At 38.9% G+C, this 144,179-nt stretch overlaps 1 protein-coding gene across 1 annotated transcript; it reads right to left on the bottom strand.

Moving 5' to 3' along the window:
• Positions 1 to 36,374: 36,374 nt before the first annotated feature.
• On the bottom strand, positions 36,375 to 138,645 carry PTPRCAP (protein tyrosine phosphatase receptor type C associated protein). Its single transcript, XM_053692351.1, has 3 exons — positions 138,586 to 138,645; positions 46,897 to 46,961; positions 36,375 to 36,898 (listed from the first exon to the last, which is right to left on the bottom strand). The coding sequence occupies exons 2-3, from the start codon at positions 46,930 to 46,932 to the stop codon at positions 36,536 to 36,538; spliced, it is 399 nt and encodes a 132-aa protein (XP_053548326.1). The 5' UTR covers positions 46,933 to 46,961; positions 138,586 to 138,645; the 3' UTR covers positions 36,375 to 36,535.
• Between the last annotated feature and the right edge of the window lie 5,534 nt (positions 138,646 to 144,179).

The raw sequence follows: 144,179 nt of genomic DNA, 5'->3' as shown, positions 1-144,179 counted from the left end.
ATTTCGAAGAGCCTTATAAGGTTTAAGCAGAGCAACATAAAATGTCGGGAAGGAAGATCCAATATTATGGCATTATCATTTACAACCTTTGCTACTGGAAAGGAACAAATATAGAACCTATTAAACTTTTTGCAAGGAACTGATAACCTGAGATATTTCGTCAATAACCAAACTAAATCACCAGGTGAGTTCGTGGAGGATTGTCTATGCCTAAGATCGTAATACTTCTTATGTCTGAGATGAGCTTGTTTAATGTTATCAGCAAGTAAAGTGAAAGCTTCAACCATTGTGTTAGTAACGTAATTTACAACTGGACAATCACTTTGATTTTCAGGAAACAAATGAAAGGTTGGGTGGTAACCATAATTGGCATAAAATGGTGTTGTTTTGATTGATGAGTGATGGGTATTATTGTGAGCAAATTCGGCTAATGGAAGTAGAGATGTCCAATTATCATGGAATTGATTTTTATAACCCCGGAGATAGTCTTCTAACCACTGGTTAGTTCACTCTGTTTGCCCGTTGGTTTGGGGAGGAAACGTGGTAGATAATTGGCGGTTTATCTTCAAGATCTGACACATTTGTTTCCATACACGGGAGGTAAACTGGGTACCCCTATCAGTTGTTATACTAGTTGGTATACCATGTAGTTTGACAATGTTGCTGATGAGTAAATTTATGGTTTCTATACTGGTTGGTTGTGAAAGGGAATGAAATGTGACATTTTTGTGAAAAAAACAACCACCACCATAATGGTATTATTTTTTTCTGATTGAGGTAGTTCTACAATAAAGTCAATGGCAATATCCTGCCATGGTCTTTGATGGTTCTCTTATTTAACTCACGGTAATCCACTATGCAATGTCTGATCTTTGTTTGTAACAAAAAATATCCCCTCACCTGCGGGGGAAGTCGATGGCCTTATAAAGCCTTTTCGAAGATTGTCATTAATATATTCCTTTAATTTCTCTAACTCTGGTTGGGATAAAGGAAATATATGTCCATATGGGACGTTAGAGCCAGGTATTAGGTCAATGGGACAGTCATAATCCCTATGTGTTGGCAATGATTCTGCCTCTTGTTTATCAAATACTTGGGAAAAATCGGAAAAGAAACTAGGTACTTGATTCTCTGTTATGTTAAGAATTGGGAGTGTTGGAGTACAAGTATTTAGACAATAAGGGGATAGGAACTTGTGGGAGTTATCTGCCCAATTAATGGTTGGTTAATGTTGCCTTAACCAATGTAAACCAAACACTAATGAGTATATTGGAGAAGTTATCACATGAAATGAGATAAACTCCTGGTGATTCTCTTGCACATTAATAAGTAGTGGGATTGTTTGGTGGGTAAAAGGACCTGTTTCTAGACATTTTCCATCAATAAGTCTTACAGAAACGGGTTTTTGCTTTTGAATAACTGGTATTTTATTAGTATTTACAAGGTTGATATCTATATAACAGGCGTAGGCTCCTGAATCCAGCATGGCATCAAGATTAAGTCGCTGGTGTCCCCACTGTAAAGAAACAGTTATTAGAAAGTAATTGGGCTGTTTTGTGGTTAAGGTAAGGCAATCCACTGGATGAGAGGTCTTACCTAGTTTCTGCTTTTTTAGTGATGGACAATCAGATACTGAATGTTCTTTTGACGCGCAGTACATACAAAGTCCATTTTCTTTTCTGCTACGCTTTTCCTCTATAGTAAGGGGTCCCCTTATGAATCCAATTTCCATAGATTCATCCTGTGTTTTATTATGTGACGTTGGGTTTTTTGATATAGGACATTTCACATATGTTTCTGTGTAACCTCTCTCTTGCTTCCTTTCCCTAAACCTACGGTCTATTTTTATGACTAAAGCAATAAGGGCTTCAAGGTTATCTGGAATATCTATTCTGGCTAATTCATCTTTTATGGGATCAGACAAACCAAGTCTGAACTGATTCTTTAAAGAAATCTCCTTCCACTCAGTATCTCATTGCCATATTTTGAACTCTGAAATATAGTCCTCAACAGGTCTTTTTTTTTAGGTTACATAACTTAGTTTCTGCTGTTTGTTGTCTATGAGGATCCTCATATAGAGTGGCCATAGTTTTAAAAAAAATCCTCAAAGGAGCTCAAAATGGGGTCATTTAATTCAAATAGGGTATCTGCCCATGCACAGGGTTCCCATTTTAAATAGGAGATTACAGTTAGTACTTTGATTTTATCATTAGTGAATGTCTTGGGTTTTAGACAAGTAAATAATTTACATGAATTGTGAAATTGTCTGAATGTTTTCCTATCTCCATGAAACTACTCTGGGGGGCTTACAGGTGGTTCAGTGATAGTTTCCTGGATATTACTTGTAGCACTAAGACCCTCTTTAATAATGTTTTTAAATGTTTGATTTTCTACTTGGAGGTCACGTAGACCTTGAGTTAGTTGATCCACATTATGGGATAATTCCATCACATGATTTGTTAAATCAGCTGGGTTCATGATGTTTATTTCTAGGCTTGGTATTCTGTAATGAACAGTATATGTGAAATCTATTTCTTAATCCCTATTGCAGGACATAAGTTCATAATATAAGTATGTGGTTCTGTTCCTTTAAGAATTTTAAACTTAGTCTTTTGTGTAAGGATATGTCTCATTAAAATAGAAGTAGCTAGATGCAAAGCTTGTACAACTAACTTACTTCCTAATGAGTAAAATTTAATATAAGAGACTTGAAGTGATGTTTGGTAAGACTGTAGGAATAATGGTTCAAAAGCCAAATAAATTCAAGTCTATAGAAATCTGCTGAAGTGTTAACAGCACCTAGGTTAAAAGCAATAAATAAAAGTGAGGATAGATCTTACCCTCAAAAGTAAATGTCACTGACCGTCAGAGGAGATGGAATCCGGTAAGATGCAGCAGCAGTCAGTGTGAGGTGAGAGGAATACTGAACAGGAACTGCAGGCAAGGAGTGGGAAGACACAGCAGTGTTACAGGTAGGGTTGCCACCTTTTGCCCAAAAAACATCCTGGACACTTTTTAAGTGGGCATGGAGAGGGCGTGGTTTGGAGGTGTGGCTTTAGGGCTTGGCTTGTCACAGCCTCAAATTCATTATGAAATGTATTTTATATATATATATATATATATAAATATATATATAAATATATAGATAAAAAATATATATATATATAAATATATAGATAATATATATATATATATATATATATAATATTAATATATATATTAATTATCGGCTAGATTACAAGTTTTTGTCAGTAATGGTGTGCGGTGCTAACGAGCATTTTTTGCTCACCGCTCACTTAAGACAACGCTGGTATTACAGGTTATTTTTAAACCCGGCGTTAGCCGCAAAAAAGTAAGCGGAGAGCAAAATTTAGCTCCACATCTCACCTCAATACCAGCGCTGCTTACGGTAGCGGTAAGCTGGCTAAACATGCACGATTTCCCCATAGGAAACAATGGGGCTGAGCCGGCTGAAAAAAAACCTAACACCTGCAAAAAAGCAGCGTTCAGCTTCTAACGCAGCCCCATTGTTTCCTATGGGAAAATACATTTTATACCTACACCTAACACCCTAACATGAACCCCGAGTCTAAACACCCCTAATCTTACACTTATTAACCCCTAATCTGCCGCCCCCGACATCGCCGACACCTGCATTATAGTATTAACCCTTAATCTTCCGCTACGGACACCGCCGCCATCTACATTATACCTATGAACCCCTAATCTGCTGACCCCAACATCGCCGAACCCTACATTATATTTATTAACCCCTACTCTGCCGCCCCCAACGTCGCCGCAACCTACCTACATTTATTAACCCCTAATCTCCCGCCTCCAACGTCGCCGCCACTATAATAAAGTTATTAACCCCTAAACCTAAGTTTCACCCTAACCCTAACACCCTCCCTAATTGAAATATATTTTAAAATAATCTAAATAAAATTACTACAATTAAATAAATTAATCCTATTTATAACTAAATACTTACCTATAAAATAAACCCTAAAATAGCTACAATATAACTAATAGTTACATTTGTATCTATCTTAGGGTTCATTTTTATTTTACAGGCAACTTTGTATTTATTTTAACTAGGTACAATAGTTATTAAATAGTTATTAACTATTTAATAACTACCTAGCTAAAATAAATACAAAAGTACCTGTAAAATAAAACCTAACCTAAGTTACAATTACACCTAACACTACACTATAATTAAATCCCTAAACTAAATACAATAAAATAAAATAAACTAAAGTACAAAAAAAACACGAAATTACAGAAAATAAAAAAATAATTACAAATTTTTAAACTAATTACACCTAATCTAATCCCCCTAATAAAATAAAAAAGCCCCCAAAATAATAATAATAATAATCCCTACCCTATACTAAATTACAAATAGCCCTAAAAGGGCTTTTTGTGGGGCATTGCCCCAAAGTAATCAGCTCTTTTACCTGTAAAAAAATCCGGAGCATAGCGGGTCCATCTTCAAGCCAACCGACGCGGAGCATCCTCTTCTTCCGACAACTCCCGATGAATGAAGGTTCCTTTAAATGATGTCATCCAAGATGGCGTCCCTTGAATTCCGATTGGCTGATAGGATTCTATCAGCCAATCGGAATTAAGGTAGGAAAAATCCTATTGGCTGATGCAATCAGCCAATAGAATTGAGCTTGCATTCTATTGGCTGATTGGAACAGCCAATAGAATGCAAGCTCAATCCTATTGGCTGATTGGATCAGCCAATAGGATTGAACTTCAATTCTATTGGCTGATTGCATCAGCCAATAGTATTTTTCCAACCTTAATTCCGATTGGCTGATAGAATCCTATCAGCCAATCAGAATTCAAGGGACGCCATCTTGGATGACGTCATTTAAAAGAACCATCATTCGTCGGGAGTCATCGGAAGAAGAGGATGCTCCGCGTCGGTTGGCTTGAAGATGGACCCACTACGCTCCGGATGGATGAAGATAGAAGATGCCGCCTGGATGAAGACTTCTGCCCGTCTGGAGGTCCTCTTCTGCCCGGATAGGATGAAGACTTCTGCCCGTCTGGAGGTCCACTTGTGCTAGGTTGGGTGAAGATGTCTCAAGGTAGGGTGATCTTCAAGGGGTTAGTGTTAGGTTTTATTAATGGGGGATTGGGTGGGTTTTAGAGTAGAGTTGGGTGTGTGGGTGGTGGGTTTTAATGTTGGGGGGTATTGTATTTTTTTTTACAGGTAACAGAGCTGATTACTTTGGGGCAATGCCCCGCAAAAAAGCCCTTTTAAGGGCTATTTGTAATTTAGTATAGGGTAGAGATTTTTATTATTTTGGGGGGATTAGTTTAAAAATTTGTAATTATTTTTTTATTTTCTGTAATTTACACCTAGATTTAGAGTTTTGCATTAGAAGGGGTGCGTTAGCTACGCGTGTCTTTTTCCCCCCGCACCTTTTAAACAACGCTGGTATTGAGAGTTCTCTGAAGGGCTGCGTTAGGCTCCAAAAAGGGAGCGTACAGGCATATTTACCGCCACTGCAAATCTCAATACCAGCGTTGCTTACGGACACGGCCAGCTTCAAAAACGTGCTCATGCACAATCGAATCCCCCCATAGGAAACAATGGGGCAGTTTGAGCTGGAAAAAAACCTAACACCTGCAAAAAAGCAGCGTTCAGCTCCTAACGCAGCCCCATTGTTTCCTATGGGGAAACACTTCCTAAGTCTGCAGCTAACACCATAACATGAACCCCGAGTCTAAACACCCCTAACCTTACACTTATTATCCCCTAATCTGCCACCCCCGCTATCGATGACCCCTGCATATTATTTTTAACGCCTAATCTGCTGCTCCTTATACCGCCGCAACCTACATTATCCCTATATACCCCTAATCTGCTGTCCCTAACATCGCCGACCCCTATATTATATTTATTAACCCCTAATCTGCCCCCCCAACGCCGCTGCCACCTAACTACACTTATTAATCCCTAATCTGCCGACCGCACCTCGCCGCCACTATAATAAATGTATTAACCCCTAAACCGCCTCACTCCCGCCTCAAAAACCCTATAATAAATAGTATTAACCCCTAATATGCCCTCCCTAACATCGACGACACCTAACTTCAAGTATTAACCCCTAATCTGCCGACCGGACCTCACCGCTACTATAATAAAGTTATTAACCCCTAAAGCTAAGTCTAACCCTAACACTAACACCCCCCTAACTTAAATTTAATTTAAATCTAACGAAATAAAATAAATCTTATTAAATAAATTAATCCTATTTAAAGCTAAATACTTACCTGTAAAATAAACCCTAATATAGCTACAATATAAATAATAATTATATTGTAGCTATTTTAGCATTTATATTTATTTTACAGGCAACTTTGTATTTATTTTAAACAGGTACAATAGCTATTAAATAGTTAATAACTATTTAATAGCTACCTAGTTAAAATAAGTACAAAATTACCTGTAAAATAAATCCTAACCTAAGTTACAATTAAACCTAACACTAAACTATCAATAAATTAATTAAATAAACTACCTACAATTATCTACAATTAAATCAACTAAACTAAATTACAAAAACAAACAAACACTAAATTACAAAAAATAAAAAAAGATTACAAGAATTTTAAACTAATTACACCTACTCTAAGCCCCCTAAAAAAATAACAAAGCCCCCCAAAATAAAAAAATGCCCTACCCTATTCTAAAATAAAAATTTAACAGCTCTTTTACCTTTCCAGCCCTTAAAAGGGCCTTTTGCGGGGCATGCCCCAAAGAAAACAGCTCTTTTGCATTTAAATTTAAAACAGCTCTTTTGCAATCAGCCAATCAGATTCAAGTTCAATTGGATTGGCTGATCCAATCAGCCAATCAGATTGAGCTTGCATTCTATTGGCTCATCGGAACAGCCAATAGAATGCAAGCTCAATCTGATTGGCTGATTGGATCAGCCAATCCGATTGAACTTGAATCTGATTGGCTGATTCAATCAGCCAATCAGATTTTTCCTACCTTAATTCCGATTGGCTGATAGAATCCTATCAGCCAATCGGAATTGGAGGGACGCCATCTTGGATGACGTCACTTAAAGGAACTTTCATTCATCGGGAGTCGCCGGAAGAAGAGGATGGATCTGCGTCGGCTGCTTCAAGATGGTCCCACTCCGTGCAGGATGGAAGAAGATAGAAGATGCCGCCTGGATGAAGATGTCTACCGGTCCGGATGTCCTCTTCTTGTCGGATAGGATGAAGACTTCGGACCCTCTTCTGGACCTCTTCTTGCCGGATAGGATGAAGACTTCGGACCCTCTTCTGGAAGGATCGGTGATACCCGGCGTGGTGAAGATAAGGTAGGGAGATCTTCAGGGGCTTAGTGTTAGGTTTTTTAAGGGGGGTTTGGGTTAGATTAAGGGTATGTGGGTGGTGGGTTGTAATGTTGTGAGGGGTATTGTATGTTTATTTTAATGCAAAAGAGCTGTTTTCTTTGGGGCATGCCCCGCAAAAAGGCCCTTTTAAGGGCTGGTAAGGTAAAAGAGCTGTTAAATTTTTATTTTAGAATAGGGTAGGGCATTTTTTTATTTTGGGGGGCTTTGTTATTTTTTTAGGGGGCTTAGAGTAGGTGTAATTAGTTTAAAATTCTTGTAGTCTTTTTTTATTTTTTTGTAATTTAGTGTTTGTTTGTTTTTGTAATTTAGTTTAGTTGATTTAATTGTAGATAATTGTAGATAGTTTGTTTAATTAATTTATTGATAGTGTAGTGTTAGGTTTAATTGTAACTTAGGTTAGGATTTATTTTACAGGTAATTTTGTAATTATTGTAACTAGGTAGCTATTAAATAGTTATTAACTATTTAATAGCTATTGTACCTAGTTAAAATAAATACAAAGTTGCCTGTAAAATAAATCTAAATCCTAAAATAGCTACAATATAATTATTCGTTATATTGTAGCTATATTAGAGTTTATTTTACAGGTAAGTATTTAGCTTTAAATAGGATTAATTTATTTAATAAGATTTATTTTATTTCGTTAGATAAAAATTATATTTAACTTAGGGGGATGTTAGTGTTAGGGTTAGACTTAGCTTTAGGGGTTAATACATTTATTAGAGTAGCGGCGAGGTCCGGTCGGCAGATTAGGGGTTAATACTTGAAGATAGGTGTCGGCGATGTTAGGGAGGGCAGATTAGGGGTTAATACTATTTATTATAGGGTTTTTGAGGCGGGAGTGAGGCGGTTTAGGGGTTAATACATTTATTATAGTGGCGGCGAGGTCCGGTCGGCAGATTAGGGGTTAATAAATGTAGGTAGGTAGCGGCGACATTGGGGGGGCAGATTAGGGGGTGATAAATATAATATAGGGGTCAGCGATGTTAGGGGCAGCAGATTAGGGGTACATAGGGATAATGTAGGTTGCGGTGGTGTGCGGTCGGCAGATTAGGGGTTAAAAAAAATTAATAGAGTGGAGCCGATGTGGGGGGACCTCGGTTTAGGGGTACATAGGTAGTTTATGGGTGTTAGTGTACTTTAGAGCACAGTAGTTAGGAGCTTTATGAGCCGGCATTAGCCCATAAAGCTCTTAACTCCTGACTTTTTCCTGCGGATGGAGTCTTGTTGTTAGAGTTCTAACGCTCACTTCAGCCAAGACTCTAAATACCAGCGTTAGAAAGATGCCACTGAAAAGATAGGATACGCAATTGACGTAAGGGGATCTGCGGTATGGAAAAGTCGCGGCTGGAAAGTGAGCGTTAGACCCTTTCCTGACTGACTCTAAATACCAGTGGGCGGCCAAAACCAGCTTTAGGACCCCCTAACGCTGGTTTGGACGGCTAACGCAGAACTCTAAATCTAGGCGTTAGTGTTTGTTTGTTTTTTGTACTTTATTTTATTTTATTTAATTGTATTTAGTTTAGGGATTAAATTTAATTATAGTGTAATGTTAGGTGTAATTGTAACTTAGGTTATGTTTTATTTTACAGGTAAATTTGTACTTATTTTAGCTAGGTAGTTATTAAATAGTTAATTACTATTTAATAACTATTGTACCTAGTTAAAATAAATACAAAGTTGCCTGTAAAATAAAAATAAACCCTAAGCTAGCTACAATGTAACTATTAGTTATATTGTAGCTATCTTAGGGTTTATTTTATTGGTAAGTATTAAGTTTTAAATAGGATTAATTTATTTAATTGTAGTAATTTTATTTAGATTATTTTAAATTATATTTAAGTTAGGGGGGTGTTAGGGTTTGGGTTAGACTTAGATTTCGGGGTTAATACATTTAGTATAGTGGCGGCGACGTTGGGGGCGGCAGATTAGGGGTTAATAAATGTAGGTAGGCGTCGGCGATGTTAGGGACGGCAGATTAGGGGTTAATAATATTTAACTAGTGTTTGCGAGGCGGAAGTGCGGAGGTTTAGGGGTTAATATATTTATTAAAGTGGCGGTGATGATCGGTCGGCAGATTAGGTGTTAAAAATTTTAGTTAAGTGTTTGCGATGTGGGGGGGGGGCTCTGTTTAGGGGTTAATAGGTAGTTTATGGGTGTTAGTGTACTTTTTAGCACTTTAGTTAGAGTGTTATGTTACGGCGTTAGCCCATAAAACTCTTAACTACTGACTTTTAAATGTGGTAGGAGTCTTGACAGGAGAGGGTGTACCGCTCACTTTTTCCAAGATTCGTAATACCGGCGTTAGGAAAATCCCATTGAAAAGATAGGATCCGCAGTTGACTTAAGGGGATTTGCGGTATGCTCGAGTCGCGGAAAAAAAGTTAGCGGTACACCTGTACCTGCAAGACTCGTAATACCAGCGGGCATTAAAAAGCAGCGTTGGGACTTCTCAACCCTGCTTTTTAAGGCTAACGCAAGACTCGTAATCTAGGCGAATATTAGTTGTTTAATTACTGCAGAAAATAAATTGTTTAATTCATGGGTGATGTAATTTTGTAAGCTAGGTTCTCCCTAGGTTTTGTAAAAAAAATGTTTTTATTTATCTTTATTGAAAATTACAGAATATAACAAATAAAATATTATGAATTCCCAATTCTTTAGAACAGGTACAAAGTTACATTCAGATACATGTAGGTGTATTTGTGAATATACAACATTTATACTGCCATTGACATACTCTTCTCTTGCCAAAGGTGATTGGCTGCTACTTACATATGCTGCCCCTGAGTGGCTCACACGCCATGTACAACATAAAAGAAGAAGTGCACTTCTGCTCTGAAGTCAAACTTTTAGTGATTAATAGAGGCATATAGCAAGTAGAACAATAATAGCGCTCTACTATTATTGCACAATTATGTTTGTTCAAAAAAAGTGTATTTTTCTATACCCCTTATGTTCTTATCATGTGAAAGCTACGCTAGTGGTAATAGAATACCAAATGGAACAGTCCTAAATGGAACAGTCCTTAACCACCCACTATTGTAGATATCTCTAAGCAATCCATTCACTGGCAGCTGCATAATGGTATTTTGATATATCAATATTTATAGCCCTTGGTTAATTATTACATATCCACCAACAAACCTGGTAAATTCCACTACCATATATCAAGTATCCTTTGCGTACACTTTTTTATGCTAAGCTATACTGGCAAATTATTTTATCGTGTTTAACCGTTGATATAATTTTTATTCTTGTGTTTGTATAGAATGACAAAGTAAACATCATAACGTGCCATTCAGAAACCAGGAGGGGTGTGACAAATAGAACCAGGGGGAGGGATAGGGGAGGAGATCAAGGACCTGCTAATCACAGGGACGCAGCTGCACCAGGGGAGCGCTTAGCCCGGGGCATTTGAGGCTAGTTACGGGACACGGGACACAGAGCCTCAGACCGGGACTGTCCCGGTGAAACCGGGGTGGGTGGCAACCCTAATTACAGGTGAAACTCTGGAAGTGCTGCTGAGAGCTGCTGAGTGACGACAGGGAGTGAAAATAAAGAAATGCTGTAAATCTCTGCTGGAGGCTGGTAAACAGGAGAAAGGAAATCCAAATCCTCTAATAGAAGGAAACTTTAACAAAAGTACTACTAAGTAGTAAGTTGAAAAAATAATATCCACAGAAGAGAGAAAACTTTGAGAAATAAGCTTCTAACAAAAATGAAGCAGGCTGAGCAGGAAGCTGTTTAAACTTCAATACCAAGCATGGTAATGACGTAACAGCTGCATTATATAGGCTGATTGGTTCCCACCTCTTAAAGGGAAAAACAGAATGTTACAGGGCTAAAACAGTAAGCCAGAAATCTTAGCACCCAACCTAAAAACGTGCATGTTGGCATCAGAAATAAAGGTATTGGCTAGCTTGAGAGCCTTGATCCTGTCTTGGATCTCATCTATAGTAGTCTCTTCTAGGATAAGATTAGATAAATCATCGCACCAATAAGATGCTGACCCGCCAAACTTTAGCAATACTAGCAACAGGTTGCCACTGCAACAGGAAACATCTTTTTTAAAAACAGGGGACGGGGAAAAAGGAATCCCTGGTTTATCCCATTCCTGAGTTATAATATCTGCCATACGGTATGGAACTGGAAATACTTCCGCAGATGAGGGTACATCATATACCCTATTAAGCTTACTAGACCTCTTTGGATTCTCTGTAACAGATTCGGATTCTTCCAAAGTAGCAAGAAGATCCCTCAAAAGAACTCAAAGGTGTTCTAACTTAAATCTGAAATTAATCTCCCATGAATCTGCAGAATTTGTCGCTACAGTATAAGAATCTGACAATTCCCCCTCAGAAGCCACTGAAGAATCATCCTCATCAGATAATTGAGACAAAGGGGCATATTTATCAAGGTCTGGCGGACCTGATCCGACACTGCAGATAAGGTCCGCCAGACCTCGATGAATACGGTGAGCAATACGCTCGCCGTATTCAGCATTGCACCAGCAGCTCACAAGAGCTGCTGGTGCAACGCCGCCCCCTGCAGACTTGCGGCCAATAGGCCACCAGCAGGGGGGTGTCAATCAACCCGATCGTACTCGATCGGGTTGATTTCCGGTGATGTGTGTCCGCCTGCTCAGAGCAGGTGGATAGGTTATGGAGCAGCGGTCTTTGTGACCGCTGCTTCATAACTGCTGTTTCTGGCAGTTCGGAGCTTTATACATATGCCCCAAACTGTCTAACGCAGTTTTAGCAGAGTCAGCCTTACTAACATCAATATGTTTAGATGTCCTCTTTCATTTACCAAAAACCTTTGGAAAAGCTGATAAAGCTGCAGAAACAGCAGAAGTAATCTGAGCAGCGAAATCCCTAGGTAAAAAAACACCCCCAGGAGGTTGAGAGGAACCACAGGATACTGCATGTGAAGCTTGGGAAGCTTGATTGTAAAGTTGAGGCGTAGCTAGGATAACACTATCCTCAGAGTCAGGAGGCTTTACTACAGGAGGAATTATCTTAGCCTCCAAACACATAAGCATTTTTCAAATGAATCAACTTCAGTATTAGCGTCCATAATTGGGTATCAGTTAAAAATTAACAAAAAAAATTAAAAGCCAAATTAAGTGTATTTATATGAAGCAATAAAACATAAATAAGCACTTAAAACCCTCAGCTCTGCTGAGGTCTAACCCCTCCAGAAGTTACTATCCCACTACGTTTTTTCACTGTAAGAGCAATAAAATTGTGGAACTCATTACCAAAGGAGGTAGTGAATGCCAATACCATAGATACATTTAAAAATAGTCTGGATAAATTTCTGTATATAAACAAAATTCATGGATATGATTGCTAGTATTAAATGGGTCACATTTTAATGGGGTTATTTAAGCTTAACTGGAGCTTTTTGTAAGTATTTTAGATTTGTATAGGTTGAACTCGATGGACTTCAGTCTTTTTTCAACCTTATCTACTATGTTACTATGTTACTATGTTACTAGCACAGAAAACCGGACACACCCAGTAGCAAAAAATACCTCCTTGTTACCGGAACAGCCCAAATTCACTTGCCACTGTAGATAGAAGAAAATGCAGCCTCCACACTTGACGTAGCAAACTCTGATTTGTACAGAGAAGCAGAAAACCGGAAGTGCCGAGGAGCGGTCACGTGACCGGAATAAAAAAACTTTTCTTTATTGCGCCAAACAAAAACGGAGTGAAAACCAACAGCAGCACAGCAAAAGTGATTGGGCCAATAAGCTAAGGTGAAAAGTGATTGCAACAAGTAAGAAGTAAAACAAACACCTGTCAAACTCTTCATACACTCTTCCATCTCTGAGCCCCCCCAAAAAATTATGCCTCTAAAACAGATTTAAATACTTTCCACAAGGATTTAACCCCTATAGTGCCGGTACCTTCAAACCTAGAAGGGAAAGCCTTACCTGTTGATCCTGCTCTATCAGACAGGAGCTGTTTTCTGAGGTGTGGCAGCTTCACCATATCTACCAGGGACCTATAGAAAAGAAAGAACAGAGTAACCAACTCTGGCTTTCTATAATAGGGGTAGCAATAATGTTAGAAGTGTAAGAAAAGACTACCTCTCCATCTTCTAAATGCTAATAGCCACCATTACTCTTACTAAAGAGATTAACATGGACACAGCATAGCCCCAATCCTTGCTTGCAGGGAAAAGTACCCATTAAAATCAAGGCAAAGAGGATGACTGGGGGTTATGGGTAAGGGAAGCTCTGCTGGGGTGCTCTTTGCCTCCTCCCGCTGGCCAGGAGTGAATATCCCACTAATAATTAGAATGTTTCATGGACTCTCCATGCCATAGGAAAGAAAAAGGCTTAGCAGTGAAAAGGTTAATGAGATATACAGCTACCAAGTTAATTATCAACTCAGGCTGATTGATATTTGATAGATCAGTTTAGTTCAAGTGTTTAAAATATTAGATCTAACTTACAAAAGGTTGTAGTAATAATCATATCATGGGAGCGTCTATGTATTCAATATGGGCTGTTAGCTCCCATAATAAAAATTGGATAAAAAGTTATATAATTTGATAGATCTTTGTTAGTACAGGTAGTTCACTGGGGTGTAAAAAAAGGCTTAGCAGCGAAAGGGTTAATGAGATATACAGCTCCCAAGTTAATTATTTCCTTTAAAACAATCCCTGAGGAGCCTGATAATACTGATGAAGCATCTTATAGAATGTCTCAAGATCAGAAAGCTTTAGAGAATTGAGCCCTTACTATGTGTAAATGCTGAGGAGCCTACATCTACATGAGGTTTTATCTGTAGTCATTTAAATTAAACTATTCTAAAATGTAAGGCTTTCCCTCATCTGCTGATTAGCAAAGAGAAGATACACCAAGGGAAGGAATACTCTGCAGCAACGCCACTCCATTCCCACAGATGCCTTTTCAGTTGCAGTTTAGGGTGTAGCTTAGGATCAGTTAAAACATTTTTTAGTGATGATCTCCCCATTATTCTTCCTTTCCCATACATTTACACAGCTCAGAGCTCTTTTGTATCTGTACCATGTTTCTGAAACACTATTGTTTTTGTATTTATCAATTAGCAATGGGTTTTTAGAGCAGGCTTGTTATGCAAAGAGCTTCAAGTATCCTTAGAGAGACAGAAAGCCAACTAAATTTCTTAAATGATATAGGGGCCTAGTTATCAAGCCGTCAACCTCAAATACGCTGGAATTCCGCAGCGTATTTGTGGCGAGGCTGATACGCCTTAGTTATCAAAGGCTCGAGACCGGCAAAAGTAGAATTTTGTGACGTAAGCATCGATCCGCCGGACTCAGTCCGACACAGATCGATTCTTACGTCACTCCAGATGTTCCGCACACAAGTGCGGCACATTCTCACTACTTTTGCTAGTTATCAAAAAACTAGCAGGTACGCTCGGCACTTTTACGGCCCAGCGTACCTGGTTTTCAAACCGCCACCCCTGGAGGCGGTGGATCCCATAGGAATCAATGGGAGTCTGACCATAGCGAAAGTACAAGTTCGCTGCTGACAGACATCCCATTCATTCCTATGGGAGCTGTCTACACCTAACACCCTAACATGTACCCCGAGTCTAAACACCACTAATCTGTCCCCCCTACACCGCCGCAACTAAATAAAGTTATTACCCCCTAAACCGCCGCTCCCGGAGCCCACCGCAAGCTACTCTATCCCTATTAACCCCTAAACCGCCGCTCCGGGAGCCCACCGCAACTATAATAAATGTATTAACCCCTAAACCGCCGCTCCCTGAACCCGCCGCAACCTATATTAAATGTATTAACCCCTATCCTGCCCCCCCTACACCGTCGCCACCTATAATAAATTTAATAACCCCTAATCTGCCCCCCCTACACCGTCGCCACTGTAATAAAATTATTAACCCCTAAACCTAAGTCTAACCCTAACTTAAATATTAATTAAATAAATCTAAATAAATTAACTCTTATTAACTAAATGAATCCTATTTAAAACTAAATACTTACCTGTAAAATAAACCCTAAGATAGCTACAATATAATTAATAATTATATTGTAGCTATCTTAGGATTTATATTTATTTTACAGGTAACTTTGTATTTATTTTAGCTAGTTAGAATAGTTATTAAATAGTTATTAACTATTTAATAACTACCTAGCTAAAAGAAATACAAAATTACCTGTAAAATAAATCCTAACTTAAGTTACAATTAAACCTAATACTACACTATCATTAAATTAATTAAATAAACTACCTACAAATAACTACAATTAAATACAATTACATAAACTAACTAAAGTACAAAAAATAAAAAAAGCTAAGTTACAAAAAATAAAAAAATAAGTTACAAACATGTTAAAAATATTACAACAATTTTAAGCTACTTACACCTAATCTAAGCCCCCTAATAAAATAACAAACCCCCCCAAAATAAAAAAAAACCCTACCCTATTCTAAATTAAATAAACTTCAAAGCTCTTTTACCTTACCAGCCCTTAAAAGTGCCATTTGTGGGGGCATGCCCCAAAGAAAACAGCTCTTTTGCCTGTAAAACAAAAATACAACCCCCCCCAACATTAAAACCCACCACCCACATACCCCTAATCTAACCCAAACCCCCCTTACAAAAACCTAACACTAATCCCCTGAAGATCATCCTACCTTGTCTTCACTCAGCCGAGCAGCGATGGAACCGAAGTGGACATCCGGAGCGGAAGAAGTTAATCCTCCAAGCGGCGCTGAAGAAATCTTCCATCCGATGAAGTCATCATCCAGGCGGCGCTGAAGAAAAGTCTTCGATCCGGCCGATGTCATCTTCAAAGAGGCGCTGAAGAGGTCTTCTATCCGGGCGATGTCATCTTCCAAGCCGGGTCTTGAATCTTCCTTCCGCCGACGCGGAACCTCCGTCTTCACCGACGGACTATGACGAATGAAGGCTCCTTTAAGGGACGTCATCCAAGATGGCGTCCCCTCAATTCCGATTGGCTGATAGGATTCTATCAGCCAATCGGAATTAAGGTAGGAAAAATCTGATTGGCTGATGGAATCAGCCAATCAGATTGAGCTCGCATTCTATTGGCTGTTCCGATCAGCCAATAGAATGCGAGCTCAATCTGATTGGCTGATTGGATCAGCCAATCGGATTGAACTTGAATCTGATTGGCTGATTCCATCAGCCAATCAGAATTTTCCTACCTTAATTCCGATTGGCTGATAGAATCCTATCAGCCAATCGGAATTGAGGGGACGCCATCTTGGATGACGTCCCTTAAAGGAGCCTTCATTCGTCGTAGTCCGTCGGTGAAGAAGGAGGTTCCACGTCGGCGGAAGGAAGATTCAAGACCCGGCTTGGAAGATGACATCGCCCGGATAGAAGACCTCTTCAGCGCCTCTTTGAAGATGACATCGGCCGGATCGAAGACTTTTCTTCAGCGCCGCCTGGATGATGACTTCATCGGATGGAAGATTTCTTCAGCGCCGCTTGGAGGATTAACTTCTTCCGCTCCGGATGTCCACTTCGGTTCCATCGCTGCTCGGCTGAGTGAAGACAAGGTAGGATGATCTTCAGGGGATTAGTGTTAGGTTTTTGTAAGGGGGGTTTGGGTTAGATTAGGGGTATGTGGGTGGTGGGTTTTAATGTTGGGGGGGGTTGTATTTTTCTTTTACAGGCAAAAGAGCTGTTTTCTTTGGGGCATGCCCCCACAAATGGCACTTTTAAGGGCTGGTAAGGTAAAAGAGCTTTGAAGTTTATTTAATTTAGAATAGGGTAGGGCATTTTTTTTATTTTGGGGGGGTTTGTTATTTTATTAGGGGGCTTAGATTAGGTGTAAGTAGCTTAAAATTGTTGTAATATTTTTAACATGTTTGTAACTTATTTTTTTATTTTTTGTAACTTAGCTTTTTTTATTTTTTTGTACTTTAGTTAGTTTATGTAATTGTATTTAATTGTAGTTATTTGTAGGTAGTTTATTTAATTAATTTAATGATAATGTAGTATTAGGTTTAATTGTAACTTAAGTTAGGATTTATTTTACAGGTAATTTTGTATTTCTTTTAGCTAGGTAGTTATTAAATAGTTAATAACTATTTAATAACTATTCTAACTAGCTAAAATAAATACAAAGTTACCTGTAAAATAAATATAAATCCTAAGATAGCTACAATGTAATTATTAATTATATTGTAGCTATCTTAGGGTTTATTTTACAGGTAAGTATTTAGTTTTAAATAGGAATAATTTATTAAAGTATAGTGTAGTGTTAGGTGTAATTTTAACTTAGGTTAGGATTTATTTTACAGGTAAATTTCAGTTTATTTTAGCTAGGTAAGCTATTAAATAGTTAATAACTATTTAATAGCTATTGTACCTAGTTAAAATAAATTGAAAGGTACCTGTAAAATAAAAATAAATCCTAAGATAGCTAGAATATAATTATTATTTATATTGTAGCTATATTAGGGTTTATTTTATAGGTAAGTATTTAGTTTTAAATAGGATTCATTTAGTTAATAATAAAAATATTATTTAGATTTATTTAATTAATATTTAAGTTAGGGGGGCGTTAGGGTTAGACTTAGGTTTAGGGGTTAATAATTTTATTACAGTGGCGGCGGCGTAGTGGGGGGCAGGATAGGGGTTAATCAATTTATTATAGGGGGCGACGGTGTAGGGGAGGCAGATTAGGGGTTAATAAATTTATTATAGGTGACGACGGTGTAGGAGGGGCAGGATAGGGGTTAATAGGTTTAATATAGGTTGCGGCGGGTTCAGGGAGCGGCGGTTTAGGGGTTAAACTATTTATTTAGTTGCGGAGAGGTGCGGGATCAGCAGGATAGGGGTTAATAACTTTATAATAGAGGGCGACGGTGTAGGGGGGGCAGGATAGGGGTTACTAGGTATACTGTAGGTGGCAGCGGGGTCTAGGAGCTGCGGTTTAGGGGTTAATACATTTATAAGAGTTGTGGCGGGGTCTAGGAGCGGCGGTTTAGGGGTTAGTAACTTTATTGAGTTGCGGGAGGCTCCAGGGGCGCCGGTATAGGGATAGAACAGTGTAGTTTAGTGTGAGTGCTTAGTGACAGGCTAGCAATAAAGCTGGGAAAAAGCCGAAGGGCAGCGAGATCGGATGAGTGATAACTGTCACAGTCCGCTGCTCATCGCCCCGCGGCTTTTTGACAGCTTTATTTGATAACTTAGGCGTATTTTTTCAGGTCCGCGGCGGTGATGTGAGGCGAGCTTAGGCGGGCGTATTGGGCCGGCGAAGCCAGAAAAGTAGATGGCTTGATAACTACCCCCCATAGAACCCCCATGCAGATTTCCTGAGTCTTCTGATGTCAGATTCTACAGTGTAGCTTATGCTGTCTCTTTAAGCAATTGTCCTTACTCCCTATATAACCTCCCACTTCTCTTACCTCATTGCTGGATTAATGTTTTCACATCCCTGCATGAGAAAGCTTCTCAGCCAATCTGCTATCTGACATAGGGGAATCATTCTTCTGCTACACAAAGCAACCACTTCCTGTGCTGCAGCTCTCTCCCTCTCACACAGAACCACCTGTGTGCAGGACTGACATCATCAGCTACTGCCACAGCTCTCACCTCTCACTCTCAAGCTTGTTACCTGCAGTTCAGCATTCTCATACACACTGAACTCTTCTGTTCCTGGGAAACCTGTAGCAGCACTGGACTCTAACTGACTAAGGTCTAAGGCAGGTTGTATAACTTATTATCTTATGCTAAGTCAATTTAGCTTCATGCTTAGTAACCTGTGAATTGTTACTGAAATCTCTCTCTCATTTATACCTGATTGTATTTGTATGGTTACCTTCTGCTTAAAGCTATAACCTCCAAGTCTGCAGTGACTCTGGAGAAATAGTTTATAGGCAAACATTAAGACAGATAGTTTAATATTGCCAATTGCATATTGTAATTAAGCTATCTGTAACATCTATCACTTTGCTTAAGTTAACCCATTCAAGTAAGCTGCATAAATTCTACAGAACTGCTTTCAGGAAATCCTCACAAAAACAAGTACACTCACACTTTTTGTTCAGGGTTATAACAGATTAATCCAGCCTAAATTTGTAGAGGTTGAAAGCAGTTATGGAATTAACTGAAATCACTAATCAAATCACAGCACTTTCACAGCGTATGGCCTTTACGAATATACTGTCATGCCGTTTGGTCTTTGTAATGCTCCAGCAACATTTCAATGCTTTATTAATGACATCTTTCATGACATCTTAGACAATTTTGTAGTCGTGTACCTAGACGATATACTTATCTTCTCTGAATCCCAACAACAACATTTAACTCATGTTAGAACAGTATTAGCTCGTTTAAGACAACACAAATTGTACGCCAAATTAGAGAAATGTGAGTTCAACAGGCCTGAAGTGACATTTCTGGGTTATGTTATCTCAAGCACAGGAATCACTATGGACGATTCAAAAATACATGCTATAACACAGTGGGCAACTCCTAAAACCAAGAAACAGGTACAGAGGTTTCTTGGCCTTGCCAACTTTTACCGAAAATGTATACATAATTTTGCACACACGGCTAAACCTCTAACTGACCTAACTAAGGGAAAAAACTCATTTGACTGGACTAAGGACTGTGAAAGGGTATTCGAAAAACTAAAAACAGATTTCACCACAGCACCCATTCTGCAGTTCCCAGACCCCAACTTACAATTTATTGTCGAAGTGGACGCATCAGATTATGCTCTCGGGGCTATACTCTCGCAAAAAACATCTTTAACAGATAAGTTACATCCAGTAGCATATCTCTCCAGACTCCTGTCTCCTGCTGAACGCAATTATCCCGTGGGGGAAAAAGAATTATTGGCAATTAAAACTGCATTTGAACAGCGGCGACACCTTCTAGAAGGTGCTACTTTCCCTGTTATAGTTATAACTGATCACAAAAACTTGCAATATTTACAGCAGAACAGAACCCTATCTTCCAGACAACTACGATGGAATCTATATTTTTCTCGTTTTGACTTTCTGATTATGTACCGTCCGGGAAGTCGTAATGGTAAAGCGGACGCACTATCCAGACGGGATTCTAGACCTTCTTCTGAAGAAGTTCCATCCACAGTCATTCCTAGTTCTAAAATTCTGGGATTACTTATATCCCCACATCCTGAATTCCAAACCTGTCAAACCCAGGATTCCTCAAAGCCATTGCATCTCTTGCAAGCAAAGGCGGACGGCTTATACTACCATGGAAACCTCCTTTACATACCACCGCAATATAGGTTACAACTCCTTTACTCCTGCCACTACTCTCCAACATCTGGACACTTAGGTCTTAATAAAACTCTGGACTTACTACGACGACACTATTGGTGGCCAGCGATGACCTCAACAGTTCAGGAATACATCGCACAGTGTACAACCTGTTCTACTTCCAAACCGTCTCGTCATTTCCCTGTTGGGTTACTCCAATCTTATCCAGTACCCGAAACTCCCTGGAGCCATATTGCTATGGATTTTATCGTTGACCTCCCAAGCTCTTTTTCCTTTTCTACAATACTAGTTGTTGTAGATATTTTGAGTAAAATGGCACATTTTATTCCAGCAGTTGGGTTGCCGACAGCTCAGGAAACCAGTGAGTTATTCATTAAAGAAGTTGTTCGGTTACATGGACTTCCCACGGTGATACTCTCGGACAGGGGTTCACAGTTTACCTCACGTTTTTGGAAATCTCTTTGTCAAACTCTGCATATCACTCAAAAACTTACGACCTCTTACCATCCCCAATCCAACGGGCAAGTGGAACGAACCAACCAATGGTTGGAGCAGTATCTGCGTTGCTTTTGCTCAAATCAACAAGAAATGTGGACAAAGCATTTAGCTTTAGCAGAGTTTGCCTACAACAATGCTACCAACTCCTCAACTCGACTTAGTCCATTCTACGTCAACTATGGCTTACATCCTAGAATCTCTTTTTACCCATACTTACCAAGTTCCAACCCAAAAGTGAATGATACAGTTAACGATATCTCTCAAACTTTCACCATTGCTCAACAAAATATACTACATGCTCAAAATTCGCAGAAAAAATACCATGACTTACGTCACACTCCTCAACCAACGTATCAGATAGGCCAAATGGTATGGTTGTCAACGAAAAATTTAAAATTACATATTCATTGGACCATTTCCAATTGTGGATATTAAAAATCCTGCTACTGTTACACTTCGTCTTCCCGACATCTATAAAATTCATCCCACATTTCACGTCTCTCTGGTAAAGCCTTGTCTTTCTGACAAATTATCTGCAAATGCAGTCTCGCATACAGTCTCACACGATCAAGAGTATGAGGTGCAGTCTATCATTGACTCCAGACGTAGACGCGGGACACTGGAATACTTGATTCACTGGAAGGGCTTTGATCATTCTGAGGATACTTGGGAACCAGCTGCTTCTGTATCTGCTCCGAGATGTGTTTCCCTGTTTCATCGCTGTGACGAACCAAGTTTATCCAACCCTGCACCAGTCACTTATTTGGCACAGAAAGGGTTTTCAGCCCCCTTTTCTGTCACCTTTAGCTCAAATGCTGCCACCACTTAAAATTTATTAAAGGGAAAATCTTAAGGAAAACCCCAGACTTTACACATTAACTCTAGAAATACAATTTAGCAGAAAATAACCTAAAATTATACAGTTCTAATATTCCAGTCTCTTTCAGTCAAGTGGTTCAATTATTAGACAAAGGCCAAACTTAATAAAGGAATTATTTATTATGCCAAAAATATTATGCACAATGCATTATTAATAAAAAGTTGTTACACATAAAATTACACACGCAAACAGTATTTTAAAATAAAAAGGAGAAAAACAGAATTGAATACTTTCCTAGTCTTCAAGATTTGCGCCAGGGGAAAGGCAGAAGAAGATGGCTCCTTACTCTGTACAGCAGCTCCCCTTGTAAGAATGACAATCTTATTGTTAAAAAATAAGATTCTTAAACCTACTTCTCAGAGATCATGTTGCTTAACCACACCCTCCTGGGCGGGCTAAGAAACCCCACTCTCTTTACAACCTTCAATAGACTAAATTTCTTGCCTGAATTTATACAATCCATTATCATTCCTGCTAGGTAAGAAATTTCTATATTTACATATTTAGAACCTCTTAGTTTTATTGGGAGAACCAGTTTGATATCAAATATGCCATAGGTTGTCATATTTACCTGCCTTTAGGTTATAACAGCTTTAACCCACATATGTACATAATATACCAATGTCCTGTCAGTGACCTGGTCAGTTTTTGTAATGAAGAGCCTGTTTTGTATCAGGCATTCTATTGACAGCTTAAGCCATAAACTTTATCCTGTGTATCTCTGTGACTAAGAGTTTCAGTGACTTTATGACCCAATGCATACACACTAACATTTGGTGGCTATTTAGGGGGTTCTGGCACTTCAAAGAAAATACAAACACAATTCTTCTTGAAAACAAATAACTGTTTTGAGTGCAAGCTACACAGAATTAACTCCTTAGCAGCTGAATCCTGAGATATTTGTGACACCTCCCCCAATAAGAGACACAAAAGGGGGTGGCTACAAGCCACTCCCGATGCGTGTCAAAGGGGACACTCTTCCTGGCGTGACAGACCATCAGCATTACCATGCGTACTGCCCTTTTTATGTTGTATGGTAAACTCATGTTGTTGTAGAGCTAGGCTCCACCTGAGGAGTTTACCATTTGAGCCAGCTACCCTATGTAACCAGTGTAAGGGATTGTGGTCAGTTATCACTGTAAACTGGCGTCCATACAGATAAGGCTGTAGCTTTTGCAAGGCCCAAACTATAGCAAGGCACTCTTTTTCCACAGTGGCATATTCCACTTCTCGCGGGAGTAATTTCCTGCTGAGGTACACAATGGGGTGCTCCTCACCTTTCTTATCCACCTGACTCAGCACAGCCCCTAGCCCATAGTTAGAAGCATCCGTTTGCACTATGAATCTCCTGTGGAAATCAGGGGCCTGTAGTACAGGGGAGGCCGTAAGGGCAATTTTCAGTAAATAAAAAGCCCTGTCACACTCAGGGGTCCATTTGACTGTTAGAGGTAGGCTTTTCTTTGTAAGGTCTGTTAGGGGTTTGGCTATGGTACTATAGTGTGGCACAAACTTTCTATAGTACCCTGCAGTACCCAGGAAGGACATAACCTGTTTCTTTGTCTTAGGGGTGGGCCAGGCCATTATGGCTTCAGTTTTACTGGGCTCGGGGCGCAGTACCCCTCCTCCCACCAGGTGACCCAAGTACTGGACCTCCCCCGTGCCCAGCTGACACTTATCTGGTTTTATAGTTAGCCCAGCAGTGGCTATTCGGTCCAATACACTGGTTAAATGTGTGAGGTGTTCCTCCCAGGTATCACTGAACACTGCAATATCATCCAGGTATGCAACAGCTTGCCCCTCTAGCCCCTCCAATAAGTGGCATTTTTCATCCCAAAGGGCATCACTTGGAACTCATATAACCCAAAAGGAGTGATAAAGGCAGATCTCTCTTGTGCTTCTGGGGTCATAGGGATCTGCCAGTATCCCCTGCTGAGATCCATGATACTCAGATACTTGGCCCCTGCAAGCCTGTCCAGTAGCTCATCTATGCGAGGCATAGGATAAGCATCAAATTCAGTCACCAAGTTTAGCTTTCTGTAATCTACACAGAACCTAGTGGTTTTGTCCTTTTTGGGGACTAGTACCACTGGGGAGGCCCAGGGGCTGTGGGACTTACAAATCACTCCAAGCTCTAGCATCTCCTCTATCTCCCTTTTTATGTCAGCACTGACCTGCAAGGATACCCTGTAAGCTGTTTGTCTGAGGGGATGGTAATTCCCAGTATCTACATGATGTGTGACTAGGTGTGTCCTGCCAGGCTTCCCTGTGAACACGCTGTAGTAAGGCCTAAGCACCTCAGACAGCTGATGCCGCTGATCCCCAGTTAAGTGGGCACTAATCTGGGCAGCTTCTAGGGTGTTGTTTTTCCTGGTGGGGGCCAGTAAATCAACAAGAGGGTCAGTCTCATGCTCTTCCCCAGGCAAACTACACACAGTTAACACGGTGGGTTCTCTGTCATAATAAGCTTTTATCATATTTATATGATAGATTTTTTGCCTTTTACCCTCCTCATCCAGAGACACCACATAGTTCACATCATTCATCCTCTTTAGGATAGTAAATGGACCCTCCCAGGCAGCCTGTAGTTTGTTCTGTCTCATGGGTATTAAAACAAGCACTTTCTGTCCCACATCATACACTCTCTCTCTGGCATTCCGGTCATACCACTGCTTCTGCTTAGACTGGGCAGCCTTTAGGTTTTCCTGTACCTCCCCCACTAGGCTATGCATTCTGTCCCTGAACCTTATCACATAGTCTACTACTGAGGTCTCTTGAGCACCCAATTTCCCTTCCCATCCCTCCCTGATCAGATCAGGGGGGCCACGCACTCTGCGTCCATATAGGAGTTCAAAGGGGGAGAAACCAGTGGATTCCTGGGGCACCTCTCTATAAGCAAATAGGAGGTGTGGCAGGTAACGCTCCCAGTCCTTTCCCTGTGACTCCACAAAGGTTTTAAGCATCTGCTTCAGGGTTCCATTAAACCTTTCACACAAGCTATTGGTCTGGGGGTGGTATGGGCTAGTCACTAGGTGTTCTACCTGCACCTTTTGACATAGACTCTGCATCAGGCCAGACATAAATTGCGTGCCCTGATCAGTTAGCATTTCCTTAGGGAAACCTACCCTTGCAAAGATACCCAATAAAGCATCAGCCACTTTATCAGCTCTGATAGATGACAGGGCCACTGCCTCTGGGTAGCGGGTCGCGTAATCCACTACCGTCAGAATGAATCTTTTCCCTGAACTGCTGGGGATAGCTAGGGGCCCTACTATATCCACAGCCACCCTCTCAAAGGGCTCAGTCACTATGGGGAGGGGAATTAAAGGGGCACGTCCCACCTCTCCAGGTTTCCCCACTTTCTGACATGCAGGACAGGAGCGACAATAATTAGCAACATCAGTACCCATCCCCGGCCAATAAAAGTGATGGGACAACCGGGCTTTGGTTCTCTGTACCCCTAGATGTCCTGCCATAGGAATTTCATGGGCCACTCCCAACAGTTGCGCTCTAAACCGTTTAGGTACCACTAACTGTCTCTCAGCTAGCCAGGGATCCTGTCCCTTCACTGGAATGGACTCCCGGTACAACCTCCCTTTTTCCCAGTACACTATCTCTTTATCAGAGTCAGCAGGCAGCTGCCTAGCTAGGTCCCTGATCTTCTCTAGTGTGGGATCGGTCCCCTGGGCCTGCTGAAAATCCTGACTCTGACCAATTATTAGTGACTGTGCTGTTTGAGGCCCCCCACCTTCCTTATCAGTGTTCTCCCCTGGGTCCTCAGGCTGAAGCACCCCCTGCTCCCTAATCTGGGCAGACTGCTGTCGGGTAACCACTGATACAGAGGGGCCCTCCCCCTCTGGCACTACTTCTACACACTTTTGGTACTTAGGGATGATTGGTTCACACACCAACAGACTGTCATTCTCATTCAGCTCTCTCTCTCTGTCAGTGCATCCTCCCATATTTTCACAGGGCCCTACAGACATGTCTGGTTCAGGTAAAGGCTGCGTCACACACACACCCTGCCCCCCCTCCCCTTCAGCACATATCTGAGCATAGTTACACATGGTCTCTTGTACATTAGGACCCTTATCTTGTTTACCTAGGTCACAGGTATCATGATCAGGTATATACTGTGACAATAATCTACCCAAATCAGTACCAAGCAATACATTTGTAGGAATATTATCTGACACTCCCACATCTCTTAACCCTCTTCCTGCTCCCCAATCTAGATATACTCGTGCCATAGGCACTGCAGGTTGTACTCCCCCAATCCCTTTTACTGCTAGAGTCTTTCCAGGGATAATGTCCTCCGAGCTAACTAGCTCTGGACGTACAATAGTCACTTCTGCACCCGTGTCTCTTAGCCCTAATGTTACCTTATCTCCAACAGTCACAGGTTGTAGGTTCTCATTGGTACTTTCCTCTGGCCGGGTTACAAACAAAACAGAAGATGATAATCCTGAGGAGCGGCCTTCTCCTGCTGATGCTGAAGGTTTCTTCCTCTCTGGGCAGTTAGTGCTGATGTGACCCATTTTCTGACAAGCAAAACACTTGCGAGTATCTCCCTGCCCAGATGCAGCACCCACCCCTCCTTTCCCAGAGGGAGCAGACACACTGGATAAAGGCACAGCAGGTTTTGTGAAGGGGGGTCGTGCAGCAGCTCCTTTACAGGTGGATCCCCCTTTAGAAAAGGATTTCCTCCCATTCTCTGGAGACCGGTTAGCTGTGTAAAAATCAGCCAGCTCGCCAGCTTCCAATGCTGTTATGGGCTTCCGATCTAAAACCCATTCTTGAACTCCGGCTGGGCACAGCTGCATAAATTGCTCCTTCACCATCAAATCTTCCAGTTCCTCCATTGTGGCAACTTTTAATCCTCTGACCCACTGTTTAAAGGCTGTCATCAAGTTCCCAACAGCTGTAATATAGCTCTCTGACGAACCTTTCTGCAGGGAACGGAATTTCTTTCGGTACACCTCAGGAGTGAGATTGTATCTCCTCTGTAGTGCAGCTTTAATGGAATCATAGTCCTGATCAAACTCTGGGGGTAGTTCAGCAAACGCCTCCAGTGCAGGACCTTTCAGGACAGGGGTAAGGTACTTGGCCCACTGCTCCCTTGGCAACTGGAACTGTCTGCAAACTTTCTCAAAGCTACGCAGGAATACATCCACAACTCCATCTTTCTCCAGGGTGGGAAAATTCTCTGCACGCACTCTGGGAGCAGGTGGGTCTCTAGGTTCACTAACAACAGGTGAGACCATCCCTCTCTCCAACCGTGCAAGCTGTAGCTGATACTCTCTCTCCGCCTGTCGTTAAGCCGCCTGTCTTTCAGCAACCTGTCTCTCAGCTGCCAGAGACGCCTGCCTCTCAGCCACGGCAGCCTGTCGTTCAGCAGCCTGTCTTTCATAAAACTTTGTAATCAGTTCCATGCGCAAACTTGCATCCACTGAGCCCATATGTTTAAGAACAGTTTGCAAATAACAGTCCAATGGATCCCCAGATCCTGATGAATCACCGCCCACAGCTGCAGACATCTCTCCTGAGACTTCAACTGGTGTGACTTGGCTGTTATCATATTCAACAAGAGCTTGTATTAGTGAATCTTTGTTCTTTGAACGTATTGGAATATCCCGCTCCTGGCATAGGAGTATAAGTGCCTCTCTAGATCGCTGCTCGTATGCCTCCATAGCAAAAATAAAATAGAAAAGAAAAACAGAGAATAGGGAAGGGGACTGTTTGCAATGTGTGACTATATAATGCACTGAGTTTTAGCCTTTGGAAATTGTAAGAAACAATTTCTTTTAGTACCGGGATTTTCACACTAGCAAATCCACAAGCACTAAAATCTAATAATAAAAAAAATTATCTACACCGCTGCCCACCAATTTGTGACGAACCAAGGTTATCCAACCCTGCACCAGTCACTTATTTGGCACAGAAAGGGTTTTCAGCCCCCTTTTCTGTCACCTTTAGCTCAAATGCTGCCACCACTTAAAATTTATTAAAGGGAAAATCTTAAGGAAAACCCCAGACTTTACACATTAACTCTAGAAATACAATTTAGCAGAAAATAACCTAAAATTATACAGTTCTAATATTCCAGTCTCTTTCAGTCAAGTGGTTCAATTATTAGACAAAGGCCAAACTTAATAAAGGAATTATTTATTATGCCAAAAATATTATGCACAATGCATTATTAATAAAAAGTTGTTACACATAAAATTACACACGCAAACAGTATTTTAAAATAAAAAGGAGAAAAACAGAATTGAATACTTTCCTAGTCTTCAAGATTTGCGCCAGGGGAATGGCAGAAGAAGATGGCTCCTTACTCTGTACAGCAGCTCCCCTTGTAAGAATGACAATCTTATTGTTAAAAAATAAGATTCTTAAACCTACTTCTCAGAGATCATGTTGCTTAACCACACCCTCCTGGGCGGGCTAAGAAACCCCACTCTCTTTACAACCTTCAATAGACTAAATTTCTTGCCTGAATTTATACAATCCATTATCATTCCTGCTAGGTAAGAAATTTCTATATTTACATATTTAGAACCTCTTAGTTTTATTGGGAGAACCAGTTTGATATCAAATATGCCATAGGTTGTCATATTTACCTGCCTTTAGGTTATAACAGCTTTAACCCACATATGTACATAATATACCAATGTCCTGTCAGTGACCTGGTCAGTTTTTGTAATGAAGAGCCTGTTTTGCATCAGGCATTCTATTGACAGCTTAAGCCATAAACTTTATCCTGTGTATCTCTGTGACTAAGAGTTTCAGTGACTTTATGACCCAATGCATACACACTAACATTTGGTGGCTATTTAGGGGGTTCTGGCACTTCAAAGAAAATACAAACACAATTCTTCTTGAAAACAAATAACTGTTTTGAGTGCAAGCTACACAGAATTAACTCCTTAGCAGCTGAATCCTGAGATATTTGTGACAATCGCCGAAACCCAGACCGTCCAGCTCCCTGAACCCTCGTGGTGGGTTCCTTTTCGGGGGGGCTATGACAGATTCTACAGTGTAGCTTATGCTGTCTCTTTAAGCAATTGTCCTTACTCCCTATATAACCTCCCACTTCTCTTACCTCATTGCTGGATTAATGTTTTCACATCCCTGCATGAAAAAGCTTCTCAGCCAATCTGCTATCTGACATAGGGGAATCATTCTTCTGCTACACAGAGCAACCACTTCCTGTGCTGCAGCTCTCTCCCTCTCACACAGAACCACCTGTGTGCAGGACTGACATCATCAGCTACTGCCACAGCTCTCACCTCTCAAGCTTGTTACCTGCAGTTCAGCATTCTCACACACGCTGAACTCTTCTGTTCCTGGGAAACCTGTAGCAGCACTGGACTCTAACTGACTAAGGTCTAAGGCAGGTTGTATAACTTATTATCTTATGCTAAGTCAATTTAGCTTCATGCTTAGTAACCTGTGAATTGTTACTGAAATCTCTCTCTCATTTATACCTGATTGTATTTGTATGGTTACCTTCTGCTTAAAGCTATAACCTCCAAGTCTGCAGTGACTCTGGAGAAATAGTTTATAGGCAAACATTAAGACAGATAGTTTAATATTGCCAATTGCATATTGTAATTAAGCTATCTGTAACATCTATCACTTTGCTTAAGTTAACCCATTCAAGTAAGCTGCATAAATTCTACAGAACTGCTTTCAGGAAATCCTCACAAAAACAAGTACACTCACACTTTTTGTTCAGGGTTATAACATCTGAAGATCCACAATGGAGATTGGATTCTCACGTGGACATTTTCTTTCATAAGATGGTGCAATTTCACAAGATCATCACATAGGGGATTATACTCCAAGCCACTAGCAAAAGGCAGAAACACCCCTACATAACGTTTGTCTCTCCCACTTTACCAAAACCACTTAGTAAAAAGTTTGCATCTAACAATTGGACAAAAAATGATTTAATTTGATAGATATTTGTTAGATCAGGTATGATCAGCTATTTGTTTTGTTAGATCTAACATAATTACAGATATATTAGGTTTTAAATTATGGGGCTGCCCCCCCCCATCAAAATTTCAGATGAAAAAATCATTCAGGCTAATAAGATATTTGTTAGATCAGGTTTGATTAAGTATTTATTATATTAGATCTAACAAGCTAAACCTGGTATTAGCAATTATATGGAGGGGGGACTAACTTGTCATCAGACACACTTAACAAAAATTGGATGAAAAGTTATTTAATTTGATAGATATTTGTTAGATCAGGTATGATCAGTCAATTGTTTTGTTAGATCTAACTTAATTACAGCAATATCAGATATTGAATTGGGGGGGGGGGGGCGGGTGCTGGCCCCACAAACAAAAATTTCAGACAAAAAAAATCACTCAGGCTGATTGATATTTGTTAGATTAGTTTAGTTCAAATGTTGAAAATGTTAGAACTAACTTGCAAAAGGTGGTATTAAAAATCGTATCATCTGAGCTTCTACATATTCGTTTAGTATGAGATGTTAGCTCCCATAATAAAAATTGGACAGAAGTTATATAATTTGATAGATGTTTGTTAGTTCTAGTATGATCAGTCCGTTCTTTTGTTAGACGCAATATAATTACAGAGATGTTATGTATGAAATTGGGGGACTAGCCCTCCACTTAAAAATTTCAGGCAAAAAATATTTCAGGCTAATAGATCTTTGTTAGATCAGGTTAGATCAAGTGTTTATTATGTTAGATCTAACAAGCAAAAGTTGGTATTAAAGGGACAGTCAACACCAGAATTTTTGTTGTTTTAAAAGATAGATAATCCCTTTATTACCCATTCCCCAGTTTTGCATAACCAACACAGTTATATTTATATACTTTTTACTTCTGTGATTAACTTGTATCTAAGCATCTTCTGACAGACCCCTGATCACATGACATTTTATTCATTATCTATTGACTTTCATTTTAGCCAATTAGTGCAGTGTCTGCCACAATCCACGGGCGTGCTCACAATGTTATCTATACGGTTTACCTGAACTAGCTCTCCCCTGCTGTGAAAAGCAAATACAAAATCATGTGACTAGAGGCGGCCTTCAAGGGATTAGAAATTATCATATGAGCCTTCCTAGGTCTAGCTTTCAACTAAAAATACCAAAAGAACAAAGCAAAATTGGTGATAAAAGTAAATTGCATGCCCTATTTGAAACATGAAAGTTTTTTTTGGACTTAACTGTCCCTTTAACAATTATTTGGTGGGGGGGGGGGGCTAACCTTTCATCAGCCCACCTTTAAAAAATTGGATGAAAAGTATAATCAGTCAGTTGTTTTGTTAGATCTAACATATATACAGCGATAAATACAGACTCAACATACCGCATTTATAAGGAATGTAACAAAGCATGCAGAAAAGCAATCAAATTAGCCAACGTCAAAGCCTAAAAAGTTTTTTAAGTTCATAAATGGCAAAAAAAATCTAAGAAGGACAATATAGGTACATTAAAATGCATTGAGGGTTTCTTCAGTATCTACAAGAGATGAACCAATAGAGGATACTTTGAAACAAACTAGAACATACAAGCCCATACCATTAACTGGGTTATGTCTAGAGGATATCAGGAAAAAACGGGATAATATTAAGGTAAATAAAACTCCAGGCCCAGATGGAATACACCCAAGGGCTTTACAGGAATTTAGCACTGTTTATAGACAACCCTCTTTTAATTTTTTAAGACTCAATATCACCAGGCAAAGTACCCCAGGACTGGTGTAAAGCTGATTATAAGGGATTATATTGACAAGTATATTTGTGTAAACAAGATTAAGAGTTCAAATTAGCATGGTTTTAGGAGAAATAGATCATGTCAAACTAATCTAATTAGATTCTATGAGGAAGTAAGTAAAAATACAGATAAAGGGGAATCAGTTGATGTGATATACTTAGATTTTGCAAAGGAGTTTGATACAGTACCACATGAGAGATTAAAAAATGAAGGGACTGGGAATAGCTGAAAATGTTAGGTCATGGATAAATAACTGGATAAAAGACAGGGAGCAACGAGTATTTTACTCAGATTGGACAAAGATAATCAGTGAAGTCCTCCATGGATCAGTACTGGGCCCTGTTCTTTTTAATATTTTTATTAATGACTTGGAGCAAAAAAAAAACACACTAAATTACAGAAAATATAAAACAAATTACAAGATCTTTAAAATAATTACACCTAATCTAAGAGCCCTATCAAAATTAAAAAAGCCCACCCAAAATAAAATAAACCCTAGCCTAAACTAAACTACCAATAGCCATTAAAAGGGCCTTTTGCGGGGCATTGCCCCAAAGAAATCAGCTCTTTTACCTGTAAAAAAAATACACACAACCCCCCACAACAGTAAAACCCACCACCACACAACCAACCCCCCAAATAAAACCCTAACTAAAAAATCCTAAGCTCCCCATTGCTCCCCCAAAGGGCATTTGGATGGGCATTGCCCTTAAAAGGGCATTTAGCTCTATTGCGGCCCAAAGCCCTAACCTAAAAATAAAACCCACCCAATACACCCTTAAAAAATCCTAACACTAACCCCGAAGATCCACTTACCGGGAGAAGTCTTCATCAAAACGGCAAGATGTCCTCAATGAAGCTGGCAGAAGTGGTCCTCCAGACGGGCAGAAGTGGTCCTCCAGATGGGCAGAAGTCTTCACCCAGACGGCATCTTCTATCATCATCCTTCCAACGCAGAGCGGCTCCATCTTCAAGACATCCGGCGCGGAGCATCCTCTTCCAACGACGGCTTCTTGCTGAATGAAGGTTCCTTTAAATTACGTCATCCAAGATGGCGTCCCTTGAATTCCGATTGGCTGATAGAATTCTATCAGCCAATCGGAATTAAAGGTTAAAAAAATCCTATTGGCTGATTGGCTGCATGTTCCAATCAGCCAATAGAATGCGAGCTCAATCCTATTGGCTGATTGTATCAGCCAATAGGATTGAAGTTCAATCCTATTGGCTGATTGCATCAGCCAACAGGATTTTTTCACCTTAAATTTCGATTGGCTGATAGAATTCTATCAGCCAATCGGAATCTAAGGGACCCTATCTTGGATGATGTAATTTAAAAGAACCTTCATTCAGCAAGAAGCCATCGATTGAAGAGGATGCTCTGCACCGGATGTCTTGAAGATGGAGCCGCTCCGCGTCGGAGGGATGAAGATAGAAGATGCCGTCTGGGTGAAGACTTCTGCCCATCTGGAGGACCACTTCTGCTCGTCTAGAGGACCACTTCTGCCGGCTTCGTTGAGGACATCTTGCCGCTTGGATGAAGACTTCTCCCGGTAAGTGGATCTTCAGGGGTTAGTGTTAGGATTTTTTAAGGGTGTATTGGGTGGGTTTTATTTTTAGGTTAGGGCTTTGGGCCGCAATAGAGCTAAATGCCCTTTTAAGGGCAATGCCCATCCAAATGCCCTTTTCAGGGCAATGGGGAGCTTAGGTTTTTTTAGTTAGGATTTTATTTGGGGGGTTGGTTGTGTGGGTAGTGGGTTTTACTGTTTAACTGTTACAGTTAAAAGAGCTGATTTATTTAGGGAAATACCCCGCAAAAGGCCTATTAAGGGCTATTGGTAGTTTAGTTTAGGCTAGGTTTTTTTATTTTGGGTGGTCTTTTTTATTTTGATAGGGCTATTAGATTAGGTGTAAATAGTTTAAATATCTTGTAATTTGTTTTTTATTTTTTGTAATTTAGAGGGTTTTTTTTGTAATTTAGCTAATTGTTTTGAATTTAGTTAATTTTATTTAATTTAGGGAATTTATTTAATTGTAGGGTTAGGTTAGATGTTAGTGTAACTTAGGTTAGGTTTTATTTTATAGGTAAATTTGTATTTATTTTAACTAGGTAGTTAGTAAATAGATAATAACTATTTAGTAACTATTCTACCTAGTTAAAATAAATACAAACTTGCCTGTAAAATAAAAATAAACCCTAAGCAAGCTACAATGTAAATATTAGTTAAATTGTAGCTAGTTTAGGGTTTATTTTATAGGTAAGCATTTAGTCTTAAATAGGAATTATTTAGTTATTAATTGTAGGTTTTATTTAGATTTATTTTAATTATATTTAAGTTAGGGGGTGTTAGGGTTAGACTTAGGTTTAGGGGTTAATAAATTTAGTATAGTGGCGGCAACGTTGGGGGCGGCAGATTAAAGGTTAATAAATGTAGATAGGTAGCGGCGATGTTAGGGGCGGCAGATTAGGGGTTAATAATATTTAACTAGTGTTTGCGATGCGGGAGTACGGCGGTTTAGGGGTTAATATTTTTATTATAGTGGCGGCGACGTTGGGGCGGCAGATTAGGGGTTAATAACATTATGTAGGTGTCGGCGATGTTGTGGGCAGCAGATTAGGGGTTAATAAATATAATGTAGGTGTCAGCGATGTTGGGGGCAGCAGATTAGGGGTTCATAAGTATAATGTAGGTGGCGGCGATGTCCGGAGCGGCAGATTAGGGGTTAATAAGTATAATGTAGGTGTCTGCGATGTCAGGGGTGGCAGATTAGGGGTTAATAAGTGTAAGATTAGGGGTGTTTAGACTCGGGGTTTATGTTAGGGTGTTAGGTGTAAACATAAAATGTGTTTCCCCATAGGAATCAATGGGGCTGCGTTACTGAGGCTTTATTGCAGGTGTTAGACTTTTTCTCAGCCGGCTCTCCCTATTGATGTCTATGGGGAAATCGTGCACGAGCACGTACGACCAGCTCACCGCTGACTTAAGCAGCGCTGGTATTGGAATGCGGTATGGAGCACAATTTTGCTCTACGCTCACTTCTTGTCTTTTAACGCCAGCGCTGTAGGTAAATGAGCGGTGACAATAACGTGCAAGTTAGTACCGCACCCCTCATAACGCAAAACTCGTAATCTAGCCATGTGTGATTATTGTACCTGTATTAATACAAGTAACAACAATGATATACTGTACAATGTAATTGTTTACAAATTGTTATTGTTTGTTCTAAATAGAAAACTAAAATAAAAATATTTCAAAATAAAAAATTAGTTGATTCATTTCTGGCAAGAAACAGAATTCAGGAATATGGTTGCTGGAGTTAATTGGGTCACCTTTTTAATAAGGTTAATTTTAAGTTCAAATGGAGTTTTTTGTAAATGTATTTAGATTTGTATAGGTTGAAAACTATATACATTAAAGGGACAGTGTATGTACTGATTTAATCTGCCAATCCCTGGTCTACAGTGTGCTGCTCCTTACCTTGTAAGATCCTTAGCACTCTGCTTGTACTGCCTCGGCTGGGCCAATCTACTGAAAGCTGTCATCTGCAGCTGAACTAGGCAAAAGTTTTGACAAGTAAGTTCATTTCAGCTTCATAGCCCACCATCTATTAGCATGAACATGTACACATGATGTTTTAAAGGTCGGCTTGTACCTCATTGTATTTCACTGATTACCCTTACAGGTTTTTCAGTTTAGTTGTTATTATCTATCTGACAACAGTTCCACTCAGAGATTTTATACTGCTTCTGTGCATTCTTTCTTTTCATACAGAATATCAATTTACCCACACTGTATTTCTATTATTCTACACTTCTATAATGGAGCACATTTGTGTAGCTCAGGTCTCTGATCCTTTGGAGGGATGATCTACTGATAGTACGGATAGTTCTGTGGGATCCCACATGTGAGCAGAATCTAGACTGGATTTTGCAGTGCAGCCCTTTAGATAGAGTGTCCAGGGGGTCTAAAGGTTGCCGAGGCTATAACCCAGAACATTCTACTGAACTCTCTACTAAATTTTAAGCAATATTTATATATACACTCTGCTATTACTAAGAGAATGGCTGTCATGCTTCCAGCAGTTGATTGAGGATGCATGCAATGGGCAGAAGGTGATCCGTCACAGCTTTTTAGCTCATCTGGGACATCCTATAGCAGCGACCCTGCAGAGAAACGGAGTACATTTGAATCTAATGATTGCTGTTCTGAAGATGGATTTTCAGAAACTTAGGACACCCCTCCTGTCATAGGATATGTTCTTTACTTTCAGGCATAAACATATTCATGCACTAATATAGAAGATGTTAAGTGCTTTTAAAAGGTGGACGATTCTCCCACTCCAGACAAGCAACCTGTTAAAAAATTGATAAATTCTTTAAAGTAGCTGTTTAATTGGGATCAGTCGTCATTTTAAATTATGATCTAATGCAATTATGTGTGGTGCAGAATAAGTTAAACTAGGGGACACTAATATTCCAAGAGCAAACAAAGAGCCAGAGATTAGGTAGTATTATTTGCCATTCAGCACTGCGGAATCTGTTGGCGCTCTACAAATAACCGATAATAATAATAATTCCATTAGGAACAGCGGTCAGTAAAAAATGTATTTTTTATTTTTGGTTCTGAAAGAAACAAATGTTATGTTTACATGCAAGATGAACAGAAAACATTGCAGACGGCTTTGGGTAATGGTTATAGAAATGTTAGAAAAGCTGATGTAACAGGACCTTCCTCTGACTTGCACTATTCAGCTTATAGTGCAGTTATATGAGGGTCCAACTCATGCATCTCTGGCATTTCCTCATCTCTTGAATTTCTCTCCTCTTCAGCTATACTTCTCTCTTCCTCCTCTCTCTGGGTCAAGCGGTTCACAGTCTGCTGCACCAGTGTCTGTGTTTTCCCCCACAACACCTGTGGATGATAATCTTCTCCTCCATCTATGTGGATTAGCTTTCTCCATGCCAGAATGAGTAACACACAGAGCACACAGAGCAAAAGTGTGAGCAACACCACTGTTACAGTGCTATTAGAGCTAGATTCCTTTATGTTGTTTTCTGCGAGGGCCATTGGGAAAGTCAAAATAAGCGAGGACAAGGCACATAATAATTCTGGCAGCTGCAAGACAAAGACATTCTTTTTAAAAGAGTGATGACTCTAAAATGTACATATATTGTATGTTATACAACAACCACACAGCACTACTAACTTCACACTCAGCTATACAAAGACATGGAATTCTGTACCGTCATGGTGGACAACAAAGTCACAGAAAGGAATGAGCCTAATATCATGAGCAGTGGATAGGACACTTTGGCCCCTATTTATTAAAGGTCTTGCGGACCTGATCCGACAGTACGGATCAGGTACGCAAGACCTTGCTAAATGCGGAGAGCAATACGCTCTCCGCATTTAACATTGTACCAGCAGCTCACAAGAGCTGCTGGTGCAACGCCGCCCCCTGCTGTCTCGCAGCCAATCGGCCGCCAGCAGGGAGGTGTCAATCAACCCGATCGTACTCGATCGGGTTGATTTCCTGTCATTCCTGTCCGCCTGCTCAGAGCAGGCGGACAGGGTTATGGAGCAGCGGTCTTTAGACCGCTGCTTCATAACTTGTGTTTCTGGCGAGTCTGAAGACTCACCAGAAACACGGCCCTTCAAGCTCCGTACGGAGCTTGATAAAAATGGGCCAGTGTTAGCTCTTTGCAGTTGGGCATCCAGGGAAGCAGCCCAGTTGCCCGGGCACATTAGTGGAACATAGATTAATAGAAATTGGGGAGAAAGACAAGCAGGCCTGTCTACCACGGCAGATTGGGGATACATACATAGAGTTAAAAAAAAATCCAGGGACACTTAAGAGCAGAGCCACGCCCAATTATGGATTGCATAGCCATGACCACTCCAATACACCACAAAAAAAGTATTATTTAGCCTTATTGTATTCTAAACGTTCATGAGTCAGGTAGAGCATGTCTTTTCTAAATTCTCTTCTATTATCAAATTTATTTTGCTCTCTTGGGTACCTTTGTTGAAAAGAATATGTACATCTCCTCAACAGAAGCAATGCACTACTGGGAGTTAGCTGTTGATTGGTGGCTACATAAATTTGTCTTTTGTTATTGGCTCACCAGATGTATTCAGATAGCTCCATGTAATGTGTTGCTGCTCTAGTGCTGAATTTAAATATTTTTTTAATCCCTATTCATATAGAGTGCATGCATTAAAAACAAATACTTCTATTTTTAAATTGAGCTTGTTTTCTAATTATCCTTTGCTGAAAAACAGGTAGGCTCAGGAATGTACATGTGCCTGGAATACTATACAGCAGTAGTTTTGCAAAAATGCTTTTAAACATTGTGCCAATATTTCTGCCATCTAGTGCTGAAAATCATTCTTACAAAACTGCTGCCATACAGTTCTCTAGACACGTGCACCTACCTAGGTATTCTCTTCAACAAAGTATATCAACGAGAACCAAGTCAATTAGGAACTTTTTAAACATGTATCCTCTTTAAATCATGAAATGTAGGTTTTTCATGTTCCTTTACATTTCTGTCATCAATGTATATATAAGGCTAACTGCAGCATTTAAAGGACACTTTAGCAACTGCAAGCTTTATAAAGCTACTAGCCAATTGTAATTATCTAAATGATATTGACTGTAGGGGAATTCACATTGGCACAACATCCCATTGGTCAGATCAGTGATCAGATCACCAAAATGGTAGACAGTGGTATTTTAGCATGAGATTAATGGGCTATGAGACCACTTCTAGGTTGCTGCTTAGAACACAGGAGTGGAGGTGAGGAGGGGGAGCACTGGAGCAGCTGATAGTGGAACAATTAAAGGAAGTGACAGAATGTTGTAACTTGCAGAGCCCTAGCTGCATGTCTGAGATCCAAGAAGCAGCAGGGCGGCCAAAGAGTCTGAATCTCCGGGACAGTTGCCAGGACAAATAAACATGAGACAAAAAGCAAAATCCCAGGAGATTTAGGACTGTTCAAAACTATGATAATGACATTTTCAATGTCATGGCAGTGCCTAGTGGGGGTAAGTTGCAACCTGCACACAATGACCACTCCCCTCTGTTCTAGTTGACAACTATTATATAGCATATGTGATGTTTTTACTTATGGTCACAACACATACAGTACTTTTTACTTTATGGGCACAAAAGAAATAATTTAATAGATGTAAAATAATAAAACTACACTAGGCACTACCTGGTTGATCCTGCAGCATGGCAGCTTCAACAAGACAGTTTAAAACAGACAAGCTGGTTTGGTGAGCAATATTAAAAAGAAAACTGATCTCTGGCATCCACTGGGAATGTCCAACCGTAATTCCCTAAATCCTGACTGGTTAGTGGCAAACCTGGCTAATTGGCTGAACCTTGAATAATAAAGCCATGTTTAAAGGGACACTGTACCAAAAAAATTTATTTTGTGATTCAGATAGAGCGTGACATTTTAAGCAACTTTCTAATTTACTCCTATTATCAAATTTTCTTCATTCTCTTGGTATCTTTATTTGAACTGCAAGAATGTAAGTTTAGATGCCGGCCCATTTTAAGTGAACAACCTGGGTTGTCCTTGCTGATTGGTGGATAAATTCATCCACCAATAAAAAAAATGCTGTCCAGAGTACTGAAACAAACAAAAAACTTAGATGCATTCTTTTTCAAATAAAGATAGCAAGAGAACAAAGAAAAATTGCTAATAGGAGTAAATTAGAAAGTTGCTTAACATTTCATGCTCTATCTGAATCACAAAAGAAAAAAATGTGGGTTCAGCGTCCCTTTAAAGGAGGCCTCACACAACAAAGAATATAATTAAATACATGTTTAAGGAAGGGTCTACACAACTATAACAAAGAAAATACTGTAAGACATGTTTTTAGAAGGGCACCACCGGCAAAGTGACACGTGGTGATATATATGCAACTTGCTTGATCCTGCCTTGACATTTTTATAATAATTAAGAAACACTCTTTTAGGTGCTTTCGGTTGACCCTGTGGTCACATTTGTTTAATTAAGAATCTATTTTTTAGGTGCACAATGGGGGAACAGATTCAGGGTCGCATTGTGAAGGAAGCTGTAAGCTCTACTGGAGTTAAAGGGACAGTCTTCTCAAAAAATGTTATTGTTTAAAAAAATAGATAATCCCTTTATTACCCATTCCGCAGTTTTGCGCAGCCAACATGGTTATATTAATGTACTTTTTACCTCTGTGATTACCTTGTACCTAAGCCTCTTCTGACAGCCCCCTTATCACATGGCTATTTATTTATTATCTATTGACTTGCATTTAAGCCAATTAGTGCTGTGTCCTGCACAACTCCACAGGAGAGAGCTCAATGTTATCTATATGGCACACATGAATTAGCAGTCTTCTGTTGTGAAAAGCTAACAAAAAAGCATGTGATAAGAGGCTGTCTATATTGGCTTAGAAACAGGCAGAAATTTAGAGGTTTAAATGTTATAAAGTATATTAAGATAAAAATGTTGGTTGTGCAAATCTGGAGAGTGGGTTGTAAAGGCATAATCTATCTATTTAAACCATAACAATTAAGGTATATGTCCCTGGTGGGGAAACGATAACTAATAAAATGATAATTTTCCATTGTTCTTTTTAAGGGGCCGATTTATCATTGTGTCAACCTCAACGCATTCGATGGAGTCAATACACTCACCAGACATCGCTGCCGCAAATCTACATACGACGGCCTCATTTAATAAAAAGTCTGTCAAAAACACGCGTGTCAAGTACAGCGAGATGAGCATCGAACTGTTGATAAATAAGAGTCATCAATGTCGCGGATATTCAGTTTTTTCCAACTTTATTTATACCATGTCATTACTGTCCATGAACAAGCACATTTCTCTAAAGCTAATCTTTTATTTTTCATCTGTTAATGTCCAAGAAATAGCTAGATTTATACCTGAACAAACAATAATATCTCATAGAAAGTTATTTTTTTATTAATTTGTTATACAAAAATCTGATATATATTTTCACATAAATTAATGTGTATTTTTCCTCTCACATACTAGTGCCAGTCGCGGATTAGCCATTGCATTTGGGAAGAAAGTCTCAGTTAAGGTGGAAAATTCTTATTTTGATAGGGATGGTAGACATATGATAGTACAGGCCATGGTAAATTCAGTGAGATATGTATTTTGTAATCTCTATGCCCCTAATCAGAGAGCGATGGGCTTCTGGACTGACTTGACACGACACCTAGCTCCACACATAGGCTCAAACCTGATAATTGGGGGGGACTTTAATATTTCACCTACTCACACCTTAGACAGACTTTGGTTGGAACCGCACTCTTTTCGGGACCCCAAATCAAACTATAAAGCCAGATATGAAACAAACATTTTTGGTATGCTGGAGGCCGACCTGGGGGTCTGTGACATCTGGAGGCTGCAGAACCCGGAAGGCAAAGATTATACATGCCTGTCCAAAGCGAAACACACACTATCCAGAATCGATCTTTTCATGACGGCCTGTAACTTAATCACCCACATTCATAGGTGTAAAATACACGACATCCTACTGTCAGATCATGCACCTGTGGAGTTAACATTGGGAACCCGGGGGCCGCGGTCCAGTAGGAACATCCTTAGATTCCCTACATACTTATCTACTTCAGAGGCATTCACTAAATTCTTGCGACACACTTGGACAGACTTTGCCACTGACAACGCTGCTCATGTAGATGACACACAGCTCTTCTGGGACACGGCGAAAGCAGTGTCTGCGGGGGCCATAATCTCCTATGTATCGAAGCTGCGATATAACACACAATATAAATATCGATCCTTACAGAGGCAGTTGGGACTGTCTTACCAATCTTACTTGCAAGCTAAGACTAAAGCAAGCTATGAGACATATATAGCGAGTAAAGCAGAATTGGAGGCCTTTATGAAACAACAAACTGCATCTGGGCTACTCAAGTCCACGGGCAGATATTACAGGTTCGGGAGCAGAGCAGGTAAAATGCTCGCATCTCTGACAAGGCCGCAGACATCTAGGACTAACATAGCAGCAATTAGATCACGAGGCGTGACACACACTAAACCGGCTGACATAGCACAATGCTTTGCACAGTTCTTCGCAGAACTATACACAAACTAAGACAGAGCCCCGGAGGGTGTTCAGGCTCGATTTTGGCAATCGATGCAACTCCCTCAAATAACACAAGAGCAGAGTGATGCACTCAATGCCCCCATAACTGTTGAGGAGTTGACATCTACTCTAAGGTCCCTGCCGATGGGCAAGGCGTCGGGCCCTGACGGCCTACCAGCCGAATTTTATAAGCTGCTTCTACCCCAAATCATACCCACTTTGACCAATCTGTACAATGCTTTCCTACATACGGAAGCTTCTCCCTCCAATAATTTCACGGCGGCTCACATTACACTTATCCCCAAGCCAGGGAAAGATCTCTCCTTACCAGGGTCTTACAGGCCAATATCGCTGCTGAACACAGACTACAAGCTGTTCATGAAGATCTTAGCGAACAGACTAAAAGTAGTCCTTCCAGACATTATACACCCCGATCAAACGGGTTTTGTGTTCAGACGATCATCAGTGGTGAATCTCCGTAGGGTACTGCAAGTCATAGAGCACTACTGGTTGAAGGGACAGGAGAGATCGGAGGGGGTCAAATCGGAGGCCTTCCTGCTATCCCTTGATGCAGAGAAGGCCTTTGATAGGGTGGAGTGGCCTCACCTAGTAGATTCCATGTACAAATTCGGGTTCAGGGGTCCATTCCTAGAGATTATAAACAAAATGTATCAACACCCGACAGCACGGGTTATGGTGAATGGGCTTTTCTCATCAGATTTTCAATTACAGAGAGGCACCAGACAAGGGTGCCCTCTGTCGCCGTTACTTTTTAACATAGCATTGGAGCCCTTGGCTCTGAAGCTGCGGCAAATTTTTCCCGGAATAACGATAAAAGGTGTTTCCCTGCATTTGGCGTTATACGCCGATGACATGCTGCTCTTTGTGGATACGCCCTCCGCGCATATACCCCATATATTACACACAATTGCAGACTTCGGCACCTTCTCGGGCTACAGAATAAACGCCGCAAAGTCGGAGATTCTGTGGCTGCAGAGACACCAGAATGTGAATCACTCCTATCCTTTTGTGGAGATATCGGGAGGACTCTCATACCTGGGTATTAAATTGCATCGGGACCCATCCAAAATGTATGATCTAAATATATCTTCCAAGTGTTCAGAGCTGGTCTCCTTACTGACAAACTGGGCTAATCTCCCCCTGGGCTTATCTGGTCGTATCAGTTTGATTAAAATGACAATCTTACCCAAGATTTTGTATCCCCTACTCATGTTGCCATTTTTGATTACAAAAAGGGATTTAAAGATCCTCACCCATGCACTATCACGATTTATATGGAGAGGTGGTAAACCACGGATTGCTGCTGACAAACTACACCTCCCATTCTTGGGGGGAGGCCTGGGTCTCCCTAATCTAAAGCTTTACAATTGGGCGGCGCTGGCCAGGCTAGTAACTGACTGGCAACTAGCCACGAATCATTTCTCTGAACCGGCTCTGGAGGAAGCGATTCTCGCGCCTCTGAAACCGGCCTACCTCCCGTATGCAAAATTATTGTCCCTGCCACCTGCAGTTGCCTGTAGTGTGCTATATCGAGACCCGCTAAAAGCATGGCAAATGATCCACAAGTTCTTGGGGGTAGCCGGCCCTCCCCCTAGGTACATACCAATTTCCGGGAATGCGGACTTCCCGGCAGGAAGCGAACATGAACCATTTCTTATATGGAAAACTCTCGGTATCAGAGTTTTGGGGGATGTCTTGGACCCTCTGCTTCGTACCATACGCTCTTTTCAGGAGCTACAGGCTAAATACCAGATCCCGCAGCAGCATTTCTATGCATATCTCCAACTGCGACACTATGCATCGTCCCTACAGACAACCAACACTGGTTTCTGGGACCCATCGCCCTTCGCTATAGCGCAGACATTATTTCAGGTGGGGAGATTTTCTCTCTCGCACTTCTACACCCGCCTGGTAAGACAAACAGAGACCCTAATCCAAACCAATATGTTGGCGAGACTGGCCGCGGACTTTTCAACTGCAGTGACAGTACAAGACTTAACGGACAGCCTAGACCTTGCAAGACGGGCTACACTTGCGATTCCTCTCAGAGAGGCGCAGGTCAGACTAATCCACAGGGATTATATCACATCTCATAGACTATCTAAATGGAGTGATCGGTACCCTAACCAATGCATTAAATGCAGCAGTGAATCCCCTTCTTTCCTACATTACTGGTTTGCCTGCCCGATTACCAGACGTTTTTGGGGTCATATGCAATACTGGGTTAAAACCACGTTTCATATAGAAATAGAGATTAAAACAGCAGAGATTTACCTCTTTAAGTGGGGCGACGCACATAAACAACTACATCAGATACTAACAGTATGCATGTTGCTGGCAAGGAAGTGCATCTTGTCTAGATGGACCTCCAAACTCCCCCCAACTATAGCTCAGTTTAAACGTTTACTAATCAGACAGCTATACATAGAACAATATGATGCACGCTTGGATACGATGCGTAGACTAAGGCCGTTTTGGAAAAAATGGTGCCCGTTTATAAATACCCTACACAGGGATTTAAAAGACCAAATCCTAAAACCATTCTTACACTCCGAAATATTGCCCTCTCTCAATGTTGATGAGGGTGGTGATGCATCATTGGTGCAACCTGACTCCCCTAATGAGCGTGCCAACGCCGCGACCCTCCCAACGGAAATTATGCTTTTCTAATTTTTTTTTTTTTTTTCTCTCTCTCTCTCCATCCTCCGCCCTCATCCCTTCCCCCATGCCCCTCCATCCAAGAAGAGTAATTTCGGAGTAATCCGTTAGCATGTTGTTATATGTTACATATTGTTATGCACTGTTTAGATGTTTTAAAAAAAAAAAGAAAATTTTGCAAAATCAGGGCAGATATGACGGACCTTAACCTGTGAGTACAAAAGACTCCTATTCAGATGCACTAAGTCTATCTGATTCACTCTCGGATGTACGACTCACTATTCATCATAGAATAAAACTTTGTTAGCGCACTTCAAAAAAAAAAAAAAAAAAAAAAAAAAAATTAATGTGTATTTGTATTTCTAGAAATCATATGCCTATCTCATGATTTTTTTTTATTTTTTTAAATGATTATTAATGCTAGAATTAGTACAAATATCTTTGCACATACTTGTGTGTGTATATATATATATATATGTGTGTTATGTCAGAAATCTTTTGCAAACAAATTTACATGTCCATAAATTCTTTTTTTTGTTCTAAACAATGTTGTATATCATATCTCTGTTTTCATTTATACCACTATATGTATATAGTGTAAATATATAATTATTCTGAGCAAGAATAATTGTGAATATAACATGTAATCAGGGTATTATATGTATTTATTTGCAATCAATGGACATTTTAAGAGCTGGGACAGTTTTCTCTCTGCACCTGTATAACCCTTCCTGATTGCAGTCTAGTTTTAAACACCACCCCACAAGGTTTTAAAAAATGGGCTGGCATTTAAGATGACATTTCTTAATGGAAATGGAATTCAAGAGAAGGAAAAAAAAAAGACTAAAAATAGCATGACAGTAAAGAGGTGATTTTAATTTCTGCTGTGTGTGATTCATGACAGTTTAATGTTAGGTAGACTATCCCTTTGAGCTATCATTTTAAGATTATATTGAATCAAACTTCATTTGATTATTAAAATCATTGTCAGAAATATTACACTGTGTGGCCTAATATCATCAATAATTATCTTTAATACTAATTTCACATATACATACTTTCAAAGTATAATACATAATGTAACAAATGGCACTTACAAGTTCTGATGAGTGATCAATGACTCAAGTATAGAGCAATATGATTCGTTAGTGATAGTAGAAAACGCATATTTCAATCAGATTGGCAGATTTCATTAATCACATGATTATGCATTTACCAATAAGAAGTTGTGGAAAACGTTACCAGTTTGAGGGTTGTTTAGGAGTTTGAGTATTGCGTCAAATCTAGTGCGAAAAGTGTTGCATCAAATTGGGTGTGAAGTGGAGAGTGGGACTTGTATTACATGCGTTAAACATGGTGCAAATAGATTTACCCCCAAAAAAAGTAAGTTTACTATATTATGTAATGTATTTATTTCATTTTTATCCCTATATCTACTAGTGCACCAAATTTGGAGCAATACTTCGCACCAAATTTGGAGCAATAATATTGTCCCCTAGCTTTGTAATTAAAGACAAAGATGTAACATAATCCATAAATAGGGTAACATCTCCCTAATTTACTTTTATTATCTAATATGCTTCATTGTCTTGCAGCATCGAACATAAACTTTCTGTGTTTTCAGACTCCCATTGATTTCTATGGCATTCGCGGCCTCAAGGGTGGCGGTTTGAACAATAGGTAGGCTGCATCGGAATAGACGTGAGCGTACCTGTTGAATGTTTGATAAATTGGCAAGAGGGTCAAATAGAGTCGAATGTGACGGTGGATGATCAGTATTCTGCTCGAATAACACAAGCATCGATCTGCGTCGGATTGATATCGCGGGAGCGTATATTACGCCACACATTTCAACATTTGATGATCTTGACGCTTTGTTAACTACGACGGATCACCTTTGCGTCTAATTTGACGCGAGATTCCAGCGTATTATCAGTTGAAGCATTGATAAATCAGCCCCTAAGTTTTGGGCTTTGGTTCACAGAGAAATATAAGATGCAAATGTGTGTGTACACAAAGTTATATCATTATGAGATATATTAACTGCAAGCTCAACCCATTATAATAGGTTGTGGTTTCAAAGAAAAACCCAGCAATTTCATATACACAAATAAACCTGAAAATGCAATTTCTCATACATATTATACTCGACAGCTGGTATAACAAGTCATTGGAAATACATTAAGGGAAAAACAATTTTACAGTATACTGTCCCTTTAATTATCTATAATCCCTAACACAATATTATTTATTCACTATTTTAAATGAAACCACACATAACACCTTTCATTTTATATCTCACCTTGTTGTTTATAATTATTTCCATCACTAAACGCATTTGCCTCTATCCAGATATTCTTAACATTCCTGTAAAGAGGAAGAAGAAAACATGTAAGAACAATTTGCAGGGATGACAGGGGGAACTCTAGAAACAATATCAAGAGATTTAACTATAAAATAGAAACAAGTGGAGGTTATAAAAAGCAGTAAGAGTTAATATAAGTGGCAATGTGAACAGCAATATCATAAAACATGTATGTAATGTCCACTTCACATGCAACCCAATAAATAGTTATTTACATTTTCCTATAAATGAGCTACACATCTTAGATTAAAACTATGTATTTATAACAAGAAGGGTCCAGACCAGTCTAAAAATAAGTTAAAGTTAGCATGGGAATCCTGATTTTTTTCCCCAGATGAGGGGGTGGGCAAGAAAATAAAATGTTCTTAGTACAGTGTCAACATGTGCATCAGGAGAGAGTAGCTTTATGTACAAAAGAGATGCAAATCATTTTCAATATGATGGATATTAAAGGGACATGAAACCCACATTTTTTTCCTACACAATTTAGATAGTAAATACATTTTTGCCTCTCTGCAATTTCCTCTTGGGTGTCTTCACACTACCTCCAACTCAATCTGTCCAAAACTGAGCTGCTTCTTATCCCCCCTCTTCGAGACATCCAACACCTGACATTTTTCTGACAGTTGGAGACTCTATTGTCAACACCTCACCCCAGGTCCGCTGTCTTGGGGTCACACTAGACTCAGAACTCACATTCAACCCACATATACAAGCGCTTACCAAATCCTGCCGTTCACACCTACGCAACATTTCTAGAATTCATCTCTTCCTTACTCAAAAAACAACAAAAATACTTATTCATTCCCTCATTTTGTCACACATTGATTATTGCAATCTACTCCTAAATGGCTTTCAAAAACACTGCCTCTCCTCCCTCCAATCTATTATGAAAGCTTCTGCTAGACTCATCCACCGCTCTGCTCTGCCAGTCTCTACACTGGCTCCCCATACACTCCAGAATACAATTTAAAGTATTAACCCTAACTTACAAAGCACTCAACAGTCTAACTCCCAACTATATTTCCTCTCTCATCTGGAAATATTCCCCATCCCGTCCTCTTCGATTACCCTCTGACCTACATCTCTACACTCCTGTTATCTCTACGTCACACTCCCGCCTACAAGACTACAAGACTTTGCACGTGCTGCTCCTGTCCTCTGGAACTCTCTACCCCGCTCCATAAGACTGTCTCCAACCTTGTATAGCTTCAGACGCTCCTTGAAAACTCACATATTCATAGAGGCGTACCAACTCTCCTCTATCCCGCATCCGAACCAAACTAATACATGTACATGAACTGCCTGACTCACTGCTGCAAATACAACCCATGTAACAAGCTACCCCAACCTTATGTCTCTGCACCCTAAACCTATAGACTGTGAGCTCTCCGGAGCAGGGCCCTCTTCCTCCTGTACAAGATTCATTTAGTTTTGTTATGTTTTGCATTTTATCACAAATCTTTGTCATTGTGTACCCCTATCATTGTACCCAGCGCTACTGAATTTGGCAGCACTATACAAATAAATGATAATAATAATAATACATTTTTAAAGTTCCAGTTTATTCCTATTATCAATTGTGCTTCATTCTATTGATACCCTTTGCTGAAGGAGGAACAATGCACTACTGAGAGCTAGCAGAACACATCAGTAAGCCATTGACAAGAGGCATGTGTGTGCAGCCTCCAATCAGCAGCTAGCTCCTAATTCCTGAGCCTACCTAGGTATACAATTCAACAAAGGATACCCAGAGAACAAAGCAAATTAGATAATAGAAGTAAATTGGAAAGTTATTTAAAACTGTATGTTCTATCTGAATCATGAAGGAATTTTTTTGGGGTTTCATGTCCCTTTAAGACAATAATTCAAGGGGGAGCCACAATTTACATTGTTACCATCAGAGTAAGCAATTCTGGGCAGATACATAAATGAGCTTCAGAAAGCCTCACATTTTTCTTCTAATATCCATTTTAAAAATATTCTCTTTGCTACTGATATTTTGAATTTGAAGCATAGCAGGATAGCAAGAGAAATAAAATGTTAACAGCTATTATCATCTACTTGATACAGCACATAATAGATTTGTTTTTGCTGCATAAAGAAGTATGTGTAGGGCATCCTGACCACTCTCAAAATGAGTTATGGTGAGTGAAAAAGATGAGGGGGAAAACCTCTCCACTGTGAGCATAGTGACACACAACATATCCTTGTACCGTCCCTAATCCCATTTTTCCACAGAAATCCACAGCTAACAGTCACCAAGATTACAAGTTGTGCGCTAAGCCTGCTGACTAAATAACACTAAAATTAAGCGGCATTGCACTTTCCATAGAAAAACCTTCTTGTGTTGTGTATTATGGTGCGTTATGCTCCAAACCCCCATAGACATCAATGGAGAGAAAGTGTTAGAAAAAAACTAACACCTGCGATCGCGGAATAGCAATCACTATAACGCAATCCCCATTGATGTCTATGGGGACAAGAAAACTATGTAAAAACTTAACACCCTAACCCCTAGTCTAAATACCCCTAATCCGCCGCCCCCGACATTGCGACACTAAATAAAGTGATTAACCCCTAAACCGCTGCCCTCCGCATCTCTAACACCTAAATAAACATATTAACACCTAAACCGCCGGCCCCCCACATAGCAACTATTATAATAAAGTGATTAGCCCCTAAACCGCCACCTCCCACATCGCAACTACTAAACCTATTAACCCCTAAACCGCTGGCCCCCACATCGCAACTACTATAATAAAGCTATTAACCCCTAAACCGCTTGCCCCCCACATCACAACTACTAAACTAAACCTATTAACCCCTAAACCGCCTCCTCCCCCCACATTGCGACACACTAAATTAAACTATTAACCCCTAAACCTAACACCCCCCCTAACTTTAAATTAATGTTACAATATAACTACCTTTAAATAAATAAATATTTACCTGTGAAAAAAAACAAAACCTAAGCTTAAACTATAAATAAAACCTAACATTACTATTTAAAAAAAAAAAAAAAATGAAAAATAAAAAAACTAAGTTACAAAATTAAAAAATCCTAACAATACGAAAAAATAAAATAAAACTAACATTACAAAAAAACACTAAAATTACAAAAAATAAAAAAAAATCTAAGATTACAAAAAATAATAAACTAAATTATCCAAAATAATACAAATTAAACCTAATCTAATACCCCTATAAAACACAAAAAGCCACCCCAAAATAAAAACACCCCCTAATCTAACAATAAACTACCAATAGCCCTTGAAAGGGCCTTTTGTAGGGCATTGCCCGGAAGCAATCAGCTTTTACCTTCAAAAAAATTGCAAAGTACCCCCTGACACCCCACCCAACCAACACCCCAAAATAAAATAAACTAAGTCTAAAAAACTAAGCTACCCATTGCCCCTAAAGGGGCATTTGTATGGGCATTGCCCTTAAAAGGACAATCAGCTCTTTTGCTGCCCATTAAAAAATAAAAAAAGCCCTAATCTAAAAAAAAAACACCCCCCCCAAAAAAAAAATAATAATAACACTAATCCCAAAAAATATACTCACAGTTCCTTAAAGGGACATGAAACCCAAATTTTTTCTTTCATGATTTAGAAAGCGGGGGCTACTTATCAAGCCGTCTACTTTTCTGGCTTCGCTGGCCCAATACGTCCGCCTAAGCTCGCCTACCTTCGCCGCCGCGGACCTTGAATACGTTCGCCTAAGTTATCAAATAAAGCTGTCAAAAAGCCGCGGGGCGATGAGCAGCGGACTGTGACAGTTATCACTCATCCGATCTCGCTGCCCTTCGGCTTTTTCCCAGCTTTATTGCTAGCCTGTCACTAAGCACTCACACTAAACTACACTGTTCTACCCCCTATACCGGCGCCCCCGGAGGCCCCCGCAACTAAATAAAGTTACTAACCCCTAAACCGCCGCTCCTAAACCCCGCCGCAAGTCTTATAAATGTATTAACCCCTAAACCGCCGCTCCTAGACCCCGCCGCAAGTCTTATAAATGTATTAACCCCTAAACCGCCGCTCCTAGACCCCGCCGCAAGTCTTATAAATGTATTAACCCCTAAACCGCCGCTCCCGGACACCGCTGCCACCTACATTATACCTAGTAACCCCTATCCTGCCCCCCTATACCGTCGCCCTCTATTATAAAATTATTAACCCCTATCCTGCTGATCCCGCACCTCTCCGCAACTAAATAAATAGTTTAACCCCTAAACCGCCGCTCCATGAACCCGCCGCAACCTATAATAAATTTATTAACCCCTATCCTGCCCCCCACTACGCCGCCGCCACTGTAATAAAATGATTAACCCCTAAACCTAAGTCTAACCCTAACCATAACGCCCCCCTAACTTAAATATTAATTAAATAAATCTAAATAAATTAACTCTTATTAACTAAATGAATCCTATTTAAAACTAAATACTTACCTTTAAAATAAACCCTAATATAGCTACAATATAAATAATAATTATATTCTAGCTATCTTAGGATTTATTTTTATTTTACAGGTACCTTTCAATTTATTTTAACCATGTACAATAGCTATTAAATAGTTATTAACTATTTAATAGCTTACCTAGCTAAAATAAAGAGAAATGTACCTGTGAAATAAATCCTAACCTAAGTTACAATTACACCTAACACTACACTATACTTTAATAAATTATTCCTATTTAAAAATAAATACTTACCTGTAAAATAAACCCTAAGATAGCTACAATGTAATTAATAATTATATTATAGCTATCTTAGGATTTATATTTATTTTACAGGTAACTTTGTATTTATTTTAGCTAGTTAGAATAGTTATTAAATAGTTATTAACTATTTAATAACTACCTAGCTAAAAGAAATACATAATTACCTGTAAAATAAATCCTAACTTAAGTTACAATTAAACCTAATACTACACTATCATTAAATTAACTAAATAAACTACCTACAAAGAACTACAATGAAATACAATTACATAAACTAACTAAAGTACAAAAAATAAAAAAAGCTAAGTTACAAAAAATAAAAAATTAAGTTACAAACATGTTAAAAATATTACAACAATTTTAAGCTACTTACACCTAATCTAAGCCCCCTAATAAAATAACAAACCCCCCCAAAATAAAAAAAATCCCTACCCTATTCTAAATTACATAAATTTCAAAGCTCTTTTACCTTACCAGCCCTTAAAAGGGCCATTTGTGGGGGCATGCCCCAAAAAGTTCAGCTCTTTTGCCTGTAAAATAAAAATACAACCCCCCCCCAACATTAAAACCCACCACCCACATACCCCTAATCTAACCCAAACCCCCCTTACAAAAACCTAACACTAATCCCCTGAAGATCATCCTACCTTGAGTCGTCTTCACTCAGCCGAGCCACCGATGGAACTGAAGAGGACATCCGGAGCGGAAGAAGTTAATCCTCCAAGCGGCGCTGAAGAAATCTTCCATCCGATGAAGTCATCATCCAGGCGGCGCTGAAGAAGTCTTCGATCCGGCCGATGTCATCTTCAAAGAGGCGCTGAAGAGGTCTTCTATCCGGGCGAAGTCATCTTCCAAGCCGGGTCTTCAATCTTCCTTCCGCCGACGCGGAACCACCTTCTTCACCGACGGACTACGACGAATGACGGCTCCTTTAAGGGACGTCATCCAAGATGGCGTCCCCTCAATTCCGATTGGCTGATAGGATTCTATCAGCCAATCGGAATTAAGGTAGGAAAATCTGATTGGCTGATGGAATCAGCCAATCAGATTGAGCTCGCATTCTATTGGCTGTTCCGATCAGCCAATAGAATGCGAGCTCAATCTGATTGGCTGATTGGATCAGCCAATCGGATTGAACTTGAATCTGATTGGCTGATTCCATCAGCCAATCAGATTTTCCTACCTTAATTCCGATTGGCTGATAGAATCCTATCAGCCAATCGGAATTGAGGGGACGCCATCTTGGATGACGTCCCTTAAAGGAGCCGTCATTCGTCGTAGTCCGTCGGTGAAGAAGGTGGTTCCGCGTCGGCGGAAGGAAGATTGAAGACCCGGCTTGGAAGATGACTTCGCCCGGATAGAAGACCTCTTCAGCGCCTCTTTGAAGATGACATCGGCCGGATCGAAGACTTCTTCAGCGCCGCCTGGATGATGACTTCATCGGATGGAAGATTTCTTCAGCGCCGCTTGGAGGATTAACTTCTTCCGCTCCGGATGTCCTCTTCAGTTCCATCGGTGGCTCGGCTGAGTGAAGACGACTCAAGGTAGGATGATCTTCAGGGGATTAGTGTTAGGTTTTTGTAAGGGGGGTTTGGGTTAGATTAGGGGTATGTGGGTGGTGGGTTTTAATGTTGGGGGGGGGGTTGTATTTTTATTTTACAGGCAAAAGAGCTGAACTTTTTGGGGCATGCCCCCACAAATGGCCCTTTTAAGGGCTGGTAAGGTAAAAGAGCTTTGAAATTTATGTAATTTAGAATAGGGTAGGGATTTTTTTTATTTTGGGGGGGTTTGTTATTTTATTAGGGGGCTTAGATTAGGTGTAAGTAGCTTAAAATTGTTGTAATATTTTTAACATGTTTGTAACTTATTTTTTTATTTTTTGTAACTTAGCTTTTTTTATTTTTTGTACTTTAGTTAGTTTATGTAATTGTATTTAATTGTAGTTCTTTGTAGGTAGTTTATTTAGTTAATTTAATGATAGTGTAGTATTAGGTTTAATTGTAACTTAAGTTAGGATTTATTTTACAGGTAATTTTGTATTTCTTTTAGCTAGGTAGTTATTAAATAGTTAATAACTATTTAATAACTATTCTAACTAGCTAAAATAAATACAAAGTTACCTGTAAAATAAATATAAATCCTAAGATAGCTATAATATAATTATTAATTACATTGTAGCTATCTTAGGGTTTATTTTACAGGTAAGTATTTATTTTTAAATAGGAATAATTTATTAAAGTATAGTGTAGTGTTAGGTGTAATTGTAACTTAGGTTAGGATTTATTTCACAGGTACATTTCTCTTTATTTTAGCTAGGTAAGCTATTAAATAGTTAATAACTATTTAATAGCTATTGTACATGGTTAAAATAAATTGAAAGGTACCTGTAAAATAAAAAAAAATCCTAAGATAGCTAGAATATAATTATTATTTATATTGTAGCTATATTAGGGTTTATTTTAAAGGTAAGTATTTAGTTTTAAATAGGATTCATTTAGTTAATAAGAGTTAATTTATTTAGATTTATTTAATTAATATTTAAGTTAGGGGGCGTTAGGGTTAGGGTTAGGTTTAGGGGTTGATCATTTTATTACAGTGGCGGCGGCGTAGTGGGGGGCAGGATAGGGGTTAATAAATTTATTATAGGTGGCGACGGTGTAGGGGGGGCAGGATAGGGGTTAATACATTTAATATAGGTTGCGGCGGGTTCAGGGAGCGGCGGTTTAGGGGTTAATATGTATAGAGTAGCTTGCGGTGGGCTCCGGGAGCGGCGGTTTAGGGGGTAATAACTTTATTTAGTTGCGGCGGTGTAGGGGGGGTCAGATTAGTGGTGTTTAGACTCGGGGTACATGTTAGGGTGTTAGGTGTAGACAGCTCCCATAGAAATCAATGGGATGTCTGTCAGCAGCGAACTTGTACTTTCGCTATGGTCAGACTCCCATTGATTCCTATGGGATCCGCCGCCTCCAGGCTGGCGCTTTGAAAACCAGGTACGCTGGGCCGTAAAAGTGCCGAGCGTACCTGCTAGTTTTTTGATAGCTAGCAAAAGTAGTGAGAATGTGCCGCACTTGTGTGCGGAACATCTGGAGTGACGTAAGAATCGATCTGTGTCGGACTGAGTCCGGCGGATCGAAGCTGACGTCACAAAATTCTACTTTTGCCGGTCTCGAGCCTTTGATAACTAAGGCGTATCAGCCTCGCCACAAATACGCTGCGGAATACGCAGCGTATTTGAGGTTGACGGCTTGATAACTACCCCCCAGAGTATGCAATTTTAAACAACTTTCTAATTTACTTCTATTATCTAATTTGCTTCATTCTCTTGAAATTCTTTGCTAATAAGCATATCTAGATAGGCTCAGTAGCTGCTGATTGGTAGCTGCACATAGATGCCTCATGTGATTGGCTCACCCATGTGCATTGCTATTTCTTTAACAAAGGATATCTAAAAAATGAAGGAAATTTGATAATAGAAGTAAATTGGAATGTTGTTTAAAATTGTATTCTCTACCTGAATGATAAAAGAAAATGTTTGGGTTTAGTGTCCCTTTAAGTCCGGACTTCCATCTTCATCCAGTGGGGGTGGGGAGCGCTTTAGCAGCTATGAGTCTGGACGTTTCTATTAATACCTCTGTATCTCTGTGTTATCTTTAATAATATTATTTGTCTATTGTGACAAAATACCTTGTGTCAACTTGTGTCAACTGTGGTATTTATTTGCTCTTAGTGGGTGTGTTAGTTAATGTGAAAGAAATTCCAGGGGCGCGATCCGATATACGGCGCAGGTTTCGGCGCAAGCGTGGAAACCTGCGCCACCCGTAGTTTCAGCTCGCAACTCGAGCTATCTCATATACAGCGCCGTCAGATGCTAAAGTGCCGTAAGTCTGACAAACTAGCGATGTCCAGAAATCTGCGTAAGTACAAATTTCTGGAGTCGCCAGTGACTTACGGCACTTTAGAAACTGCCGCCGCCTACAAAACCTTACTATAGTATTAAATCTCCTGTACCGTCTAACACGCCTCCCAAACATAGCCCGGCACGTATACCCCTCTATCCGCAATCCCCCCTCTAACTCCTAATAATAAATATATTAACCCCTAAACCGCCGCTCCCGGACCCCACCGCCAGCTACATATGTTTTACCCCCTAACTTTTATCATCAAATTTGCTTTGTTCTCTTGGTATTCTTAGTTGAAAGCTAAGCCTAGGGAGGCTCATATGCTAATTTCTAAACCCTTATCTGAATGCATTTGACAGTTTTTCACAGCTAGAGGGCCTTAGTTCATGTGTTTCATATAAATAACAATGCACTCATGCACGTGGAGTTGTTAAACAGTCAGCACTAATTGCCTGAAATGCAAGTCTGTCAAAAGATCTGAGATAAGGAGGCAGTCTGCAGAAGCTTAGATACAAGGTAATTACAGAGGTAAAACGTTTCTATAACAGTGGTTATGCAAAACTGGGAAATGGTAAAAAAATAAATTATCTATAATTGGTGTTTACTGTCCATTTAAACATGGATACCAGAAGTAAAAAAGTGAGGCCTTGTAAAGCTTATTTACAGATTATAACCCAGAATCCCCTGCTCCGGTGGTACTTAACTACTAAACTGCGGTAATCTGTGGAGAAATGTGCAAATGGGCTGTACAATTATCTGTTATGCAATTAACAATTAAAATTGCACTTTTGCGAGCGCAATATTTGCACGGCAAAAGCAAATGTGCGCTGGTATTACGAATAAAAATTGCGTCCACGCTTCCATAGGCTCCAGTGGGAACCTTGTTATGATGCCAAAAGATGCCGCAGAGAAACAAGCGCAGTGAAGGAGGTAAGTCGTGCAGCGATGGGCAGCATATTTAAAATATATATGTATATGAATATATACATATATATTTATGTGTTTATATGTGTATATACACATAACACATAAATATATACGTATATAAGCATATACATATATATTTATGTGTTTATATGTGTATATACACATAACACATAAATATATACATATATAAGCATATACATATATATTTACAGTTTAAACACAGTCCCCATAGACCGCTATGTAAAGTCACTTTTCAGTGACGGTTTTTTTCTAACACCCACACCCGCTCACTTTAACACTACACTGTTTTGGGGGGAAAATAAGGGGATATTTATTTCATTAACTAGGAGGTTTGATCTCTGGTTAATGAATTTGAGTTAACTAGCCACTTGTAATGGCTGGTTATTTAACTTGTGCCCACAAACTGGCACATTAAATGATCGCTCCACTTGTAGTCTAGCCCTAAATACATTTCATGCATCTCCCTCTAACCATGGGTGCTCCTATTAGGGAGCTTAGGTTACACTGCAGGTATCTGAAGGAGAGTTACTGCACATGTGCAAACAAGTCAGCATTGGAATGTAGTGAAAGCTAGATTTAATCAAAGCAGTACCCATGACAAGAGGGAGATGGGGAATAACCTCAATACTATGTTTATAAAATGTATTTGGTGTTTAATGACCTATTAATTGCACAATACAGATGATGATAATATTGTCAATAAACCTCTTATAGAGGGATTATTGACAATATTTTATTTCAAAACAAATGAATCCTTGTATTCCAAATTCTATAATGCCACAATTATCCATCCTCTCATTTCTATTATTAAGAGATCCCAAGCAGTAAAACTCATGTTAGATAAGGCTTGAGCTCTAAGTCGATGGAATGCAAAAAATACACTTGAGGTCTTCATTTAGTTCTGTGCTATACTATTTCAATGAAACTTAAACGTAAAACACTTCACACATATACATATCTGAAAGTGAAACACATTTGCTTTGGCGGCGCTAATATGTTTTGGTTAAAATTTGTAACCATCCACTAGTAATACAAGAGTATTTGTTATTATTTGTGGGAGGCCAAGCCCAAGATAATGCCCTTATCACTATCAATTGTGTGACACTTGTAATCTAGTCCCATGACTAAAACTATTGCCTAGATTTAGAGTTTGGCGTTAGCCGTCAAAAGCAGCGTTAAGGGGTCCTAACGCTGCTTTTTAACGCCCGCTGGTATTTAGAGTCAGGCAGGAAAGGGTCTACCGCTAACTTTCTTTCCGCGACTCCAGGCTACCGCAGATCCCCTTACGTCAATTGCATATCCTATCTTTTCAATGGGATTTGCCTAACGCTGGTATTACGAGTCTTGGAAGAAGTGAACAGTAGAGCCTCTACCGACAAGACTCCTACCGTCAAAAAAAGTCAGTAGTTAAGAGCTTTATGGGCTAACGCGGGAACATAAAGCTCTTAACTACTATGCTATAAAGTACACTAACACCCATAAACTACCTATGAACCCCTAAACCGAGGCCCCCCCCCACATCGCAAACCCTATAATAAATTTTTGTAACCCCTAATCTGCCGCTCCGGACACCGCCGCAACCTACAATATACCTATGAACCCCTAATCTGCTGCCCCTAACATCGACGACACCTATATTATATTTATTACCCCCTAAACTGCCCCCCCCCCCAACGTCGCCGCCACCTACCTACACTTATTAACCCCTAATCTGCCGACCGGACTTACCTGCCACTATAATAAATGTATTAACCCCTAAACCGCCGCACTCCCGCCTCGCAAACACTATAATAAATTGTATTAACCCCTAATCTGCCCTCCCTAAGATCGCCGCCACCTACCTACAATTATTAACCCCTAATCTCCCGCCCCCAACGTCGCCGCTAATATAATAAAGTTATTAACCCCTAAACCTAAGTCTAACCCTAACACCCCCTAAATTAAATATAATTTAAATTAATCTAAATAAATTTACTATAATTAAATAAATTATTCCTATTTAAAACTAAATACTTACCTATAAAATAAACCCTAATATAGCTACAATATAACTAATAGGTACAATAGCTATTAAATAGTTAATAACTATTTAATAGCTACCTAGTTAAAATAATTACAAAATTACCTGTAAAATAAATCCTAACCTAAGTTACAAATACACCTAACACTACACTATCAATAAATTAATTAAATAAATTAACTACAATTAGCTAAACTAAAATACAATTAAATAAACTAATCTATAATACAAACCCCCCAACTAAATTACAGAAAATAAAAGAAAATGACAAGAAGTTTAAACTAATTACACCTAATTTATGCCCCCTAATAAAATAAAAAAGCCCCCCAAACTAATAAAATGCCCTACCATATTCTAAATTACAAAGTAATCAGCTCTTTTACCAGCCCTTAAAATGGCTTTTTGCGGGGCATTGCCCCAAAGTAATCAGCTCTTTTACCTGTAAATAAAAATACAACCCCCCCAACATTAAAACCCACCACCCACATACCCCTACTCTAACCCACCCAAACCCCCCCTTAAATAAACCTAACATTAATCCCCTGAAGATCTTCCTACCTTGAGTCGTCTTCACCCAGCCGAGCCGAATTCTTCATCCAAGCGGAGCAAGAAGAGGTCCTCCATCCGGTAGAAGTCTTCATCCAAGCGGCGTCTTCTATCTTCATCCATCCGGAGCGGAGCCATCTTCCATCCAGCCGACGCAGAGCCATCCTCTTCAACCGACAGACTAATGACGAATGACGGTTCCTTTAAGGGACGTCATCCAAGATGGGGTCCCTCGAATTCCGATTGGCTGATAGGATTCTATCAGCCAATCGGAATTAAGGTAGGAAAAATCTGATTGGCTGATTCAATTAGCCAATCAGATTGAAGTTCAATCCGATTGGCTGATCCAATCAGCCAATCGGATTGACCTTGCATTCTATTGGCTGTTCCGATCAGCCAATAGAATGCAAGGTCAATCCGATTGAAACCAATTGAAACCACTATGTATAGAAAACCTACAGCTTGGAACACAATTTTGCAATTTAATTTGTCACCCCAGAAACGTAATGAAGCGGATACCGAAAGGGGAACTCGTACACATAAAAAGAAATTGCACCAAAGAAATTGAATATCAAAAACAGGCTACAGAAGCAATTATGAGATTAAAATAAGGTGGATATAGGAAGAATATTCTGAATATGGCCAAAAAAAACGTGGATCAAATACCTATGGAGCAATTATTGAAATATAAATGTAATCCCAAAGTGCTCAAGGGACAAAGGCCCAAATTTATGACTACATACACTCTAGAGCAGTGATTTTTAACCTTTTTTTTTGCTGTGGCACACTTTTTTACATTAAAAAATCCTGTGGCACACCACCATCCCAAAATTTTAAAAAAATCACACATTGTAGCCTAATACAGCATATATATATACACATACACACAAACACACACATACTGTATGTATTGTGCTGTTATGCCATGCCTCCTACAAACTACCCCTGCACTGGGAGTAAAAAACAAGCAAAGTTTAAAAAATATGTCACACTGTTGTCAGTCTGCTGTGGCACACCTGAGGATCTCTCACGGCACACTAGTGTGCCACGGCACACTGGTTGAAAAACACTGCTCTAGAGTACAACAAAATATGCAGGATTATCAGACAGTCTTTGCCTAGTTTATACTCTAATCCTGTGGTTAAGGACATAGTAGAGAAAGGCTGTGATTTCATTCTCAGAAAGGGAAGTATACTGGCTAACTACTTGTCTCCTTCAGACATGAGAGCTATTCCCAACAAATGTTGGCTTCAAAAGAGAAAAGGCTTCTACAAATGAAGAAGACCGATTTGCAAAACTTGTAATTTCATACCAGTGCAACACAGCAAGAATACGATATAAAATTTTTTTCATCAATTATGCTACAACACAACACATTATTGTGTACCTTTTGACTTGCCAAATATGTTAGATACAGTACACACGGAAAACCAAAAGACCCCTGAATGAAAGATTTTTGGAACATTTTAGAGGATGAAGACTCAGATACTCCAGCATCAAGACACTTTAAACAAATGCATGATTCTGATACTACTGCTCTCACTGTACAAGGCATAGATCACATAGAGCATAGATCACATAGTAAGATGGAAAAGGGGTGGAGACAGAGAGACATTGTTAAATAAAAGAGAGGTATTCTGGATGTTTACTTTACAAACAAGCAATCCCCAAGAATGAATATGAGAAGGGACCTCGATCTGTTTATTTAAATTTGCCTGGCTCTGTCCACATTTACAGTACAACTATATATTTATGATTAACCTTTACTATCAGTAAGCATTATATATATATATATATATATATATATATATATATATATATATATCATAGCAATACACTATTAGCTCGTAAGCAGTGTACCTTATTTTAATGCAATGAAGGTCAAATATATAGGTATCAATACGAAGTGGTCTCAAATACCATAGTGTACAGCTAAACAAAAAGCTTTGAGCTATGCTCTTGTCATAAGTCGCTAATATTAGTTTGCCTGTCCTTAACGTGTGTCTTAATAAAATCCATATCACCGTGAGAAAAAAGTTAGTATACAAAATATGTAACAAATATGTATATGGCAATTATGTTCTCTTTGTATAAATATAAGTGTAAATCATTGTAGTAGGCATTCAATGCATAGGTAGTATGTTTATGCAATTGTTTTAACCAACACATGATGAATTTTAGTATGTCTCTTTAAATTTGTGCCTTAAAGGGACAGTCTAGTCAAAATTAAACTTTCATGATTCAGATAGTGCATGCAATTTTAAACAACTTTCCAATTTACTTCTATCATCAAATTTGCTTTGTTCCCTTGGTGGTATTATTGAAAAGTTAAGCCTAGCTAGGTTCAAACTGATTTCTTAACCGTTGAAAACCTCCTCTTAGCTCAGAGCATTTTGAAAGTTTTTCACAGTTAGACAGTACTAGTTCATGTGTGTCATATAGATAACATTGTGCTCACTCCCGTGGAGTTATTTAGGAGTCTGTCAAAAGCACTGAAATAAGGGGGGCAGTCTGCAGAGGCTTAGATAGAAGATAATCACAGAGATAAAACATATATTAATATAACTGTGCTGGTTATGCAAAACTGGTGAATGGGTAATAAAGGGATTATCTATCCTTTTAAGCAAACAATTGCTGTTCCAGGGAAGTGAGTGATATGCTCTAAGAATAATCAACTTCTTCTCATTCTAGGATAGAAAACCCATTGCTTTTCACTTGCTAAGTAGAGTAGAACTCTTGATTAGTCTAGAGCTATAATTGTGGACAATCAAATCCAAGTTCAGATGTTCACCTTACATGGTAAGCACTTGGAACTATCAGCTACTACTTTGAAAAGAGGTATGAACAACTTCTAAAAATTAAAACTTTGGACCAGATCAAAGTAAAGAAGACACAGCTAATTTGAACAGTCTTTTGGAGCTACAATACAATTTTAAATACAAATCATGTCAATAAATAAACACTAATATAAAGGACTGGATGGATTTCATTTAAATAGTGTCAAATGGAGAACAACATTAACCTCCTTAATGCAAATCTCCCAGCTATACACCTTACCCAAGCACATTTACTTTGAAACAGCAGTACTCCATCTAAATTTACAACAAAAACAGTGTGTCTGTGGGAATTTGTGCCCATTAGGCCAAAAGAGCATTTGTGATGTCAGGTAGTGATGTTGGACAAAAAGGTCTGCTTCTCAATCGGCATTCCAATTCAAATTTGTTCAAAGGGGTTGAGGTCAGGGTTATGTGCAAGACACTTGAGTTTCTCCACACCAAAGTCATTAACCATGTCTTTATGTACACCTTGCTTTGTACACAGGGGCACAGTCTCAGGAGAGGGCTTTCCCTAATCTGTTGTCACAAACTTGGAAGCACTCAATTGCCTAAAATGACTTTGTATCCTGTAGCATAAAGATGACCCTTCACTGAAACTAAGGGGCAGAACCCAAACCCTGAAAAAAGCCCCATACTTCTGGCCGAACTCCAGCTCCCAAGTGTCCATGAGGACCTGCTAGACTCTCTGACTGCTGACATCTCCATTGAGGTGGTTGTGACCACTATTAAAGGTCTTAAACTGCATAAAGCACCAGTCCCGGACGGGTATGGGGCCCTATTCTATAAAAAGTTATCTGCAATTCTCAGCCCTGTCTTGGTTCGGGTCTTTAATTTGGCTTCTGAACTGGGTCATTTCCCTAGGGAATACCTAGAGGCAACTATCGTCACCATTGCAAAACAAGGAAAGGATCCTAGCTTATGTGAGAGTTATTGCCCATTCTCCCTAATAAACGTTGATGATGTAAAAATATACTCTAAAAGATCTTAGCCAATAGGATGAACCGGGTCCTTCCCCGGTTAATCCACCACGATCAGGGGGGTTTCACCCCCCGGAAGGCAGGGCTCGGATAACACTAGGCAGTTATTGAACCTCTTCTCTAAGACAGCATCTCTCAAGATCCCACTGGACGCTCTGTCACTAGACACTAAAAAAGCATTTGACAGGGTGCGGTGGGATTACATGACAGAGGTGCTTCGCTTCTTTCACTTCCCTGATAAGTTAGTTCCCGCAGTCATGTCATTGTATACAGCGCCCTATGCCAGGCTAAGAGGTACTGGATTCTGCTCTAGATCCTTTGATATTAGGAATGGCACCAGACAGGGGTGCCACCTTTCACAAGGCCTGATGTTATATGAAACTCTCCATACTTTAGCTTTGTTTGTTGAAAACTTGACAGTATTTATATCAGAACCAGAGCATTCCCTACCGGCTTTATTTAACCTTCTGACAGAGTTTGGGAGATTATCCTATTATAAGATTAACTATACAAAGACAGGGGCATTTGCTCTGGGCCTATCACCTATTAGATTAGAGGCGATTAGGAGGACTAACCAGGGAAGGACCCGGGTATGATAGCAACTTTCAAGTACGTTAAAAAGGGCTTAGTAAAACTGAGGCTGTGGGTATTTTACATAAAATGGAAAATTCAAGAACAAGGGGGTCATGATCTCAAGCTAAAGGGTAGTAGATTCAGGAATAATTTGAGGAAGTACTTCTTCACAGAAAGAGTGGTTGATTTATGGAATAAACTTCCTCAAGAGGTAGTAGCGACAAACTTTAAAAATGCATGGGACAAACTAGATAAGTTTATACAGTTAGGTAATATCAGGCAGACTTGCTGGGCCTATAGCTCTTATCTGCCGTCAATATCTATGTTTAAATGGTCCATTGATAAGCTGAAACACCTAGGAGTTGTGCTATCTCATGATCCTAAGATACAAAACTATGAACCCCTCCTTCAGGACTTTAGACAGTTGACTACAAAATGGTCTCCCCTAGAAGTATCATGGGCGGGCAGAGTGATGACTCTAAAAATGATGCTAGTCCCCAAACTGACCTACCTTTTTAGGTGCCTCCCAGTAGCTGTCCCCATCTACCTTATTAATAATTTTCAATCTGTTTTCACAAAGTTCATTTGGCAGGGACGCCCCTCTAGCATTTCACTTCACCAGCTTCAAAAACCAATGAGAAGTGGGGGCCTATGAGCCCCAAACATACACTACTATAAGGCTGCAATGTTGTCGCACATTGCTGCCTGGGCAGTTAGGTTGGATGATTCTAGATGGGATCAGCAGGATCAGGCATCTTTGCCAAGAGTGGTGAACTTAGATGACTTAATATGGATTCCCGAACACACCGATGTCCTCAAAGTGAAATACACAATTCCATTATGAAGACCTGTCTCATGTACTGGCGAGAACTTTGCTCCCATCAGTTGGTGGCACCCCTCCCCAGTGCATGAAATTAAAGCTTTGCTGTATTGCTTACCTGACTTGCAACTCAATTGTTGGGATGTGTTGGGGAGATAAACTCATGTTGCCTCCCAATGATTTCCCAGTCACTAACGTTCCGAGAAAATTTTGATTTGAATACCTCAGATTTACTTCACTGCTTATATCCTTGGGGTTCCCCAAATCCGTCTCCCACACATTAACACAGTGGGAACGAAGGTAGATCACAGGCAAATTCTTATGTGGATCTTTGTCCTTTCACTACAAAATCCTACTTAATTCATCTCTATTCACAAAGTTCCATGCCACGAGGGGGGAGGCTGCAGTGAGTAGGTAGGGAGTTGATCCCCTTGAAGACCTCCCCCCGCTTACCTATTTCCCAATTCCTTTTCCCCCTCTCTCCCTGATTATCACCTCCATGCAAGAATACTCTTCAGACCCTAACACGGAACATGTTGCTATGTCTACTTAAGTATTCCTTGTTATTTGATGATTTCCCTTACATTAACAATACTATTAGTTACTTTGCACAAGTTTGAAGGGTACTAGTTCATCTGCCCTCCTTTGAACATTGTGATTTCTGGTCCCAACTGCGGCCCTGGCAGTCATTGGAGGTGTGTCCGAGCATAAAATTACAAAAAATAAAAAGAGGGGACTGATGATAAATGACTTTAATACACATTATGCAAACTTTCATATTGTTGTGAACGCTGTCTTTATCGCTATTCTTTGAGACAAGTTTTGACATGATGTCTATTCTGTATGTACTTCTGTGATATTGCTACCATAATAAAAAAAAAAAAAAAAAAAAAATAGACAAAAAAAAAAAGCAGTCCCTGATGATTATCCCTCCTCTGCCAAACTTTACGTAGGTACTATGAATTTAAGTAGATAGATCTCCTGGCATCTGCCACACCCAGATACTTCTATCAGACTACCAGTTAGTAAAGCGTGAATTATCACTCAAGAGAACATGTTTCCATTGCTCCAGAGCATAATGCTTTGCACCACTCCAAATGATGCTTGTCATTGAGCATGTTGATGTGAGGCTTGTGTACAGCTGCTCGGACACAGTTCTTGTGCTGATGTGCCTTGCAGAGGGAGTTTGGAGTTATTATTATTATTATTCTTTATTTATAAAGCACCAACAGATTCCGCAGCGCTGCCCATGGGTACAAGGAAAACAGTACAATGGAGAAACAATACGATAAAAGAGAAAAATTTTCAGACAAAATACAGGGGGGAATTGAGGGCCTTATTCCCGTGGGAACTTACAATCTAGATGAGTAGGAGGATGGGAAACAGGAGGTGGGGACTCAAAGGTGAGAATGATATTAGTGAGGAGATAAAGGGCAACTGTTAGTTAAGTGAAGTTAGTTTGTTAATAAGTCGGGTGATAAGCTTCCCTGAACAGAAAGGTCTTCAGGGAACATTTAAAGGAGGAGAGGTTAGGGGCAAGTCTTACAGCATGAGGAAGTGTGTTCCAGAGGGTTGGTGCCGCACGAGAGAAGTCCTGTAGTCTAGCATGAGAGGAGGTGAAGGTAGAGGACGCAAGAAGCAGGTCATTGTTGGATCTTAGGTGGCGGGCAGGAGTATATTTGTTAATAAGTGAGGACAGGTAGGGTGGGGCAGCATTGGTGAGGGCTTTGTAGGTCAGGGTGAGAATATTGAATTTAACTCTGTTGTGAATGGGGAGCCAGTGAAGGGACTCACAGAGAGGTGCAGCAGAAACAGAGCATCGAGAGAGGTGGATTAGCCTGGCAGATGCATTTAGGATGGATTGGAGGGGAGAGAGGCGGGAGAGAAGGAGGCCAGTTAGTAAGTTGTTACAGTAGTCAAGTCGGGAAATTGGATTAGCTGTTTAGTAGTTTCAGCACTTAGAAAGGGATGAATTTTGGAGATATTGCGTAGGTGGTTGCGGCAGGATGAAGAGAGCAATTGGATGTGGGGAATGAAGGACAGATTTAAGTCAAGCGTGACTCCGAGGCAGCGGACTTGGGGTGATGGGGAGATAGTGGTGCTGCCAACAGTGATAGAAAAATTGGAATTTGGAGTAGAGTTAGAGGGGGGAATTAGAAGTAGTTCGGTCTTGGACATGTTTATTCTTAGGTGGTGAGAGGCCATCCAGGAGGAAATGCCAGATAAGCAGTCGCTAATGTGAGAATTGACAGAAGGAGAGAGTGCAGGGGTGGAAAGGTAGATCTGGCTATCATCAGCATAGAGATGATAGCTGAAGCCATAGCTGTTGCTAAGTTTACCAAGTGAAGAAGTGTAAATAGAGAAGAGTAGAGGACCCAGGACAGAGCCTTGAGGTACTCCAACAGACAGAGGCAAAAGAGAGGAGGAGTCACCAGCAAAAGAGACAGAGAAGGATCTGTTAGAGAGATAGGAGTGGATCCAGGAGAGGGCAGTGTCACAGACCCCAAGAGAGTTGAGGGTCCGTAGGAGAAGGGGATGGTCAACAGTGTCAAAGGCAGCAGAGAGGTCAAGTAAGATGAGTATAGAGTAGTAGCCTTTGTTTTTAGCAGAAAGGAGATCGTTAGTAACCTTGGTGAGGGCAGTCTCAGTTGAGTGTTGGGGATGGAAGCCAGATTGCAGGGGGTCGAGCAATGAGTTGGAGGACAGGAATTGGGTTAGGCGATCGAAAACTAGTTTTTCAAGGAATTTTGAAGCTAGCGGGAGCAGTGATATGGGGCAGTAGTTTGCAGGGGAGTTAGGGTCAAGGGAGGGGTTTTTGAGGATGGGGGTGACCTTTGCATGTTTGAAGGAGGCAGGGAATGAGCCAGTAGAAAGGGATAGGTTGAATATGTGAGTAAGAGCCGAAGTGAGGGTGGGAGACAGAGGGGGAATTAGATGTCAAGGAATAGGGTTAAGTTGGCAGGTAGTGAGGTGTGAAGAAGACAAAAGGGAAGCCACTTCATTCTCAGTGGTTGGGAGGAAGGTGCAGAGAGTGGCAGAGGGGGTGACTGGGAGCGAAGTTGGGAGATTGCAGGTTTGTGTTGGGATGTTTCTTCGGATGGCAAGTGTTTTATTGAAAAAATAGTCAGCAAGGTCTTGAGCACTGAATGCAGATGATGGGGGTGGTGCAGGTGGGTAGAGGAGAGAGATGAAAATGGAGAAGAGTCTTTTCGGGTTTGAAGAGTGAGTGGATATAAGAGAGGAGAAGTATGTTTGCTTAGCTAAGCGAAGGGCAGAGGTGTAAGAGTTCTGCATTGATGGGTGCAACAGATGATAGACAATTGTTATGCACTATGAGCTTCAGTACTCAGCACCCCTACTCTGAGTTTGCATGATCTACCACTTCGTGGTTTGGCTGGTGTTGCTCCTAGACATTTTCACTTCACAATAATATAACTTACAGTTGACCAGACCAGATCTTGTAGGGCAAAAATTTCACAAACTTATATGACAAAGATGTCATGCTATGACAATCCCTCGTTTAAAGTCACTGAGCTCTTCAGTATGAAAAGTTGTACTGCTAATGTTTGTCTATGGAGATTTAATAGCCATGTTCTGGATTTTATGCACCTGTTAGCAATGGTTGTGGCTGAATAATGCAGCTATTTGGTCAAATTTATGTATTTTTATGCTTTCTATCCCAGCCCTTTATAACCATCTCCCTGTCTATATGGCTGTGATAGTAATGTTCACAATGGTTTACACTTACAGTAGTAGATATATATATAAGATTCTACACTGTTTGTCTACAAAGTCTTCTGCTCTATTAATTTTATTTTTTTAAATATGCTTCTAATAAACATAAAAACAGTAGAAGCACATCTACAAGTTAAGGTAAAAATGTATTAAACCAGAGAAAACTGCTTTAAAATGAATTTACTATATGTAAAAACTTTGAAATCAGTGAAAGTGTCCACTTGAGGGGAATATTCTTTACACTCAATGATTTGATTATTCCACCACTGGAAAGAAAAAAAGATACTTAGAGAACAAGGTGGGACTGAATATCCCTTTTAAAGGTTGGGGATTTATTGGGCAGCAGTTCAGGGCACTGTTCTGTCATGTGAAGGCTTTTTTGATTTTGGCTATGGGGATTTGTTTGCACAAGTTTACCTTTTATTTAGTTTGGGTAATATCTCTTTAAGAAAGTTGCTGGACCGCACCTTACTTTTGAATTTGCGATCATGTGACCGCTCAGTTACATCCTGAGTGCTGATCAGTTTGTTTCTAGCCGGCTCTTTGGAAGCCGGATTTTCAAGGAGACAGACCGGATTTTCTGGCATTAGAATGTTTTTCCTGCCTGTCACTTCTCTCTAATGTTTGCAGCTTTCTAGGATCTGCAGTTTGAACAGAATTTATCTGCTGGAGTGGATTGAATTCCTGGTTACTGGTTGGGTGAGTCTCGGTGCCGGTTTTAATAATTATTTATCACTATGCTTAGAATTTTATTCTATTTTTTTATATTGAAATTAGAGTGTAAAGGAAGTAAAATGCTATTTTATTTACTATGGAAGCCAATCCCAAGCTTTTTCTGTCATTTTATAAATGTCTTTATTGTGCAGATGCTCAGGCTATATCTCCTGTGCAATTTTGTTCCCCTTGCCTTAATAAGGTTTTATTATCTAAGGATAAGGATTCCTTATCTGAGCCTTCTTTTTCTCAGGATAATGCTGTTCAGGGATTGTCTCAGCCTTCTGTTAACATGTCCCAGTCTTTGACAGATTCACATGCAGTTCCCTGCGGTTCCTCTCAGTCAGTCTCTGGGAGTGTTTGTTTGGCTAAAGATTTTGCTGCTCAGTTGACTTCTGCAGTTTCTGCAGCCCTAAGTGCTTTACCTAGTTCTGGTAAAAGGAAGAGGAAATCTAAGAACATTTCTGTGGGTTCTGATTCCGCCAAGACTGATTTGGTTAGTCTTTCTCAGTTATCTAGCTAGGATCATTCCTCTGCAGCTTCTGAGGGTGAGATCTCTGATTCAGAATCTGCAGTTCCTAGTACAATAGATTCTGAGGGGGTTCATTTTAGATATAGATTTAAACTGGAGCATCTATGCATATCTGACATTATATCTCAGGAATGGGAGATGCCGGGTGTTTTATTTAACCCCTCTCCTGTGTTTAAAAATATGTTTCCTGTGGCTGATTCAGTGCGAGATCTGTGGTGCACTGTTCCTAGAGTAGAGGGCGCTATATCTACCTTAGCCAAGAGAACTACTATTCCTCTTGAGGATAGTTCCTCTTTTAGAGACTCTATGGATAAGAAACTGGAGAGTTAATTAAGAAAGATGTTTCTTCATCAGGGTTTGCAGTGGCAACCAGTTGCTAGTATTGCAACAGTTGCTGGTGCAGCCTCTTATTGGTGTGACTCTTGGTCTGATCTAATTTCAGAGGAGACTACTATAGAGGAGATCCAGGATAGGATCAATGCTCTAAAGCTGGCTAATACTTTTATCTGTGATGCCAGTATGCAAGTTGTTAGGCTTGGAGCAAAGATTTCTAGTTTTACAATACTAGCCCGAAGAGCCCATTGGTTAAAGTCTTGGTCTGTGGATGTGACTTCTAAATCCAAGCTTCTGTTTCTACCTTTTAGACTCTCAGACAAGGATGTCTCTGTTTTGGTGGATCTTCCAGGACCATTTGTCTCAGGGCACTTGTTTTCTGAGACCTTCTTGGGAGATTGTGACCACAGATACCAGCCTGTTAGGCTGGGAAGCGGTTTGGTGTCCCTAAGAGCTCAGGTACTTTGGACTCAGGAGGCAATTCTCAATGCTCTATCAGACTTTAGTCCGGTTTATCAGATTTCAATGGGACAACATTACTTTGGTGGCATATATCAATCACCAAGGAGGAACTCGGAACTTGTTAGACATGTGCGGTTCGTTTCGGATTAATTCGGAAATTCGGTAAATTCGGTAAATTCGGAGATTCGGATCGATTCGGATTTCCGAATTAAAATACTTCCGAATCTACCGAATGAATCCGAAATAGCTGCCGTATCTCCGAATAAATCCGAATTAGCTCGTTAAGATTCGGCATTTCCCCATAGGAAACAATGGGAGTTTCGGCTGAAAAAAAACTAACACCGCAGCCCCATTGTTTCCTATGGGGAAACACTAAGTCTGCACCTAACACCCTAACATGTACCCCGAGTCTCTAAACACCCCTAATCTAACACTTATTAACCCCTAATCTGCTGCCTCCGCTATCGCTGACACCTACATTATTTTATTAACCCCTAATCTGCCGACCGAATATCGCCGCCGCCTACATTATAGCTATTAACCCCTAATCTGCTGTCCCTAACACCGCCGACCCCTACATTATAGTTATTAACCCCTAATCTGCCTCCCCCAACGTCGCCGCAATCTAACTACAAGTATTAACCCCTAATCTGCCGACCCGATATCGCCGCCGCCTACATTATAGCTATTAACCCCTAATCTGCTGTCCCTAACACCGCCGACCCCTACATTATAGTTATTAACCCCTAATCTGCCTCCCCCAACGTCGCCGCAATCTAACTACAAGTATTAACCCCTAATCTGCCGACCGCAAATCTCCGCCACTATAATAAATGTATTAACCCCTAAACCGCCGCACTCCCGCCTCGCAAACACTATAATACATTTTATTAACCCCTAATCTGCCCTCCCTAACATCGCCGCCACCTACCTACAATTATTAACCCCTAATCTCCCGCCCCCATCGTCGCCGCTACTATAATAAGGTTATTAACCCCTAAACCTAAGTCTAACCCTAACCCTAACACCCCCTAACTTAAATATAATTTAAATAAAACGAAATAAGTTTACTATAGTTAAATAAATGAATCCTATTTAAAACTAAAGACTTACCTGTAAAATAAACCCTAAGATAGCTGCAATATAACTAATAGTTACATTGTAGCTATCTTAGCATTTATATTTATTTTACAGGCAACTTTGTATTTATTTTAACTAGGTACAATAGTTATTAAATAGTTAATAACTATTTAATAACTACCTAGCTAAAATAAATACAAATTTACCTGTAAAATAAATCCTAACCTAAGTTACACTAACACCTAACACTACACTATCATTAAATTAACTAAATAAATGAATCCTATTTAAAACAAAATACTTACCTGTAAAATAAACCCTAATATAGCTGCAATATAACTAATAGTTACATTGTAGCTATTTTAGCATTTATATTTATTTTACAGACAACTTTGTATTTATTTTAACTAGGTACAATAGCTATTACATAGTTATTGACTAATTAATAGCTACCTAGTTAAAATAATTACAAAATTACCTGTAAAATAAATCCTAACCTAAGTTACAATTAAACCTAATTAACTACAAGTACCTACAATTATCTACAATTAAATAAACTAAAGTACAAAAACCCCCCACTAAATTACAAAAAAAAAAAAACACTAAATTACAAAAAATAAAAAAATATTACAAGAATTTTAAACTAATTACACCTAATCTAAGCCCCCTAATAAAATAACAAAGCCCCCCAAAATAAAAAAAATGCCCTACCCTATACTAAATTACAAAAGTTAACAGCTCTATTACCTTACCAGCCCTGAACAGGGCCCTTTGCGGGGCATGCCCCAAAGAAAACAGCTCTTTTGCCTGTAAAAAAAAAACACAATCCCCCCCCCACATTACAACCCACCACCCACATACCCCTACTCTAACCCAAACCCCCCTTAAATAAACCTAACACTACCCCCCTGAAGATCTCCCTACCTTGAGTCGTGTTCACCCAGCCGGGCCGAAGTCTTCATCCGATGGGGCAGAAGAGGACATCCAGACCGGCAGAAGTCTTCATCCAAGTGGGGCAAGAAGAGGTCTTCCATCCATCATACAAGTACCAAAATACAAACAAACACTAAATTACAAAAAATAATAAAATATTACAATAATTTTAAACTAATTACACCTAATCTAAGCCCCCTACTAGCTATTAATATAGCTTCAATATAACTAATAGTTACATTGTAGCTATTTTAGGATTTATATGTATTTTACAGGCAACTTTGTATTTATTTTAACTAGGTACAATAGTTATTAAATAGTTAATAACTATTTAATAACTACCTAGCTAAAATAAATACAAATTTACCTGTAAAATAAATCATAACCTAAGTTACAATTACACCTAACACTACACTATCATTAAATTAACTAAATAAATGAATCCTATATAAAACTAAAGACTTACCTGTAAAATAAACCCTAATATAGCTGCAATATAACTAATAGTTACATTGTAGCTATTTTAGCATTTATATTTATTGTACAGGCAACTTTGTATTCATTTTAACTAGGTTCAATAGCTATTAAATAGATATTGACTATTTAATAGCTACCTAGTTAAAATAATTACAAAATTACCTGTAAAATAAATCCTAACCTAAGTTACAATTAAACCTAACACTACACTATCATTAAATAAATTAACTACAAGTACCTACAATTAAATGCAATTAAAAAAACTAAACTAAAGTACAAACCCCCCCCCACTAAATTACAAAAAATAAAAAAATATTACAAGAATTTTAAACTAATTACACCTAATCTAAGCCCCCTAATAAAATAACAAAGCCCCCCAAAATAAAAAAAATGCCCTAACCTATACTAAATTACAAAAGTTAACAGCTCTATTACCTTACCAGCCCTGAACAGGGCCCTTTGCGGGGCATGCCCCAAAGAAAACAGCTCTTTTGCCTGTAAAAAAAAAACACAATCCCTCCCCCCACATTACAACCCACCACCCACATACCCCTACTCTAACCCAAACCCCCCTTAAAGTGAATGTCAATTTTGATGCTAAAGTGCCCGGTTTTTAAAACTTTGATTAAAAATAGGGGCACTTTAATTCATCAAAATTTTCATTTCACTCCTGTTGTGAAAAAAAACTTACCTTTTAATCTTCAAAGCAGCTCCAGCTTCCTCCACCCATTTCAAAGCCTCTTCCTGGGTCTAAAATGAGGCATCTGGCTTCCTCCAATTACAGCAGTGAATCAGACACTGAATCCCCCGGGGGGGAAGCTGTGATTGGAGGATGACCTATCAATCATTTCTGACATCATAAATGGCTTGTGAGACCAGAGGAACCTGGAGCTGCTGTGAAGTTTAAAAGGTAAGTTTTTTGTCACAACAGGAGTGAAATGTAAACTTTGATGAATTAAAGTGCCCCTGTTTTTAATCAAAGTTTTAAAAACCAGGCACTTTAGCATCAAAATTTACATTCACTTTAAATAAACCTAACACTACCCCCCTGAAGATCTCCCTACCTTGAGTCGTGTTCACCCAGCCGGGCCGAAGTCTTCATCCGATGGGGCAGAAGAGGACATCCAGACTGGCAGAAGTCTTCATCCAAGCGGGGCAAGAAGAGGTCTTCCATCCATCAGAAAAGTACAAAAAAACAAACAAACACTAAATTAGCAAAAATAATAAAATATTACAATAATTTTAAACTAATTACACCTAATCTAAGCCCCCTACTAGCTATTAATATAGCTACAATATAACTAATAGTTACATTGTAGCTATTTTAGGATTTATATTTATTTTACAGGCAACTTTGTATTTATTTTAACTAGGTACAATAGCTATTAAATAGTTAATAACTACCTAGCTAAAATAAATACAAATTTACCTGCAAAATAAACCCTAACCTAAGTTACAATTACACCTAACACTACACTATCATTAAATTAACTAAATAAATTAATCCTATATAAAACTAAATACTTACCTGTAAAATAAACCCTAATATAGCTACAATATAACTAATAGTTACATTGTAGCTATTTTAGCATTTATATTTATTTTACAGGCAACTTTGTATTTATTTTAACTAGGTACAATAGCTATTAAATAGATATTTACTGTTTAATAGCTAACTAGTTAAAATAATTACAAAATTACCTGTAAAATAAATCCTAACCTAAGTTACTATTAAACCTAACTCTACACTATCATTAAATAAATTAACTACAAGTACCTACAATTAAATACAATGAAATAAACTAAACTAAAGTACAAAAAAAACAAACACTAAATTACAAAAAATAAAAAAAATTACAAGAATTTTAAACTAATTACACCTAATCTAAGCCCCCTAATAAAATAACAAAGCCCCCCAAAATAAAAAAATGCCCTACCCTATACTAAATTACAAAAGTAATCAGCTCTATTACCTTACCAGCCCTGAACAGGGCCTTTTGCGGGGGCATGCCCCAAAGAAAACAGCTCTTTTGCCTGTAAAAAAAAACACAATACCCCCCCCACATTACAACCCACCACCCACATACCCCTACTCTAACCCAAACCCTCCTTAAATAAACCTAACACTACCCCCCTGAAGATCTCTCTACCGTGTCTTCACCCAGCGGGCCGAAGTCTTCATCCGATCGGGCAGAAGAGGACATCCAGACCGGCAGAAGTCTTCATCCAAGCGGGGCAAGAAGAGGTCTTCCATCCATCAGAAGTCTTGATCCAGGCGGCATCTTCTCTGTTCATCCATCCGGAGCGGAGCGGCAGCATCCTGAAGACATCCCACGCAGAGCATCCTCTTCTTTCTTGATCCGACGACTAGGTGACTGTACCTTTAAGTGACGTCATCCAAGATGGCGTCCCTTGAATTCCGATTGGCTGATAGGATTCTATCAGCCAATCGGAATTAAGGTATGAAAAATCTGATTGGCTGATTCAATCAGCCAATCAGATTCAAGTTCAATCCGATTGGCTGATGGAATCAGCCAATCAGATTGACCTCGCATTCTATTGGCTGTTCCGATCAGCCAATAGAATGCGAGCTCAATCTGATTGGCTGATTGGATCAGCCAATCGGATTGAACTTGAATCTGATTGGCTGATTGAATCAGCCAATCAGATTTTTCATACCTTAATTCCGATTGGCTGATAGAATCCTATCAGCCAATCGGAATTCAAGGGACGCCATCTTGGATGACGTCACTTAAAGGTACAGTCACCTAGTCGTCGGATCAAGAAAGAAGAGGATGCTCTGCGTGGGATGTCTTCAGGATGCTGCCGCTCCGCTCCGGATGGATGAACAGAGAAGATGCCGCCTGGATCAAGACTTCTGATGGATGGAAGACCTCTTCTTGCCCCGCTTGGATGAAGACTTCTGCCGGTCTGGATGTCCTCTTCTGCCCGATCGGATGAAGACTTCGGCCCGCTGGGTGAAGACACGGTAGAGAGATCTTCAGGGGGGTAGTGTTAGGTTTATTTAAGGGGGGTTTGGGTTAGAGTAGGGGTATGTGGGTGGTGGGTTGTAATGTGGGGGGGGGTATTGTGTTTTTTTTTACAGGCAAAAGAGCTGTTTTCTATGGGGCATGCCCCCGCAAAAGGCCCTGTTCAGGGCTGGTAAGGTAATAGAGCTGATTACTTTTGTAATTTAGTATAGGGTAGGGCATTTTTTTATTTTGGGGGGCTTTGTTATTTTATTAGGGGGCTTAGGTGTAATTAGTTTAAAATTCTTGTAATTTTTTTATTTTTTGTAATTTAGTGTTTGTTTTTTTTGTACTTTAGTTTAGTTTATTTCATTGTATTTAATTGTAGGTACTTGTAGTTAATTTATTTAATGATAGTGTAGAGTTAGGTTTAATAGTAACTTAGGTTAGGATTTATTTTACAGGTAATTTTGTAATTATTTTAACTAGGTAGCTATTAATTAGTCAATAACTATTTAATAGCTTTTGTACCTAGTTAAAATAAATACAAAGTTGCCTGTAAAATAAATATAAATGCTAAAATAGCTACAATGTAACTATTAGTTATATTGTAGCTATATTAGAGTTTATTTTACAGGTAAGTATTTAGTTTTATATAGGATTAATTTATTTAGTTAATTTAATGACAGTGTAGTGTTAGGTGTAATTGTAACTTAGGTTAGGGTTTATTTTACAGGTAAATTTGTATTTATTTTAGCTAGGTAGTTATTAACTATTTAATAGCTATTGTACCTAGTTAAAATAAATACAAAGTTGCCTGTAAAATAAATATAAATCCTAAAATAGCTACAATGTAACTATTAGTTATATTGTAGCTATATTAATAGCTAGTAGGGGGCTTAGATTAGGTGTAATTAGTTTAAAATTATTGCAATATTTTATTATTTTTGCTAATTTAGTGTTTGTTTGTTTTTTTGTACTTTTCTGATGGATGGAAGATCTCTTCTTGCCCCGCTTGGATGAAGACTTCTGCCAGTCTGGATGTCCTCTTCTGCCCCATCGGATGAAGACTTCGGCCCGGCTGGGTGAACACGACTCAAGGTAGGGAGATCTTCAGGGGGGTAGTGTTAGGTTTATTTAAGGGGGGTTTGGGTTAGAGTAGGGGTATGTGGGTGGTGGGTTGTAATGTGGGGGGGGGGGGGGTTGTGTTTTTTTTTACAGGCAAAAGAGCTGTTTTCTTTGGGGCATGCCCCGCAAAAGGCCCTGTTCAGGGCTGGTAAGGTAATAGAGCTGTTAACTTTTGTAATTTAGTATAGGGTAGGGCATTTTTTTATTTTGGGGGGCTTTGTTATTTTATTAGGGGGCTTAGATTAGGTGTAATTAGTTTAAAATTCTTGTAATATTTTTTTATTTTTTGTAATTTAGTGGGGGGGGGGGGGTTGTACTTTAGTTTAGTTTTTTAATTGTATTTAATTGTAGGTACTTGTAGTTAATTTATTTAATGATAGTGTAGTGTTAGGTTTAATTGTAACTTAGGTTAGGATTTATTTTACAGGTAATTTTGTAATTATTTTAACTAGGTAGCTATTAAACAGTAAATATCTATTTAATAGCTATTGTACCTAGTTAAAATAAATACAAAGTTGCCTGTACAATAAATATAAATGCTAAAATAGCTACAATGTAACTATTAGTTATATTGCAGCTATATTAGGGTTTATTTTACAGGTAAGTCTTTAGTTTTATATAGGATTCATTTATTTAGTTAATTTAATGATAGTGTAGTGTTAGGTGTAATTGTAACTTAGGTTATGATTTATTTTACAGGTAAATTTGTATTTATTTTAGCTAGGTAGTTATTAAATAGTTATTAACTATTTAATAGCTATTGTACCTAGTTAAAATAAATACAAAGTTGCCTGTAAAATAAATATAAATCCTAAAATAGCTACAATGTAACTATTAGTTATATTGAAGCTATATTAATAGCTAGTAGGGGGCTTAGATTAGGTGTAATTAGTTTAAAATTATTGTAATATTTTATTATTTTTTGTAATTTAGTGTTTGTTTGTATTTTGGTACTTGTATGATGGATGGAAGACCTCTTCTTGCCCCGCTTGGATGAAGACTTCTGCCGGTCTGGATGTCCTCTTCTGCCCCATCGGATGAAGACTTCGGCCCGGCTGGGTGAACACGACTCAAGGTAGGGAGATCTTCAGGGGGGTAGTGTTAGGTTTATTTAAGGGGGGTTTGGGTTAGAGTAGGGGTATGTGGGTGGTGGGTTGTAATGTGGGGGGGGGGATTGTGTTTTTTTTTTTACAGGCAAAAGAGCTGTTTTCTTTGGGGCATGCCCCGCAAAGGGCCCTGTTCAGGGCTGGTAAGGTAATAGAGCTGTTAACTTTTGTAATTTAGTATAGGGTAGGGCATTTTTTTTATTTTGGGGGGCTTTGTTATTTTATTAGGGGGCTTAGATTAGGTGTAATTAGTTTAAAATTCTTGTAATATTTTTTTATTTTTTGTAATTTAGTGTTTGTTTTTTTTTGTAATTTAGTGGGGGGGTTTTGTACTTTAGTTTATTTAATTGTAGATAATTGTAGGTACTTGTAGTTAATTAGGTTTAATTGTAACTTAGGTTAGGATTTATTTTACAGGTAATTTTGTAATTATTTTAACTAGGTAGCTATTAATTAGTCAATAACTATTTAATAGCTTTTGTACCTAGTTAAAATGAATACAAAGTTGCCTGTAAAATAAATATAAATGCTAAAATAGCTACAATGTAACTATTAGTTATATTGCAGCTATATTAGGGTTTATTTTACAGGTAAGTATTTTGTTTTAAATATGATTCATTTATTTAGTTAATTTAATGATAGTGTAGTGTTAGGTGTTAGTGTAACTTAGGTTAGGATTTATTTTACAGGTAAATTTGTATTTATTTTAGCTAGGTAGTTATTAAATAGTTATTAACTATTTAATAACTATTGTACCTAGTTAAAATAAATACAAAGTTGCCTGTAAAATAAATATAAATGCTAAGATAGCTACAATGTAACTATTAGTTATATTGCAGCTATCTTAGGGTTTATTTTACAGGTAAGTCTTTAGTTTTAAATAGGATTCATTTATTTAACTATAGTAAATTTATTTCGTTTTATTTAAATTATATTTAAGTTAGGGGGTGTTAGGGTTAGGGTTAGACTTAGGTTTAGGGGTTAATAACCTTATTATAGTAGCGGCGACGATGGGGGCGGGAGATTAGGGGTTAATAATTGTAGGTAGGTGGCGGCGATGTTAGGGAGGGCAGATTAGGGGTTAATAAAATGTATTATAGTGTTTGCGAGGCGGGAGTGCGGCGGTTTAGGGGTTAATACATTTATTATAGTGGCGGAGATTTGCGGTCGGCAGATTAGGGGTTAATACTTGTAGTTAGATTGCGGCGACTTTGGGGGGAGGCAGATTAGGGGTTAATAACTATAATGTAGGGGTCGGCGGTGTTAGGGACAGCAGATTAGGGGTTAATAGCTATAATGTAGGCGGCGGCGATATCGGGTCGGCAGATTAGGGGTTAATACTTGTAGTTAGATTGCGGCGACGTTGGGGGGAGGCAGATTAGGGGTTAATAACTATAATGTAGGGGTCGGCGGTGTTAGGGACAGCAGATTAGGGGTTAATAGCTATAATGTAGGCGGCGGCGATATCGGGTCGGCAGATTAGGGGTTAATACTTATAGTTAGATTGCGGCGACGTTGGGGGAGGCAGATTAGGGGTTAATAACTATAATGTAGGGGTCGGCGGTGTTAGGGACAGCAGATTAGGGGTTAATAGCTATAATGTAGGCGGCGGCGATATCGGGTCGGCAGATTAGGGGTTAATACTTGTAGTTAGATTGCGGCGACGTTGGGGGAGGCAGATTAGGGGTTAATAACTATAATGTAGGGGTCGGCGGTGTTAGGGACAGCAGATTAGGGGTTAATAGCTATAATGTAGGCGGCGGCGATATTCGGTCGGCAGATTAGGGGTTAAATAATGTTATTATAGGGTTTGCGATGTGGGGGGGCCTCGGTTTAGTGGTTCATAGGTAGTTTATGGGTGTTAGTGACTTAGTGTACTAAATGGGTGTTAGTGTAGTAAAAACATACCGAATTTCGGAACGGAATAGAACCGAATTCAGCCGAATCCGAATAAATCCGAAACGAATTTATTCGGATCCGAATAAATCCGAAACGAATTTATTCAAATTTTGCCGAATCAGATTCGATCCGAAACGAAATTCTAAAAGTCTGAATCGATCCGAACCGAAAACGAACCGAATTTTTTAGCGGTGCACATGTCTAGAACTTGTTAGCTATGAAGGCGGTGACTCACATTCTTCAGGGGGCAGACTCTCACAATTGTCATATCTCTGCCATTCATATCCCAGGGGTGAACAACTGGAAAGCGGATTATCTGAGCAGGAAGACGTTTAATCCAGGGTGATGGGCTCTCCATCCAGAAATTTTCTCAATTTTAACCCTTAAGTGGGGAGTTCTGGAGCTGGATCTGATGGCATCTCGTCTAAACGCCAAGCTTCCAAGATACGGAGCAAGATCAAGAGATCCTCAAGCAGCTATGGTAGACGCCCTGGCAGTGCCATGGGATTTCAGTCTAATTTATCTGTTTTCCCCGGTTGCCCTCCTTTCTCGGGTGATAGCTCATATTAATCAGGAGCAGACTTCAGTGATTCTAATAGCTCCAGCATGGCCTCACAGAACTTGGTTTGCAGACCTAGTGAGGATGGTTTGTGGCCTCTGAGGAAGGATTTTCTACTTCAGGGTCCCTTCCTCCATCCGAACTTAGTCTCTCTGAAGCTGACTGCTTGGAGATTGAACGCTTAGTCTTAGGCCAAACAAGGTTTTTCTGTGAAGGTTATTGAGACTATGATTCAGGCTTGTAAACCTGTTACTCGCAAGATTTATTATAATACCTTCATTGGTGCGGATCTAGGGGTTTTTCTTGGAGTCAGGTGAGAATTCCCCATATTCTGTCCTTTCTTCAGGAGGGCATGGAGAAGGGTTTATCAGTCAGTACCCTAAAGAGTCAGATTTTGTCTCTGTCGATTCTTCTGCAGAAGCATCTGGCAATTTTGCCAGATGTTCAATCTTTTGTCCACGCTTTGGTTAGAATCAGGCCTGTGTTTAGGTCAATTGCTCCTCCTTGGACTCTAAATTAGACATGTGCGTTTAGTTTCATTCCGAATCGAAATTCAGACGAATTTGTAAAATCTGGAGCTTTGGATCAATTCGAATTTCCGAATTACTGTAGCACCGAAACTAACGAATGAATTCGAATTCTTTCGGATTTATTCATTACATTCGGATGGCCATGGACTAATCACAATTACACTAGTATTGTACAGTATATTAGGTTATATCACTCTGCTATAGGTTACATCTAATATTACAGTACATAATACAAGTCTAATACACAGCACATCCCACCTAACACATACTGAACTTCCGAATTTACAAATCGAATCTGAACCGAATACATCCAAATTTATTTGAATCCAAATGAATCCGAAACAAATGCATTCGAATGTATCCGAATTCCAATCGATCCGAAAATGAAATTCGAAAACATCCAAATCGACCGAAACAAACCGAAATTAATATTTCCGTTGCGCACAAGTTTAGTCTAAATCTGGTTCTTAATGTTCTGCAGCAGGCTCCATTTGAGCCTATGCATTAAGTTGATATCAAGTTATTGTCCTGGAAGGTTTTGTTTCTGCTGGCAAATTCCTCTGCCCGTAGAGTTTCGGAGCTTCTACAGTCTGATTCTCCTTATCTTATTCTTCATGCAGATAAGGCAGGTCTCCGTACTAAATTAGGATTTCTACCTAAGGTGGTTTCAGAACGTAATATTAACCAAAAAATTGTTGTTCCTTCATTTTGTCCTAATCCTTCCACTAAGAAGGAGCGGTTATTGCACAATCTGGATGTTATGCGTGCGTTAAGATTCTATTTACAGGCTGCGAAAGATTTTCGTCAATCTTCTGCTCTTTTTGTTGTCTTTTCAGGTAAAGACCACTTTTTCTACTCTCTACTTCTGGGTGAGAAGTGTTATTCGATTGGCTTATGAGACAGCTGGACAGCAGCCTCCAGAGAAAATTACGGCTCACTAAAGCTGTCGCTTCCTCTTGGGCCTTTAAAAATGATGCGTCTATGGAACAGATTTGCAAGGCGGCCACTTGCATACTTTTTCCAAATTTTATGTTTTTGCCTCAGCTAAGGCTTCTTTAGGGAGGAAAGTTCATCAAGCAGTGGTGCCTTCTGTTTAGGTTCACCTGTCTTGTGTATCCCTCCATTCCATTCTGTGGACTCTAGCTTTGGCATTGGTTCCCACTAGTAATTGAATGGATTTGTGGACTCTCCATGCCATTTGAAAGAAAACATAATTTATACTTACCTGATAAATTATTTTCTTTCCTGTCATGGAGAGTCCACAACCCCCCCCCCCCCCTTATTTTTAAGATGGCTTTTTGTCATTTTTCTAAACCACAGGCACCTCTATTCTTTTTTGTGTCTTCTTCTCTTTCCATAAATCCTCGGCTGAATGACTGGGGATTGTGGGTAGTGGGAGGATATTTGAAGCTTTGCTGGGGTGTTCTTTGCCTCCACCTGGTGGCCAGGAGTTAAATTCCCACTAGTAATTGAATGGATTTATGGACTGTCCATGCCAGGAAAGAAAATAATTTATCAGGTAAGTATAACTTATGTTTTTAGACACGGAGCGCTAGTTCTCTTGTTTTGTATTAAACATTTTTATTAAGCAAACCGGCACAGAAATAAATATTTATAAAATAAATGTATATGATAGTAGGCTCACAGTTCGCAGGAGCTGAAAGGCAGCCTGCTACTTGTGAATTATTGTATAAGTGCATACTTGCACCCAATATCCTCATTGCTATTGTAAATAATGGTTAAGCTTTTCATGTTCAGCAACTATGACAATGTTGAGAGAAAATTATAACTGCGGTAATCATGATTAGGGATGGACGAATGTGGTGAAAGTGCAATTTGTTTGGTAAAACAAATAATCCTGCGGATATAAGTTTTTGATAATAATTTGATAATTTGATAATTTCCTGTTTTGAGTGTTCATAATTAGATTGAATATTTTGTAACATTCAATTTAACAAATACTAATCAGAAGCTCAATAGTTCATCATATTAAAAAAAAACATAAAAACCTATTTTGATTAAATGATATTGTATATTTCAAGGCATTTGACAGGGAAGGGGTCAAAAGTGTATATATACACGTTTATATATGCATATATGTGTGCACAAACATATTTACATATAAACACATAAATACACATATATAGACATGTATACATATACAAATATATATATATACTGTATATACACACATATATAGACATATATATATATATATATATATATATATATATATGTAACAGGAAAAGCACTCGCTGGACTTCAGACTTCAAATGTGACAACAAAATTTATTGAATGTGACGTTTCGGGACTTAACACGTCCCTTCCTCTGACAGTTTGAAAACTCCAAACAAACAAACAAACAAACTTATAAAGGCATACAAAACTCACCCCCAATACTAGCTCCAATCACTGGAAACCGTGTGCAAAATTCAATGGTTTCAACCAGACATGTCTATTCAATAAAACATGTATTCACAAATTCAAAGTGAAAAAATTAAAAATTAAACAGTTATTACTGCAATGATAATAATTAATACAAAATGTGATAAATGTGTAAATGCATATGGGTGGATTATGAGTTCTGTGGCGATTCCCTGTCATGTATTTTCCGTGATTGGTTGCCATAGCAACTTCCGCATTAGATATGTTTGTGAGGAGGCACGCCCACAGAGGGCGGATATATTGGTCCCTGACCCTAGTACTTCTGTTTGGCCATTGGTTGGGGTACGCCTTTGTTTTCCCTGTCACCTGGACAACGTGTGGATGGGTCTAATGGGAGACTAGGGTACATGCTGTAACGTAACCACCGGTGTTGTGTTCACTAAGGGAGATCTTTGACAGCAATCGGGTTTGTTTTTATTTTGAATAAATTATGAATGGTGATGCGGTATGTGAATGGAAGTAGTGCCGCTTATAATAAGCAATTATGGAATTTTTGATCTGTGAATCTTGACATTAATTGGCACTAGGGGAGTATCCTTATGTGCTGTTAAATCCTTTAATGACGTTGGAGGAGAGTCCATTTCTGACACAGGGGTGCTGTGATGATCCATATTGATAGTTTTAGTGGACTGGGGACATTATTCGTGCTATATTCACATATGCATTTACACATTTATCACATTTTGTATTAATTATTATCATTGCAGTAATAACTGTTTAATTTTTAATTTTTTCACTTTGAATTTGTGAATACATGTTTTATTGAATACACATGTCTGGTTGAAACCATTGAATTTTGCACACGGTTTCCAGTGATTGGAGCTAGTATTGGGGGTGGGTTTTGTATGCCTTTATAAGTTTGTTTGTTTGGAGTTTTCAAACTGTCAGAGGAAGGGACGTGTTAAGTCCCGAAACGTCACATTCAATAAATTTTGTTGTCAAATTTGAAGTCTGAAGTCCAGCGAGTGCTTTTCCTGTTACATTTTTTGAATTTTTTGAAAGCACCCTGGCAGTTGAACTGTTGGTGGGAGTGCATATGCCTATGAACTCTCTTTATATATATATATACATACACACACACACACATACATACTTGGAACCCTTCCCAGTCAAACACCTTAACATTTTTAACCCTTTGAAAACCTTTTTTTTTTTCGATATTAAACTTTTTTATTAAAATTGTATATACTTTATTTTAATATGTTTTACAAAACTTTTTTTTAACCTTACACTTCAGGTCTAAGGTCATGCTATTTATTCTTGTGATACTTGGGCTTTTGCTCGAGAATGAAACCCATAACTTTCACCTTGTAATATCAGTGATATTTAGTGCAGTCACAATATCCATTAAAAGTATAGGGTGCGCTAGAGATATATCGGCCTCACTAAACCTTTTCTGGTAAATCTGTTTTACCATGGACTTGTAATATAAATATTCATGCTAATTTTAGCCTTCTCCAGTCATATTGTAGCCTGCACTATAATTAGCATTTCACTTGTAATGTGGGCCTTTGTGTGTTATTTTTGGTAGGTAATTGAAGCTTTAGGCGAATTAATAGCAGAAGCATTTTAAGAGTGTAATCACTGGAAAAACATAGCCCATCCCAATCCTTTAGAAAAGTTTATCTGACTTTTCAACAAAATTCACCATTAAAATTGATGTAGATTTTTACAGATCATTTGATACAATATTTGTTAACTTGCAAAGCCTAAGCAATGGTTTTGTGATTTGAACAGCCAATAGGATTTCAGAAGCTCTCATCCTATTGGCTGATTTGCAGTTGAAGAGTCAAATCAGCCAATAGAAATGCAAGGTACGCCATTTTAAAAAAGGCTACCTTGCATTCAACTTCAGTGTAGAGGACGCACCGCGCAGGATGTCTTCGGCTTCCAGGATGGCTCTTCTCAGCGCCACCGGGATGAAGATAGAAGACGCCCCCAGGATGGAGGAAGATATAGCCGCCTGGATGGAGATGGATGTGCGGACTTCAGATATTCTGGGGTTGGTGTTTTTTTTTTAGACTAGGGCTTTGGGCTTTTATAAAAGAGCTGAATGCCCTTTTAATGGCAATGAAAAAGAGCTGAATGCCCATGCAAATGCCCCTTTAGGGGCAATGGGTAGCTTAGGTTTTTTTTTAGAGGTAGGTTTTTATTTTGGGGTGGTGGGTTTTACTGTTGGGGGGGACTTTTTTTTACAGGTAAAAGAGCTGTTTAACTTTTTTGTAGGGCAATGCCCTACAAAAGGCCCTTTTAAGGGCTCATGGTAGTTTATTGTAGGCTAGAGGGTGTTTTTATTTTGGGGGGACTTTTTATTTTTATAGGGCTATTAGATTAGGTGTAATTGTTTTTAATTTTTATCATTTCATTTATTATTTTTTGTAAGCTTAGCGTTTTTTATTTTGTGTAATTTAGTGTTTATTATTTTTTGTAATTTTAGATTTTTAAAAAAAAATTTGTAGTGTTTTTAAATTTGTCATTTAGATTTTTTAATTAGTAGTTTTTATAATTTTATTAGAATAGTTATGTTAGGTTAATTTATAGTTTAAACTTAGTTTTTTTTAATTTCACAGGTAAGTTTTTATTTATTTTAAGATAGTCATATTGTTATTTTAATTTAAAGTTAGGGGGTGTTTGGTTTAAGGGTTAATAGTTTAATTTAGTACTTTGCGATGTGGGGGTGGCGGTTTTGGGGTTAATAGGTTTATTTAGTAGCGGCTATGTGGGAGGCCGGAGGTTTAGGGGTAAATAACTTTTTTATAGTGTCGGCGATGTCGGGGAGCGGCGGAATAGTGGTTAATAACTGTATTATAGTGGCGGTAATGTCGGGGAGTGGCGGAATAGGGGTTAAGAACTATTATTGTGGCGGTGATGTCGGGGAGCAGCGGAATAGGGGTTAATAACTATTATTGTGGTGGCGATGTCAGGGAGCGGCGAAATAGGGATTAATAACTTTTATTAGTGTCGGCGATGTTGGGGGTGGCAGATTAGGGGTGCTTAGACTAGGGGTTTATGTTAGGGTGTTAGGTTCAGGGCTGGCCTGGGAATGAAAACCAGCCCTGGAAAATTTGTAGACCAGCCCTAAATTTTGCCACGGTCATAGAATGCACATATCAGATTTTATACAGTGGGTAATTTGGATACTCCTCCCAATATGTGTGTTTTTTTTTGTATAATGTATGCAAACTTTGTGAAGAATATGCTGTTTAACATAATGGATAGATCATTTAACAGTGCAATGGGGCAACAAAATTATGCATCCAAGCATAGGGGATATAACACGCAGGCACTGACAGACATACACACGCAGGCACTGACAGACATACAAACGTACACGCAGGCCCTGACAGACATACACATGCACACGCAGTCATCCAAAGTTAATATCTGATCTCAAACAGAAACCAGTCTACTTTTTTACAATAATTTACTAGTGATGTCGCGAATAGTTCACCGGCGAATAGTTCACGGCGAACATAGCATGTTCGCGTTCGCCGCGGCGGGTGAACATATGCGATGTTCGATCCGCCCCCTATTCATCATTGAGTAAACTTTGACCCTGTATCTCACAGTCTGCAGACACATTCCAGCCAATCAGTATCAGACCCTCCCTCCCAGACCCTCCCAGCTCCTGGACAGCAGCCATTTTAGATTCATTCGGAAGCTGCATTGTTAGTGAGAGAAGGGACAGTGTAGCTGCTGGTGATTTAATAGGGAAATTGATAGCTAGGCTAGTGTATTCAGTGTCCACTACAGTCCTGAAGGACTCATCTGATCTCTGCTGTAAGACAGCACCCCAAAAAGCCCTTTTTAGGGCTAGAACATAATTTTATTTATTTTTTCCTGTGTAATCTAATTACAGTTGCCTGCCTGCCAAGCCACTTGCCCAGTGCCACCACTCATATCTGGTGTAACAGTAGTGTAAATTTAAAAAAAAAACTTTTTTGACTGTGAAACATCAGTCTGCTAGTGTAATCTAATTGCAGTTGCCTGCCAGAGTGTGTGCCAGGCCCACTTGCCCAGTGCCACCACTCATATCTGGTGTAACAGTAGTGTAAATTTAAAAAAAAAAACTTTTTTGACTGTGAAACATCAGTCTGCTAGTGTAATCTAATTGCAGTTGCCTGCCTGCCAGCGTGTGTGCCAGGCCCACTTGCCCAGTGCCACACCACTCATTTCTGGTGTAACAGTAGTGTAAATTTAAAAAAAAAAAACTTTTTTGACTGTGAAACATCAGTCTGCTAGTGTAATCTAATTGCAGTTGCCTGCCTGCCAGTGTGTGTGCCAGGCCCGCTTGCCCAGTGCCAACACTCATATCTGGTGTAACAGTAGTGTAAATTAAAAAAAAAAAAACTTTTTTGACTGTGAAACATCAGTCTGCTTGTGTAATCTAATTGCAGTTGCCTGCCTGCCAGCGTGTGTGCCAGGCCCACTTGCCCAGTGCCACCACTCATATCTGGTGTAACAGTAGTGTAAATTTTAAAAAAAGAAACTTTTTTGACTGTGAAACATCAGTCTGCTTGTGTAATCTAATTGCAGTTGCCTGCCTGCCAGTGTGTGTGCCAGGCCCACTTGCCCAGTGCCACCACTCATATCTGGTGTAACAGTAGTGTAAATTTAAAAAAAAAAACTTTTGTGACTGTGAAACATCAGTCTGCTAGTGTAATCTAATTGCAGTTGCCTGCCTGCCAGCGTGTGTGCCAGGCCCACTTGCCCAGTGCCACCACTCATATCTGGTGTAACAGTAGTGTAAATTAAAAAAAAAAAAACTTTTTCGACTATGAAACATCAGTCTGCTAGTGTAATCTAATTGCAGTTGCCTGCCTGCCTGCCAACATGTGTGCCAGGCTCACAGCGTATACTGTGCCCACTTGCCCAGTGCCAATACTCAAATCTGGTGTAACAGTAGTGTAAATTTAAAAACAAAAAACTTTTTGGACTGTGAAACATCAGTCTGCTTTTTTGTGTCAGGCTCACAGTGTACACTGTGCCCACTTGCCCAGTGCCACCACTCATATCTTGTTTAATAGTAGTGTAAGTGTACATTTAAAAACAAAAAAAACTTTTTGGACTGTGAAACATCAGTCTGCTTTTTTGTTTCAGGCTCACAGCTTATACTGGGCCCACTTGCCCAGTGCCACCACTCATATCTTGTTTAATAGTAGTGTAAGTGTACATTTAAAAAAATAAAAACTTTTTGGACTGTGAAACATCAGTCTGCTTTTTTGTGTCAGGCTCACAGCTTATACTTGGCCCACTTGCCCAGTGCCACCACTCATATCTTGTTTAATAGTAGTGTAAGTGTACATTTAAAAAAATAAAAACTTTTTGGACTGTGAAACATCAGTCTGCTTTTTTGTGTCAGGCTCACATCGTATACTGTGCCCACTTGCCCAGTGCCACCACTCATATCTTGTTTAATAGTAGTGTAAGTGTACATTTAAAAACAAAAAAAAACTTTTTGGACTGTGAAACATCAGTCTGCTTTTTTGTTTCAGGCTCACAGCTTATACTGGGCCCACTTGCCCAGTGCCATCACTCATACTATGCACTGGGCAAGTAATTGTAAGTGTAAGTGTACATTTAAAAACAAAAAAAACTTTTTGGACTGTGAAACATCAGTCTGCTTTTTTTGTGTCAGGCTCACAGCGTATACTATGCCCACTTGCCCAGTGCCACCACTCATATCTTGTTTAATAGTAGTGTAAGTTTACATTTAAAAACAAAAAAAAAAACTTTTTGGACTGTGAAACATCAGTCTGCTTTTTTGTGTCAGGCTCACAGCGTATACTGTTCCCACTTGCCCAGTGCCACCACTCATATCTTGTTTAATAGTAGTGTAAGTGTACATTTAAAAAAATGAAAACTTTTTGGACTGTGAAACATCAGTCTGCTTTTTTGTGTCAGGCTCACAGCTTATACTGGGCCCACTTGCCCAGTGCCACCACTCATATCTTGTTTAATAGTAGTGTAAATGTACATTTAAAAACAAAAACAACTTTTTGGACTGTGAAACATCAGTCTGTTTTTTGTGTCAGGCTCACAGCTTATACTGTGCCCACTTGCCCAGTGCCACCACTCATATCTTGTTTAATAGTAGTGTAAGTGTACATTTAAAAAAATGAAAACTTTTTGGACTGTGAAACATCAGTCTGCTTTTTTGTGTCAGGCTCACAGCTTATACTGGGCCCACTTGCCCAGTGCCACCACTCATATCTTGTTTAATAGTAGTGTAAGTGTACATTTAAAAAAATGAAAACTTTTTGGACTGTGAAACATCAGTCTGCTTTTTTGTGTCAGGCTCACAGCTTATACTGGGCCCACTTGCCCAGTGCCACCACTCATATCTTGTTAAATAGTAGTAAGTGTACATTTAAAAAAATAAAACCTTTTTGGACTGTGAAACATCAGTCTGCTTTTTTGTGTCAGGCTCACAGCTTATACTGGGCCCACTTGCCCAGTGCCACCACTCATATCTTGTTTAACAGTAGTATAAGTGTACATTTAAAAACAAAAAAAACTTTTTGGACTGTGAAACATCAGTCTGCTTTTTTGTTTCAGGCTCACAGCTTATACTGGGCCCACTTGCCCAGTGCCACCACTCATATCTTGTTTAATAGTAGTGTAAGTGTACATTTAAAAAAACAAAACTTTTTGGACTGTGAAACATCAGTCTGCTTTTTTTGTGTCAGGCTCACAGCGTATACTATGCCCACTTGCCCAGTGCCACCACTCATATCTTGTTTAATAGTAGTGTAAGTGTACATTTAAAAACAAAAAAAAACTTTTTGGACTGTGAAACATCAGTCTGCTTTTTTTGTGTCAGGCTCAGAGCTTATACTGGGCCCACTTGCCCAGTTCCACCACTCATATCTTGTTTAATAGTAGTGTAAGTGTACATTTAAGAAATTAAAACTTTTTGGACTGTGAAACATCAGTCTGCTTTTTTGTGTCAGGCTCACAGCGTATACTGTTCCCACTTGCCCAGTGCCACCACTCATATCTTGTTTAATAGTAGTGTAAGTGTACATTTAAAAAAATGAAAACTTTTTGGACTGTGAAACATCAGTCTGCTTTTTTGTCTCAGGCTCACAGCTTATACTGGGCCCACTTGCCCAGTGCCACCACTCATATCTTGTTAAATAGTAGTAAGTGTACATTTAAAAAAATAAAAACTTTTTGGACTGTGAAACATCAGTCTGCTTTTTTGTGTCAGGCACACAGCGTATACTGTGCCCACTTGCCCAGTGCCACCACTCATATCTTGTTTAATAGTAGTGTAAGTGTACATTTAAAAACAAAAAAAAAACTTTTTGGACTGTGAAACATCAGTCTGCTTTTTGTGTCAGGCTCACAGCTTATACTGGGCCCACTTGCCCAGTGCCACCACTCATATCTTGTTAAATAGTAGTAAGTGTACATTTAAAAAAATAAAAACTTTTTGGACTGTGAAAAATCAGTCTGCTTTTTTGTGTCAGGATCACAGCTTATACTGGGCCCACTTGCCCAGTGCCACCACTCATATCTTGTTTAATTGTAGTGTAAGTGTACATTTAAAAAAATAAAAACTTTTTGGACTGTGAAACATCAGTCTGCTTTTTGTGTCAGGCTCACAGCTTATAGTGGGCCCACTTGCCCAGTGCCACCACTCATATCTTGTTTAATTGTAGTGTAAGTGTACATTTAAACAAATAAAAACTTTTTGGACTGTGAAACATCAGTCTGCTTTTTTGTTTCAGGCTCACAGCTTATACTGGGCCCACTTGCCCAGTGCCACCACTCATATCTTGTTTAATAGTAGTGTAAGTGTACATTTAAAAAAATAAAAACTTTTTGGACTGTGAAACATCAGTCTGCTTTTTTTGTTTCAGGATCACAGCTTATACTGGGCCCACTTGCCCAGTGCCACCACTCATATCTTGTTTAATAGTAGTGTAAGTGTACATTTAAAAAAAATAAAAACTTTTTGTACCGTGAAACATCAGTCTGCTTTTTTGTGTCAGGCTCACAGCTTATACTTGGCCCACTTGCCCAGTGCCACCACTCATATCTTGTTTAATAGTGGTGTAAGTGTACATTTAAAAAAATAAAAACTTTTTGGACTGTGAAACATCAGTCTGCTTTTTTGTGTCAGGCTCACAGCGTATACTGTGCCCACTTGCCCAGTGCCACCACTCATATCTTGTTTAATAGTAGTGTAAGTGTACATTTAAAAAAATGAAAACTTTTTGGACTGTGAAACATCAGTCTGCTTTTTTGTGTCAGGCTCACAGCTTATACTGGGCCCACTTGCCCAGTGCCACCACTCATATCTTGTTTAATAGTAGTGTAAGTGTACATTTAAAAACAAAAACAACTTTTTGGACTGTGAAACATCAGTCTGCTTTTTTGTGTCAGGCTCACAGCTTATACTGGGTCCACTTGCCCAGTGCCACCACTCATATCTTGTTTAATAGTAGTGTAAGTGTACATTTAAAAAAATAAAAACTTTTTGGACTGTCAAACATCAGTCTGCTTTTTTGTGTCAGGCTCACAGCGTATACTGTGCCCACTTGCCCAGTGCCACCACTCATATCTTGTTTAATAGTAGTGTAAGTGTACATTTAAATAAATAAAAACTTTTTGGACTGTGAAACATCAGTCTGCTTTTTTGTGTCAGGCTCACAGCGTATCCTGTTCCCACTTGCCCAGTGCCACCACTCATATCTTGTTTAATAGTAGTGCAAGTACATTTAAAAAAAAATAAAAAAATTTGGGACTGTGAAACATCAGTCTGCTTTTTTGTGTCAGGCTCACAGCGTATACTGTGCCCACTTGCCCAGTGCCACTACTCATATCTTGTTTAATAGTAGTGTAAGTGTACATTTAAAAAAAATTACAGGCAGAGGCAGGCCACCCCGCAGGTGCCGTCGTGGTGCTGTGATTCCCTTTGGCCCTAGAATAATGCCCAGTGTTCAGAGGCCACGTCCCATGAACTCAAAAAGTTCTGAGGAAATAGTTGACTTTTTAACACAGGACACCCAATCTTCTATAGCTTCCGCTCCGAACCTTGACGCATCATCCTCCTCCAGCTTATCTTCGGGCACCTCTCAAGTTACCACTCACCCGCCTGCCGCCACCACCAACACTAGCACCACAGCCGCTTCACTTGATCTGTCAGAGGAGTTTTTTACACATCAGTTGGAAGAAATGAATGATGCGCAACCATCATTGACAGAGGATATAGATAACAGTGATATGTCTCAGTCAGGCAGCATTACAGACATGGACGTACGGTGTGATGATGATGATGTTGTACCAGCTGCTGCTTCCTTTGTTGATTTGTCAGATACAAGTGAAGCGGTTGATGATGACAATGCGTCCGTGGATGTCACGTGGGTGCCCGCTAGAAGAGAAGAAGAACAGGGGGAAAGTTCAGATGGGGAGACAGAGAGGAGGAGGAGGAGACAAGTTGGAAGCAGGGGAGGTCGTAGCAAGGAGCTAGTGGCACAGTCAGACAGCATGCATCGGCACCCGGGGTCAGCCAGACAGCACGCCAATCAACGCATGCTGTTGCCACCACCAGAATGCCGTCATCGCAGAGCTCAGCAGTGTGGAATTTTTTTTGTGTGTCTGCCTCTGACAACAGCAATGCCATTTGCAACCTGTGCCAAAAGAAACGGAGTCATGGGAAGTCCAACACCCACCTAGGTACAACTGCTTTGCGAAGGCACATGATCGCACATCACAAACGCCTATGGGATCAACACATGAGTAGAAGCAGCACACAAACTCAAAGCCGCCATCCTCCTCCTGGTCCAGCATCTTCAGCCACGTCAACCACTGCTGTCCTCCTTGCCCCCTCTCAACCATCCGCCACTCCGTCTCTCTTCCGGAGCAGTTCCTGCTCATCTGCCCACAGTCAGGTGTCTGTCAAGGTAATTTTTGAGCGTAAGAAGCCAATGTCCCAAAGTCACCCCCTTGCCCGGCGTCTGACAGCTGGCTTGTCTGAACTCTTAGCCCGCCAGCTTTTACCATACAAGCTGGTGGAGTCTGAGGCATTAAAAAAATTTGTAGCTATTGGGACACCGCAGTGGAAGGTACCCGGCCGAAATTTCTTTGCACAAAAGGCAATCCCCAACCTGTACTCGATTGTGCGAAACTAAGTAATTGCATGTCTGGCACACAGTGTTGGGGCAAGGGTCAATATGACCACTGATAGCTGGTCTGCAAAGCATGGTCAGGGCAGGTATATCACCTACACTGCGGATTGGGTAAACCTGCTGATGGCTGCCAAGCATGGAATGCATGGCTCTACAGAGGAGGAGTTGGTGACTCCGCCACGACTTGCAGGCAGGCCTGCTGCCACCTCCTCTACTCCTCCTACTCCATCCTCTTCCATAACCTCCTCGGCTGAGTCCTCTTCTGCTGCTGCGTCTTGCTCCACATCAACAGCACCCCCCCCAGCTCCGCAGGTACTATTCCACATCCCGGATATGGCAGTGTCACGCCGTCTTGGGGTTGACTTGCCTGAAAGCAGAGAGTCACACCGGACCAGCACTCCTGTCCGCCCTGAACGCACAGGTGGATCAGTGGCTGACTCCGCACCAACTGGAGATCGGCAAAGTGGTTTCTGACAATGGAAGTAATTTGGTGGCGGCATTGAAATTGGGCAAGTTGACACATGTGCCGTGCATGGCACATGTGTGTAATCTGATCGTATAAAAGTATTTTCTATAAGAAAAAACTAAGGGGACGCGCTGTAGTGTTGATAGAAATTGTGTTGATGTGAATGAAATTCCTCTGGTATCGTGTGAGTTGAACCGTGACAGATAAGTATGTGAAAGTAGAGGTGTATATGTGTATATGATTGAGTGAAATCTTGTTAATCAAAGGAGAATGTGTGACTTGTTACAAACCGTAAGACTTGAAACAATTGTGATACATAAGCAAAAAAATCATGAAACAATTGTGATACCTAAACAAAAAATCAGTTGTAATATTGCAAAGAACTAAAGACTTGCAACAAAATATGTGAACAGTTGAATTTGATTAAACTCAAAAAACTGAAAAGTCCAATATGTGATAAGTGTTCAGAGATAAAAAGTCCAAATTCAATGTAAAGGATATATAAAGAACAAAAGTTCAAAGGATCAAAACAAATGGCTTGCTCCGCTTGAATCCAAGGTGTGATGAATCAGGAAATCTAGGAGGATAGAAAAACAAGGGGCGCCAACATAGTGTGAATCAGTTTGGAAAACTGGAAAACAGTAGTTATAATAAAATCTACTCACAAGTGGAGTGGCACCTAGAACCAACTGGGTGCATACAGGCAGGCTGACATTCAGGACCAGCAGTCAGTACGCTGGGGGTCTCACCCGGGAGACCTGTGGGTAGGTCAGATGAGGTAGATGGAGTCGGCTGTGTATCGTCTGGTGAGCCAGATCGCCACTGTGGAAGTCCAAAGGGCTGTGTTGTTTATCCCAAAAGGGTAGCTGCTCACACGATCAGCCTTGTTTCCAAACGAGTTTCCAATGTCAGTGTATGGAACAAAGGGATAAAAACCAAAGTGGGTATAACCACTGCAAACTGTGGTAATATTAAAAAGGCACAGAAAACCGGGTCTGTCTAAAAACAAGTATTTAATTGCTTGGTTACTTTTAGAAATTCTTTTTCTTCTTTGTTCAAAATGCCTGTTGCAATTCCTTTCTGTATCAGATCATTATATCCCTTTATAAAGGTATAAGTGGGATTGGACATGATTTCTCTGTAATAGTTTGTATCTGTTAAAATGTTATTTGCCTCTTTTAAATAGTCACCAATGTCTTGTAAGACAATACCACCGCCCTTGTCGGCATCCCTGATTATCAAATTTCTGTTATTGGCCAAAGTATGTAAAGCTATTTGTTCACTTTTATGAAAATAATATTGTTTCTTTTGATTTTTTGGATAATTTCTCTAGATCTTCAATGACTGATCTTTGAAATAGTTCAATATAATGATTAGTTGATAGTGATGGTATAAATTGGGATTTAACCTTTATGTCTGTGTGGATGTAATCTTCAAACAGATGAGTAGTTAGACCCTCTGTTTCTGAATATATCACTTGCATATTTCTGTTGGGGTTCATACTGTTCACTAAAATAGGCTGTGTATTATCCGTGTGTGTATGTTTTTGTTGTTTGAGTTTTTTCTGTGCAAAAAATTTTTGCAAAGATAATTTTCTTGTAAATTTGTTGACATCAACAAACAGATGATATAAGTTGTGGGGATTGGGTGGACAATAGGAGAGACCCTTGTGAAGGACTCTTTTTTCATTGGTGGTTAAAGTATGTGATGACAAATTAAATATACCATGTTCTAATTTGGAAAGTTTCTCTTTTTGGGCTGAAAGACCCCTTCCTCTTGCACCTCTTGGTCTAAAGGGAATGGTCTTTTTCTTTGATTTTCTAAATTGGTGTGCCGAAAAAATAATCTGTTTTGGTTGTGGCCGTTCTCTAAAAAAGATGAAGAGTATTCATGTGAAGTGCTGGGCATATTTTCTCCATCAGAAATCGATGCTAAAATGCCAAATCTATTCTGATGTTCGAAAGAAATGTTTGATTTTGGTGTCTGGTCATGTGGTCTTTCTAAAAGTGTTCTATGATTCTGTTGTAAATACTCATCTTTTGAGCCCTGATTGAAGGTATTTTTGTGTGTGTTTGGATGTGAATAGGGCATAGGGCCTTGGTAAGGAGAGTTATAACGTGGTTTGTAGGTGTTATTCTTATTCCCATGGAATTGACTTTGATAGGTCCCATGGTGATGATATGATGTATGTTTGTTTGTGTTTGATTGGTGGATTCTTGGTCCATAATTGCTCTGATTTGCTGCGTGATTTGGTCTGTAATTGTCATGTTGATCATATCTATCATTTCCATTTGTATGATGTGTGTTACTCTGTTTTCTAAAATGTTCTCTTTGATAACTTTTGTTTTGGACTGTAGTCCAGTTCTGACCTTCTGTTTTTCTAGGAACATAAGAGTTCTGATGTCCCCTACTGTTATCTTTAGGTGGAGGTATATACTTGTCTTTCTCTATTCTATTGAAAGTATATACTTGATCATTGTTATAATCTAATTGGTCCCTTTGTAGTTTTTTGCTTTTGTTTGAAACAATCTCATCTTGGTATTTATCAGTGCGGTCATTGATTTCTTTTAAAGTATTTGAATATTCTGGATTATTGACATGTACCTGTAAATCTTTCTGAATTTTTTCTATGTTGTGACTACACTCATCAGTGAGTTTTTTTCTATGATCTATTAAGATTTTAATTAGACTAAAGGAGCATTCATCTAGGGCTTTGTACCAACTTTCTAGGAGGTCCTTATCTTCTTTAAAAGAACAATGTTTTAAAATCCGCAAACCTCTGGGAATCTGTTTGATTTCTAAATATTTTTCTAGAGTTTTAAGATCCCACCAGTGCCGGTGTTCTTTCATTAGTTCCTCTTCAAGCAGATGGAACAAAACTTTCATAGATTTAAGAATATTGGGATCAGAATATGTTTCTATGGTCACAGTACTACTTTGTAGGATATAGTTGGACCGTTTTTTGTTTCTATCATCCTTAGACTGCATTTTAGAAATTTAGTGTCTATTCGATAGTCTGAATGTAAAATCAATGTGAATAAAATAAATAGATGAATGTAAAAAAGAAAGGTGTCTAGGTGACTTGTGAACCTGAGACAAAAATGGTGTGAATGTAAAAATGGTGGCTATTCTCAAAAAAAAAAAAAAAAAAAAAAGGTGAGCGAAACTGTCCCCTAATAAACACCAAAAAGCAATAAAGTATAAAAGTATTTTCTATAAGAAAAAACTAAGGGGACGCGCTGTAGTGTTGATAGAAATTGTGTTGATGTGAATGAAATTCCTCTGGTATCGTGTGAGTTGAACCGTGACAGATAAGTATGTGAAAGTAGAGGTGTATATGTGTATATGATTGAGTGAAATCTTGTTAATCAAAGGAGAATGTGTGACTTGTTACAAACCGTAAGACTTGAAACAATTGTGATACATAAGCAAAAAAATCATGAAACAATTGTGATACCTAAACAAAAAATCAGTTGTAATATTGCAAAGAACTAAAGACTTGCAACAAAATATGTGAACAGTTGAATTTGATTAAACTCAAAAAACTGAAAAGTCCAATATGTGATAAGTGTTCAGAGATAAAAAGTCCAAATTCAATGTAAAGGATATATAAAGAACAAAAGTTCAAAGGATCAAAACAAATGGCTTGCTCCGCTTGAATCCAAGGTGTGATGAATCAGGAAATCTAGGAGGATAGAAAAACAAGGGGCGCCAACATAGTGTGAATCAGTTTGGAAAACTGGAAACAATAGTTATAATAAAATCTACTCACAAGTGGAGTGGCACCTAGAACCAACTGGGTGCATACAGGCAGGCTGACATTCAGGACCAGCAGTCAGTACGCTGGGGGTCTCACCCGGGAGACCTGTGGGTAGGTCAGATGAGGTAGATGGAGTCGGCTGTGTATCGTCTGGTGAGCCGGATCGCCACTGTGGAAGTCCAAAGGGCTGTGTTGTTTATCCCAAAAGGGTAGCTGCTCACACGATCAGCCTTGTTTCCAAACGAGTTTCCAATGTCAGTGTATGGAACAAAGGGATAAAAACCAAACTGGGTATAACCACTGCAAACTGTGGTAATATTAAAAAGGCACAGAAAACCGGGTCTGTCTAAAAACAAGTATTTAATTGCTTGGTTACTTTTAGAAATTCTTTTTCTTCTTTGTTCAAAATGCCTGTTGCAATTCCTTTCTGTATCAGATCATTATATCCCTTTATAAAGGTATTAGTGGGATTGGACATGATTTCTCTGTAATAGTTTGTATCTGTTAAAATGTTATTTGCCTCTTTTAAATAGTCACCAATGTCTTGTAAGACAATACCACCGCCCTTGTCGGCATCCCTGATTATCAAATTTCTGTTATTGGCCAAAGTATGTAAAGCTATTTGTTCACTTTTATGAAAATAATATTGTTTCTTTTGATTTTTGGATAATTTCTCTAGATCTTCAATGACTGATCTTTGAAATAGTTCAATATAATGATTAGTTGATAGTGATGGTATAAATTGGGATTTAACCTTTATGTCTGTGTGGATGTAATCTTCAAACAGATGAGTAGTTAGGCCCTCTGCTTCTGAATATATCACTTGCATATTTCTGTTGGGGTTCATACTGTTCACTAAAATAGGCTGTGTATTATCCGTGTGTGTATGTTTTTGTTGTTTGAGTTTTTTCTGTGCAAAAATTTTTTGCAAAGATAATTTTCTTGTAAATTTGTTGACATCAACAAACAGATGATATAAGTTGTGGGGATTGGGTGGACAATAGGAGAGACCCTTGTGAAGGACTCTTTTTTCATTGGTGGTTAAAGTATGTGATGACAAATTAAATATACCATGTTCTAATTTGGAAAGTTTCTCTTTTTGGGCTGAAAGACCCCTTCCTCTTGCACCTCTTGGTCTAAAGGGAATGGTCTTTTTCTTTGATTTTCTAAATTGGTGTGCGGAAAAAATAATCTGTTTTGGTTGTGGCCGTTCTCTAAAAAAGATGAAGAGTATTCATGTGAAGTGCTGGGCATATTTTCTCCATCAGAAATCGATGCTAAAATGCCAAATCTATTCTGATGTTCGAAAGAAATGTTTGATTTTGGTGTCTGGTCATGTGGTCTTTCTAAAAGTGTTCTATGATTCTGTTGTAAATACTCATCTTTTGAGCCCTGATTGAAGGTATTTTTGTGTGTGTTTGGATGTGAATAGGGCATAGGGCCTTGGTAAGGAGAGTTATAACGTGGTTTGTAGGTGTTATTCTTATTCCCATGGAATTGACTTTGATAGGTCCCATGGTGATGATATGATGTATGTTTGTTTGTGTTTGATTGGTGGATTCTTGGTCCATAATTGCTCTGATTTGCTGCGTGATTTGGTCTGTAATTGTCATGTTGATCATATCTATAATTTCCATTTGTATGATGTGTGTTACTCTGTTTTCTAAAATGTTCTCTTTGATAACTTTTGTTTTGGACTGTAGTCCAGTTCTGACCTTCTGTTTTTCTAGGAACATAAGAGTTCTGATGTCCCCTACTGTTATCTTTAGGTGGAGGTATATACTTGTCTTTCTCTATTCTATTGAAAGTATATACTTGATCATTGTTATAATCTAATTGGTCCCTTTGTAGTTTTTTGCTTTTGTTTGAAACAATCTCATCTTGGTATTTATCAGTGCGGTCATTGATTTCTTTTAAAGTATTTGAATATTCTGGATTATTGACATGTACCTGTAAGTCTTTCTGAATTTTTTCTATGTTGTGACTACACTCATCAATGAGTTTTTTTCTATGATCTATTAAGATTTTAATTAGACTAAAGGAGCATTCATCTAGGGCTTTGTACCAACTTTCTAGGAGGTCCTTATCTTCTTTAAAAGAACAATGTTTTAAAATCCGCAAACCTCTGGGAATCTGTTTGATTTCTAAATATTTTTCTAGAGTTTTAAGATCCCACCAGTGCCGGTGTTCTTTCATTAGTTCCTCTTCAAGCAGATGGAACAAAACTTTCATAGATTTAAGAATATTGGGATCAGAATATGTTTCTATGGTCACAGTACTACTTTGTAGGATATAGTTGGACCGTTTTTTGTTTCTATCATCCTTAGACTGCATTTTAGAAATTTAGTGTCTATTCGATAGTCTGAATGTAAAATCAATGTGAATAAAATAAATAGATGAATGTAAAAAAGAATGGTGTCTAGGTGACTTGTGAACCTGAGACAAAAATTGTGTGAATGTAAAAATGGTGGCTATTCTCAAAAAAAAAAAAAAAAAAAAAAAAAAAAGGTGAGCGAAACTGTCCCCTAATAAACACCAAAAAGCAATAAAGTATAAAAGTATTTTCTATAAGAAAAAACTAAGGGGACGCGCTGTAGTGTTGATAGAAATTGTGTTGATGTGAATGAAATTCCTCTGGTATCGTGTGAGTTGAACCGTGACAGATAAGTATGTGAAAGTAGAGGTGTATATGTGTATATGATTGAGTGAAATCTTGTTAATCAAAGGAGAATGTGTGACTTGTTACAAACCGTAAGACTTGAAACAATTGTGATACATAAGCAAAAAAATCATGAAACAATTGTGATACCTAAACAAAAAATCAGTTGTAATATTGCAAAGAACTAAAGACTTGCAACAAAATATGTGAACAGTTGAATTTGATTAAACTCAAAAAACTGAAAAGTCCAATATGTGATAAGTGTTCAGAGATAAAAAGTCCAAATTCAATGTAAAGGATATATAAAGAACAAAAGTTCAAAGGATCAAAACAAATGGCTTGCTCCGCTTGAATCCAAGGTGTGATGAATCAGGAAATCTAGGAGGATAGAAAAACAAGGGGCGCCAACATAGTGTGAATCAGTTTGGAAAACTGGAAACAGTAGTTATAATAAAATCTACTCACAAGTGGAGTGGCACCTAGAACCAACTGGGTGCATACAGGCAGGCTGACATTCAGGACCAGCAGTCAGTACGCTGGGGGTCTCACCCGGGAGACCTGTGGGTAGGTCAGATGAGGTAGATGGAGTCGGCTGTGTATCGTCTGGTGAGCCGGATCGCCACTGTGGAAGTCCAAAGGGCTGTGTTGTTTATCCCAAAAGGGTAGCTGCTCACACGATCAGCCTTGTTTCCAAACGAGTTTCCAATGTCAGTGTATGGAACAAAGGGATAAAAACCAAACTGGGTATAACCACTGCAAACTGTGGTAATATTAAAAAGGCACAGAAAACCGGGTCTGTCTAAAAACAAGTATTTAATTGCTTGGTTACTTTTAGAAATTCTTTTTCTTCTTTGTTCAAAATGCCTGTTGCAATTCCTTTCTGTATCAGATCATTATATCCCTTTATAAAGGTATTAGTGGGATTGGACATGATTTCTCTGTAATAGTTTGTATCTGTTAAAATGTTATTTGCCTCTTTTAAATAGTCACCAATGTCTTGTAAGACAATACCACCGCCCTTGTCGGCATCCCTGATTATCAAATTTCTGTTATTGGCCAAAGTATGTAAAGCTATTTGTTCACTTTTATGAAAATAATATTGTTTCTTTTGATTTTTGGATAATTTCTCTAGATCTTCAATGACTGATCTTTGAAATAGTTCAATATAATGATTAGTTGATAGTGATGGTATAAATTGGGATTTAACCTTTATGTCTGTGTGGATGTAATCTTCAAACAGATGAGTAGTTAGGCCCTCTGCTTCTGAATATATCACTTGCATATTTCTGTTGGGGTTCATACTGTTCACTAAAATAGGCTGTGTATTATCCGTGTGTGTATGTTTTTGTTGTTTGAGTTTTTTCTGTGCAAAAATTTTTTGCAAAGATAATTTTCTTGTAAATTTGTTGACATCAACAAACAGATGATATAAGTTGTGGGGATTGGGTGGACAATAGGAGAGACCCTTGTGAAGGACTCTTTTTTCATTGGTGGTTAAAGTATGTGATGACAAATTAAATATACCATGTTCTAATTTGGAAAGTTTCTCTTTTTGGGCTGAAAGACCCCTTCCTCTTGCACCTCTTGGTCTAAAGGGAATGGTCTTTTTCTTTGATTTTCTAAATTGGTGTGCGGAAAAAATAATCTGTTTTGGTTGTGGCCGTTCTCTAAAAAAGATGAAGAGTATTCATGTGAAGTGCTGGGCATATTTTCTCCATCAGAAATCGATGCTAAAATGCCAAATCTATTCTGATGTTCGAAAGAAATGTTTGATTTTGGTGTCTGGTCATGTGGTCTTTCTAAAAGTGTTCTATGATTCTGTTGTAAATACTCATCTTTTGAGCCCTGATTGAAGGTATTTTTGTGTGTGTTTGGATGTGAATAGGGCATAGGGCCTTGGTAAGGAGAGTTATAACGTGGTTTGTAGGTGTTATTCTTATTCCCATGGAATTGACTTTGATAGGTCCCATGGTGATGATATGATGTATGTTTGTTTGTGTTTGATTGGTGGATTCTTGGTCCATAATTGCTCTGATTTGCTGCGTGATTTGGTCTGTAATTGTCATGTTAATCATATCTATAATTTCCATTTGTATGATGTGTGTTACTCTGTTTTCTAAAATGTTCTCTTTGATAACTTTTGTTTTGGACTGTAGTCCAGTTCTGACCTTCTGTTTTTCTAGGAACATAAGAGTTCTGATGTCCCCTACTGTTATCTTTAGGTGGAGGTATATACTTGTCTTTCTCTATTCTATTGAAAGTATATACTTGATCATTGTTATAATCTAATTGGTCCCTTTGTAGTTTTTTGCTTTTGTTTGAAACAATCTCATCTTGGTATTTATCAGTGCGGTCATTGATTTCTTTTAAAGTATTTGAATATTCTGGATTATTGACATGTACCTGTAAGTCTTTCTGAATTTTTTCTATGTTGTGACTACACTCATCAGTGAGTTTTTTTCTATGATCTATTAAGATTTTAATTAGACTAAAGGAGCATTCATCTAGGGCTTTGTACCAACTTTCTAGGAGGTCCTTATCTTCTTTAAAAGAACAATGTTTTAAAATTTGCAAACCTCTGGGAATCTGTTTGATTTCTAAATATTTTTCTAGAGTTTTAAGATCCCACCAGTGCCGGTGTTCTTTCATTAGTTCCTCTTCAAGCAGATGGAACAAATCTTTCATAGATTTAAGAATATTGGGATCAGAATATGTTTCTATGGTCACAGTACTACTTTGTAGGATATAGTTGGACCGTTTTTTGTTTCTATCATCCTTAGACTGCATTTTAGAAATTTAGTGTCTATTCGATAGTCTGAATGTAAAATCAATGTGAATAAAAAAAATAGATGAATGTAAAAAAGAAAGGTGTCTAGGTGACTTGTGAACCTGAGACAAAAATGGTGTGAATGTAAAAATGGTGGCTATTCTCAAAAAAAAAAAAAAAAAACAAGGTGAGCGAAACTGTCCCCTAATAAACACCAAAAAGCAATAAAGTATAAAAGTATTTTCTATAAGAAAAAACTAAGGGGACGCGCTGTAGTGTTGATAGAAATTGTGTTGATGTGAATGAAATTCCTCTGGTATCGTGTGAGTTGAACCGTGACAGATAAGTATGTGAAAGTAGAGGTGTATATGTGTATATGATTGAGTGAAATCTTGTTAATCAAAGGAGAATGTGTGACTTGTTACAAACCGTAAGACTTGAAACAATTGTGATACATAAGCAAAAAAATCATGAAACAATTGTGATACCTAAACAAAAAATCAGTTGTAATATTGCAAAGAACTAAAGACTTGCAACAAAATATGTGAACAGTTGAATTTGATTAAACTCAAAAAACTGAAAAGTCCAATATGTGATAAGTGTTCAGAGATAAAAAGTCCAAATTCAATGTAAAGGATATATAAAGAACAAAAGTTCAAAGGATCAAAACAAATGGCTTGCTCCGCTTGAATCCAAGGTGTGATGAATCAGGAAATCTAGGAGGATAGAAAAACAAGGGGCGCCAACATAGTGTGAATCAGTTTGGAAAACTGGAAAACAGTAGTTATAATAAAATCTACTCACAAGTGGAGTGGCACCTAGAACCAACTGGGTGCATACAGGCAGGCTGACATTCAGGACCAGCAGTCAGTACGCTGGGGGTCTCACCCGGGAGACCTGTGGGTAGGTCAGATGAGGTAGATGGAGTCGGCTGTGTATCGTCTGGTGAGCCGGATCGCCACTGTGGAAGTCCAAAGGGCTGTGTTGTTTATCCCAAAAGGGTAGCTGCTCACACGATCAGCCTTGTTTCCAAACGAGTTTCCAATGTCAGTGTATGGAACAAAGGGATAAAAACCAAACTGGGTATAACCACTGCAAACTGTGGTAATATTAAAAAGGCACAGAAAACCGGGTCTGTCTAAAAACAAGTATTTAATTGCTTGGTTACTTTTAGAAATTCTTTTTCTTCTTTGTTCAAAATGCCTGTTGCAATTCCTTTCTGTATCAGATCATTATATCCCTTTATAAAGGTATTAGTGGGATTGGACATGATTTCTCTGTAATAGTTTGTATCTGTTAAAATATTATTTGCCTCTTTTAAATAGTCACCAATGTCTTGTAAGACAATACCACCGCCCTTGTCGGCATCCCTGATTATCAAATTTCTGTTATTGGCCAAAGTATGTAAAGCTATTTGTTCACTTTTATGAAAATAATATTGTTTCTTTTGATTTTTGGATAATTTCTCTAGATCTTCAATGACTGATCTTTGAAATAGTTCAATATAATGATTAGTTGATAGTGATGGTATAAATTGGGATTTAACCTTTATGTCTGTGTGGATGTAATCTTCAAACAGATGAGTAGTTAGGCCCTCTGTTTCTGAATATATCACTTGCATATTTCTGTTGGGGTTCATACTGTTCACTAAAATAGGCTGTGTATTATCCGTGTGTGTATGTTTTTGTTGTTTGAGTTTTTTCTGTGCAAAAAATTTTTTGCAAAGATAATTTTCTTGTAAATTTGTTGACATCAACAAACAGATGATATAAGTTGTGGGGATTGGGTGGACAATAGGAGAGACCCTTGTGAAGGACTCTTTTTTCATTGGTGGTTAAAGTATGTGATGAAAAATTAAATATACCATGTTCTAATTTGGAAAGTTTCTCTTTTTGGGCTGAAAGACCCCTTCCTATTGCAATCTATTTATTTTATTCACATTGATTTTACATTCAGACTATCGAATAGATACTAAATTTCTAAAATGCAGTCTAAGGATGATAGAAACAAAAAACGGTCCAACTATATCCTACAAAGTAGTACTGTGACCATAGAAACATATTCTGATCCCAATATTCTTAAATCTATGAAAGTTTTGTTCCATCTGCTTGAAGAGGAACTAATGAAAGAACACCGGCACTGGTGGGATCTTAAAACTCTAGAAAAATATTTAGAAATCAAACAGATTCCCAGAGGTTTGCGGATTTTAAAACATTGTTCTTTTAAAGAAGATAAGGACCTCCTAGAAAGTTGGTACAAAGCCCTAGATGAATGCTCCTTTAGTCTAATTAAAATCTTAATAGATCATAGAAAAAAACTCACTGATGAGTGTAGTCACAACATAGAAAAAATTCAGAAAGATTTACAGGTACATGTCAATAATCCAGAATATTCAAATACTTTAAAAGAAATCAATGACCGCACTGATAAATACCAAGATGAGATTGTTTCAAACAAAAGCAAAAAACTACAAAGGGACCAATTAGATTATAACAATGATCAAGTATATACTTTCAATAGAATAGAGAAAGACAAGTATATACCTCCACCTAAAGATAACAGTAGGGGACATCAGAACTCTTATGTTCCTAGAAAAACAGAAGGTCAGAACTGGACTACAGTCCAAAACAAAAGTTATCAAAGAGAACATTTTAGAAAACAGAGTAACACACATCATACAAATGGAAATTATAGATATGATCAACATGACAATTACAGACCAAATCACGCAGCAAATCAGAGCAATTATGGACCAAGAATCCACCAATCAAACACAAACAAACATACATCATATCATCACCATGGGACCTATCAAAGTCAATTCCATGGGAATAAGAATAACACCTACAAACCACGTTATAACTCTCCTTACCAAGGCCCTATGCCCTATTCACATCCAAACACACACAAAAATACCTTCAATCAGGGCTCAAAAGATGAGTATTTACAACAGAATCATAGAACACTTTTAGAAAGACCACATGACCAGACACCAAAATCAAACATTTCTTTCGAACATCAGAATAGATTTGGCATTTTAGCATCGATTTCTGATGGAGAAACTATGCCCAGCACTTCACATGAATACTCTTCATCTTTTTTAGAGAACGGCCACAACCAAAACAGATTATTTTTTCCGCACACCAATTTAGAAAATCAAAGAAAAAGACCATTCCCTTTAGACCAAGAGGTGCAAGAGGAAGGGGGTCTTTCAGCCCAAAAAGAGAAACTTTCCAAATTAGAACATGGTATATTTAATTTGTCATCACATACTTTAACCACCAATGAAAAAAGAGTCCTTCACAAGGGTCTCTCCTATTGTCCACCCAATCCCCACAACTTATATCATCTGTTTGTTGATGTCAACAAATTTACAAGAAAATTATCTTTGCAAAAATTTTTTGCACAGAAAAAACTCAAACAACAAAAACATACACATACGGATAATACACAGCCTATTTTAGTGAACAGTATGAACCCCAACAGAAATATGCAAGTGATATATTCAGAAACAGAGGGCCTAACTACTCATCTGTTTGAAGATTACATCCACACAGACATAAAGGTTAAATCCCAATTTATACCATCACTATCAACTAATCATTATATTGAACTATTTCAAAGATCAGTCATTGAAGATCTAGAGAAATTATCCAAAAATCAAAAGAAACAATATTATTTTCATAAAAGTGAACAAATAGCTTTACATACTTTGGCCAATAACAGAAATTTGATAATCAGGGATGCCGACAAGGGCGGTGGTATTGTCTTACAAGACATTGGTGACTATTTAAAAGAGGCAAATAACATTTTAACAGATACAAACTATTACAGAGAAATCATGTCCAATCCCACTAATACCTTTATAAAGGGATATAATGATCTGATACAGAAAGGAATTGCAACAGGCATTTTGAACAAAGAAGAAAAAGAATTTCTAAAAGTAACCAAGCAATTAAATACTTGTTTTTAGACAGACCCGGTTTTCTGTGCCTTTTTAATATTACCACAGTTTGCAGTGGTTATACCCAGTTTGGTTTTTATCCCTTTGTTCCATACACTGACATTGGAAACTCGTTTGGAAACAAGGCTGATCGTGTGAGCAGCTACCCTTTTGGGATAAACAACACAGCCCTTTGGACTTCCACAGTGGCGATCCGGCTCACCAGACGATACACAGCCGACTCCATCTACCTCATCTGACCTACCCACAGGTCTCCCGGGTGAGACCCCCAGCGTACTGACTGCTGGTCCTGAATGTCAGCCTGCCTGTATGCACCCAGTTGGTTCTAGGTGCCACTCCACTTGTGAGTAGATTTTATTATAACTACTGTTTTCCAGTTTTCCAAACTGATTCACACTATGTTGGCGCCCCTTGTTTTTCTATCCTCCTAGATTTCCTGATTCATCACACCTTGGATTCAAGCGGAGCAAGCCATTTGTTTTGATCCTTTGAACTTTTGTTCTTTATATATCCTTTACATTGAATTTGGACTTTTTATCTCTGAACACTTATCACATATTGGACTTTTCAGTTTTTTGAGTTTAATCAAATTCAACTGTTCACATATTTTGTTGCAAGTCTTTAGTTCTTTGCAATATTACAACTGATTTTTTGTTTAGGTATCACAATTGTTTCATGATTTTTTTGCTTATGTATTACAATTGTTTCAAGTCTTACGGTTTGTAACAAGTCACACATTCTCCTTTGATTAACAAGATTTCACTCAATCATATACACATATACACCTCTACTTTCACATACTTATCTGTCACGGTTCAACTCACACGATACCAGAGGAATTTCATTCACATCAACACAATTTCTATCAACACTACAGCGCGTCCCCTTAGTTTTTTCTTATAGAAAATACTTTTATACTTTATTGCTTTTTGGTGTTTATTAGGGGACAGTTTCGCTCACCTTTTTTTTTTTTTTTTTTTTTTTTTTGAGAATAGCCACCATTTTTACATTCACACCATTTTTGTCTCAGGTTCACAAGTCACCTAGACACCTTTCTTTTTTACATTCATCTATTTATTTTATTCACATTGATTTTACATTCAGACTATCGAATAGACACTAAATTTCTAAAATGCAGTCTAAGGATGATAGAAACAAAAAACGGTCCAACTATATCCTACAAAGTAGTACTGTGACCATAGAAACATATTCTGATCCCAATATTCTTAAATCTATGAAAGATTTGTTCCATCTGCTTGAAGAGGAACTAATGAAAGAACACCGGCACTGGTGGGATCTTAAAACTCTAGAAAAATATTTAGAAATCAAACAGATTCCCAGAGGTTTGCGGATTTTAAAACATTGTTCTTTTAAAGAAGATAAGGACCTCCTAGAAAGTTGGTACAAAGCCCTAGATGAATGCTCCTTTAGTCTAAATAAAATCTTAATAGATCATAGAAAAAAACTCACTGATGAGTGTAGTCACAACATAGAAAAAATTCAGAAAGACTTACAGGTACATGTCAATAATCCAGAATATTCAAATACTTTAAAAGAAATCAATGACCGCACTGATAAATACCAAGATGAGATTGTTTCAAACAAAAGCAAAAAACTACAAAGGGACCAATTAGATTATAACAATGATCAAGTATATACTTTCAATAGAATAGAGAAAGACAAGTATATACCTCCACCTAAAGATAACAGTAGGGGACATCAGAACTCTTATGTTCCTAGAAAAACAGAAGGTCAGAACTGGACTACAGTCCAAAACAAAAGTTATCAAAGAGAACATTTTAGAAAACAGAGTAACACACATCATACAAATGGAAATTATAGATATGATCAACATGACAATTACAGACCAAATCACGCAGCAAATCAGAGCAATTATGGACCAAGAATCCACCAATCAAACACAAACAAACATACATCATATCATCACCATGGGACCTATCAAAGTCAATTCCATGGGAATAAGAATAACACCTACAAACCACGTTATAACTCTCCTTACCAAGGCCCTATGCCCTATTCACATCCAAACACACACAAAAATACCTTCAATCAGGGCTCAAAAGATGAGTATTTACAACAGAATCATAGAACACTTTTAGAAAGACCACATGACCAGACACCAAAATCAAACATTTCTTTCGAACATCAGAATAGATTTGGCATTTTAGCATCGATTTCTGATGGAGAAAATATGCCCAGCACTTCACATGAATACTCTTCATCTTTTTTAGAGAACGGCCACAACCAAAACAGATTATTTTTTCCGCACACCAATTTAGAAAATCAAAGAAAAAGACCATTCCCTTTAGACCAAGAGGTGCAAGAGGAAGGGGTCTTTCAGCCCAAAAAGAGAAACTTTCCAAATTAGAACATGGTATATTTAATTTGTCATCACATACTTTAACCACCAATGAAAAAAGAGTCCTTCACAAGGGTCTCTCCTATTGTCCACCCAATCCCCACAACTTATATCATCTGTTTGTTGATGTCAACAAATTTACAAGAAAATTATCTTTGCAAAAATTTTTTGCACAGAAAAAACTCAAACAACAAAAACATACACACACGGATAATACACAGCCTATTTTAGTGAACAGTATGAACCCCAACAGAAATATGCAAGTGATATATTCAGAAACAGAGGGCCTAACTACTCATCTGTTTGAAGATTACATCCACACAGACATAATGGTTAAATCCCAATTTATACCATCACTATCAACTAATCATTATATTGAACTATTTCAAAGATCAGTCATTGAAGATCTAGAGAAATTATCCAAAAATCAAAAGAAACAATATTATTTTCATAAAAGTGAACAAATAGCTTTACATACTTTGGCCAATAACAGAAATTTGATAATCAGGGATGCCGACAAGGGCGGTGGTATTGTCTTACAAGACATTGGTGACTATTTAAAAGAGGCAAATAACATTTTAACAGATACAAACTATTACAGAGAAATCATGTCCAATCCCACTAATACCTTTATAAAGGGATATAATGATCTGATACAGAAAGGAATTGCAACAGGCATTTTGAACAAAGAAGAAAAAGAATTTCTAAAAGTAACCAAGCAATTAAATACTTGTTTTTAGACAGACCCGGTTTTCTGTGCCTTTTTAATATTACCACAGTTTGCAGTGGTTATACCCAGTTTGGTTTTTATCCCTTTGTTCCATACACTGACATTGGAAACTCGTTTGGAAACAAGGCTGATCGTGTGAGCAGCTACCCTTTTGGGATAAACAACACAGCCCTTTGGACTTCCACAGTGGCGATCCGGCTCACCAGACGATACACAGCCGACTCCATCTACCTCATCTGACCTACCCACAGGTCTCCCGGGTGAGACCCCCAGCGTACTGACTGCTGGTCCTGAATGTCAGCCTGCCTGTATGCACCCAGTTGGTTCTAGGTGCCACTCCACTTGTGAGTAGATTTTATTATAACTACTGTTTTCCAGTTTTCCAAACTGATTCACACTATGTTGGCGCCCCTTGTTTTTCTATCCTCCTAGATAATCTGATCGTACAACGCTTTGTGCATAAGTACCCAGGCTTACAGGACGTCCTGAAGCAGGCGAGGAAGGTGTGTGGCCATTTGAGGCGTTCCTACATGGCCATGGCGCACTTTTCCGATATCCAGCGGCGAAACAACATGCCAGTGAGGCGCTTGATTTGCGACAGCCCGACACGTTGGAATTCAACACTCCTAATGTTCGACCTCCTGCTCCAACAAGAAAAAGCTGTTAACGAGTTTTTGTATGACCGGGGTGCTAGGACAGCCTCTGCGGAGCTGGGAATTTTTTTGCCACGTTACTGGACGCTCATGCGCAATGCCTGTAGGCTCATGCGTCCTTTTGAGGAGGTGACAAAACTAGTCAGTCGCACCGAAGGCACCATCAGTGACATCATACCATTTGTTTTCTTCCTGGAGCGTGCCCTGCGAAGAGTGCTGGATCAGGCCGTAGATGAGCGTGAAGAGGAAGAGTTGTGGTCACCATCACCACTAGAAACAGCCTTATCAGCATCGCTTGCTGGACCAGCGGCAATGCTGGAAGAGGATTGTGAGGAAGAGGAGTCAGAGGAGGAATGTGGCTTTGAGGAGGAGGAGGAAGACCAACCACAACAGGCATCCCAGGGTGCTCGTTGTCACCTATCTGGTACCCGTGGTGTTTTACGTGGCTGGGGGGAAGAAGATACCTTCAGTGAGATCACTGAGGACGAGGAACGGGACATGAGTAGCTTGGCATCCAACCTTGTGCAAATGGGGTCTTTCATGCTGTTGTGCCTGTTGAGTGACCCTCATATAAAAAAGCTGAAGGAGAACGACCTGTACTGGGTGTCCACGCTACTAGACCCCCGGTATAAGCATAAAGTGCCTGAAATGTTACCGAATTATCACAAGTCGGAAAGGATGCAGTAGTTCCAAAATAAATTAAAAAGTATGCTTTACACAGCGTTTAAGGGTGATGTTACAGCACAACGGGAATCTAACAGGGGAAGAGGTGAAAGTAATCCTCCAACTCCCACGACCACGCCGGCAAGGACAGGACGCTTTACAGACGTGTTGTTGATGGAGGACATGCAGAGCTTTTTAACTCCTATGCATCACCACAGCCCTTCGGGGTCCACCCTCAGAGAACGACTCGACCGACAGGTAGCAGACTACCTCGCCTTAACTGCAGATCTTGACACTCTGAGAAGCGATGAACCCCTTGACTACAGGTTGACCTGTGGCCTGAGCTATCCCAATTTGCGATAGAACTTCTGGCCTGCCCCGCTTCAAGTGTACTGTCAGAAAGGACCTTCAGTGGAGCAGGAGGTATTGTCACTGAGAAGAGAAGTCGCCTAGGTCAAAGAAGTCTAGATTACCTCACCTTTATTAAGATGAATGAGGGATGGATCCCGAAGGGACTGACATTGGGTGATACATTCGAGTAAAAAAGGCCTGATAAGATGAGCTGCCTTGGGCTAAAAATGGTGCACACAGTGCTGTATTTTCTCTTCGAATGGCGGATGACTTGCGTGACTTATCTGCCACCAACTAAGGTTCAAGCCGCAATGTTTTCGGGCACTTTCTGCCTGGGAAACAAACATCAATTTTTCTGGCCGCTGCTACAGCAGCGGCTGCAACAATACCTAATTTTTCAGGCATGTGTACATGCCAAATTTTTCTGGCCTCTGGTGCTGCACTGTGGCTTCAAAAACCAAACCAAAAAAAAGGCACGTAACAGGGATTAAACTGATAGGAATAGTATTACTTAACACACCACTCCTATCTGGTGGCACATTAGATTGCACGCGCAGTGCCCCAAATTTGAAGTAGGAGGACTGACCAAGCATCTTTTTCCATCTCCCGGTTCCTAAAATCCATGCCATATGCACGTCCCCTGGCGCCGCAACTGCCTCTGAGAACCTTACCATGGGTCCCAGACCGCACGTCTTGTAATTCTCTGTCTGGGAAATTATCTATCTATCAAATCTATCTATTTATCTATCAAATCTATCTATCGTATCTATCAAATGTATCTATTGCATCTATTGATCTATCTATCTAATCTATGTATCTATCTATCTATCTCGTGGCCGGACCGACCAAGCATCTTTTTCCATCTCCCGGTTCCTAAAATCCATGCCATATACACGTCCCCTGATAGGGGATGGAACAGGGATTAAACTGATAGGAATAGTACTACTTAACACACCTTATAATAACGCAGAGAGCGGCAACGCAGAGAGAGGAGTCTGAAGAAGAGGAGTCAGAGGAGGAAGGTGGCTTTGAGGAGGTGGAAGACCAAACACAGCAGGCGTCCCAGTGGGCCTGTTGTCACCTTTCGGGGACCCTTGGTGTTGTACGTGGCTGGGTGGAGGAAGAGACCTTCAATGACATCAGTGAGGACAAGGAACGGGACATGGCTAGCTTGGTATCCAACCTTGTGCAAATGGGGAGTTTGCGGTTGTGCAAATGGACTGTTTGCGGTTGTTTGCGGTGCGTTAAACGGGGAGTTTGGTCTGTCACTGTGAAGCGGGCGTAACCCTTACACTACCTGATCGATAAAACATCATACCTGATGTTTTAAAGCACGTTATTCCAAACAATTTAGGAATGTTAGATGATTTATGCCCTTTATGGATTAAAACCAGACTCTGCATCAACTATGTAATTTTACGTGGGAGTTTTACCATGGATCCCCCTCCGGCATGCCACAGTCCAGGTGTTAGTACCCTTGAAACAACTTTTCCATCACTATTGTGGCCAGAAAGAGTCCCTGTGGGTTTTAAAATTCGCCTGCATATTGAAGTCAATGGCGGTTTTCCCGGTTCGCCCGGTTCGCCCGTTCGCGAACATTTGCGGAAATTCGCATTCGCGAACGGAAAATTTTAAGTTTGCGACATCACTATAATTTACCTCTGAGATTTTATTTGTTTTCTGATTACTTTTTGACAGTTTGGGAGGGATCCAGCTCAGATTACCTGTAGTTTTACAGGTTGTTTTTTTTAACATTAAATGCTCACACTACCATGAAATCTATAATTTCATGCATACACAGGCATTTAACACTCAAGTACCAGTGTTTGTTGCACTGCCTTTTGGTCATTCCCTGTTAACTCCCAGATGGTCTTAAATCATGCCTACTTGAGTGTTCTGAAATCTGTACAAGACAAGATTTGTAAGGTACTTACACTTTACTACAAATATTCACTGAATGTGCAATAAAGTGTTCTGTAAAATGTTCTGAGTAAAAAATGTGCATGGGTCAACTATTTAATATAGCACCGTAACAAAATGACAACAAGTGCTAAAGTCAGGGTAAGGCATAAAAAACTTGAAAAATTGCCCTATATATATATATATATATATATATATATATATATATATATATATATATATATATATATATATATATATATATATATACACACAGTATATATACACACACATATATACACACACACATATATACAGTATATATATATACACACACATACAGTATATATACACACACATACATACAGTATATATATATATATATATACACACACATACACATACAGTATATATACACACACATACATACAGTATATATATATATATATATATATATATATATATATACACACACACACACATACACACACATACAGTATATATACACACACATACATACAGTATATATATATATACACACACATACACACATACACACATACAGTATATATACACACACATACATACAGTATATATATGTATATATATATATATATATATATATATATACACACATACAGTATATATACACACACATACATACAGTATAGGGTTGCACCGATACCATCTTTTTATGACCGAGTACAAGTACCGATACTTGCTTTCAAATACTCGCTGATACCAATTACCGATACTTTTTTTTTAATGTCGTGACATTTTACCAAGCACAATACAGTAATAATAATAAATATAAAACAACAGTTTACAAAAGCAATCTCTTCCTATTTAAAACTTGACCGTTAATTATGATTAGAATATAGTTATAAGCAATGTGGGTTGACAACTCCAATTAAATACAATAAATTAAAAGTACTTAGATATTTCCCTCATGGATCCATGTAAACAGTCTAAAATCGTAACAGTGTTGACAGTAATGGTTACTTTAAGCTTGATAGGCAAGGTTAACCAAACAAATCTTTTTCAAGTTTTAGGATTTACAAATTCACCAATCAGTTATGTGTGGTTTTGAACTTCAGATTCTAATTCCCCCTCAAGTTTGAGGGTGTAACCTTTGCTAATGGAATAGGCTCCTATTCAAAACAATAGCTAAAAACTATGTAATAATCTTCCACAATTTTAACTTCGATCCTAGTAAGTAATAATTTTAACAGATCTGGTAAAGCTCAAAACACAGTAGGGGTCAATTTATCTTAGCCAAGGGTCAGTATCAACAGGCGCTAGGTGATCTTTCTGTCAATAATAATAAATATTTAAGATTCCTTCTTTATAATTATAGAGGACTGTAATATTATGAAATAATAAAACAGTTTTATTTGTCACAAAGTTCACTGAACATGTTTATAAATAAAAAATATTACAATAAAATATTACATTTAAAGGGATGATGCAATTGGGTTGTAGGGCTGTTATATAACATCAATCTGACATTTGTTCGACTAAGTTGAACAGTCTTTCACTTTCCACACTACTGCATGGGGCAGAAAGATATTTTTGGGCCATTTTAGCCAGAGCTGGAAATCTGTTTATTAACTGCCCAGTACTTCAGGGGTTTGTCTGAACGAGGTACAGTGATCTCTCCTACAATAATACAAATAACAGCAATTTTTATTGGCAGAACAGTAGTAAACAATTTTTAGTTTAGTCTCCACTCCAGTTTAAAATGAAATGGGAACATGCAGTTAGCATGCCACAAGATAGCATATGGGTAGGAAGTGGAGGTATCGGTTTAAGTATCGGTGCATTTGCACGAGTACAAGTACTCATGCAAATACTTGGTATCGGTACCGATACCGATACTAGTATCGGTATCGGTGCAACCCTAATACAGTATATATATATATATATATATATATATATATACATACACACACATACACACACATACAGTATATATACACACACATACATACAGTATATATATATATATATATACACACACACATACAGTATATATACACACACATACATACAGTATATATATATATATATATACACACACACATACATACACATACAGTATATATACACACACATACATACAGTATATATATATATATATATATATATATAGACACACATACATACAGTATATATATATATATATATATATATATACACACACATACACACACATACAGTATATATACACACACATACATACAGTATATATATATATATATATATATATATATACACACACACATACATACAGTATATATATATATGTATATATATACACACACATACACACACATACAGTATATATACACACACATACATACAGTATATATATATATATATATATACACACATACATACAGTATATATATATATATATATATATATATATATATATATATATATATATATATATATATATATATATACACACACATACACACACATACAGTATATATACACACACATACATACAGTATATATATATATATATATATATATATATATATATACACACATACATACAGTATATATATATATATATATATATATATACACACACATACACACATACAGTATATATACACACACATACATACAGTATATATATATATATATATATATATATATATATACATACATACACACACACATACACACACATACAGTATATATACACACACACATACATACAGTATATATATATATATATATATATATATATATCTGACACACTTATGCCCCTAATTTAAACACTGAGGATAAGAAAATATTGCAGATGCCTTAGTCTTTAGAAAGATTTAGCATAGTCATAGTAAATATAATTGAAGCCTATGCAGCTAAAACTGATTAAACTGAATTTGTAACTTGTGCAGTTTAGTTAATGTACATACATACCTTTGATTTTAACCATTATAGGCTCTGTGACAGGACTGGCTGACTAAAGCAGGCAAGTTTTAATGGTGTTTGGTCAACAGGAATAGATCTATTTTATAAAATAGTGTTTTCTTCTGACAGGCAGAGAACTGTGCTCCGTATACTACAAGCAGTGAAAGAGAAGACATGCAGCACTGCTACTGTCAGATTTACTGCCCCTGCCCTGAATTCTGCAGATTCTTTAAGAAAGATGTACTCACCATGACCGTTCTTACTCCACGATTCCCTCTTGCTCCAGCTCCACCCACCAACATACTAGAACAGACAGTGTAACATCCTCTAAATAAAACTAAACTACTTAGCCCACTACATTATTCTTCAATGAAATTTGTTTTTACAAATACATTTATTTTTTAAATAAAAAATTGTCATTTATTGAAGGAAATTGCAAGGAGGCAATTTTTTGGGTTTAATATACGTAATAAATTAAGAATCAGTGATGCTAAATTATCATTGTTACCTTGTTGAACTGCATCTTTGCCTGCCCAGTTCCAAATCCAGCAGCTCTGCTCCCGCTTATTTTCTGATAATGCAGTGGGCGGGACCCACACTCAGCTGTCTCATATGAACTCGGAGGGGTGCAGGACTGAGTCTGCTCTAAGCCTAGCATAACTGTGCGCACTCGTAGTAAGATAGATGCATCATGCAAGATGCTGTGACAGTGTTAAAATGTAAACTACCCTAGTACTCGGGTAAGACGGCCCCCTAGCTTGTCTGGACAGATCAATAAATAGCAGCACCTCCTGCATATTTGCATACAGCGACTGTGAGAGCAACTTGCAAGTAAGTGAACTTGATGCTCAGTCTCACAGCCGCTGTATGCAAGTGGATGATGTAGTGTGGTGCTGGTGCACGCTGCAGCTGCCGGCCCACAGTGGGCCCTGATGGTCCAGCCCACCGGGATTTTTCCCAGTATCCCGGCGGCCCAATCCGGCCCTGGTTAGGTTTAAACATAACTTTTTTTTCCCCCATAGACATCAATGGGGTTGCGTTAGAGATTTTTCATTCTACACTTCAGGTGTTAGTTGTTTTTCTAACACTTTCTCCCCATTGATGTCTATGGGGGAAGTGTACACAAGCACGTCAAAGCAGCCCTTGGATTTTGTGCGGTATCAAGCTTAACGCCACCATATTGCACGCACAAGGAGGCTTTTCAGTAACTCGTAATGGCAGCGCTATGGAGAGTGAAATAGCACAACTTTTTGGTGTTAGTTTCACACCCTGTTTATTTATTATTATTATCGGTTATTTGTAGAGCGCCAACAGATTCTGCAGCACTAATTAGCGCAAAACTCGTAAGTTAGCTAGGGTTAGAAATGCAAAATAATGACATGCTCTAGTTAAAGTCCCACTTGAGAACCATTAACAGCCATTGATGTGACCCTTCAAAGCACAGTGAACCCTAAATGCTTCTTAATTTAGATGAAAATAGTTGGATTTTAGTGGGGGAGTTTTTCTAATGGGGTATTTTGTGTAGTGTTGGGCTTGCAGCAGAGGATCTTGTGTAGCAGAAGGTGATTCTATTGTGAGGTCTTGTGTAGCATGGGTTACCAATGGGTGGCTGTGTAGGAGCATTGCTTAGCATTAAGAAGGCACAGTCTGGGATCTATAACAGTCACCCAGCAGACCGACCTCCCGACTTGTTACAGGGTCTGTGTGAGATAGAAAACACAAAAAAGCCTATATGGCCTAGTATTGTATGGCTAGAGTGATTCCACACCAGATAATTGTATAAGATTTTCAACTCACATTTGGTGAAGCATCTCCAATGATGCTATAGAGACAAGCTGGGATCAATTCAGTCACCCAACAGACTTAGATCATGGCATACAGCATACAATAGTCCTCTTGGTGGTCTATAGGTCAGTCATATCCTCAGATAATAACCAATTCAAAGGCAGCAAGTGTTTTTAGTAAAAGTTAAAATCACTTTAATAAAATAATGATAAATTGCGACGCGTTTCTCAGTCTCAGACTGTTTCTTCAGGCATAATAAAATAGTTTACAAACACTTGCTATATATTCCTAAACATACCACTTAACATAATTGGTAACACTTGTTGTGGGAGTGATCTATGACATCATCAGTATCCTAGCTACTGATATGTTTTATCAACAAATGTAACACAGTATTGTATGCTATAAATCAAACAATGCACATCAAAATTTACAATATATAGGTTAAATAAAACAATGTACATCATAACTTGCAGTACAAATGTTAATCACAAAATTGGTTTAAACAGTATAAATACATACAAGATTGTAGCAATTCATATCTTTCCCCATATCCAGTGAAATTTATATCATACTACTCAGTCATAGATGATCGCTGTCTCTATTCCTATGTAGTATCTAAACTGAGTATGTCCTAAATCTTGATCATCTTTACTCCATTGTTTGTTGGCTTATTTGTTTTTTAATATCTCATCCTTCCCTGTCAATAGCCCCAATATAAATGTGATGTGAGAGTAACTATGCTTTTCTTAAGCATTTGTGTTATACGTTAAGAGTACAGCTTTTTGATCTGTTGCTACGCAAGATTGTGATTTCATATTGCGGGCGAGTACCCACCCCAAGAGAACTATTAGTCAGTTTTATATTTTTATAAAAATTTAGAAGATCACTTACTTTATTTTGTTAAAACCGCCAGCTGAAATTCTAAATGGCGTGTATGCTGCGCTAGTGCGCGGCGCCAATGCGTATGTTGTTGATGTTGCCATGGAAACCATAGCCTTATTCAATTACATGTTATGCGTGTGAGAGCGCTGCTAGTGATAGGTTAGTTTGATCTTATTGGTAGTATTAGCTATTCGCTTAGTCTATCAGGGGCATAAATACTCACTATTAATCAAGAGCAGTGCCATATTCGCTGCATATCAAAATCTAGCGACCATATCAGTCCCATTGTCAATAATAACCACCATATCATAATGGGATATTAATGGCAAACAAATAATAAAAGAGCAGTGCCATATTCGCTGCATACCAAGTCTAACGACCATAACCTTCCCATTGTCAATATAAGCCACCATATCATAGTGAGATATAAATGGCAGACATATAATGATCTAGTAATATGTTTAGTGCATATGATTAATTTGGATGTTTATTATCCAAGGTGATACATACTGCTGTATGATGTTAGTACGGCTAAGTGCTGTTAATAATAGATCTAACAATAATTATTATGGAACTAGTAGTGTTATGACTAGATAGGTATATATCTAATAGTGTCATTCCTCTATAAACTATAGCTATGTGTATTTACTTAAATATCGTGTGTGTCTAAGGGGATGTATATCTATTGATGTCAAATATTCTAAACTATGTATGACTAGTGGTTATGTTTTCATAATATTATTAATGATTAAAGTCCTTATAAGGATCTCATACGTGTATAGATAACAGTTGTGCTATAGTGACATTTATATTGTAAACCGTGTAATATTAAAAATTAATGTATTATACAAGTCTATATAAATATAATAATAAATCCTAATGTGTCATTTATATATCATGTATATGTGTGTCAAGTGAGTGTATTATCGATAAATAAATAAGTAATAATCTTAAAAGTGGTAAATATGCTCAATTAAAGGGACAGTAAACCTAAAAAATAATGTTATATAATTCTGCACATAGTGCAGAATTATATAACATTATTTAGGTGCTATAGCCATAAAACCCTTTTTTCACTTTTAATATTTAAAAAAACATACCGCTTTTACAGACCCGCTCTCTGCTCTCTGCTGAGCGGGTCTGTTTTTTTTGTCAGCGCATCGGGCCAGCTGTATAGTCACAGCCCGGCCCGACCGCGCCATAAGACTAAGTGCAGCTCGCTCCTGCTCTGTCTGACAGCAGGAGCGAGCTTCACTTAATGCTATGGCGCGGTCGGGCCGGGCTGTGACTATACAGCTGGCCCGATGCGCTGACTAAAAAAAACAGACCCGCTCAGCAGAGAGCAGAGAGCGGGTCTGTAAAAGCGGTATGTTTTTTAAATATTAAAAGTGAAAAAAGGGTTTTATGGCTATAGCACCTAAATAATGTTATATAATTCTGCACTATGTGCAGAATTATATAACATTATTTTTTAGGTTTACTGTCCCTTTAATTTTTATCTTTGTGGTTGGGAGGGTATATCTATATGTATATAGATGTGTGTGTATAAGTGTCAATTTGATGTTAATAGAACTACAAGGTTATTATTGAGGTGTTATGGTGGGCTTGATAGACCTTTACAGATCAAATGCTGCTAGATCTACGCACTCATTCAGACCCTCAGGAACTAGAGTATGTAGCTTGTGAATCCAAAATGTTTCTCTACGAACACACCTCCCAAACCATAAAGAAGAGATGGAGTGAACACAAATATAACATAAAAAGAAAATTCCTCAAACATAGCCTATCAAGGCACTGTGCTTATGCACATAAAGGTGGCTCCAAATCGGTCCATATCTTACCTATAGAGCAAGTACCACGGAACAGTCACAATCCCATGCTTACTTTACATCGTAGAGAAACATTTTGGATTCACAAGCTACATACTCTAGTTCCTGAGGGTCTGAATGAGTGCGTAGATCTAGCAGCATTTGATCTGGAAAGGTCTATCAAGCCCACCATAACACCTCAATAATAACCTTGTAGTTCTATTAACATCAAATTGACACTTATACACACACACATCTATATACATATAGATATACCCTCCCAACCACAAAGAAAAAATTAATTGAGCATATTTACCACTTTTAAGATTATTACTTATTTATTTATCGATAATACACTCACTTGACACACATATACATGATATATAAATGACACATTAGGATTTATTATTATATTTATATAGACTTGTATAATACATTAATTTTTAATATTACACGGTTTACACTATAAATGTCACTATAGCACAACTGTTATCTATACACGTATGAGATCCTTATAAGGACTTTAATCATTAATAATATTATGAAAACATAACCACTAGTCATACATAGTTTAGAATATTTGACATCAATAGATATACATCCCCTTAGACACACACGATATTTAAGTAAATACACATAGCTATAGTTTATAGAGGAATGACACTATTAGATATATACCTATCTAGTCATAACACTACTAGTTCCATAATAATTATTGTTAGATCTATTATGAACAGCTCTTAGCCGTACTAACATCATACAGCAGTATGTATCACCTTGGATAATAAACATCCAAATTAATCATATGCACTAAACATATTACTAGATCATTATATGTCTGCCATTTATATCTCACTATGATATGGTGGCTTATATTGACAATGGGAAGGATATGGTCGTTAGACTTGGTATGCAGCGAATATGGCACTGCTCTTTTATTATTGGTTTGCCATTAATATCCCATTATGATATGGTGGTTATTATTGACAATGGGACTGATATGGTCGCTAGATTTTGATATGCAGCGAATATGGCACTGCTCTTGATTAATAGTGAGTATTTACGCCCCTGATAGACTAAGCGAATAGCTAATACTACCAATAAGATCAAACTAACCTATCACTAGCAGCACTCTCACACGCATAACATGTAATTGAATAAGGCTATGGTTTCCCTGGCAACATCAACAACATACGCATTGGCGCCGCACACATGCGCACTAGCGCAGCATACACGCCATTTAGAATTTCAGCTGGCGGTTTTAACAAAATAAAGTAAGTGATCTTCTAAATTTTTATAAAAATATAAAACTGACTAATAGTTCTCTTGGGGTGGGTACTCGCCCGCAATATGAAATCACAATCTTGCGTAGCAACAGATCAAAAAGCTGTACTCTTAACGTATAACACAAATGCTTAAGAAAAGCATAGTTACTCTCACATCGCATTTATATTGGGGCTATTGACAGGGAAGGATGAGATATTAAAAAACAAATAAGCCAACAAACAATGGAGTAAAGATGATCAAGATTTAGGACATACTCAGTTTAGATACTACATAGGAATAGAGACAGCGATCATCTATGACTGAGTAGTATGATATAAATTTCACTGGATATGGGGAAAGATATGAATTGCTACAATCTTGTATGTATTTATACTGTTTAAACCAATTTTGTGATTAACATTTGTACTGCAAGTTATGATGTACATTGTTTTATTTAACCTATATATTGTAAATTTTGATGTGCATTGTTTGATTTATAGCATACAATACTGTGTTACATTTGTTGATAAAACATATCAGTAGCTAGGATACTGATGATGTCATAGATCACTCCCAGAACAAGTGTTACCAATTATGTTAAGTAGTATGTTTAGGAATATATAGCAAGTGTTTGTAAACTATTTTATTATGCCTGAAGAAACAGTCTGAGACTGAGAAACGCGTCGCAATTTATCATTATTTTATTAAAGTGATTTTAACTTTTACTAAAAACACTTGCTGCCTTTGAATTGGTTATTATCTGAGGATATGACTGACCTATAGACCATCAAGAGGACTATTGTATGCTGTATGCCATGATCTAAGTATGTTGGGTGACTGAATTGATCTCAGCTTGTCTCTATAGCATCATTGGAGATGCTTCACCAAATGTGAGTTTAAAATCTTATACAATTATCTGGTGTGGAATCACTCTAGCCATACAATACTAGGCCATATAGGCTTTTTTGTGTTTTCTATCTCACACAGACCCTGTAACAAGTCGGGAGGTCGGTCTGCTGGGTGACTGTTATAGATCCCAGACTGTGTCATTTGCACCAATTGAGGTGCTCCATCACATGTGAGTGCAATTATATAGCGAAATCTACCATTCTTTGGAACCTACAATATAGGGCCATGTGGCGCATCTGTTTCTGTTTGATATTTTAGATTGCTGTAATTGGATCCTGGCCTGGACCACTACAGATTGCTGCCTTTGTATTCTACTATCAAGATCCTCATAAAGGACAATATAGTGATCATCATCACCCAATATTTACCATTTTTGAGTGATATACAACTGTCTTATCAACATTGTGCCTATTATTTGTACATTGTAATTTATTTGTACTCTATCTTTATTATATATACAAGTTATTATAATTCTTATCAATTATATATATTTGTACCCATAGGTGCATTATATGGTAATATATCATTTATCTTTCTATACTGCATATCATCATATAGATACAATCGTCTATTTAGGAAGCTATAACCATATAGGTTACTCTCAAGGGCGCCCCCTATCATTTTTTGTATAGCATTAAGAAGGGATTGTTTGCAGTGAGGATTTTGTCTCTGGGGATTAATTGGTTGGTTTTGCAGTAGAGGTATGGGCTGCATATTTAGTTAATAGCAGAGGGACCAGGTTGAATGTGTGGTTAATAGTTGCTTAAAGGGCTATGAAACCCAAAATGTTTATTTCATGATTTAGGTAGAACATACAATTTTAAATAACTTTCTAGTTTACTTCTATAATCAAATTTGCTTCATTCTCTTGGTATCATTTGTTGAAGGAACAGCAATGCACTACTGGTTTCTAACTGAACAGATGGGTGAGCCAATGACAATCTGTATATATATATATATATATATATATATATATATATATATATATATATATATATATATATATATATATATACAGTATATATATATATATATATATATATATATATATACAGTATATATATATATATATATATATATATATATATATACATACACACATATATATATATATATATGCAGCCACCAATCAGCAGCTAGAACCTAGGTTCTATGCTGCTCCTGAGCGTTCCTAGATAAACTTTTCAGCAAAGGATAACAAGAGAAGGAAGCAAATGAAATAATTGAAGTAAATTGGAAAGCTGTTTAAAATGGTATGTTCTATCCCAATCATGAATGTCTAATAATGACTATACTGACCCTTTAATAGCAGCATAGGGCCAGGATGTGCATAGGTTACTAGAAGCAAATGACAAACTTAACTGCAGTTTGGGGAGGTGATATCTTAGTGGTTTTTTATGTGGAAATCAGATTAATCTTATATAGGGCTAAAATAATGGTATATACATGACCTAGCTGTCAGTGTTTTAGCGGCCTTATGAGTCTGCTACATTTTGCATATTCACACATAATTCTCTGTCACTAAAATGAGTAGGTATGTTGTGGCACGGACACTAAAATGCAGCTGCTACATAGAAGTTGTTGTAACTACTTTTCCTTATATAGGGGATTTCTGTGTTTCTGGATTTAGAGCATACGATATAATAAATAATGTGTGTGAGTGTAGCAGAGATTGACATGTTTGCCAATTAATCTTATTTTGAAATGGACACTTGTCAATTACAAATATACTCTTTAATCCTTACTTCAACTAATTAGAGACTCTACTTCCTGCAGTAGCATGACACGTACACAGCTAGCAGGAAGCCCACTGTAATATGAGCACACATGTATCTCTCTCTTCTGTTTTTAGAACAGAAAACTAAGCTAAATTTTCTACACGCACCTGCAATATTAATATGCAAACTTTTGTTTTGTAAACCAGAGAGCAACCCCCTTCACCACCACCCCCCCAGCTGTATAAACCATCAACTTGATATACCACATCCCCTGAGAATGAGTGACAACAGGTGGGTGGGTGAAGCTTCCGGTTGAATACTGAGTGGGCTGTGGGAAAATAAGTCTGCAGAGCACTGTACAAATCTCTACATAATGAAAGATGATGGTAGAGAATTGCATAAACTGCATAACAATGTTCTTCCTCTGCAAAAGGGATGAATGTTTTACTAAATAATTTTATTGCTGAGAAACCATCCTGGCTGTCCCAGCCCCTATGGGTGTCCAGAAAGGGTCCAAGAGGGGGGAAATGCCCCTCCTCTTTAAAATTTTGCTTTTTTATCAAAATAAAAGCACCAATTTGAGGTCCTCTTTTGATGGAAATTAGCCACAATTTTTAAAAAAGATGCGTGGCACATGAATACAACAAGCAAGTAACTCTCCCCTTCTGTACATGGTGATATTATTTTGTTTCAGGCATTTTATCCTATAAAAATGTTTTACATTTCTGTGAATGTCCATACCAATGCTCTCTACATAAAAATGTCTTATTAATCTATATATTTTAGCAACGCATACATCCTAATGCATAAGTTAATGTGATAGTAAATCCTAGTGTTTGTGAAACGCTAGGATTTACCAGTGGAACAAATAAAGGGGACTTTCAGTCATTTGTCTGAAGCGTTTGCCACACTGAGCTCCTCAGGAAGCCCACAGCAGAACACTAGTTTGCTGTGAGGTGACGTTTCCACCTCTTAGCCAATAGCCGTGCAGGCCAGCTGGCGTCTTACCGGATAGCTAGCACGCTATTGGCTAAGATCACCTCAAAGCAAAATAGCATTCCGTCCTGGGCTTCCTTAGGCGCTCAGCGCTGCAAATGCTTTAGACAAATAAAGGAACTTTTAGCATGTATTTTATACTTCATGACTGAAAGTCCCCTTTATTTTTTCAACTGGTAAATCCTAGCGTTTCACAAACACTAGGATTTACTATCACTTTAACAAAAAAAAACTTACTACTTGGTATTTATACTTAAAGCCTGATCAGCATTACTTGTTGCTACTGCCAGAAGCAAGTGGCTTAAAGGCGCAAATGAGTTATCAGAGGGAGCTTTGCTGCCTTAAAGCGACAGTCAACACCAGAATTTTTGTTGTTTAAAAGATAGATAATCCCTTAATTACCAATTCCCCAGTTTTGCATAACCAGCACAGTTATAATTATACATGTTTTACCTCTGTAATTACCTTGTATCTAAGCCTCAGCAGACTTCCCCCTTATTTCAGTTCTTTTGACAGACTTGCAGTTTAGCCAATCAGAGCTGTCTCCATGGTAAATTCATGTGCATGAGCTCAATGTTATCTATATGAAACACGTGAACTAATGCCCTCTAGTGGTGAAAAACTATCAAAATGCATTTAGATTAGAGGCATTTAGCATATAAACCTCCTAGGTTTAGCTTTCAACTAAGAATACCAAGAGAACAAAGCAAAATTGGTGATAAAAGTAAATTGGAAAGTTGTTTAAAATTACATGCCCTATTTGAAACATGAAAGTTTTTTTTGGACTTGACTGTCCCTTTAAAGTGACATAAAACTCAATTTTTTTCTTTCACAATTCAGATAGAACATACAATTTTAAACAACTTTCCAATTTACTTCTATTATAAAATGTTCTTGGTTTTCTAATTATCCTTTGTTGAAATTTGAAAATCGCAATCACGTTTTCACATTCCCCATAGAAGTCATGGGAGACTCTCGCGCAAACACCATGATATATTCTCATAAGTGCAAACCCGTCATGAAAATATGAATATTTCATATTCCAATGTTCTTTAACATGTTTGCTTGTAATATGCGCATACTCGACATCAAAATATGAATATTTCATATTCCAATGATCTTTACGTAAAGGAATATGTTCTATTTATTCATAAATAAATATTTCTACATATATCTGATGTTATATTTATACCTATATATATATATATATATATATATATACATATCTGTATATATCTATATATATACCTATATATATATATATATATATATATATATATATATATATATATATATTTATTTAGAAATACATAGAACATATTCTGCTATGTGCAGAACATTGGAATGTGAAATATTTACAGTAAATACATAGTTAAAAACTTTCGGCTAGATTACGAGTTTTGCGTTATAGTGAAAAAGCAGCGTTATCAGGTTATAACACTGATTTTTTACTACCGCTGGTATTACAAGTCTTGCAGATTTAGGGGCACCGCACACATTTTTTGGCCTTAACGCAAATCAACTTACGCAAATTGCGTATAGTCTTTTTTCAATTGGACTTCCATAGCGCCGGTATTACAAGCTTGTCCTGGCAGGCCAAAAAGTGAGCGGTACACCTTATCCCGTCAAGATTCGTAACGCATTTTAAAGTCAGTAGTTATGAGTTTTACACTACAAAGCTGTAGCATAAAACTCATAACTAAAGTGTTACAAAGTACACTAACTCCCATAAACGACCTATTACCAGGGCCGGTGCTAGACTATTTTGTGCCCTAGGCAAAACCAACTACTTGCCCCCCCCCCCCACCAAAAAAACCTCCCCTGCATATGAAAAGACCCATTATACAAACAAAAGCAATCTGAAGTCTGTATACATCAGTATACATCTAAAACTTTGGGGCTTGGTAAGGAGTCTGAAAATCAGCAGACTGTTATTTAAAAATAAGCAAAACTATACATTTTTACAAAAACACACGAAGATGGGCAATATAAATGGATCATCTAGAAAACATTTATGCAAAGAAAAATCTAGTGTACAATGTCCTTTAACATAATGATTAATCATGTGGAGTAAATAAATATTTGTATACATGGTTTTGTTCAGGCTTGTATTGGACAAGAACAATCTATATACTGTACATAAAGAGGCAAACATATAGAGAGGAATCTATACATAACCTTATATATAAGACACCATTGCCTGCCTAATTACACAATTTCACACAGTCACCCTAATTACACATTGTCACACAGAGGGGGGAGAGAGAGACAGAGAAGGGGGGGGAGAGAGAGCCAGAGAGGGGGAGAGAGAGAGGGGGAAGAGAGAGAGGAGAGATGGGGAGAGAGAGAGATGGGGAGAGAGAGAGGGGGGAGAGAGAGAGACAGAGAGACAGAGAGGGGGAACAGAGAGAGGAGAGGGGAGAGAGAGAGGGAGACAGGGGGGAAGAGAGAGAGGGGAGAAAGAGAGAGAGACAGGTGGGGAGAGAGAGGGGAGGAGAGAGACAGATAGGGGGAGATAGACAGAGAGGGGGGAGACAGAGAGGGGGGGAGAGAGAGAGAAGGAGAGGGGGAAAGAGACAGATGGGGAGAGAGAGAGACGGGGGAGACAGAGAGGGGGAGAGAGAGAGACAGAGAGGGGGGGAGAGAGAGACAGAGAGTGGGAGAGAGAGACAGAGAGGGGGGAGAGAGAGAGACAGAGAGGGGAGAGAGAGAGGGGGAAGAGAGAGAGAAGGAGAGAGAGAGAGTGTGTGTGTGTGAGAGAGAGAGAGAGAGAGAGAGAGAAGGAGAGGGGAGAGAGAGAGAGAAGGAGAGGGGAAAGAGAGAGAGAGAGGGGAGAGAGTAACAGAGAGGCGGAAGAAGTGAGAGACAGAGAGAGGGGAAGAGAGAGAGACAGAGAGGGGGAAGAGAAAAAGACAGAGAAGGGGGATGATATAGAGACAGACAGAGTTTGGGAGAGAGAGAGACAGGCAGAAGGGGGAAGAGAGAGAGACATACAGAGGGGGGAGAGAGACAGACAGAGGGGGGAGAGAGACAGACAGAGGGGGAGAGACAGACAGAGGGGGAGAGACAGACAAAGGGGGGGGAGAGACAGACAGCGGGGTGGAAGAGATAGAGACAGGGAGAGAGAGAGAAATTGGAGGAGAGAGAAAGACAGAGATTAGGTGCTGCATCATCTTGACACATACAACAGTGGTGAATGTGATGTTTTTAATCACCAGCCACACACCGGTGACCAGAGGCACCACCAGCCTAGCCTCGCTGCTGCTTATTACCTCCCTGCCTCAGCTGAGCTCGCTGCTTCCCTCTCAGCTCCCTCTCACTCTTCCTGTGCACGGAGCTGTTGCTGGGAATCTGGGTGGGAGGAAGCTAGTGAAAGTGCAGAGCGGGAGATTGCAGCGTCACCATGTTAGGCCCACCCCAGCCCTGTTAAGTATTCATCCCACCCCCTGACCCCGGCCGGATCAATCACTCACCAGTCATTAGCAGCAGCCAGCTAGCACCTGTCAGTCTCTACAACATACAATGACCATAAGACTTAAGTTGATGCTCAGTCTCACAGTCGCTGTATGCAAGACCGGACTCTGACATAGTTGTAGAAGGCTGCAAGTTGGGGGTCCGGGTCATGGCTGGCTGCGCCCTAGGCGACAGTGCAACCTAGGCAGCTGCCTAGCTTGCCTAGTGGGAGCGCCGGCCCTGCCTATTACCTATTATAAACCGAGGCCCTCCTGCATCGCAAACACTAAATTAAAATTATTAACCCCTAATCTGCCGCTCCGGACATCGCCACCACTATAATAAACATATTACCCCTAAACTGCCATACTCCCGCATCTCACACACTAGTTAAATATTATTAACCCCTAATCTGCCACCCCCAACGTCGCCGCCACTATACTAAAGTTATTAACCCCTAACCCTAAGTCTAACCCTAACCCCCCCTAACTTAAATATAATTAAAATAAATCTAAATAAAACGTACTATTAATAACTAAATAATTCCTATTTAAAACTAAATACTTACCTGTAAAATAAACCCTAAACTAGCTACAATATAAGTAATAGTTACATTGTAGCTAGCTTAGGGTTTATTTTTATTTTACAGGCAAGTTTGTATTTATTTTAACTAGGTAGAATAGTTACTAAATAGTTATTAACTATTTACTAACTACCTAGCTAAAATAAATACAAAATTACCTGTAAAATGAAACCTAACCTGCCTTACCATAAAACCAAACCTAACCCTACAATTAAATAAATTCCCTAAATTAAATACAATTAACTAAATTCAATACAATTAGCCAAATTCCAAAAAAAAACAAACACTAACCGCTAGATTTAGAGTTTTGTAGGTAACGACCCGCGTATCTAACACTGGCTATTTTCTGGCCGCACCTTTAAAATAACTCTGGTATTGAGAGTCCACAGAATGGCTGCGTTAGGCTCCAAAAAAGGAGCGTATAGCACATTTAACGCAACTTCAACTCTCGATACCAGAGTTGCTTACGGACGCGGCCAGCCTCAAAAACGTGCTTGTGCACGATTCCCCCATAGGAAACAATGGGGCTGTTTGAGCTGAAAAAAAACCTAACACCTGCAAAAAAGCCACGTTCAGCTCCTAACGCAGCCCCATTGTTTCCTATGGGGAAACACTTCCTACGTCTGCACCTAACACTTTAACATGTACCCCGAGTCTAAACACCCCTAACCTTACACTTATTAACCCCTATTCTGCCGCCCCCGCTATCGCTGACCCCTGTATATTATTTTTAACCCCTAATCTGCCGCTCCGTAAACCGCAGCTACTTACATTATCCCTATGTACCCCTAATCTGGTGCCCCTAACACCGCCGACCCCTATATTATATTTATTAACCCCTAATCTGCCCCCCACAACGTCGCCTCCACCTGCCTACACTTATTAACCCCTAATCTGCCGAGCGGACCGCACCGCTATTATTATAAAGTTATTAACCCCTAATCCGCCTCACTAACCCTATAATAAATAGTATTAACCCCTAATCTGCCCTCCCTAACATCGCCGACACCTAACTTCAATTATTAACCCCTAATCTGCCGACTGGAGCTCACCGCTATTCTAATAAATGTATTAACCCCTAAAGCTAAGTCTAACCCTAACACTAACACCCCCCTAAATTAAATATAATTTTAATCTAACAAAATTAATTAACTCTTATTAAATAAATTATTCCTATTTATAGCTAAATACTTACCTGTAAAATAAATCCTAATATAGCTACAATATAAATTATAATTATATTATAGCTATTTTAGGATTAATATTTATTTTACAGGTAACTTTGTATTTATTTTAACCAAGTACAATAGCTATTAAATAGTTAAGAACTATTTAATAGCTAAAATAGTTAAAATAATTTCAAATTTAACTGTAAAATAAATCCTAACCTAAGTTACAATTAAACCTAACACTACACTATCAATAAATTAATTAAATAAAATACCTATAATTATCTACAATTAAACCTAACACTACACTATCAATAAATAAATTAAATACAATTCCTACAAATAAATACAATGAAATAAACTAACTAAAGTACCAAAAATAAAAAAGAACCTAGTTACAAAAAATAAAAACATATTTACAAACATTAGAAATATATTACAACAATTTTAAACTAATTACACCAACTCTAAGCCCCCTAATAAAATAACAAAGCCCCCCAAAATAAAAAAAATGCCCTACCCTATTCTAAATTACTAAAGTTCAAAGCTCTTTTACCTTACCAGCCCTGAACAGGGCCCTTTGCGGGGCATGCCCCAAGAAGTTCAGCTCTTTTGCCTGTAAAAAAAAACATACAATACCCCCCCCCCAACATTACAACCCACCACCCACATACCCCTAATCTAACCCAAACCCCCCTTAAATAAACCTAACACTAAGCCCCTGAAGATCTCCCTACCTTGAGTCGTCTTCACCCAGCCGAGCCAAATTCTTCATCCAAGCGGAGCAAGAAGAGGTCCTCCATCCGGTAGAAGTCTTCATCCAAGCGGGGCAGAAGAGGTCTTCCATCCTATTGAAGTCTTCATCCAAGAGGCATCTTCTATCGTCATCCATCCGGAGCGGCAGCATCCTGAAGACCTCCGACGCGGAACATCCATCCTGGCCGACGGCTGAACGACGAATGACGGTTCCTTTAAATGACGTCATCCAAGATGGCGTCCCTCGAATTCCGATTGGCTGATAGGTTCAATCCGATTGGATGATCCAATCAGATGGAAGACCTCTTCTGCCCCGCTTGGATGAAGACTTCTACCGGATGGAGGACCTCTTCTTGCTCCGCTTGGATGAAGAATTTGGCTCGGCTGGGTGAAGACAACTCAAGGTAGGGAGATCTTCAGGGGCTTAGTGTTAGGTTTATTTAAGGGGGGTTTGGGTTAGATTAGGGGTATGTGGGTGGTGGGTTGTAATGTTGGGGGGGGGTATTGTATGTTTTTTTTTACAGGCAAAAGAGCTGAACTTCTTGGGGCAGTAAGGTAAAAGAGCTTTGAACTTTAGTAATTTAGAATAGGTTGTTATTTTATTAGGGGGCTTAGAGTAGTTGTAATTAGTTTAAAATTGTTGTAATATATTTCTAATGTTTGTAAATATTTTTTTTATTTTTTGTAACTTAGTTCTTTTTTATTTTTTGTACTTTAGTTAGTTTATTTCATTGTATTTATTTGTAGGAATTGTATTTAATTAATTTATTGATAGTGTAGTGTTAGGTTTAATTGTAACTTAGGTTAGGATTTATTTTACAGGTAAATTTGTAATTATTTTAACTATTTTAGCTATTAAATAGTTCTTAACTATTTAATAGCTATTGTACCTGGTTAAAATAAATACAAAGTTACCTGTAAAATAAATATTAATCCTAAAATAGCTATAATATAATTATAATTTATATTGTAGCTATATTAGGATTTATTTTACAGGTAAGTATTTAGCTTTAAATAGGAATCATTTATTTAATAAGAGTTAATTAATTTCGTTAGATTAAAATTATATTTAATTTAGGGGGGTGTTAGTGTTAGGGTTAGACTTAGCTTTAGGGGTTAATACATTTATTAGAATAGTGGTGAGCTCCAGTCGGTATATTAGGGGTTAATAATTGAAGTTAGGTGTCGGCGATGTTAGGGAGGGCAGATTAGGGGTTAATACTATTTATTATAGGGTTAGTGAGGCGGATTAGGGGTTAATAACTTTATTATAGTAGCGGTGCGGTCCGCTTGGCAGATTAGGGGTTAATAAGTGTAGGCAGGTGGAGGCGACGTTGTGGGGGGCAGATTAGGGGTTAATAAATATAATATAGGGGTCGGCGGTGTTAGGGGCAGCAGATTAGGGGTACATAGCTATAATGTAGTTGGCGGCTCTTTGCGGTCGGCAGATTAGGGGTTAATTATTGTAGGTAGCTGGCTGCGACGTTGTGGGGGGCAGGTTAGGGGTTAATAAATATAATATAGGGGTCGGCGGTGTTAGGGGCAGCAGATTAGGGGTACATAAGTATAACGTAGGTGGCGGTCGGCAGATTAGGGGTTAAAAAAATGTAATCAAGTGTCGGCGATGTGGGGGGACCTCGGTTTAGGGGTACATAGGTAGTTTATGGGTGTTAGTGTACTTTAGAGCACAGTAGTTAAGAGCTTTATGAACCGGCGTTAGCCCAGAAAGCTCTTAACTACTGACTTTTTTCTGCGGCTGGAGTTTTGTCGTTAGATTTCTAACGCTCACTTCAGCCACGACTCTAAATACCGGAGTTAGGAAGATCCCATTGAAAAGATAGGATACGCAATTGACGTAAGGGGATCTGCGGTATGGAAAAGTCGCGGCTGAAAAGTGAGCGTTAGACCCTTTTTTGAATGACTCCAAATACTGGCGGTACCCTAAAACCAGCGTTAGGAGCCTCTAACGCTGGTTTTCACGGCTACCGCCAAACTCCAAATCTAGGCCTAAATTACAGAAAATAAAAAACAAATTACAAGATCTTTAAACTAATTACACCTAATCTAATAGCCCTATCAAAATAAATAATGCCCACCCAAAATAAAAAAAAACATAGCCTAAATTAAACTACCAATAGCCCTTAAAAGGGCCTTTTGCGGAGCATTGCCCCCAAAAAAATCAGCTCTTACCTTTTAAAAAATATACAAACAACCCCCCAACAGTAAAACCCACCACCCACACAACCAACCCCCCAAATAAAATCCTAACTAAAAAAACCTAATCTCCTCATTGCCCTGAAAAAGGCATTTGGATGGGCATTGCCCTTAAAAGGGCATTTAGCTCTATTGCAGCCCAAAACCCTGATCTAAAAATAAAACCCACCCAATACACCCTTAAAAAAGCCTAACACTAACCCCCGAAGATCCACTTACAGTTTTGAAGAGATGACATCCATTCTCAACAAAGCCGGGAGAAGTCTTCATCCAAGCGACAAAAAGTCCTCAACGAAGCCAGCAGAAGTGGTCCTCCAAACGGGCAGAAGTCTTCACCCAGACGGCATCTTCTATCTTCATCTTTCCGACGCGGAGTGGCTCCATCTTCAAGACATCCGGCGTGGAGCATCCTCTTCAATCAACAGCTTCTTCTACAATGAAGATTCCTTTAAATGACGTCATCCAAGATGGCGTCCCTTAGATTCCGATAAAATTCTATCAGCCAATCAGAATTAAGGTTGAAAAAAATTCTATTGGCTGATGCAATCAGCCAATTGGATTGAGCTCGCATTCTATTGGCTGATTGGAACAGCCAAAAGAATGCAAGCTCAATCCTATTGGCTGATTGGATCAGCCAATAGGATTTTTTCAACTTTAATTCCGATTGGCTGATAGAATTCTATCAGCCAATCGGAATTCAAGGGACGCCATCTTGGATGACATCACTTAAAGGAACCTTCATTCTGCAAGAAGACTTCGATTGAAGAGGATGCTCTTCGCCGGATGTCTTGAAGATGGAGTTGCTCCACGCTGGATGGATGAAGATAGAAGATGTCGTCTGGATGAAGACTTCTGCAGGCTTAGATGAAGACTTTGGCCGCTTGGATGAAGACTTCTGCCGGCTTCTATAGGACTTCTGCCGCTTCGTTGAGGATGGATGTCGGGTCTTCAAAAACTGTAAGTGGATCTTCGGGGGTTAGTGTTAGGCTTTTTAAGGGTTTATTGGGTGGGTTTTATTTTTAGATTAGGGGTTTGGGCACTTGAAAAAGAGCTAAATGCCCTTTTAAGGGCAATGCCCATCTAAATGCCCTTTTCAGGGCAATGGGGAGCTTAGGTTTTTTTAGTTAGGATTTTATTTGGGGGGTTGGTTGTGTGGGTGGTGGGTTTTACTGTTGAGGGGTTGTTTGTATTTTTTTTTTACAGATAAAGAGCTGATTTCTTTGGGGCAATGCCCCGCAAAAGGCCATTTTAATGGCTATTGGTAGTTTAGTTTAGGCTAAGGTTTTTTTTTATTTTGGGGGGGCTTTTTTATTTTGATAGGGCTATTAGCTTAGGTGTAATTAGTTTAAATATCTGATAATTTCTTTTTTATTTTGTGTAATTTAGTGTTTTTTTGTAATTTAGGTTATTGTATTTAATTTAGGTAATTGATTTAATTGTAGTGTAAGGTTAGGTGTTTGTGTAACTCAGGTTAGGTTTTATTTTACAGGTAAATTTGTATTTATTTTAGCTAGGTAGTTAGTAAATAGTTAATAACTATTTAGTAACTATTCTACCTAGTTAAAATAAATACAAACTTACCTGTGAAATAAAAATAAACCCTAAGCTAGCTACAATGTAACTATTAGTTATATTGTAGCTAGCTTAGGGTTTATTTTACAGGTAAGTATTTAGTTTTAAATAGGAATTATTTAGGTAATGATAGTATTATTATTATTATTATTATTATCGGTTATTTGTAGAGCGCCAACAGTTTCCGCAGCGCTATTAACAAAGGCAGAGTACAAAAAAAACAGTTATAGGGATCAAATGGGTAGAGGGCCCTGCCAAGAGTTGCACTGTTGTAGTCAGCTCTTGAGAAGGTGATCAACAAACAGCTGGACTCTTAAGCTTACATGCTAGGGGGGTTCAGAGGATAGCAATGGAGGAGAGGAACTGGTATAAAGCAAGGTTAGTGTAGGTTGTATACATCCCTGAACAGTAGAGTCTTTAGGGAGCACTTGAAGCTTTTAAAACTAGAAGAGAGTCTTGTGGAGTGAGGCAGAGAGTTCCACAAGATGGGAGCCAGTCTGGAGAAGTCCTGTAAACGGGAGTGTGATGAGGTGACAAGAGAGGAGGAGAGTAGGAGGTCATGAGCAGAGCAAAGGGGACAGGAGGGAGAGAGACAAGGTCTGAGATATAGGGGGGAGCAGTGCAGTTGAGGGCTTTGTATGTCAGAATGAATAGTAGGTTTTATTTAGATTTATTTTAATTATATTTAAGTTAGGGGGTGTTAGGTTTAGGCTTAGGTTTAGGGGTTAATAAATTTAGTACAGTGGCGGCGACGTTGGGGGCGGCAGATTAGGTGTTAATAAATGTAGTTAGGTGGCGGCGATGTTAGGGGCGGCAGATTAGGGGGTTAATAATATTTAACTAGTGTTTGCAATGTGGGAGTGCGACGGTTTAGGGGTTAATATGTTTATTATAGTGGTGGCAATGTCCGGACCGGCAGATTAGGGGTTAATATTTTTATTTTAGTGTTTGCGATATGGGAGGGCCTCAGTTTAGGGGTTAATAGGTAGTTTATGGGTGTTGGTGTACTTTTTAGCACTTTAGTTATGAGTTTTATGGTACAGCTTTGTAGCGCAAAACCCATAACTACTGACTTTCAGTTTGCGGTATTGATCTTGGCTGTACCGCTCACTTTTTTGCCTCCCAGGCAGACTCGTAATACCGGCGCTAAGTCCCATTGAAAAATGACTTTTTGAAAGCTGCGGTAGTTACGTTGCATTACGGCCAAAAAAGTGTGCGGTGCAGCTAAACCTGCAAGACTCGTAATACCAGCGGTAGTGAAAAAGTGCCATAACGCTGCTTTTTCACTCATATCTCAAAATTCGTAATCAAGCCGATTGTTTTTATATGTGTATATATGTCTGTAAATACATATATACACATATAACTACATGAATACATATGTACACATATATATGTATATATACTGTATATATATATATATATATATATATATATATATATTTGTACTTAGAGTCCTACTATAATGTAACAATGAATAAACAAGAAAGTAAAGGGAAAGTGACCTGAGGTGTGCCGTAGTCACATGGTCAGTATGCCTAAAAGGGGCATACCCAAAGAAGGTAAATGATAAAAAGAAAAGAAAAAATAAAGGGATGGGTGGGTGGGTCAAAACGTATAGGAAACACAGACAAGGCCAGAGCAAATATTTATAAAGGTGTAAGACTCCTCCTACAAATTCAGGCTAACTAATAGCCAGCCTTCCTACATATACGCATAATTAAACATCTTTAGACATGTATATGTATGTATCTCAATGTTAAAGCCCTTTGCCTGTTTTTTTTTTTTCTAACACCCAAGATCTTTGAGTCCTTATAACTTTTACATTTTTATTAGACAGTGTTATTATGAGTATAAGTAAACTTTGTAATGTATATTTGAAAAAGACAACCACAGCTCTGAGATCGCAATTAAAACAGAGTGCAAACTTTCGTAAAACACTTGCAAAAACGCGCCTCACATGTAATCTAGCCCATAATGCTTAATGTGTAGTTAAAGTGTTGTACTATACTTTCATTATTTATTTTGAGCCTTTTCCTGCAACTATGAAATGTGTGATAATTGGAGGTGCAGACTGCAGAAAATTAAAAAGCTAACCCTGCTATATATTTTTTTCCCTAATCGGCCTTACAGTCAAACAATAAGGACTTAGATTAAAGCATTCTGGTCTGGTAGCGGGAGCACACTACATTCAGTTCAATAGCGCAATCACTAATCACAGTGCGCCCGTGAAATGCTTTTGAAAAGAAAAAAGACGTAATCAGAAGATCATGGAGAACAGAACAGGTAAGGGCAACATTGACAGCTAAAATCTCTAAAATCCTTTGATTTTTAAAGCTGTCGCTAAGATAATGTTATATCATTCTGCACAATTCTATATACAGAATTATATAACATTATTGTTTAGGTTTATTATCCCTTTAAGTAGATGAAAACAAAAAATAATATTCATGCAATATTCATTTTTAATAAAGTGTATAATAACTGTGTATTTACTGTAAATATTTCACATTCCAATGTTCTGCACATACATATTTATGTATTTATAAATAGATATTCCTATTCCATTTAAGGCTTGAAGTATGTTTTTCATAGCCTACTATAATCCCATTTATGAAACCTATAACGACAATTAATGAATATGATAGCATCAAAACATAAGAAGCATTTTTTGTAAAGAAAGAAGATGCAAAGATATTAGTATGCTAAATAAGCAAATATGACAAGAATAGACGAATAAGTAAATGCTTAGTGAGGATGCTTATGGTAAATGTGTATGCGAAGCAGCAGCAAACATAAGTGTTGCATATTGACAACATTTAGCAAAGTTTCTCAGCGAATGTGCTGAAAGGAGCAACAGAATCAAGCAGAGAAAGTGAAGATTGTCTGGAACAACAGTAATACTGACCAGTGACCTCTCAAGTGCAGTTCCTCACAAAGTGCCCGGGTTTTGTATATTGCTGTTGTGCGACTGATACGCACATTTACACTTGTTATAGACTTCCTGTGGGTTTTTTGTAAGGCCACACCCAAGACAACTACAAAAAATTGGTAGTAAGAGAGAGCGAGGGAGATGCGGATAATAGAGAATACATTATTCAGGCAAAATGACAAGCACAAAAACCATAGAGGTATTTGCTTCTAGTGAAAGAGGATTACAGAGCTCCTTACAGGAACACAGATAAGGGAAAAGCAGTTAGCAAGAGTACTGTACACAAGTATAAAGAGTACTGTACACAAGTATAAAGTGTACTGTACACAAGTATAAAGAGTACTATCTGTACACAAGTATAAAGAGTACTATCTGTATACAAGTATAAAGAGTACTGTACACAAGTATAAAGTGTACTGTACACAAGTATAAAGAGTACTGTACACAAGTATAAAGAGTACTATCTGTACACAAGTATAAAGAGTACTATCTGTACACAAGTATAAAGAGTACTGTACACAAGTATAAAGAGTACTATTTGTACACAAGTATAAAGAGTACTATCTGTACACAAGTATAAAGAGTACTGTACACAAGTATAAAGAGTACTATCTGTACACATGTATAAAGAGTACTGTACACAAGTATAAAGAGTACTATCTGTACACAAGTATAAAGAATACTGTACACAAGTATAAAGAGTACTATCTGTACACAAGTATAAAGAGTACTATCTGTACACAAGTATAAAGAGTACTATCTGTACACAAGTATAAAGAGTACTGTACACAAGTATAAAGAGTACTATCTGTATACAAGTATAAAGAGTACTGTACACAAGTATAAAGAGTACTATCTGTATACAAGTATAAAGAGTACTATCTGTACACAAGTATAAAGAGTACTGTACACAAGTATAAAGAGTACTATCTGTTCACAAGTATAAAGAGTACTGTACACAAGTATAAAGAGTACTGTACACTAGTGATGTCGCAAACCTAAAATTTTGCGTTCGCGAACAGCGAACGCAAACTTCCGCAAAAGTTCACGAACGGCCGAACCGGGTGAACCACCATTGACTTCAATAGGCAGGCGAATTTTAAAACCCACAGGGACTCTTTCTGGCCACAAAAGTGATGGAAAAGTTGTTTCAAGGGGACTAACACCTGGACTGTGGCATGCTGGAGGGGGATCCATGGCAAAACTCCCATGGAAAAGTACATAGTTGATGCAGAGTCTGTTTTTAATCCATAAAGGGCATAAATCACCTAAAAATCCTAAATTGTTTGGAATAACGTGCTTTAAAACATCAGGTATGATGTTGTATCGTTCATGTAGTGTAAGGGTTACGCCCGCTTCACAGTGACAGACCAAACTCCCCGTTTAACGCACCGCAAACAACCGCAAATAGTCCATTTGCACAACCGCAAACTCCCCATTTGCATAAGGTTGGATACCAAGCTAGCCATGTCCCGTTCCTTGTCTTCACTGATGTCACTGTGCATGCAATCACTTCCTGGGGTAACAGAAAATGCTCCACCCACAAGATGCTCCTATTATATTACTGCACTGAGGATGCTGCCTGTATCTGTGTGTCCTGCTCCCTGGCCGGAGAGCACAGGGGACACCAGATCGAGCTGCTGAATGAGGCTTCTGAGAAGAAGAAAAAGAAACTGAGAAATGTTCTGCAGAAACTGACCACAAAGAGAGAGGAGACTGAGAAAAGAGTCCAGAGTCTGCAGAAGCACAGGAGAGGGGTGCAAGAGAAAGCAGCTGGTGTAACAGAGAGACTCACTGCCCTGATTAGGGACATCAGGAAACAGTTGGAAGACCTAGAGAAGCGAGTCCTGAGTGAGATCACCCGGCAGCAGGAGCAGGTTTTACTCACAATCTCTGATCTGATCCAGCAGCTGGGAAAAAGAGAACGACGAGCTAACCTGTGCAACATGACTGACCCATTAACTGTCCTACAAGAACAGGAATCACACAGAGATGAGATGCTTGGTCAGTCCTCCTACTTCCAAGTTCCAATTTGGGGCACTGCGCGTGCAATCTAATGTGCCACCAGATAGGAGTGGTGTGTTAACTAGTACTATTCTTATCAGTTTTATCCCTGTTACGTGCCCTATCAGGGGACGTGTATATGGCATCGATTTTAGGAACCCGGAGATGATTTTAGGAACTGGGAGATGGAAAAAGATGCTTGGTCGGTCCGGCCACGAGATAGATAGATACATAGATTAGATAGATAGATCAATAGATGCAATAGATACATTTGATGATAGATACAATAGATAGATTTGATAGATAAATAGATAGACTTGATAGATAGATAATTTCCCAGACAGAGAATTACAAGACGGGCGGTCTGGGACCCATGGTCAGGTTCCGAGAGGCAGTTGCGGGCACCCGAGGCTCTGATTAGAACAGAGCACTCTGTGTATCTGCCCTCGGCTGAAATTGGAACATTCTTTAGCTTTCTGTCTGTCGGCCAAATGTCCGTCTGCCAAATGTCCATCTGCCAAATGTCCGTCTGCCAAATGTCCTTCTGCATTTTGTCAGAGCACCGCGTGCAATCTACTGTGCCACCAGATAGGAGTGGTGTGTTAACTAGTACTATTCTTATCAGTTTAATCCCTGTTACGTCCCCTATGGAAAAAGATGCTTGGACACCCAGTACAGGTCGTTCTCCTTCAGCCTTTTTATACGTGGGTCCCACCCTCAACAGGCCAGACAGTTTGAAAGACCCCATATGCCATGACTTCCTTTTGCACAATTGAGTACCGGTATGGCATCGATTTTATGAACCCGGAGATAATTTTTAGGAACCGGAGGATGGAAAAAGATGCTTGTTCACCCAGTACAGGTAATTTTCCTTCAGCCTTTATATACGAGGGTCTCCGACCCTCAACAGGCACGACAGCATGAAAGACCCCATATGCCATTACTTCCTTTTGCACAATCGAGTACAGGTATGGCATCGTTTTTAGGATTTGATAGACAAATAGATAGATTTGATAGATAGATAATTTCCCAGACAGAGAATTTTACAAGATGTGCGGTCTGGGACCCATGGTAAGGTTACTTCCTTTTGCACAATAGAGTACAGGTTGGGGATTACCTTTTGTACAAATAAATTTCATCCGTGTACCTTCCATTGTGGTGTCCCCTATCAGGGGACGTGTATATGGCATGGATTTTAGGAACCGGGAGATGGAAAAAGATGCTTGGTCGGTCCTCCTGCTTCAAATTTGGGGCACTACGCGTGCAATCTACTGTGCCACCAGATATGAGTGGTGTGTTAAGTAGTACTATTCTTAGCAGTTTAATCCCTGTTATGTGCCTTTTTTTTGGTTTGGGTTTTGAAGCCACAGTGCAGCACCAGAGGCCAGAAAAATTAGGCATGTACACATGCCTGAAAAATTTAGGTATTGTTGCAGCCGCTGCTGTAGCAGCGGCCAGAAAAATTGATGTTTGTTTGACAGTTAGAAAGTGCCCTAAAACATTGCGGCTTGAACCCTAGTTGTTGGCGGATAAGTCACACAAGTCATCTGGCATTCGAAGATAAAATACAGCAGCATGTGGACCATTTTTAGCCCAAGGCAGCTCATCTCATCAGGCCTTTTTTACTTGAATGTATTGCCCAATGTCAGTCCCTTCGGGATCCATCCCTCATTCAGTTTAATAAAGGTGAGATAATCAAGACTTTTTTGACCTAGGCAACTTCTCTTCTCAGTGACAATACCTCCTGCTGCACTGAAGGTCCTTTCTGACAGGACATTTGAAGCGGGGCAGGCCAGAAGTTCTAGTGCAAATTGGGATAGCTCAGGCCACAGGTCAAGCCTGCACACCCAGTAGTCAAGGGGTTCATCGCTCCTCAGAGTGTCGAGATCTGCAGTTAATGCGAGGTAGTCTGCTACCTGTCGGTTGAGTCGTTCTCTGAGGCTGGATCCCGAAGGGCTGTGGCGATACATAGGAATTAAAAAGGTCCGCATGTCCTCCATCAACAACACGTCTGGAAAGCATCCTGTCCTTGTCGGTGTGGTCGCGGGAGGAGGAGTATTACTTTCATCTCTTCCCCTGTTAGATTCCCGTTGTGCTGTGACATCACCCTTATACGCTGTGTAAAGCATACTTTTTAATTTATTTTTGAACTGCTCCATCCTTTCCAACTTGCGGGAATTCGGTAACATTTCAGTCACTTTCTGCTTATACCGGTGGTCTAGTAGCGTGGACACCCAGTACAGTTCGTCCTCCTTCAGCTTTTTTATACGAGTGTCCCTCAACAGCATGAAAGACCCCATTTGCACAAGGTTGGATGCCGAGCTACTCATGTCCGTTCCTCGTCCTCACTGATCTCACTGAAGGTATCTTCTTCTCCCCAGCCACGTACAACACCACGGGTACCAGATAGGTGACAACAACAAGCACCCTGGGATGCCTGTTGTGCTTGGTCTTCCTCCTCCTCCTCAAAGCCACATTCCTCCTCTGACTCCTCTTCCTCACAATCCTCTTCCTGCGTTGCTGCTGGTCCAGCAAGCGATGCTGATAAGGCTGTTTCTGGTGGTGATGGAGACCACAACTCTTCCTCTTCATGCTCATCTACGGCCTGATCCAGCACTCTTCGCAGGGCACGCTCCAGGAAGAAAACAAATGGTATGATGTCGCTGATGGTGCCTTCGGGGCGACTGACTAGGTTTGTCACCTCCTCAAAAGGACGCATGAGCCTACAGGCATTGCGCATGAGCGTCCAGTAACGTGGCAAAAAAATCCCCAGCTCCCCAGAGGCTGTCCTAGCACCCCGGTCATACAAATACTCATTAACAGCTTTTTCTTGTTGGAGCAGGCGGTCGAACAATAGGAGTGTTGAATTCCAACATGTCGGGCTGTCGCAAATCAAGCGCCTCACTGGCAGGTTGTTTCGCCGCTGGATATCTGACAAGTGCGCCATGGCCGTGTAGGAACGCCTGAAATGGCCACACTCCTTCCTGGCCTGCTTCAGGATGTCCTGTAAGCCTTGGTACTTATGCACATGTGTCAACTTGCCCAATTTCAATGGCGCCACCAAATTACTTCCGTTGTCAGAAACCACTTTGCCGATCTCCAGTTGGTGCGGAGTCAGCCACTGATCCACCTGTGCGTTCAGGGTGGACAGGAATGCTGCTGCGGTGTGACTCTCTGCTTTCAGGCAAGTCAACCCCAAGACGGTGTGACACTGCCGTATCCGGGATGTGGAATAGTACCTGGGGAGCTGGGGGGGTGCCGTTGATGTGGAGCAAGATGCAGCAGCAGAAGAGGACTCAGCTGAGGAGGTAATGGAAGAGGATGGAGTAGGAGGAGTAGAGGAGGTGGCAGCAGGCCTGCCTGCAAGTCGTGGCGGTGTCACCAACTCCTCTGCAGAGCCAGGCATTCCATGCTTGGCAGCCGTCAGCAGGTTTACCCAATGCGCAGTGTAGGTGAATAACCTGCCCTGACCATGCTTTGCAGACCAGCTATCAGTGGTCAGATGGACCCTTGCCCCAACACTGTGTGCCAGACATGCCATTACTTCCTTTTGCACAATCGAGTAC

Source organism: Bombina bombina, chromosome 9, assembly GCF_027579735.1.
Source record: "Bombina bombina isolate aBomBom1 chromosome 9, aBomBom1.pri, whole genome shotgun sequence".
Taxonomy (NCBI): domain Eukaryota; kingdom Metazoa; phylum Chordata; class Amphibia; order Anura; family Bombinatoridae; genus Bombina; species Bombina bombina.
This window is presented reverse-complemented; position numbering and strand designations above follow the sequence as displayed.

Bases quoted from the DNA above. Each gene is read 5' to 3' on its own strand.
- PTPRCAP (XM_053692351.1), bottom strand. From the start codon at position 46,932: ATGCGTTTAGTGATGGAAATAATTATAAACAACAAG. The intron at 36,899-46,896 runs GTGAGATATAAA...TTTGTCTTGCAG, and splicing joins AAATAATTATAAACAACAAG to CTGCCAGAATTATTATGTGC.